A 144,179-nucleotide genomic window follows, 5' to 3' on the forward strand; every position below is an offset into this window, starting at 1 on the left:
CAAAGGCTGCAGTGTTCTATTTGAACAAGTTATGCCCTCAGAGATACATTTGTGGGCAGAGGGATCCTCTGAAGTTTGTTTAAGGGAATTCATTGTAGTGTGTTCTCAAAGCTCATAGGGCAGGAGTATGGACAATCAGTAGTGTGCATGAGGATTCTATTCTGGTGTCACTCCAGTGACTAACACTGGCACAAAATCACAAAACTCCATAAAATCCACCACAAAGCCATAGATACAACGCCATTTAATGACCAGTCAGACATGGAAGTCATGGGATCTACCCACCTGAACATGCGTGTAGTGTCTTACATTTGATGATAACATGAACTTAAGCACAAGACTGCTGTTTATGGTAACTCCAGGCTTTTGAAATGGAAGTCGGAATGTGGAACAATTCTGGAATAATAATGTAAGAGGATCTGTAGACTGTTGAATGCTTAATGAATGTCACGTTCTCAGGATGCATCCAGAACCAATCAAACCTGATCCTGTGCCTGGAAAAGCCTCCCCTGCAGTAGATACAATAGCAATTTGCTACTTGCAGAAAGGTTGATTAACACCTTAAGGTTTGTACTGTATGTAATTGCTCATGTTATACAATAGTACATACAGAGTAAACCAATGGAATTTGGCTTTAACATGTAATTTCCTTATTTTGCAAGTAAAATGGAATCCCAAGTTTGTTGTGCTAAGAATTTGTAGTCATATTATTTGTTACACTCTTTGACAGGGCAGTTCCCAAATAACCTTAGGTATTTGAGGGATTAGGACATCTGAAAATGTCCATAAATGTTTTAAATATACTAATTAATATCAAAATATTTGCTAATTAATGAGGCAAAGAGCTAGGGGTGATGTATAATGATTCTGGATACAGCCATTTTGTGAACACAAGACATATCGGCGTGTCACTAAACACTAAAACAGTCTGAATGTACAAAACTACTGACACTGAACCAGTGCAGGCGAGCCATGATACTACACTGAACCCAGTACTAACATTCAAACAGTGTGCCCCAAAACACTGACATACTACACAGACCATGGGCTCTTCATGTGTAAACATCGTACAAACACAGTGTCTAAAACGCATCATTAAACGGTCCACTCCAAAGCAAAACACCTGCTGACACAATGACCTCAAATAAGATGAATAATATCACCCGCTCCCCTGTCACAACCCTCTATAGCAGAGCTTTCATTTCAATTATGTACACATTTACATGTTACAGTGCGATTTTAAATTCATATTGACACATTGTTCCACTGAAGTACCGACTGAGTTTCTGCTGCTCAGCTAAATAAGGTGAGCATAAATGCAGCACTGTCCACCCATAAATACGGCGACCATTTTGGATAGTCTTTACCAGCATGGATGCATATTGGACGTCCTCTATTCAGTCTTCGAACACAATGCAAAAATTGGCAAGTAATCACATTCTGTCCACAACAAGTCTTTTCAGGGGTCATCTGTTACATTACAGTACCATGCTCAGCCCCAACGGACGCTGGGAAGAGAGGGTGTCGTCTCTCTGTTCTTAGTTCTGATTGGCTCTCTCTATATAGAGACAACTTAAAAACTAACAGAACAGAAAATACTAGAAAACAAGAGGTACAAGAGAAAACCTCTTCAGCAATTTTCCAGTGTTTCACACTTGTGTGTTTCAGTAGTCTTCTCCACTTCAACGGGAGACAGTGAGTCTCAGTGTCTTGTTAGCTCAGTACTCTGTCCCTCCCAGCCCCATCCTTTATCTCTCTCCATCTCCTACTGGGCTCTGGTCAGTCCTGCTGGTGCCCTGGTCCTGAGTTCCTCAGAGGTGAGAGGACGTGGAGAAGCACAGCTTCAGGGTGTAGGGGTTAGAGCCATCTGGAAAAGGTCAGACACACTGGGTTACACACCTACTATACACACACTCACACATATTCCTACACATAAACAAACACACATGCTCACATGGCATGCACACACACATGTCCACCCTGTTGGGGACATTGGCAGGGAGAATTCTGAACACAGCAGCGTTAAGTCTGGTCTGAGAAAAAGGTGTGCAGCAGATGGTACACAGACTCCGGTCCTAGTGTGCCTGACTATGTAACACACTCAGTTATCCCGCTGAGAGTGACTACTAACGGTGGAGTGTTTGGTGCTAGAGTGCGGTCACTGTTGAGGAAAGCAAGGCCATCTGGTCACTTACTTGGTATTCTGATCTGGTAGTGGTTTAGGACGGTCAAGACCTCAACCGCGTGCGTCTTGGAGTCAAACTCTAACAACCCCGAGATAGTTTTGGAGGAGGCTGATGACAAGAGAGGACAGTAGGACAACTTAATTAAGTATGGCAGTACAGCTAACTCCTTCAACAGCCTAACAAAATAAAAAGTGAACAGTGAACAAAATGATAAACTTACGCTTTGCATCAAACATCTTGAACTTGGTGAAACCCGGCACATCATGTTCTGAGCATAGCTGTAAGAAATCAAACAACAGTCAACAAGGGCAGCTGAGACAACGCTCATGTTTTTCTAACCACATCCACAAGATGGAGCTCTTTAGTAACGGTCAAACTACAGAGATCATTGACAGTGAATGACTGGTAGATACATCTGTGGTCCGCTTCTTCTATGGAAGTAATTGTTCAGCAAAATAGTTTAATCTCTTAGGCCTCCTATCCACCAAACATCAGATATCCATCCACCCTCCTTCCAAGATCCAGCTGGCCCTCTGAAATGTAGGGGGAGGGGCTTGTAATAGTGCAGCTCACAGGATGAGAGTCAACGCTAAACCCTACCCCATACAGACCTCAGAAACCCTTCTCTATTCCCCATTCCCCAGAAACCCTGTCATTCCAGCCATAACCTCAGCAGCTGGTACTTTCAGATGGAACGTTGCAGTAGTGCAGCTCACAGGGTGGGAGTTAACCATAAACCTTACCTATATCCCGTCCCCTAGCCTTGACCCACAAACCCTCAGGCTTCTGCTCACATCCTATCGGCTACCATTGACATCATTGCAGCCCTACCCTCAGTAGCTGGTCCTCTGAGATGCAGGGAGGAACATTGTAGTAGTGCAACACACAGGAGGGTGGCTGGATGATGTTCTTGGAGGCCTGGCCTTGGCTGGTGAAGCGGTTGTTCCTGGTCATGGCAAAGTCCTTATAGCTGCTGCTGCCGTCCTCCAGTTCAAACACCTGACTGGGTATGACCGCATGCTGCTTGGACACACTGGAGGGAGAGAGAGAGAGAGAGAGAGAGAGAGAGAGAGAGAGAGAGAGAGAGAGAGAGAGAGAGAGAGAGAGAGGAGAGAGAGAGGAGAGAGAGAGGAGAGAGAGAGAGAGAGAGAGAGAGAGAGAGAGAGAGAGAGAGAGAGAGAGAGAGAGAGAGAGAGAAAGAGAGACAGAGAGAAAGAGAGACAGAGAGAAAGAGAGAGACAGAGAGAGAGACAGAGAGACAGAGAGACAGAGAGACAGAGAAAGAGAGAGAGAGAGAGGGAGAGAAATGGAGAGGAAGGGAATGGAATACAAAGAATTAGTAAAAATATACTAGATAATAACATTAATTCCGTGGTTGAATACTGCAGGTGTTAAGATATCCTCTAACATGCTAACAAGGACACTCACCAGACATTAAGCCGCTTGCCAAACACCTTGATGCTGTTGAGGTGAGTGATGGCCCTGTCCACTGCATACTCATCCCCCATCTCTACTAGGGCAGTGCCCGGGACACTCTTCATGAACTTCACCTGTCACACACACAGATTTAGACACATGATGTACATAGCAAGCCTCAAATACTATATAGCTACATACACCTTTAGCACAGTGGTTCTCAAACCCCTCCTCGGGGCCCGCCAGACATTTCACAATTTTGTTTCACCCTGAACTAGCTAACCTGATTGACTTAGTCAAGGGCTTGATAATTAGTTGACAATTTGAATGCGCTGAATACAACAGTGAAATGCTTACTTTACAAGCCCCTAACCAACAATGCAGTTTAAAAAATACTAATAAGAATAAGAAATAAAATAAATAAAAGGAACAAGTAAGTAAGTAAGTAACAGCAGCAGTAAAATAACAATAGCGAGACTACACCGGTAAGTCGAGGTAATATGTACATGTAGGTTTATTTATTTATTTCATTTAACCTTTATTTAACTAGGCATGTCATTTAAGAACAAATTCTTATTTACAACAACGGCCTAGGAAAAGTGGGTCAACTGCTTTGTTCAGGGGCAGAACAACAGATTTTTACCTTGTCAGCTCAGGGATTCAATCTAGCAACCTTTCAGTTACTGGCCCAACCCACTAACCACTAGGCTACATGCCGGTAGAGTTATTAAAGTGACTATACATAGATAATAACAGAGAGTAGCAGCAGCGTAAAAGAGGGGTTGGGGGGGCAATGGAAATAGTCTGGCTTGCCATTTGATTAGATGTTCAGGAGTCTTATGGCTTGGGGGTAGAAGCTGTTTAGAAGCCCCTTGGACATAGACTTGGCGGTCCGGTACCGCTCGCCGTGTGGTAGCAGAGAGAACAGTCTATGACGAGGATGGCTGGAGTATTTGACTATTTTTAGGGCCTTCCTCTGACACCGCCTGGTGTAGAGGTCCTGGATGGCAGGCAGCTTGGCACCAGTGATGTACTGGGCCGTACGCACTACCCTCTGTAGTGCCTTGCGGTCGGAGGCCGAGCAGTTGCCATACCAGGCAGTGATGGTTCAACTGTCGGACCTTTTGAGGATCTGGGGACCCATGTCAAATCTTTTCAGTCTCCTGAGGGGGAATAGGTTTTGCCGTGCCCTCTTCACGACTGTCTTGGTATGTTTGGACCATGTTAGTTTGTTGGTGATGTGGACACCAAGGAACTTGAAGTTCTCAACCTGCTCCACTACAGCCCCGTTGATGAGAATTGGGGCGTGCTTGGTCCTCCTTTTCCTGTAGTCCACAATCATCTCCTTTGTCTTGATCACGTTGAGGGAGAGGTTGTTGTCTCTGACCTCCTCCCTATAGGCTGTCTCGTCGTTGTCGGTGACCAGGCCTACTACTGTTGTGTCATCAGCAAACTTAATGATGGTGTTGGAATCATGCCTGGCCGTGCAGTCATGAGTGAACAGGGAGTACAGGAGGGGACTGAGTACGCACCCCTGAGGGTACCCTGTGTTGTGGATCAGTGTGGCGGATGTGTTGTTACCTACCCTTACCACCTGGGGGCGGCCCATCAGGAAGTCCAGGATCCAGTTGCAGAAGGAGGTGTTTAGTCCCAGGGTCCTTAGCTTAGTGATGAGCTTTGAGGGCACTATGGTGTTGAATGCTGAGCTGTGGTCAATGAATAGCATTCTCACATAGGTTTTCCTTTTGTCCAGGTGGGAAAGGGCAGTGTGGAGTGCAATAGAGATTGTATCATCTGTGGATTTGTTAAGGCTGTACGCAAATTGGAGTGGTTTCTGGGATAATGGTGTTGATGTGAACCATGATCAGCCTTTCAAAGCACTTTGTGGCTCCATACGTGAGTGCTACGGGTCGGTAGTCATTTAGGCAGGTTCCCTTAGTGTTCTTGGGCACAGAGACTATGGTGGTCTGCTTAAAACATTACAGACTCGGACAGGGAGAGGTTGAAAATGTCAGTGAAGACACTTGCCAGTTGGTCAGCGCATGCTCGTAGTACACATCCTGATAATCCGTATAGCCCTGCAGCCTTGTGAATGTTGTCCTGTTTAAAGGTCTTACTTACATCGGGCTGCGGATAGCGTGATCACACAGTCGTCCAGAACAGCTGGTGCTCTCATGCATGTTTCAGTGTTGTTTGCCTCAAAGTAAGCATCAAAGTAGTTTAGCTCGTCTGGTAGGCTCGTGTCACTGGGCAGCTCTCGGCTGTACTTCCCTTTGTAGTCTGTAATGGTTTGTAAGCCCTGCCACACCTGACAAGCGTCGGAGCTGGTGTAGTACAATTCAATCTTAGTCCTGTATTGACACTTTGCCTGTTTGATGGTTCATCAGAGGGCATAGTGGGATTTCTTATAAGCTTCCGGGTTAGAGTCCTGCTCCTTGAAAGCGGCAGCTCTAGCCTTTAGCTCAGTGCGGATGATGCCTGTAATCCTTGGTTTCTGGTTGGGGTATGTACGTTTGGTCACTGTGGGGACGACGTCATCGATGCACTTATTGATGAAGCCAGTGACTGTTGTGATGTACTCCTCAATGCCATCAGAAGAATCCCGGAACATGTTCCAGTCTGTGATAGCAAAACAGTCCTGTAGTTTAGCATCTGCTTCATCTGACCATTTTTTTATAGACCGAGTCACTGGTGCTTCCTGCTTTAATTTTTGCCTGTAAGCAGGAATAAGGAGGATGGAATTATGGTCAGATTTGCCAAATGGAGGACAAGGGAGAGGTTTGTACACGTCTCTGTGTGTGGAGTAAAGGTGGTCACAAGTTTTTTCCCTCTGGTTACACATTTAACATGCCGATAGAAATTTTGTAAAGTGGATTTAAGTTTCCCTGCATTAATGTCCCGGCCTCTAAGAGCGCCGCCTCTGGATGAGCGTTTTCCTGTTTGCTTATGGAGGAATACAGCTCAATGAGCGCGGTCTTAGTGTCAGCATTGGTCTGCGGTGGTATGTAGACAGCTACAAAAAATACAGATGAAAACTCTCTAGGTAGATTGTGTGGTATACAGCTTATCATGAGATACTCTACCTCAGGCGAGCAAAACCTTGAGACTTTCTTAAAATTTGTTTACAAATATACATAGTCCGCCCCCTTGTCTTACCAGACGCAGCTGTTCTATCCTGCCGATACAGCGTATAACCAGCCAGCTGTATGTTGATAATGTCATTGTTCAGCCACGACTCAGTGAAGCATTAGATATTACAGTTTTTAAATGTCCCGTTGGTAGTTTAATCTTCCTCGTAGGTCGTTGTTTTTCTTCTTCCAATGATTGCATGTCAGCTAGTAGAACGGAAGGCAATGGGGGTTCATTCGATCGCCTACGAATTCTCACGCAAATTATGGGGATTTGGGCCTGTTCCCGGGAAAGCAGTATGACTTTCACATCGGGCTCGTCGGACTCGTTAAAGAAAAAAAAGCTTTTGCCAGTTCATGGTGAGTTATCGCTGTTCTGATGTCCAGAAGTTATTTCCGGTCATAGCAACATTATGTACAGAATAAGTTTTTAAAAAAAAGTTACAAACAATTAAAAAAAAGAGAAAAAGAAAAAACAGTTGGTTAGGAGCACGTAAAACATCAGCCATCTTCTCCGGCGCCATGAATCAGATGTGTTCTGGAATAGATTATATCCATAAAACAGTTGTGGGTCCCCAGGAGAGATTTGAGGACTACTGCTTTAGCACACCTACTTCAAACAGAAATACTTCAAACAGAATAACACACACTGACAACAACAAAAAATGAATTCATCAAAGAAATGTTCATTCACACTCAAACTATCCCAAACACACACATGGATGCCCTCAAGTCCCTCCTAAAATGGATCTCTGCTGCTGACCTTTTCGATGTTGCCATAGAGACAGAAAAGGTTGAAGATGCGGGTGCAGTTCATCTTGGTGGGGTGCAGGCCGCTCACCATGGCGACAGAGCTAGAGCCGTGGTTGTTGTAGGAGGAGCTTTGGGGCAGGGGGTAAGCCACTACCTCTGGGATGTCATGGGAGCTCAGCTTGTACCTGCTGTTCCCTGGGAGAGGCAGCAGGGGGCAGTGTGACCCTGGAATACAAAACCCAAGGGGAAAGGAGGAGGAGGGGTTACAACTTTCACTTCCACCTGAGTTGTGTTCAGTAGGTGCTTTTACACCTGCATTGTTTGCTGTTTAGGGTTTTAGGCTTGGTTTCTGTACAGCACTTTGAGATATCGGCTGATGTAAGAAGGGCTATATAAATACATTTGATTTGATTTAGGCATGAAACGGGATAAAACATTTTGAAATGGAGGAGGCCAGCTACTGCTTTCGTATACTGTTTGATCCTATTTGATCCTACTAAACACAACCCTGATGGTAAAACTAGTCTAGAGGTGGGTTACATATGGGTAGCCTCTGGAGACAAAGCAGGGTGGGAGGTCTCTACTCTCTACTCCTCTCACCTTCAGATAAGGTTGGGAATCTATACCATCCGAGACATAGAGGTGGTTGGGCAGGGTTTCACTTGAGGAATGGGGAGTGTGGATAATGTAGCAGTCTGTATGGATGGGATGGATAATGTAGCAGTTTGTGTGGTTAGAGTGGATCCTTTAGCAGTATGTGTGGATAGAGTGGATAATGTAGCAGTCTGTGTGGATAGAGTGGATAATGTAGCAGTCTGTGTGGATAGAGTGGATAATGTAGCAGTCTGTGTGGATAGAGTGGATATTGTAGCAGTCTGTGTGGATAGAGTGGATAATGTAGCAGTCTGTGTCTAGAGATGGAGGAAGCCGATACACTAAGTAATATGGTAGTGTTTTGGTGCTGAGAGGCGGGATCTTACCGTATCCATTGTCTCCGTAAGAGGACGGGTGCTCCCCCAGTATGGCCTGCCTGCCCTTCCCACGCTCTGAAACATCAACACATTCACAACACAGGGAGAGAGTATGAGGTAAATGGCTCTGAGCTACAAATTGAAATAGGTGCTATTCACATAGACACACTGATAGAAAGGTCATTGGAAGTAAAGAAGCAGAATAATTAGAGGCGACAGAAACTCTGTGACATTACAGGTGAGTATGAGTACACCGACTGGGAAACCCACTCTCTGTTAACATCTTACTTTACATTACATGTTCACATAGTAACAGTGCAGGCATAGGGCACAACAGGGCACAATAATGAAGTCAAAGCTACTTATGGAAAAAATGCTATTGATTAACACACATAATTATTATTTTTTGGGGTGTTTATATTTGTCCTGTTAACACAAGTGTATAATGGAAATGTGCTTCTTGCATATCCCAACTCCCCCTGAGACACCCACAAAGAGTGGGGTCATCATTGTACAGCACCCCTAGAGCAATTAGGGTTAAGTGCCTTGCTCAAGGGCACAGCAACAGATTTTTTACCTTGTCGGCTCCAGTATTCAAACAAGCAACCTTTCAGTTACTGGCCCAACACCTGCCGCTCTATTAGAGCATGCTCCTGGTAATAATTTGCATTAGAAGGACTATAATGCATCCACAGTTGTACCTTTACCATAGTAGTACTTTAAATAGTAGTACTATGTTGTACTAATACACACAGAGAGAAGAAGACGCCAATACATGTTTTAAAAGGTAGGTCCTACTGTTAACCCCAACGGCAATTCACTTAAAAAAAAAATACCATTTAAATCCTTCACAACCTATAGACAAGGAACAGTAGAGAGAAAACACAAGAATAGAAAGAAACAACATAAAATATCACATTTTAAATAGGGGGAAAACATTGTTACATTTGTAATACAAAGATTGGTGGAGGAACAGTACCTGAATTACATCACTAGCGTGAACAGTCAGCAACCCTCTCACTGAGGTCTTGGCTTTATTGGCACAGGTTGTCTCTTTCAGCACAAGTGCACAACATCAACCTGTGTTACATCATCATACAGTCAGTTCACATCTGCCACAGAATCACAGTGAGATACATGGAGGCACAGGATGGACAAAGAGCAGCTGCAGTCCCATCTCCCACAAGAACAGTCCCAAAGGAGCCCTCAACATGCCTAATAATAGTTCAAATCAAATATATCAAATCAAATGTTTTTTGTCACGTGCCACATGCAACAGGTGTAGGTAGACCTCACAGTGAAATGCTTACTTACAAGCCCTTATCCAACAATGCAGTTCAAGAAATAGAGTTAAGAAAAGATTTACTAAATAAACTAAAGTATCATTATCTTTTTAACCTTTATTTAACTAGGCAAGTCAGTTAAGAACAAATTCTTATTTTAAAATGACGGCCTGCCCCGGCCAAACCCTCCCCTAACCGGACGATGCTGGGACAATTGTGCACCACTAAATGGGAAGTAAAAAATAAAGCAAAAAAATAAAATCAAAAAGTAACACAAGAAAATGACATAAAAATAACGAGACTATATACAGGGGTACCAGTACCGGATTATTGAGAGAGAGAAAGCTCATCAAACAGACAGTGACCTTCAGTCACAAATCAGGGATGTGCAGCAAGGTTCATTGTTTTATCTGCTGTGCAAGCATAAGTCACCTAAACCCCCCCTCCCATCTCACCCTACGGCCCCTCCCATCTCAAGCTACGGCCGCTCCCTCAACAATCAAGTCACGAATACCCTCAAATCCCCCCTCCCCTCACAAATCCCCCTATTTCCTCTACTCTCCTCATCCTCTTGGTAGAAGGGAAAACTATACATCATTAAGAACTCCCACGGAGAGACTGCAGACCCCTGCTGTACGCTCATCTTTACACTGAGCAGTTGCCCATCCTCTAGCCTCCAGTTGTCTTGAACGCACCGCACAACACGGACCGCGGAACGAGGGAGAGCTCGGTTTGTTGTTATGGAAAGTTTTGAAAGTTTGGTTACTAGCTAGCTACCTTTTGAGTTTGGGTCCCGTGACACGGTTGGCATCAGTTGACGGGTCTGCTACTATCTGTCCAGTGATCCTGCCAACCAAGGCCGGGTCTGAGGAGCTGCTTGGTGTAGCAGCTAGCCTAAATGATAGCTAGCTGCCTATCAAGCTAGAGGTGTTTTTCTGAGAGTATAAACACAGCCAGCGATGCAGATAGCCATTGTGGCAGAGACCACGGATTGTCCCAGGTTTGTGTCTGTCTAGATCCCTGCTGTTTATTGTTTTCAATCTTCCCTGCGACCTGCCCTGTCTGGAAATGCGAGGAGTAACAGCGTAACCTACATTTTATTTTATTTATTTAACTAGGCAAGTCAGTTAAGAACAAATTATTATTTCCAACGATGGTCTAGGAACAGTGGTTTAACTGCCTTGTTCCAAGTAACAACGATTTTTACCTTGTCAGCTTGGGGATTCGATCTTAGTTCGGTTACAAGTCCCAACGCTCAAACCACTAGGCTACCTGCCGCCACATTGGTATCATAACAAAGACCAAAGCCGGCGGGAGTACCGTTGATCACAGTAGTGTCTCTCTATCACAGGTGAAGGATCTTTTAAACAAACAAAAATAGTTCTACAAGCAGTTGTTACAGCAACAATAAAATAGCTTCAAGTGTTGTGTCCGAATACTGGTTGATTCAACTAATACAAGAATGGACGACCTGACCAGAGAGGTCCAGATCCTGAAGGACAGTTTGCAGTTCTCCCAGGCTCAGCCCGATGAGTTGAAACAGGAGAATAGCAAGAGGACAGCAATCTGTAAGTCATTGAGAGAGGACATCAGATCTGTGTGTGAATCCATGATAACAATGACGGAGAAATCAGACTCGAGGGACAATCAAGGCGGAACAACATGGTTGTGGATGGAATTGCAGAATCTCCACATGAGACCTGGATGGAATCTGAAGACAAAGTGAGTGAAATGATCTCAGAGAAACTGAAGATGGACCACAGGAAGATTGAGGTGGAGCATGCCCACAGGACTTGGAAAACTCATCCCCGGCCCAGGTAACAGGCCCAGGTAACAGGCCTAGGCCGATAGTGGTAAAGTTCCTGAGGTTGAAGGTGCATCTTCCTCAACGAAGACTATCTTGAAGCTGTGCGCCAGAAAAGGAAATAACGCATCCCAGCCATGAAAACTGCCAGATTGTGTGGGGACATTGCTTACATCTGCTATGACAGGCTCATTGTCCACCCTCCCTCCCAAAAGCCTGGAAGGGATGAAAGAGCCAAGCCTGTGGGTTCATAGCTTCAACCCTGCAGCACACACACACACACACACACACACACACACACAAATTGATTCATGGATTGCTGAATGTATATTTTTTTCTCTTGCTTTGTTTGCTCTTTTACATATCATGTCTATCTCTGATAAGCTACCCAGGAAGGGGCTGAAAATGGCCCATGTTAATATATGTAGCCTTAGAAATAAGGTTCATGAAATCAATAACTTACTAACATCAGATAACGTTCATATATTTGCCATTTCTGAGACCCAGATAATTAATTTGATGATACAGCAGTATCAGTACAATGATATAACATCTATAGAAGAGACAGAAATGCTTTTGGGGGAGATGTTGCTTTATATATTCAGAGCCATATCCCTGTAATGCTTAGAGAAGATCTTATGTCAAGTGTTATTGAAGTGTTGTGGTTGCAGGTTCACCTGGCACATCGAAAGCCTTTTCTTTTGGGGTATTGCTATAGGCCACCAAGTCCTAGCAGTCAGTATCTAAATAATATGTGTGAAATGCTTGTTAGTGTATGTGATGTAAACAGAAATGTCTACTTTCTTGGGAACCTGAATATTGACAGGTTTTCATCAAGCTGTCTGCTCAAGAGAAAGCTTCTCACTGTTAGCAGTGCCTGTAATCTGGTTCAGGTTATTAATCAACCTACCAGGGTGTTTACAAACACTACAGGAACAAGATCATCCACATGTATTCATCACATTTTTACTAATACTGTAGAACTCTGTTCTAAAGCTATATCCGTACCCATTGGATGAAGTGATCACAATATAGTGGCTATATCCAGGAAAGCCACAGTTCCAAAAGCTGGGCCTGAAGTAGTATATTAAGATTTTGCTGTGACTCTTATGTGGATAATGTTAAGATATTTGATGGTGTGATGTGATTAATAAGGAGCATTCAGATGCTGCACTTGATGAACTTATGAAATTGCTTCTTCCAATTATTGATAAACATGCACCTGTTAAGAAACTGACTGTTAAAACTGTTAAGGCTCCATGGATTGATGAGGAATTGTAAAACTGTATGGTTGAAAGAGATGGGGCAAAAGGAGTGGCAAACAAGTCTGGCTACATATCTGACTGGCTTACTTACTGCAAATTGAGAAATTATGTGGCTAAAATCAACAAAAAGAAGAAGAAACTGTATTATAAACCTAAGATCAATGATATAAAGAATGATGGCAAAAAAACTTTGGAGTACTTTAAATTAAATTATGGCCAGAAAGACAAATTGAACTCTATATTTCATTGAATCAGATGGCTTATTCATCACCAAACCATTTGATATTGCCAATTATTAATTTTGTCTCTCTCTTTTTTAGGGGGTAGATCAGCTTTAATATTGCAAATAGATTGTGGCTTCTGTCAATGTAATTGTCTGCATCCTTTCCAATCCCCCCATCTATTTGTGGGGTCAAATATATCATTTGAAATATATATTTTGTAAAATACATTTTCCTTTATTATTGTTCTCTAACTCTATCACCCCTCCCCTAATTGGAGTAAACTAATGGACAACAATACTTACGCTTCCACTTCCAGTTTACTATATACATTTCACGGACAGTATATTTTTACTCCCCTCAACCCCTCCCATCTATCTCTGAAGACCATCCAGTCCCAGCCTTCAGCTCCCCTCAACCCCTCCCATCTATCTCTGAAGACCACCCAGTCCCAGCCTTCAGCTCCCCTCAACCCCTCCCATCTATCTCTGAAGACCATCCAGTCCCAGCCTTCAGCTCCCCTCAACCCCTCCCATCTATCTCTGAAGACCATCCAGTCCCAGCCTTCAGCTCCCCTCAACCCCTCCCATCTATCTCTGAAGACCACCCAGTCCCAGCCTTCAGCTCCCCTCAACCCCTCCCATCTATCTCTGAAGACCACCCAGTCCCAGCCTTCAACTCCCCTCCACCCCTCCCATCTATCTCTGAAGACCATCCAGTCCCAGCCTTCAACTCCCCTCAACTCCTCCCATCTATCTCTGAAGACCATCCAGTCCCAGCCTTCAGCTCCCCTCAACCCCTCCCATCTATCTCTGAAGACCATCCAGTCCCAGCCTTCAGCTCCCCTCAACCCCTCCCATCTATCTCTGAAGACCACCCAGTCCCAGGCTTCAGCTCCCCTCAACCCCTCCCATCTATCTCTGAAGACCATCCAGTCCCAACCTTAAGCTCCCCTCAACCCCTCCCATCTATCTCTGAAGACCATCCAGTCCCAGCCTTCAACTCCCCTCAACCCCTCCGATCTATCTCTGAAGACCATCCAGTCCCAGCCTTCAACTCCCCTCAACCCCTCCCATCTATCTCTGAAGACCATCCAGTCCCAGCCTTCAACTCCCCTCAACCCCTCCCATCCATCTCTAAAGACCATCTAGTTTCATTTCTAGCTGCCATATATTTTTCCACTGTGCTGTGATGTTTCACAAAAGTTCTGAACCTTTCAATTTTCATAGTTTCTACAAAAAAATAAAAAATTAAAGATAAACACCTTTGCTAAGAGTATTAATATATTATTGATCGATTGACTATGACTTATCAAATCACCCAGCAATGCTATTTGCAGTTAGCTCCAAGTAAAACATTCCTGAACCTGCAACCAAAAACAAGCTACAGTTGAAGTCAGAAGTTTACATTTAAACTCAGTTTCTCACAATTCCTGACATTAACCCTAGTAAAAATGTTCAGTCTTAGGTCAGTTAGGATCACCACTTTATTTTAAGAATGTGAAATGTCAGAAAAATAGTAGAGAGAATGATTTATTTCAGCTTTTATTTCTTTCATCACATTCCCAGTGGGTCAGATGTTACCATACACTCAATTATTATTTGGTAGCATTGCCTTTAAATAGTTTAACTTGGGTCAAACATTTCGGGTAGCCTTCCACAAGCTTTCCACAATTAGTTGGGTGAATTTTGGCCCATTCCTCCTGATAGAGCTGGTGTAACTGAGTCAGGTTTGCAGGCCTCCTTGTTCGCACACGCTTTTTTTAGTTTTGCCCACAAATGTTCTATAGGATTGAGGTCAGGGCTTTGTGATGACCACTCCAATACCTTGACTTTGTTGTCCTTAATTAGCCATCTTGACACAACTTTGGAAGCATGCTTGGGGTCATTGTCCATTTGGAAGACCCATTAGCGACCAAGCTTTAACTTCCTGACTGATGTCTTGAGATGTTGCTTCAATATATCCACGTAATTTTCCTTCCTCATGACACCATCTATTTTGTGAAGTGCACCAGTCCCTCCTGCAGCAAAGCACCCCCACAACATGATGCTGCCACCATCGGGCTTCACGGTTGTGATGGTGTTCTTCGGCTTGCAAGCCTCCCCCCTTTTCTTCCAAACATAACGATGGTCATTATGGCCAAACAGTTCTATTTTTGTTTCATCAGACCAGAGGACATTTCTCCAAAAAGTACGATCTTTGTCCCATGTGCTGTTGCAAACCATAGTCTGGCTTTTTTATTGCAGTTCTGGAGCAGTGGCTTCTTCCTTGCTGAGTGGCCTTTCAGGTTAGGTCGAAAAAGGACTTGTTTTACTGCGGATGTAGATAGTTTTGTACCTGTTTCCTCCAGCATCTTCACACAGTCCTTTGCTGTTGTTCTGGGATTGATTTGCACTTTTCGCACCTAAGTACATTCCTCTCTAGGAGACAGCACCAAAGTGCGTTCATCTCTAGGAGACAGAATGCGTCTCCTTCCTGAGCGTTATGACAGCTGCGTGGTCCCATGGTGTTTATACTTGTGTACTATTGTTTGTATAGATGAACGTGGTACCTTCAGGCGATTGGAAATTGCTGCCAAGGATGAACCAGACTTGTAGAAGTCTACAAATGTTTTTCTCAGGTCTTGGCTGATTTCTTTTGATATTCCCATGATGTCAAGCAAAGAGGCACTGAGTTTGAAGGTAGGCCTTGAAATACATCCATAGGTACACCTCCAATTGACTCAAATGATGTCAATTAGCTTATCAGAAGCTTCTAAAGCCATGACATAATTTTCTGGAATTTTCCAAGCTGTTTAAAGGCACAGTCAACTTAGTGCATGTAAACTTCTGACCCACTGGAATTGTGATACAGTGAATTATAAGTGAAGTAATCTGTCTGTAAAAAATTATTTGAAAAATTACAAAGTAGATGTCCTAACCGACTTGCCAAAATTATAGTTTGTTAACAAGAAATTTGTGGAGTGGTTGAAAAACGAGTTTAATGACTCCAACCTAAGTGTATGTAAACTTCCGACTTCAACTGTATATATGGGCAGTACCAAAACCAATGATCTAATTATTATGTCTCTTCACAGCAAAATCTGCAGAGCTGGGATCGTTTTATCCCTATTATATATATAACATTCTATTGGTTGTAAGAATTTTGTATAACAATTGAAATGGAATGTTTTGAATCCGGCTGGTTTTGTGTTTCAGTTCATAAACCATGTGCCATGGAATCGGTACATCTAAAATCTCCCAACTATTTTGCAACCTATATAGTGCAGCTGACAATTGTTATGTAATTTTGGTCTTTAATGCAGGGCCAACAGACAAGTTCTTTACCTTCTCCCATTTCCACTTGCCTTCCCTTTTTTGCTGCAGCTGGTTGTAATTTTGGATAGAACAGACATTTCCATATATTTTGGTTATTTGCATGTGTGACATAACTCCACCATTCCTATTTATGATACAATTTACAAAGATTATACAGTTTCTAAAAATGTTCTTCCAAAAATAATGTTTTTTTATCAATTAGTATATTTGAGTTTAACCATAATATTATTTGAATGATGACTTCATTGGCAAAGCAGGCAAAATGGAGCAGAAAATGCCAACAGCAAACACTGAGCCATCGTACTCATGCATGATAAAACTAAGAATGAAAGAAAAGCATTGTACGTTTGAATTTTGGGAAGTTCGTGTGGAAGAGTTGGACAAATGATTGTTATTGATCAATAATGACAAACCTCCTGGCATTGACAACTGAGATGGAAAGCTATTGAGGAAGGTAGCTGACTCTAAAGCCACTCTTCTCTGTCAAATCTTTAATCTGAGTCTAGAAGAAAGTCTTTGTCCTCAGGCCTGGAGGGAAGCCAAAATCATTCCGTTACCCAAGAGTGGTAAAGTGGCCATTACTGGTTCTAACAGCAGACCTATCAGCTTGTTGCCAGCTCTTAGCAAACTGTTGGAAAAAAATGTGTTTGACCAAACACAATGCTATTTCTCTGTAAACTAATTAACAACAGACTTTCAGCATGCTTATAGAGAAGGGCACTCAACATGTACTGCACTGAGACAAATGACTGATGATTTGTTGAAAGAAATTGATAAGAAGATTGTGGGAGCTGTACTGTTAGATTTAAGTGCAGCCTTTGATATTATTGACCATAAACTGTTTTTGAGAAAACGTATGTGTTATGGCTTTTTAACCTCTGCCATAATGTGCATTCAGAACCATATATCTAATAGAACTCAGAGGGTTTTCTTAAATGGAAGCTTCTCTAATGTCAAACATGTAAAGTGTGGTGTACCGCAGGGCAGCTTTCTAGGCGCTCTACTCATTTCCATTTTTACCAATGACCTGCCTCAGGCATTAAACAAAGCATGTGTGTCCGTGTATGCTGATGATTCAACTATATCCGCATCAGCAACCACAGCTGGTGAAGTCACTGAAACCGTTAACAAAGAGTTGCAGTCTGTTTTGGAATAGGTGGCTAGTAACAAACCGCTCCTGAACATCTCTAAGACTTACAGCATTGTATTTGGTACAAATCATTCCCTAAGTTCTCAACCTCAGCTGAATCTGGTAATGAATGGTGTGGCTGTTGAACAAGTTGAGGAGACTAATGAATGGTATGGCTGTTGAACAAGTTGAGGAGACTAAATTACTTGGTGTTACCTTAGATTGTAAACTGTCATGGTCAAAACATATAGATTCAATGTTTGTAAAGATGGGGAGAGGTCTGAGGTCACACTCCACAAAGCAAGTCCTGTAGGCTCTAGTTTTATCTTATCAATATTATTGTCCAGTCAGATGGTCCAGTGCTGCAAAGAAAGACCTAGTTAAGCTGCAGCTGGCCCAGAACAGAGTGTCATGTTTTGCTCTTCATTGTAATCAGAGGGCTAATAAAAAGGCCTACTACAGAGGTAGGATCTTAATTTGATCACCCTGTTGCAGGAGAACATTCCTGCAATGCAGGAAATGTAAAACTTGCACTGTAATTCAGGCTTCTGAAGTGTGTAATTTATCAACCCCTACAAAAAAAGCCATTAATTATAATCCACATAATATTTCACATTTGCTATTGCTGCAGGATTATTTTCTTGCTGTAGCAAACTGGCTCAAATTAAGATCTTTGCTGTAGGCTACATTAATATGAACCCTGCTGTGGTTAAAGCATCTCAGAGGGGACGTGATGTCACAGAGAGCCTCTCTGGCTGGTCCCCTTGGGATGTAAAACAGACACTTTGTTGTTGCGGTTGGTATAGCATCAAGCACTAACATGTAACACCATGTTTACACCTGTTCCTCAATGCCAGGGAAATGGGTTCTGTATGAGAAGGTGCTGCAGACCAGATGATAGATAGAGTAGAGGTCTGGGTTACTTCATTCTAGCTGATAGAGCTATGACTTATCAGCAGAGCTTGACTTGGGCAGGAGCTCACAGGAACTGAGTACTGCTTGAGTTCCTGCAACTCTTATAGAATATTGGATGAAAAGTATTGGGGAGTTCTGGCACCTAAATAATAAACAGTAGCGGTACCCAAAATGGGTACCGACACTATTTCAGTCCAAGTTAAGCACTGTTTTATTAGCTCACTTAAATGGGCTGATATACAATCCAACACCCAGTATAATAAAGGTGTGAGGGTGCTTCAAAGTGAATCAAATATCAGTTCCTCTCAGGTAAGCATGTTACTTAAGCAGTCTGTCCCGAGGTAAGAGCTGTCCACAGAGGACACTGGAGGAATAAATTAGAATGCTGTGAGAACGCCACAGCAGGAGGCTAACACACTCTCACTGGGGTTTCAAATGAGTTAGCGTCTTGCCTGAGTTTTCTAATTTAGCCACGCAGTAAAGGGAGATGTTCATCGTAAAGTAAACCTCCTAAGCAGGTTACTAATGTCCCCTGGTTAGTCTGAATATATAGATGCACTTTAAGAGACAAGTGGCTATGACATGCACAGAGCTGGGACTTTCAGATGGAGATAGAGAAGTTGGACCTCTGATAGAGGGACTCCAGGTCTCACAGAGCTGTGACTTTCAGATGGCGATAGAGAAGTTGGACCTCTGATAGAGGGACTCCAGGTCTCACAGAGCTGGGACTTTCAGATGGAGATAGAGAAGTTGGACCTCTAATAGAGGGACTCCAGGTCTCACAGAGCTGGGACTTTCAAATGGAGATAGAGAAGTTGGACCTCTGATACAGGACTCCAGGTCTCACAGAGCTGGGACTTTTAGATGGAGATAGAGAAGTTGGACCTCTGATAGAGGGACTCCAGGTCTCACAGAGCTGTGACTTTCAGATGGAGATAGAGAAGTTGGACCTCTGATAGAGGGACTCCAGGTCTCACAGAGCTGGGACTTTCAGATGGAGATAGAGAAGTTGGACCTCTGACAGAGGGACTCCAGGTCTCACAGAGATGGGACTTTACTAGGGAGTTGAGACAATCATAAAAGGAACTGTGACTCTCTTCATCCACACAATGTGCTTCCATTAACAGTGCATGCAATAATTATTATCTAAACATTTGTTTTCTAAACTTTTCTCTCTGCTAAAATAGGCATTGCAACACATTGACATTGTCAGAAATACTAGAATATAAAGTAGAGCTTATAGAAGAAGATAGTGTCAATTTGGTATTTAAGTAGATTACAGAGCATAGGTGTGTATCTTATTTAACAGAATACAGGCTTTCTCTACAGATTTGAAGACAGAGAGAAATGCACTCTCTGTCTCTAATGTTCCCATGTCCAGACTAGGGATTGTATCGACTAATACATAAATATTTCTACTACTGGTCATTTGGTGAGGGGATAGAAAGGGATTTAGACAGTCAGAGCACTGACTGAATAAGATCAGGATGCAAGCAAGAGAAGAAAATAGGTCCAGTCTAAAAGCAGTCAGTCCTCCAGCCATGAGGTGGCACTGGCGGGTTCTCCTGGGCGTGTTGATGTTGAGGTTGCATGAGGTCAGGGTGAATGAGTAGTCTCTCTCCCTCTCTCTTGAGGTTTGGGTGAAGATGGATGCATGTTGTTGTGCAGGGTCAGCCTGTCGTCCATCCCTCTTTCTCTCTCTCTCTCTCTCACTTTATTTCCATGGGTGGCAGGTGCAGGCTTGTGAGAGACGGATGTGAGAGTGTGTTGCTTGGAGAAGGACGTGCAGTGGGTCGATCTTGTGTTGGCTTGGTTGACTGCAGGTCTGTGGTCCATACTGGTCCTTAAACACCTTCCAATAGGTGCGCTACAGTGACAATGATGACTTCACATAGAAAGGGCCATATCTCTGCTCTTTTTTCAAACAGCATCTGTGCTACTGTAACATTCCTCATACAATGATAAAACCACTGTGCCCACATCAGCCTCTGACTCAGTATCTCTCTGTCTCACATTTAGCAACGTTAGCGAGGATATAGAGAAGTATCGCCAAGTATCTGTTTCATTTTAGCTGATGCAGACTAAATTCAAGACAAACAGTCTTTCTCTCTCTCTCTCTCTCCTATCTCTCTCTGTCGCTCTCTCTCCTCTCTCTGTCGCTCTCTCTCCTCTCTCTGTCGCTCTCTCTCTCTCCAACAGCTAAGATCTGACTTATCTACAGCCTGCAGGAATGAAAAGAGAGAAAGAGCCACACTTATTTGATATCCTTACTGCTTCTTTCCTGCTGTTCTGTTTGCAGCCTGGACAAATTTGAGTTACTGTGCCAGAGGGAGGAAAACCTGACTCTGCCCTGCAGGCTGAAAACCTGACTCTGCCCTGCAGGCTGCCCATGGACTCTCTGACAGCCCGATATGGCAGGTTTTAGTCCTAACACAGCAGCTTCTACACAATGAGAGTGCTCCATAGCCTACAGAACAAGAAGCAGATTGTTACCTCTTCGGACCAGGTAAGGTTTTGTGTAGTCCCAGCTCTCGTTGTCATTTCTGATCACGTTCAAGCGAGTTGGCTAAAGGGGGGAAACAACAGATATGTTGTTGCATGCTGAGGCTGATCATCAGGAAGTGCTCAGCTGTTTTAAACAAAATCTATTTGCTAAGCATTATATATGTGATTGCGTGTGGTGAATATAGACTTACCCTTGCATATTCGATTTTTAAGGTGCAGCAGCCGGCATAGATGTCGGCTCCATTGAGAGCAGCCTTAGCTTTCTGAGCACACTCGACGGACTCAAATGTGAGGAGGGCAAGTTAAGGACAACAGCAAAACAACCAACGAACCTCAAGCCTCAATTCACAATTATAAGTCCCCAGATAGAAGTTATAAAACCTCTAAACCCATCAACAAAAACAAGTCTATGCTTGTTGAATAATTTGACTTGGGGATACCTTTCTTATTGGCTCACCCTCCACCCCTAACAATGATACCCTAACAGACAGACAGACAGACAGACCCGACAATCAGCCTGCCAGACAGGCAGACAGAAAGGATATTCTACCATGGCCTGGATGCCGTTGCGTTTGAAGATGACGATGCGCATCACACTGCCGATGGGGTTGCAGACGGTGTAGAGAACGTCCTTGGAGACAACAGAGGGAGACAGAGAATGTTTTAGTCAGCTCTCACCAAGGCTGCAGACGGAAGATAAAAGTTCCAATCAAATCAAATCAAATGTTATTTGTCACATGTGCCGAATACAACAGGTGTTGTACCGAGAAATGCTTACTTTACAAGCCCTTAACCAACAATGCAGTTCAAGAAATAGAGTTAAGAAAATATTTCCTAAATAAACTAAAGTAAAAAAAATCTAAAAGTAACACAAGAAAATTACATAACAACAATGAGACTATATTCAGGTACCAGTACCAGTGTTCCTTGCCTCGAAGCAAGCATAAAAGGCATTTAGCTCGTATGGTAGGCTCGCCTCACTGGGCAGCTCGCGGCTGGGTTTCCCTTTGTAGTCCGTAATAGTTTTCAAGCCCTGACACATTCCACGAGCGTCAGAGCCGGTGTAGTATAATTCAATCTTAGTCCTGTATTCACGCTTTGCCTGTTTGATGGTTCGTCTGAGGGCATAGCGGGATTTCTTATAAGCGTCCGGGTTAGAGTCCCGCTCTTTGAAAGCGGCAGATCTAGCCTTTAGCTCGGTGCGGATGTTGCCTGTAGTCCATGGCTTCTGTTTGGGATATGTACGTACGGTCATTGTGGGGACGACGTCGTCGATGCACTTATTGATGAAGCGGGTGACTGAGGTGGTATACTCTTCAATGCCATTGGATGAATCCCGGAACATATTCCAGTCTGTGCTAACAAAATAGTGCTGTAGCGTAGCATCCGCATCCTCTGACCACTTCCGTGTCTCTCTAATCAGACTCTGTTTGACTCAATAATAAGACAATTCAACCCTATCCATGACCAGCGTGCATACTTCCTGCTTAAGTTTTTGCTTGTAAGCAAGAATATAATTATGGTCAGATTTGCCAAATGGAAGGCGAGAGAGAGCTTTGTATGCGTCTCTGTGTGTGGAGTAAAAGTGGTCTAGAGTTTTGTTTCCTCTGGTGGAATTAGGTAAAACGGATTTAAGTTTCCCTGCATTAAAGTCCCCGGCCACTAGACGCGCTGCTTCTGGATGAGCATTTTCTTGTTTGCGGTCTTAGTGCCAGCATCGATTTGTGGTGGTAAATAGATGGCTACATAGATGAGAACTCTCTTGGTAGATAGTGTGGTCTACAGCTTATCATGAGGTATTCTACCTCAGGTGAGCAATACCTCGAGACTTCTTTAATATTAGACATTGCGCATCAGCAGTTATTGACAAATAGACACACACCCCGCCCATCATCTTACCAGAAATAGCTGCTCTGTTCTGCCAATGCACGGAGAAGCCAGCCAGCTCTATATTATCCGTGTCGTCGTTTAGCCACATCTTGTGAAACATAAGATATTACAGTTTCAAATGTCCCGTTGGTAGGATAGTCTTAATCGTAGATCGTCTAGTTTGTTTTCCAATGATTGCACGTTGGCCAATAATACGGAGACTAGTGGTGGTTTACCTACTCGCCTGCAAATTCTTACAAGACACCCCACCCTTTTTCTCCGTCTTTTCTTCACACGGATGACGGGGATTTGGGCCTTGTCTCAACAAAATAGTATATCCTTCGCGTCGGACTCATTAAAGAAAAAATCTCTGTCCAGTTCGAGGTGAGTAATCGCTGTTCTGATGTCCAGAAGCTCTTTTCGGTCACAAGAGACGGTAGCAGCAACTTTATGTACAAAATGGGTTACAAACAATGCGAAAAAACAAACAAAATAGCACTGTTGGTTAGGAGCCCGTAAAACGGCAGCCATCCCCTCCGGTGCCATTACACAATTATACAATAGTGAGAGCAATCTGGATGCAGGAACCTATATGTTATCCATTTTAAAGTTCCATTGGTCTTGATATAAGACACTCTAGTATGGCATTGCATGTCTATCTATAAGAGTGAGTGTATATCTATGTGCATACAACTATCAGTCCTTTAGTGTGTGTTCATTCTTCCATAATGCTTGTATGTTCTAGCACAGTGACTGTGTCTCTAATCAGACTATGTTTGACTCAATAATAAGACAATTCAACCCTATCCATGACCAGCGTGCATATCTATTGTATTTCCTCTCTGCTCAGCTGGAATTAGACACAGGGAAGCAGTGCTGGATGCTTTCTCAGTCTAGTTGTTCATCCATATCTGAGGAAGACTGATATACGTGAGCTTCCTGGTATTCTAATCATCAGACACATGCTATCTGAACACATCTACAGACGCCCCGCTGAGATCCCTCTCTATCTATCAGCACCTGAGAGGGAGGAAGAGAGAAAGAGAGCAGGGGGAGATGAGAGAGAGAGCAACGGGGAGGGGGATATGCAAACTCCGGGAGAAATAAACCTTGAAACAGCCCCAGGATGCTTTAAAACACGACTTTCTAAATGTAGCCCGTCGGCTCACATTAGGAGCGAGAGGGAGACAGAGAGAGATAACATTGAGATATAGAGGAGTGAGAGAGCAAGAAAGAGTAAAAAAAATGATAATACACAATGCTTTGGATTCATATATTTTTTTAATTTGACTACTGTTAATATGGGCAATAATCAGGGACTCTCGTTAGCTGCTGTTACCATGGTGAGAGAATAGCATACATACAGTACCAGGGGCGTGGCACAGAGCGACTTAATAACTGCCACTGTGGTAATGGTTCTTTGTCGCTCAGTTGATAGAGTATGGTGCTTTTAATGCCTGGATAGTGGGTTTGATTCCTGGGACCACCCGTACGCAAAATGAACGAACACATGACTGTAAGTTGCTTTGGATAAAAGCGTTTGCTAAATGGCATATTATACATATATTTGATCATTGTAATGTATAATACAGTATGTATTTTCAGCACTGATTACCGTGGTGATGGGGTAGAGGGGATTCTGGATAGACAGGAGCAGGACTTTGTTGCCACTGTTGGGGTTGTCTGAGTTGGTGGGGCGAGTGATCCTCTTGCTGGTGGAGTAGTTAAAGAAGGCCTGCTGGCCTGCGATGTAGACGGCCTCGCTACTCCCACACGCCACACACTTATCAGCACTCTCCACCATCTCAAACTCCACCAGCGCCTGCCGCTTAAAGGGCATCATCATCACATAGCTGCCATCAACACAGAACAACAAGGAAGTCCATTAGAATTCAATTGACTGAGTGGAAAATGTGTCCATTACTCTGAATGGACTGAGGCTCAGATTACACCCTATTCCCTGCTGTCTACCGTAATGCCATATAGAGAGCACTATTGGGAAGAGGGTCTCTTTGAGATTTCCCCAATGAGAACTCATGTCCTGAACTGACAGAATTTAAACTGCAAGTTTGGATTGTAAAACATTTCCTAGTCAAATTGTGAGGTTTTGGGCAACTGTCAAAAAAATCTAGCAGAAAGGAAACTGCTCTATCTACTTCTTGTTTAAATTACATTCAAAAAATTATCATAGATGCACTGGGCCTAAAGTGGCTCAACACAAAAGCACACAAAACAGAGGAGGGGAGAAACTGCTGCTGTGACAATACTGTGGGCAGTGCTGGTCTAATTGGACAGTTACCATAGTTTCTACAGTTACCATGGTACGGTAGATTGTCCCTATGTTGTGGGTTACCCATGCTGTCGTATGCTGTTTCCACAGCTCTCTTAGGGTTGATGGGATGTTAATGAATATTGCACCACATAAGGAGCCTAAGTAACACTGAGATCTCTCTGTTACTCAAGGTCTCTGTGAGGTAGGGGAGAGTGGGGTAATCTGAGCAATTTTTTCCATTCAGCATCACTCCGTCAAGGGAAACATATTATTCTTTCTAACAAAGATATCTACATATATTTCAGGGTGTTGTTTATACCTGGAAATAATCAGAAATCATGTAACCGTTACAGTTTTGAGAACATATCTTGTCCAAAAAAGTGGTCTCTTGGCACAACTTACCCCGGGTATAGGGTAAGTTAAGCCGCCTACACATCTTTGTACTGTATGACATATTACCACTTATTTTTTAAAACCATGTCTATCTCTTAAATATTTGGTAAAACGACTTTCTGTGCATATTTTCCTATGTTTAACAAAAGGATGGGATAAATGCCTTTTCGTTATTAGGTCTAACAGTGAGGAAAACAAGGGGTTAAGGGGTGGGGTGCATATACCACCCAACACATTTGGGTGGATTCTTACCATATGGGTCCAAACTTCTCCAGGGCCTCCACCAGGTCAGCCTCCACCACAGCCTCACACAGCCCCCTGACATGGACGACTGGGGACTGGGCAATCCTGTGGGAGTCCTCCCCACTGTCCTGCAACACACACAAACAACATTGGTTAGAGACTAGAACACACAATACCTGGAATAGCGGCAGAGGTTATGTTGATCATAAATCAACTGTATTAAATCATATAATGTATGTATGCACTATATGTATGCATATAGTGTATGTAGGGAGGAGGTTTCAGGTTGAATAATTTAACTGTAGCTAAAAATGGATGACCTCCAGTACAGGTTACCTTTCCCTAACTGGGACTGTACCCCTCTATGTGAGAGCGTTTAAGTACATCTATGAATGAGAGGATGGGTCGCTTCAATGATTCCCAACTGAAATTTGATTTTTTACATTATTTTTTACCCATTTTTCTCCCCAATTTCGTGGTATCCAATTGGTAGTTACAGTCTTGTCTCATCGCTGCAACTCCCGTACGGACTCGGGAGAGGCGAAGGTCGAGAGCCGTGCATCCTCCAAAACACGACCCTGCCAAGCCGCACTGCTTCTCGACACTATGCTCGCTTAACCCGGAAGCCTCCCGCACCAATGTGTCAGAGGAAACACCATACACCTGTGTCAGCGTGCACTGTGCCCAACCCGCCACAGGAGGTGTTAGTGTGCAATGGGACAAGGACATCCCTGCCGGCCAAACCCTCCCCTAACGACGCTGTGCCAATTGGGTGCCGCCCCATGGGTCTCCTGGTCGCGGCCAACTGCGACAGAGCCTGGACTCAAACCCAGAATCTCTAGTGGCACAGCTAGCCCTGTGATGCAGTGTCTTAGACCACTGCCCCACTCGGGAGGCCCTGACGTGAAGGGTTTGCAAGTCAAGTCCCATTAGTGCCAAGGGTGCAAGAGGGACAGATTTTGCGGGGAGGTGGGCAGGAGATTTGGTTTAAAACTGATAAATGTTCTCTCAGCCTCATGGTAAAATGTGTAGAATAGCAGGAGATTTGGTTTAAAACTGATAAATGTTATCTCAGCCTCATGGTAAAATGTGTAGAATAGCAGGAGATTTGGTTTAAAACTGATAAATGTTCTCTCAGCCTCATGGTAAAATGTGTAGAATAGCAGGAGATTTGGTTTAAAACTGATAAATGTTCTCTCAGCCTCATGGTAAAATGTGTAGAATAGCAGGAGATTTGGTTTAAAACTGATAAATGTTCTCTCAGCCTCATGGTAAAATGTGTAGAATAGCGGGAGATTTGGTTTAAAACTGATAAATGTTCTCTCAGCCTCGTGGCAAAATGTGTAGAATTGCAGGAAATTAGCTGGGCTTGAAACTGCAACATTTTATCTCAGTCTCATGACAAAATGTGTAGAAATGCAGAAAGTTAGCTGGGTGTGGTGGGGGCACCAAATGCATGGGCAAGATAAAATATTTAGACGAAAAACCATGGCGTGCTTGGAGAATGTCCGATGGGTCTCTATTTCAGGCTTTAGCAACAGAGCGATGTTTACACTAGCTCTGTGATCTAATAGGCGCAGGCTGTAACTGGGTGGGGCTTAGCTGGCTTTCTCTAGCAGTAGTGGGTGGGAATCCATCTCTCTGTGATAATAATATGAATATGGTTACATTCCCATTCAATATATGACATGCAGGAATAATGGCCAAGACCTATGCCCAATGGACAAGGTGCTTGTGGAGCATAGAGTCAGTGGTGGAAAAAGTACTCAATTGTCATTCTTGAGTAAAAGTAAATGTTAAACATCAAACTCATTATATTATGGAAAACAAAACAATCTTTATTTCTAATTTTATTTACGGACGGCCAGGAGCACACTCCAACACTCAGACATAACTTACAAATGCAGTATTTGTGTTTAGCTAGTCCGCCAGATCAGAGGCAGTAGGGATTTCATTGATGGTTGTGTGTTTTGAACTGTTCTGTCCTGCCTGAGCATTCCAAATGTGACTTTTTGGTGTCAGGGAAAATGTATGGAGTAAAAATTACATTATTTTCTTTAGGAATGTAGTGAAGTAAAAGTAAAAGTAGTCAAAAATATAAATAGTAAAGTACAGTACTTTTAAGTATTTTTACTGGAGTACTTTACACCACTAAGCATAGTGTTAAAGCTCACCCTTCTCTTTCAAACACCTCTCTCTGTCTGCTGCGGCAATACAACATCTCCATCCCTATAGTGCAACAAAAACATCCCACTCTGCCCTTCCAGATGTCCTATTCCACTCAGTCTATAAGGGAGAGCCAGGCAGAGAAAGAGGAAAATAGGCAGAGTGGGTGAGGTTGAAAGTCAAAAGACAGCACTAAGAGAGAATGCAAGAAAAGGGGTGAAAAGGAGCGATGCAGATTGAGTTAAAGGTCCAATGCAGATGTTTTTATCTTATTATCAAATCATTTTGGGGTAAAAATGAAGTACCTCATTGTGATTGATTTCAATTAAAATGATCAAAAAGAAACAAAAAATGCCTCTTAGCAAAGAGCAATTTCTCAAGCAAGAATTTAGCTAGCTAGGGCTGTCTGGGATTGGTCTGAGTTGAAGTTGGATGGGGAAAATGGAAATATAGCTGTTACTGGCAGAGAGGTTTGGAACTCTTTTTTTTGGTCTATTAACTCATTTAATTGTAACTAATTGCACAGTATTACTCCAACCTCACAGTGTGGAAATATACACTGAAAAAATATCTAAACACAACATGTAAAGTGTTGGTCCCATGTTTCATGAGCTGAAATAACGCACAAATAGCTTAATTCTCTCAAATGTTGTGCACACATTTGTTTACATCCCTGTTAGTGAACATTTCTCCTTTGCCAAGATGATCCATCCACCTGACAGGTGTGGCTTATCAAGAAGCTAATTAAACAGCATGATCATTACACAGGTGCTCCCTTTGCTGGGGACAATAAAAGGCCACTCAGTGGGGAAATTATCACCTTCGATGGCCAATGGCACGCTGGAGAAGTGTGCTCTTCACACACTTCTTGTGAACAGAGTACCCCACAGTGGCAGTGGGGTTATGGTATGGGCAGGCATAAGCTACAGACAACAAACACAATTGCATTTTATCAATGGCAATTTCAATGCCCAGGGATACCGTGACAAGAACGTTGTGCCATTCCTTCGCCGCCATCACGTCATGGTTTAGCATGATAATGCACAGCCCCATGTCGCAAGGATCTGTACACAATTGCTGGAAGCTGAAAATGTCCCAGATCTTCCATGGCCTGCATACTCACCAGACATGTCACCTATTGAGCATGTTTGAGATGCTCTGGATCGACGTGTACGACAGCGTGTTCCAGTTCCTTCCAATATCCAGCAACTTCGCACAGACATTAAAGAGGGGTGGGACAACTTTCCACAGACCACAATCAACAGCCTGACCAACTATATGCAAAGGAGATGTGTCACGCTGCATGAGGAAATGGTGGTCACACCAGATACTGACTGGTTTTCTGATCCATGTCCCTACCTTTTTTAAGGTATCTGTGACCATCAAATGCATATCTTTATTTCCAGTCTTGTGAAATCCATAGATTAGGTCCTAATGATTTTACTTACATTGACTGATTTCCTTATGTGAACTGTAACTCAGTAAAATCTTTGAAATTGTTGCATGTTGTGTTTATGTTTTTGTTCAGTGTATATCAAACACAGGAAAATCATGTTTTTGACTCCACTGGGACTTTAAAGAAAGAGGGTCAAAGAGAGACTCTGGACAAGGCAGTAAGATTAAAATACTTGCTAGAAGTGTCTGTCTCCAAAATGAGGTTCATTTCAAATGGCCCACAGTTCCTGCAGACTCTGATAAGGCATAATGCGATTCAAAATATATCACACAGTGTATAACGTTTCCATACCCAGTTTAAATGTGAGTAAAGTCATACCGTATAAAAAAAAAATCTAAACAGGTTTGTTGGAAATACCAAGATTCGGTACAGTTTTATAAATGCCGATGTAGGGGAACCCCAGAAGTGACCCTTTAAACTGTATGCAAGGATTTCCTCTGTGTCTTAGGAATGCAACATTCTCTGTGTTGATCTCACCATACCCCATTGTCACACCTCTGAGCACTAGAGGTTCTGATGTGATTGCATCATGTAGGTCTGATATCTGATTGGAGGTTAACTTTACAGTAATGCTATTGGCCAACAACTCAGATGTTATAAAAGGGTCTTAGATTTGATTTGATTAATTGTCGCTCTTTTTTGTTCCTGACCTGCATTGGTGAGATTCTCTCCAGTGAGCTGTGGGTCATGGCACAAGTCACGGTTTCATTATCTCTCTCTCTCTGATCATGCCTAGATTAAGGCCTTGTAATGCTTGTTAATGCTTTGTAAATTAAGCTTCATGCCTTATATGTGAATCCATTCATTTTACAAGGTAATTAAATAATATTTGTACAGTTGAAGTCGGAAGTTTACATACACTTAGGTTGGAGTCATTATAACTCGTTTTTCAACCACTCCACTAATTTCTTGTTAACAAACTATAGTTTTGGCAAGTCGGTTAGGACATCTACTTTGTGCATGACACAAGTAATTTTTCCAATAATTGTTTACAGACAGATTACTTCACTTATAAATCACTGTATCACAATTCCAGTGGGTCAGAAGTTTACATGCACTAAGTTGACTGTGCCTTTAAACAGCTTGGAAAATTCCAGAAAATTATGTCATGGCTTTAGAAGCTTCTGATAGGGTAATTGACATCATTTGAGTTAATTGGAGGTGTACCTGTGGATGTATTTCAAGGCCTACGTTCAAACTCAGCGCCTCTTTGCTTGACATCATGGGAAAATCAAAAGAAATCAGCCAAGACCTCAGAAAACAAATTGTAGTCTGGTTCATCCTTGGGAGCAATTTCCAGATGCCTGAAGGTACCACGTTCATCAGCGTGTACAAACAATAGTACGCAAGCATAAACACCATGGGACCATGCACCCGTCATACCGCTCAGGAAGGAGATAAACGTACTTTGGTGTGAAAAGTGCAAATCAATCCCAGAACAACAGCAAAGGACCCTGTGAAGATGCTGGAGGAAACAGGTACAAAATTATCTATATCCACAGTAAAAACGACATAGACATAACCTGAAAGGCCGCTCAGCACGGAAGAAGCCACTGCTTCAAAACCATCATAAAATAGCCAGACTACGGCAACTGCACATGGGGACAAAGATCATCATTTTGGAGAAATGTCCTCTGGTCTGATGAAACAAAAATAGAACTGTTTGACCATAATGACCATCGTTATGTTTGGAGGAAGAAGGGGAGGCTTGCAAGCCGAAGAACCCCATCCCAACCGTGAAGCACAGGGTGGCAGCATCATGTTGTGGGGTGCTTTGCTGCAGGAGGGACTGGTGCACTTCACTAAATAGATGGCATCATAAGGAAAAGCTTGGCCATAAATGGGTCTTCCAAATGGACAATGACCCCAAGCATACTTCCAAAGATGTGGAAAAATGGCTTAAGAACAACAAAGTCAAGGTATTGGAGAGGCCATCACAATGCCCTGACCTCAATCTTATAGAAAATGTGTAGGCAGAACTGAAAAAGAATGTGTGAGCAAGGAGGCCTACAGACCTGACTCAGTTACACCAGCTCTGTCAGGAGGAATGGGCCAAAATTCACCCGACTTATTGTGGTAAGCTTGTGGATGGCTACCCAAAACGTTTAACTCAAGTTAAACAATTTAAAGGCAATGCTAACAAATACAAATTGAGTATGTAAACGTTTGACCCACTGGGAATGTGATGATAGAAATAAAAGCTAAAATAAATCAATCATTCTCTACTATTATTCTGAAATTTCACATTCTTAAAATAAAGTGGTGATCCTAACTGACCTAAGACAGGGACTTTTTACTAGGATTAAATGTCAGGAATTGTGAAAAAGTGAGTTTAAATGTATTTGGCTAAGGTGTATGTAAACTTCTGACTTCAACTGTATTTAGAATTCCATTCTCAGACATTTCTTGATTGCCTATAACTCTAAATCAACTATAGTCTCTTGCATATTTGAATCATCTTTATGGAGTCAGATAAACATTTTAATAGGCTAATTGCTTATTCTAGCATGTGAGGTGTATAATACACATATCCAATATTACCCCACTACACCGACAGATCATTTGTTTGTTCGACATGGTGGAATCTTTTTGTGTCTGTAAAATGTATTAAATGAAACGCATTTATGTGCATAGCAAATATTGATATAATAACCATTATATCGAAGTAAACTTGGAGTCATTCCACTACGACTCAGGAAACCAAACAGTTTATTAGGCTACAGATGAAATAATTTATGATGGACTTCACAGGCTGGTGAAAGTGCAAGGTGATCTTGATGGTCCTTTCCAATAAATATTTAGGGTCTTATTCTGGTGACATGATGATCGATGCGAATAAAAAAATACAAGTTAAATGGGTTTCCATCACATTTTCAACTCTACTCATGGTTTTCTCACAAATAAATGTTGTGGTTTATAGAGCGAGTGTGCCCACTCTGGTATGGACATGCGCACTCTAGCAAACAGCTCGCAGACACAGTGTGGGTATAGCCTACCTGCAGTACATTATGAGATTATTATCGACAAGAGAACGCGATTACTTTCATTTGTCAAACGGAAGCCAAGCATCGATGATCATGCCATCAGAATAAGACCCTCGATGTTTATTGGAAAGGAGCATCAAGATCGTCACCTTGCACTTTCACCACCCTGTGAAGTTCATCAGCATGTATTTAATCTGTAGCCTAATAAACATGCTTTCCCGACGAGTCATAGTGGGAGGACCACAAAAGATGTCACCGCGTGACTCCAAGTTTATTTATTATATCAATATTGGTGCATATAAGTAGTTCCACTGACATTTCTCACATAATTTATTTTAACGACACATCAAAATCCCACTTTGTCGTATTTTTTGGGGTCGACGATTGGAAAGTTTACTGACACATTTTCTGTTTCCATCGGGCCTGTCGTGACATTTTTTATCTGACGTGTGCTTTATTTGCATAAAAAGATTGGATGGAAACCTGATTAGAGACAGATATTTGGTGACAATCAGGTAAATAGAATGAGGTGGCTTTAAGATGGAAATAGTGAAAAAACTTGTTCCTTTCTCTTTCCTGGGCTTTCCACCCGTTGTGGGATTTCAACATTCCTCATCACTTCTTAGGAAAATACTAATAACCTAGTGTGCAAGGATCAGTTGGCCACGCAAGTGTGTGTGTCTGTATGTGTTCGTGTGTGTAGGCATGGGCAGATGGTTGCGCAAGGTTAAGTGGCAGTCCAATCCATCAGCAGACTAATTTTCCCAGAGTGCTGTTTTTTCAGTGTTTGCTAAAGTGGTGTGTGAGAGTAGCCTAGTGGCCTTGTATTCCAGCTCATTCCTCACTCTAATCCTGAATAATCCTCACTACAGCATAGGTGACCAGGGCTAAAATGAGGTTAAATGACTTCTCAGTCTCTCTACACTACTTTACCTTTCTCTCTCTTCTCTCTCTCAGTTATGATGTGGTGGTGGACTACACTTCCTTGCTGAGCTGATGTCCTCAGCCTATTGTGTGTGTCAGTGTTTTACTGTCGGTGCTGTTCACGAAGACCCCGACAGTCTCAGAGGGAGGTGACCCCCCTGGCACAGACAGCAGCACCTGCCGTTTAGGGAGAGCAAGGCATTGAGTATGAGCATTGAGAGACAGAATAAATGTTACTTCCCATACATACCTTCACTGTGTGTACTCCTCTCACAACATCCCTGTGTTCTGCTATGCTGCTCTGACTGAGTGTGTTCCTCTCTGATATTTATAGCACACTGCTGACATTTCAGAGTGGCTGCAGTAAAAATGTAGGCCATACAGGAAAAGGGCTGGTGCAGTGTATTGTGATAGGTGACCAATTAGCTTGCAGTATGGTAGTTGGTACTGGGAGGTGGGCGTGGTGAGTCTGATGAAAACCTTATTATTTTATTTATTGAAAGTAGTAACTCCCTCAATGTACTCTGAAATTTCATGTATTCATAACAGATTCTGAAGTTTCATGTATTCATAACAGATTCTGAAATTTCATGTATTCATAACAGATTCTGAAGTTTCATGTATTCATAACAGATTCTGAAGTTTCATGTATTCATAACAGATTCTGAAATTTCATGTATTCATAACAGATTCTGAAATTTCATGTATTCATAACAGATTCTGAAGTTTCAAAATGGTATGTTTGTTATTGGTAAAATATATCAGTTAGGGACAATATTTTTGTATGTGTGTACATATGTGTGTATGTGTGAAGCTGCTAATAAAAAAAACTGCCCTCAATTAAATGACTATGTGATGAGTACTACAGTATGCTAATAAACCAGGGGTCAATACATGTTTTTCTTATTATATAGCAAACATTTATTGAAATTTCACTGACTAAGAAAAACCTTAGTATTATATTAACAATACTGAAAGGTCTGCACGATTGCTGATGTATTTCTAGATATCTTAGCTATAGAATAGCTTTGGTTATTGCCTGATCTACAAGCTTCAATTGTTTTCTTAAAGAGAATTACCAGAGCATGAGCAGTAATTAGGAAAGTGGCAATCACTAACGGTATATTTGAATATATTTCACTTAATATAAAGAATGGGAAAACATGCATGTGATTTGATGACATTTCTTTCAACCTCATCTTGTGTAGTAAGCAACAATCAACTCTAACACCAAATAATCTAACACAATTTACAATAGCAGTAGCCAGTAGCCAACAGCAAAACAATTCAGCACGCTTATTCAAGTCCAGCATAAACTCAAACATTAAAGGTCAATGTCTGGAAAACATCACACACAGATCAATGTGATAGCAGAGGAAAAAGGTGTTAGGCCTGTCTTTGGTTTGTTGCCATAGGTCTTCAGTTCAGGTTCTATGGTGATTCTCTGTTAGGAATAGTATTGTACACCGAGCGGCGAGGGTCTTTCTGAAGGGCTGTGTAGGTGTCGTCCTGTAGGTCATCATGCTCATCAGGTTCATCCTGTATGTCATTGAACTCAGCAGCGTCAGCGTAGATATGATCTATGCTCTCCTTCTCACACACGTTGACGTTCAAGGCATCCTTACTGACATACTGGACTCTCAGTGTATCTGAGATCACTTTCTCCACGGTTTCTCCTGTTCAGTGTGTAGTAGCTGAGGACTAGAAGAGTTCCAGCAGTCAGGACAGTCGCCACCCCCAGTACAGGAGCCAAGACACTGGTCTATCCTCTGTGGTCAGGTCCCAGGTACAGTTCTGAGCTCCAATCTCATTCTTAGTCTCCCAGAAGTACTGGTCAATGTACCGACTGACACTGGTGTAAATTTGTTTCTCCCTGTAAAACCGTCACTTCAGTTCCGTTCCTTTGGTACCAGGTGTACTTCTCCACTGGTGGGTTGGCATCACTGCTGCAGGTCAGAGTCACTGCACCGCCTTCCAATATTTTATTGACTGTCACAGTGGTGGACCTTGGAGGATATCTCACAATGAGCATAGCTGCAAGGGACCAGTCCTTCTCGAGGCCAACCAATGCACAGGAGTAGCTGCCTGCATCCTCACTGCTGACTGGGCCAAGGTATATGATACCCCAGTGTTGGTTTGGGCTGTCCTTAGAGAAGATGTAGTTAATAGAGTTAAGGTTCAGAAAGCAGGAAGTCTCAAACAAGATCCGGACTTCCTCTCCCTCCATGACAATGTCAGGACTAAAGTTTACACGTACATCTGTGACAGACAGAGTGACCTGAATTTGGTCATTGTAGTTCCCCTGTTGTGTTTGAAATCTAAAACTGAACTTGGCTGAGTCCCTCTGTCTCAGCTCTGTGACTTGCAGGGTGCAGTCAGTCTCCTTATCTCCACAGCTTTATTTAACACACAAGCTATATTTAAAAAAAATCTATTTAAAAATTCACCTTGATTTAACCAGGTAGGCCAGCTGAGAACAAGTTCTCATTTACAACTGCGACCTGGCCAAGATAAAGCAAAGCAGTGAGACAAAAACAACAGTTACACATGGAATAAACAAACGTACAGTTAATAACACAATAGAACAGTGTGTGCAAATGAGGTAAGATTAGGGAGGTGAGGCAATAAATAGGCCATAGTGGCAAAATAACTACAATATAGCAATTAAACACTGGAGTGATAGATGTGCAGAAGATGAATGTGCAAGTAGAGATACTGGGGTGCAAAGGAGCAAAATAACAATATGGGGATGAGGTATTACAGATGGGCTATGTACAGGTGCAATAATCTGTAAACTGCTCTGACAGATGAAGCTTAAAGTTAGTGAGGGAGATGAGTCTCCAGCTTCAGTGATTTTTTCAGTTTGTTCCAGTCATTGGCAGCAGAGAACTGGAAGGAAAGGCGGCCAATGGAGGAATTGGCTTTCGGGGTGACCAGTGAAATATACCTGTTGGAGCGCGTGCTATGGGTGGGTACTGCTATGGTGACCAGTGAGCTGACATAAGGCGGGGCTTAACCTAGCAAAGATTTAGAGATGACTTGGAGCCAGTGGGTTTGGCGAAGAATATGTAGTGAGGGCCAGCCAACGAGAGCATACATGTCGCAGTGATGGGCAGTATATGGGGCTTTGGTGACAAAATGGATGGCACTGCGACAGACTACATCCAGTTTGCTGAGTAGAGTGTTGGAGGCTATTTTGTAGCCTGTTGTGAAATAGGAAGCAGATAATAGATTTAATTTTGGATTGGGGATATGAGTCTGGAAGGAGAGAGTACAGTCTAACCAGACACCTAGGTATTTATAGTTGTCCACATATTCTAAGTCAGAACTGTCCAGAGCAGTGATGCTAGACGGGTGGGCAGGTGCGGGCAGCGATCGGTTGAAAAGCATGCATTTAGTTTTACTTGCATTTAAGAGCAGTTGGAGGCCACGGAAGGAGTGTTGTATGGCATTGAAGCTCGTCGGGAGGTTTGTTAATACAGTGTCCAAAGGGACAAAAGTATAAAAAATGGTGTCGTCTGCGTAGAGGTGGATCAGAGAATCACCAACAGCAAAAACGACATCATTGACGTACAGTTTAAGTCGGAAGTTTACATACACCTTAGCCAAATACATTTAAACTCAGTTTCTTACAATTCCTGACATTTAATCCTAGTAAAAATGTCCAGTCTTAGGTCAGTTAGGATCACCACTTTATTTTTATTTTGAAATGTCAGAATAATAGTAGAGAGAATTATTTATTTCAGCTTTAATTTCTTTCATCACATTCCCAGTGGGTCAAAAGTTTACATACACTCAATTAGTATTTGGTAGCATTGTTTAACTTGGGTCAAACGTTTCAGATAGCCTTCCACAAGCTTCCCACAATAAGTTGGGTGAATTTTGGCCCATTCCTCCTGACAGAGCTGGTGTAACAGAGTCAGGTTTGTAGGCCTCCTTGCTCACACACACACATTTTCAGTTCTGCCCACAAATATTCTATGGGACTGAGGTCAGGGATGGCCACTCCAATACCTTGACTTTGTTGTCCTTAAGGCATTTTGCCACAGCTTTGGAAGTATGCTTGGGGTCATTGTCAATTTGGAAGACCACTTTCCGACCAAGCTTTAACTGATGTCTTGAGATGTTGCTTCAATATATTCATATTATTTTCCTACCTCATGATGCCATCTATTTTGTGAAGTGCAACAGTCCCTTCTGCAGCAAAGCACCACCACAACATGATGCTGCCACCGTGCTTCACGGTTGGGATGGGGTTCTTCGGCTTGCAAGCTTCACCCTTTTTCCTCCAAACATAACGATGGCCATTATGACCAAACAGTTCTATTTTTGTTTCATCAGACTAGAGGACATTTCTCCAAAAAGTACGATCTTTGTCCCCACGTGCAGTTGCAAACCGTAGTCTGGCTTTTTTATGGCGGTTTTGGAGCAGTGGCTTCTTCCTTGCTGAGAGGGCTTTCAGGTTATGTCGATATAGTACTCGTTTTACTGTGGCTATAGACACTTTTGTACAGGTTTCCTCCAGCATCTTCACAAGGTCCTTTGTTGTTCTGGGATTGAATTGCACTTTTCGCACCAAAGTACGTTCATCTCATCATGAGTGGTATGATGGCTGCGTGGTCCCATGGTGTTTATACTTGTGTACTATTGTTTGTACAGATGAACGTGGTACCTTCAGGCATTTGGAAATTTCTCCCAAGGATGAACCATACTTGTGGAGGTCTGCCATTTGTTTTCTGAGGTCTTGGCTGATTTATTTTGATTTTCCCATGATGTCAAGCAGAGGCACTGCGTTTGAGGGTAGGCCTTAAAATACATCCACAGGTACACCTCAAATTGACTCAAATGGTGTCAATTATCCTATCAGAAGCTTCTAAAGCCATGACATAATTTGTTTAACATTTTCCAAGCTCTTTAAAGGCACAGTCAACTTAGTGTATGTAAACTTCTGACCTAATGGAATTGTGATACAGTGAGTTATAAGTGAAATAATCTGTCTGTAAACAATTGTTGTAAAAATGACTTGTGTCATGCACAAAGTAGATGTCCTTACCGACTTGCCAAAACTATAGTTTGTTAACTTCCTTGGGACTGGGGGGCAGTATTGAGAAGCTTGGATGAATAAGGTGCCCAGAGTAAACAGCCTGCTACTCAGGCCCAGTTGCTAATATATGCATATCATTAGTATATTTGGATAGAAAACACTCTGAAGTTTCTAAAACTGTTTGAATGATGTCTGTGAGTATAACAGAACTCATATGGCAGGCAAAAACATGAGAAAAAATCCAACCAGGAAGTGGGAAATCTGTGGTTTGTAGTTTTTCAAGTCATTGCCTATCGAATATACAGTGTCTATGGGGTCATATTGCACTTCCTAAGGCTTCCACTAGATGTCAACAGTCTTTAGAACCCAGTGTGATGCTTCTACTGTGAAAGAGGGGGGAATGGGAGCTGAATGAGTCAGAGGTCTGCAAGAGTGGCGTTCCATTGCATTTCTAAAGACAAAGGAATTCTCCGGTTGGAACATTATTGAAGATTTATGATAAAAACATCCTAAAGATTGATTCTATACTTCGTTTGACATGTTTCTACAGACTGTAATGTGACTTTTCGTCTGAACTTTCGACTGGACCTGCCCGCGCGTCTTGAGTTTGGATTATGTTCTAAACGTGCGAACAAAAAGGAGGTATTTGGACATAAATGATGGACTTTATCAAACAAATCAAACATTTATTGTGGAACTGGGATTCCTGGGAGTGCATTCGGATGAAGATCAAAGGTAAGTGAATATTTATAATGCTATTTCTGACTTTGTCGACTCCACAACATGGCAGATATCTGTATGGCTTGTTTTGTTGTCTGAGCGCTGTACTCAGATTATTGCATGGTGTGCTTTTTCGGTTAAGCTTTTTTGAAATCTGACACAGCGGTTGCATTAAGGAGAAGTGGATCTAAAATTCCATGCATAACATTTGTATCTTTTAGCAATGTTTATTATGAGTATTTCTGTAATTTGATGTGGCTCTCTGCAAAATCACTGGATGTTTTGGAACTACTGAACGTAACACGCCAATGTAAACTGAGATTTTTGGATATGAACATGAACTTTATCGAACAAAACATACATGTATTGTGTAACATGAAGTCCAATGAGTGTCATCTGATGAAGATCATCAAAGATTAGTGATTCATTTTCTCTCTATTTCTGCTTTTTGCGACTCCTCTCTTTGGCTGGAAAAATGTCTGTGTTTTTCTGTAACTAGCTACTGACCTAACATAATCGTTTGGTGTGCTTTCATCGTAAAGCCTTTTTGAAATCGGACACTGTGGCTGGATATACAACAAGTTTATCTTTAAAATGGTGTGAAATACTTGTATGTTTGAGTCATTTTAATTTTGGGATTTCTGTTGTTTTGAATTTGGCGCCCTGCACTTTCACTGGCTGTTGTTGAGGTGGAACGCTACCGTCCCAAATATCCCAGAGAGCTTAACAAGAAATTTGTGGAGTGGTTGAAAAACAGGTTTTAATGACTCCAACCTAAGTGTATGTTAACTTCTGACTTCAAATGTATACAGAGAAAAGAGCCAGCCCAAGAATTGAACACTGTGCACCCCCATAGAGACTGTCAAAGGTTTGGACAACAGGACCTCCAATTTGACACACTGAACTCTGTCTGAGAAGTAGTTGGTGAACCAGGCGAGGCAGTCATTTGAGAAACCAAGGCTGTTGAGTCTGCCAATAAGAATGCGGTGATTGACAGAGTCGAAAGCCTTGGCCAGGTCGATGAATACAGCTGCACAGTATTGTCTTTTATCGATGGTGGTTTTGATGTCGTTTAGGACCCTGAGCGTGGCTGAAGTGCACCCATGACCAGCTTGGAAACCAAATTGCATAGCGGAGAAGGTACGGTGGGATTCGAAATCTGTTTGTTAATTTGGCTTTCGAAGACCTTAGAAAGGCAGGGTAGGATAAATATAGATCTGTAACAGTTTGGGTCTAGGGTGTCTCCCCCTTTGAAGAGGGGGATGACCAAGGCAACTTTCCAATCTTTGGGGATCTCAGACAATACGATAGAGAGGCGGATAATTTTAGAAAGAGAGGGTCCAGATTGTCTAGCCCAGCTGATTTGTAGGGGTCCAGATTTTGCAGCTCTTTCAGAACAACAGCTGTCTGGATTTGGGTGAAGGAGAAATGGGGGAGGCTTGAGCAAGTTGCTGTGGGGGGTGCATAGCTGTTGACCGGGGTAGTGGTAGCCAGGTGGAAAGCATTGCCAGCCTTAGAAAAATGCTTATTGAAATTCTCAATTATAGTGGATTTATCGGTGGGGACAGTGTTTCCTAGCCTCAGTGCAGTGGGCAGCTGGTTGGAGGTGCTCTTATTCTCCATGGACTTTACAGTGTCCCAGAACTTTTTGGAGTTGGTGCTACAGGATACAAATTTCTGTTTGAAAAAGCTAGCCTTTGCTTTCCTAACTGCCTGTGTATATTGGTTCTTAACTTCCCTGAAAAGTTACATATCGCGGGGGCTATTCGATGCTAATGCAGAACGCCACAGAATGTTTTTGTGTTGGTCAAGGGCAGTCAGGTCTGGAGTGAACCAAGGGCTATATCTGTTCCTGGTTCTAATTTTTTTTGAATGGGGCATGGTTATTTAAGATGGTGAGGAAAGCACTTTTAAAGAATAACCAGGCATCCTCTACTGACTGAATGAGGTCAATATCCTTCCAGGATACCCGGGCCAGGTCAATGAGAAAGGCCCGCTCATACTCCAAGTCTTCAGGCTTCCCCTTGGGATCCACAGTTTTTGACCAGAGAGTCTGTGTGATGGTCTGTCCACTTGGGTATGTGCAAGTGCAAGGCATGTCCACAGATGACCCTATTATGGCGCAGATTGTCTTGTTTTTGTATCTCACATCCCAACCGTTATCCAGTACACAAAGTGCAGGAGAACGGAGATAATTTACAGCACAGGAGTAGCTGCCAGCATCCGTAATGTTGAATGGGTCTAGGTGCAGGCTAGTATTTAGGGTTTTTGGGTTGATTAGCTGTTGTCCGTTCTTGTACCAGATGTAGGCAGGGTTCAGGTTGTCACTCAAAGTACATTTGGTGCTGCAAGTCAGTGTTACTTTCTGTCCCTCTTTCACAGTGTCTGGATTCTTCCTTACCTTCAGACCTGTGACAAACAGTTGTCCCATATTCACTGTTCTGCCATCCTGAGTTCTCTGAGTTAACTTATACTCAGCGGAGTCCCTCTGTCTCAAATCACTGATCTTAAGAGTATGGGAATATTGACCGGAACCCCCAACACCACCAGATCTCAAATGTCCTCCATACTCTGGGTCTTTAATCAGATCCTCCGGAATGGTTGTGTCCTTCCATTTCTTCCTGTTGTCGTTGTTAAACCAGTAGAATTCTTTAAATTTACTTCTGGTTTCTTGGATTTCCAAACCGCAGGACAATTCTGCAGACGAACCTAAGGCGCAAACACTCTCCTTTCTACAAAATAAAACTACCACAACTGCAGCCAGCAGACCTGGTATAAAGAGGAGAAGTCCTGCAAACATACTTCCTGCCAACATCCACGGATACCTAAACCTGTACTGGTGGTGCAGTTGAACTAAATTCAAGTGTGAATCAAGTGATGTTATTTCTTAATACTTATAGGAGGGAGTGTACTCTTCTTGTGCAAGTCTAACTTCCTTCCTTTAAGAGATAAAGTTAATATCATGCTTGCTTACATGGTGAAGAGAAATCGAGAAAATGAAAAATGCAAGATATACTGTATATTTTTCTCAGACTATTGATGAAACGATAATGCGTGAGAGATGAAGAGGAATGACTTGAACATTTCAACATGTTAAGTGACAGGCCTACTATGTTCCAGGAGGATTAAAAGGTCTACTATGTTCCAGGAGGATTAAAATGTCTACTATGTTCCAGGAGGATTAAAAGGTCTACTATGTTCCAGGAGGATTAAAAGGTCTACTATGTTCCAGGAGGATTAAAATGTCTACTATGTTCCAGGAGGATTAAAAGATCTACTATGTTCCAGGAGGATTAAAAGGTCTACTATGTTCCAGGAGGATTAAAAGGCTTACTATGTTCCAGGAGGATTAAAAGGCCTACGTAAGTAATAGGTGTTTATACATCCACTTCATCATAATAAACACAATATAACAGATAGTGTCTGAGATAAGTACATAATTTACATTCAATTCATGAGTTTAAAAATAACTTACTTTTCACTTCCTGAATTGCATGAGTTGAAAACGGAATTGACCCAACCCTGGTTTGAACCTGTTATACAGTCACATGCACGCACCCTGAACTGCTTCTACCCCCAAGCCATACATGTAATGAATACTCAGGGAGAAAAAGGTATAGATTCACATGCAGAGCGCAGCAGGTGTTTATTTCACCTTCACAGAAGGCAGGAATTGTGGTCACAGGCAAGCAATTGTCATACACAGGTAGGCAAACAGGCAGGTGAATCAAAACTAATAGCTACCCAGACATTGACCCCACTCTATGCACTATCTCTTTTGACTCATCACATACGCTACTGCTTATTATCTATCCTGTTGCCTAGTCGCTTTACCCCTGCCCATATGTACATATATATATCTCAATTACATCGTACCCCTGCACATTGACTTGTTACTGATACCCTGTGTATTAGACCTTCCACCATTTAGTTGACGGATCGATTATTTGGTAGGCTGTTTTTCGACCGAGATTTTTTTGATTGTTAGTTTCTATCAATTCCCTATTACATATCACCAGTAATACATTCTGTTAATCATCATAATTTCTAATCTACAATGTTTGTTTGGTTACAGTAATTTACCTTAATGCATTCAATATTATTCCAGTCTTTTACTGTTCTCATTGTTGGAGTTGTTTGCAGAGCGCACAACCTATGCTACACTTGTGAGAAACAAGTTTTGGTTTATTTCATTCCATTTACAAGTTTTGTCAATTTATTCAGTGTCTTTTGTTTGGAGAGCTCCTGTCAATGTTGTGTAAGGACGCACACCTGATTATGCATGGCAGTAGGCCTAGGCTACCTGGCCTACTTGCAAATGTAAGCATATAAATGTGCCCATTTGGGGATCTGATAGTATTTCACCACCACTAATGAGCTGTGGAGCTTCTCAAAGTATTTTTTAAATATATTTTTTAACATCCATAGTTAAATAGTTCCTCAATGTAGCCTGTTAGAAAAATCTTTCCAGGTCTCTCCCTTTTGATAACCACTTGGTGTGAGAAAAAAAAATGTAATGCTCTGATCCAGTGTAAAAATCATAAAATAGGCCTACTGTCACGTCTCCTCCCCTCCGGCATTTGACGTCGCCGATCTACTAACCACCGGTCGGTCCTGGGATCCATCATTACACACACCTGGCATCAATCATTACTCGCAGCTGCACGTCATCATGAGGCACACCTGGACTCCATTACCTCACTTATTACCTCCCCTATATCTGGCACTCCCTTAGGTTCCTTCCCCAGTCAGTATTGTTCCTGTGTTTATGTGTAGACGCTACTGTTATGTTGTCTCGGTCAACATTTGTTGTTTTATTAAACGTTTCATCTGCACCTCCTTGACTCTCAGTGTCTCCGTTATACCTACCTGATTACTACTTATCCCTTGCACAAAGCTTAGCAGTGTCTGTCCGGAGCTCACTGGTGTGGGAAACTCTGGGGGCCCAGAATACTGTCCAACAGTGTTGCAAGTTTGATAGTGCAAGCATTGGGTCGGACCCAGTTGATAGTTGACACAATGTTTGAAGTTCATTGCAGACAGGTCACGCATAGCCAATGTGATTTATAGGATATTTATTTTCTACCTGCAGGCAGCAATGTTTTTATTTGTTGGCCTTAGGTAGGCTATTTTTTTTAACATATTTTAGTGTGTTACTTTCTATTAAATGTGTTTATTGTATTTTCAATAAAATAAAATAGCAAATAAAACTCTGCATTGTTGGTTAAGGGCTTGTAGGTAAGTATTTCACGGTACCTGTTGTATTCGGTGCATGTGACAACATTTGATTTGATCTTACATCAAACTTTCAATGGGTGAATTTGATGGTCTGCATGGTCTCCTCAGGCTAGACTCTCTACAACCTGTAGATAGACCAACTAAACATTATGCTGTTCTGGGAATACAAACAGCAGATCAGATTAATTTTTGTGGTACTTCGTGGTACTTCAAACACATGGTTTCATGCCATTCCATTCACTCCGTTCCTGCCATTATTATGAGCCGTCTTCCTCTCAGCAGCCTCCACTGGTATATACCGTATACCGGGGTATTTGGAAATAGCCACGGGAGGGTTTGTCAATACTATGAATAACTTGAAACCATTTCTTTGAAGTTGTTCAATACATTTGTATATTTGTAGCTAATTTCTAAGTAAATACCTGCAGTCAAATTGTGCAATATGTTAGGAGATAAAGCAGATTGCGTTCTTCGTTTCACCTGTCACATTATTTTACAAGCTTAGTTCCCCAGAACAGTTGAGCCAGTCACGTGTTTGTTTGTAAATAGCATAACGGGAGAAAGCGGGAGCAGGTCCAGCTGTGTGTTAGGGGTCACGTTTTATAATGAAAGTTACGTTTTTTTTTCTCCTATAGTTTTCCTTCACATAAAATACATTAATGAAACACATTAGGCAGAAAATACTTTAATTTTCATCAGATGACAACAGAAGTGCAACACTAATTGGCTGGCAGACACAAGTAAATTACTTGAAAAAGCAAGGTATTTAAAAAAAATCAAAAACGATATATGTCCATCATATTTCTACTGTTTATCATAGAAAGAATGTAGCCAGCTACATTTCCTAATGTTTTGCTTAATGTTAATCTAGCATTTTACCTGAGAAAAGTAGTCTGGCTACACCAAAAAAAGTAATGGAGAAAAGTAGTCTGGCTACACCAAGAAAAGTACTGGAGAAAAGTAGTCTGGCTACACCAAAAAAAGTACTGGAGAAAAGTAGTCTGGCTACACCAAAAAAAGTACTGGAGAAAAGTAGTCTGGCTACACCAAAAAAAGTACTGGAGAAAAGTAGTCTGGCTACACCAAGAAAAGTACTGGAGAAAAGTAGCCTGGCTACACCAAGAAAAGACCTGGAGAAAAGTAGTCTGGCTACACCAAGAAAAGTACTGGAGAAAAGTAGGCTGGCTACACCAAGAAAAGTACTGGAGAAAAGTAGTCTGGCTACACCAAGAAAAGTACTGGAGAAAAGTAGTCTGGCTACACCAAGAAAAGTACTGGAGAAAAGTAGTCTGGCTACACCAAGAAAAGTACTGGAGAAAAGTAGTCTTGCTACACCAAGAAAAGTACTGGAGAAAAGTAGTCTGGCTACACCAAGAAAAGTACTGGAGAAAAGTAGTCTGGCTACACCAAGAAAAGTACTGGAGAAAAGTAGTCTGGCTACACCAAGAAAAGTACTGGAGAAAAGTAGTCTGGCTACACCAAGAAAAGTACTGGAGAAAAGTAGTCTGGCTACACCAAGAAAAGTACTGGAGAAAAGTAGTCTGGCTACACCAAGAAAAGTACTGGAGAAAAGTAGTCTGGCTACACCAAGAAAAGTACTGGAGAAAAGTAGCTCCACATAAGTCAAAGCGCTGTCTGCTGATAGAATGATGGAGAAAAGTAGCTCCACATCAGTCAAAGCGCTGTCTGCTGATAGAATGATGGAGAAAAGTAGCTCCACATCAGTCAAAGCGCTGTCTGCTGATAGAATGATGGAGAAAAGTAGCTACACATCAGTCAAAGCGCTGTCTGCTGATAGAATGATGGAGAAAAGTAGCTACACATCAGTCAAAGCGCTGTCTGCTGATAGAATGATGGAGAAAAGTAGCTACACATCAGTCAAAGCGCTGTCTGCTGATAGAATGATGGAGAAAAGTAGCTACACATCAGTCAAAGCGCTGTCTGCTGATAGAATGATGGAGAAAAGTAGCTCCACATCAGTCAAAGCGCTGTCTGCTGATAGAATGATGGAGAAAAGTAGCTACACATCAGTCAAAGCGCTGTCTGCTGATAGAATGATGGAGAAAAGTAGCTACACATCAGTCAAAGCGCTGTCTGCTGATAGAATGATGGAGAAAAGTAGCTACACATCAGTCAAAGCGCTGTCTGCTGATAGAATGATGGAGAAAAGTAGCTACACATCAGTCAAAGCGCTGTCTGCTGATAGAATGATGGAGAAAAGTAGCTCCACATCAGTCAAAGCGCTGTCTGCTGATAGAATGATGGAGAAAAGTAGCTACACATCAGTCAAAGCGCTGTCTGCTGATAGAATGATGGAGAAAAGTAGCTACACATCAGTCAAAGCGCTGTCTGCTGATAGAATGATGGAGAAAAGTAGCTACACATCAGTCAAAGCGCTGTCTGCTGATAGAATGATGGAGAAAAGTAGCTACACATCAGTCAAAGCGCTGTCTGCTGATAGAATGATGGAGAAAAGCAGCTACACATCAGTCAAAGCGCTGTCTGCTGATAGAATGATGGAGAAAAGCAGCTACACATCAGTCAAAGCGCTGTCTGCTGATAGAATGATGGAGAAAAGCAGCTACACATCAGTCAAAGCGCTGTCTGCTGATAGAATGATGGAGAAAAGTAGCTCCACATCAGTCAAAGCGCTGTCTGCTGATAGAATGATGGAGAAAAGTAGCTCCACATCAGTCAAAGCGCTGTCTGCTGATAGAATGATGGAGAAAAGTAGCTACACATCAGTCAAAGCGCTGTCTGCTGATAGAATGATGGAGAAGAGTAGCTCCACATCAGTCAAAGCGCTGTCTGCTGATAGAATGATGGAGAAAAGTAGCTCCACATCAGTCAAAGCGCTGTCTGCTGATAGAATGATGGAGAAAAGTAGCTACACATCAGTCAAAGCGCTGTCTGCTGATAGAATGATGGAGAAAAGTAGCTACACATCAGTCAAAGCGCTGTCTGCTGATAGAATGATGGAGAAAAGTAGCTCCACATCAGTCAAAGCGCTGTCTGCTGATAGAATGATGGAGAAAAGTAGCTACACATCAGTCAAAGCGCTGTCTGCTGATAGAATGATGGAGAAAAGTAGCTACACATCAGTCAAAGCGCTGTCTGCTGATAGAATGATGGAGAAAAGTAGCTCCACATCAGTCAAAGCGCTGTCTGCTGATAGAATGATGGAGAAAAGTAGCTCCACATCAGTCAAAGCGCTGTCTGCTGATAGAATGATGGAGAAGAGTAGCTCCACATCAGTCAAAGCGCTGTCTGCTGATAGAATGATGGAGAAAAGTAGCTACACATCAGTCAAAGCGCTGTCTGCTGATAGAATGATGGAGAAGAGTAGCTCCACATCAGTCAAAGCGCTGTCTGCTGATAGAATGATGGAGAAAAGTAGCTACACATCAGTCAAAGCGCTGTCTGCTGATAGAATGATGGAGAAAAGTAGCTACACATCAGTCAAAGCGCTGTCTGCTGATAGAATGATGGAGAAAAGTAGCTACACATCAGTCAAAGCGCTGTCTGCTGATAGAATGATGGAGAAAAGTAGCTCCACATCAGTCAAAGCGCTGTCTGCTGATAGAATGATGGAGAAAAGTAGCTCCACATCAGTCAAAGCGCTGTCTGCTGATAGAATGATGGAGAAAAGTAGCTCCACATCAGTCAAAGCGCTGTCTGCTGATAGAATGATGGAGAAAAGTAGCTCCACATCAGTCAAAGCGCTGTCTGCTGATAGAATGATGGAGAAAAGTAGCTACACATCAGTCAAAGCGCTGTCTGCTGATAGAATGATGGAGAAAAGTAGCTCCACATCAGTCAAAGCGCTGTCTGCTGATAGAATGATGGAGAAAAGTAGCTCCACATCAGTCAAAGCGCTGTCTGCTGATAGAATGATGGAGAAAAGTAGCTACACATCAGTCAAAGCGCTGTCTGCTGATAGAATGATGGAGAAAAGTAGCTACACATCAGTCAAAGCGCTGTCTGCTGATAGAATGATGGAGAAAAGTAGCTACACATCAGTCAAAGCGCTGTCTGCTGATAGAATGATGGAGAAAAGTAGCTCCACATCAGTCAAAGCGCTGTCTGCTGATAGAATGATGGAGAAAAGTAGCTCCACATCAGTCAAAGCGCTGTCTGCTGATAGAATGATGGAGAAAAGTAGCTCCACATCAGTCAAAGCGCTGTCTGCTGATAGAATGATGGAGAAAAGTAGCTCCACATCAGTCAAAGCGCTGTCTGCTGATAGAATGATGGAGAAAAGTAGCTACACATCAGTCAAAGCGCTGTCTGCTGATAGAATGATGGAGAAAAGCAGCTACACATCAGTCAAAGCGCTGTCTGCTGATAGAATGATGGAGAAAAGTAGCTACACATCAGTCAAAGCGCTGTCTGCTGATAGAATGATGGAGAAAAGTAGCTCCACATCAGTCAAAGCGCTGTCTGCTGATAGAATGCCCGTTTGTGAATTCTCATCCAGTGGAGAAGGGCAACTGAAGCACAAAATGAGTCTGATGCCGAGTAGAAATTACAATAACAAGCATTTTAAATCTGCGTTTAGAAAACACAGCAAGATGTTTCTAATCTGCTATATATTTTCTTCCTGCGTGAAAAATGTATAATTCTGCTTTAACCCAATCCCTAAATTTAACTTGTTAGTTATCTAATAAGTGGCTGAATAAATAAGGTGGCATCATATTGTGTTAGCTTTCTGTTGTGTTTGAGTCAAAGCCCTTTGGATGAGTTATTAATTTACTCCTCCCCCCTCTTCTCTGAGCAGACAGGCAGGCCTGTTGCCCTAGCGACTCCAGACAGTCACAGCGTGTAGCCTACACATGCTGCTCCAGAGCCAGTACTGTTCTTCCTTCAGACAAGCATGCATAGACATTGTGCAAATTAACACATTTTTATCATTCACATTCACCTGTAAATGTCACCAAAAATTACATTCGGTAGCTCCTACCTATATATGTATAACTTTATGAGCTGGATTGCCTGTCTTTGCAATTCGTTTATTTTCATTCGCGCTAATTAGCACATTTAGCTAACAGCCGTCACGGAAATACGCTATTACTTGTTATAATACTGTTAGCATTCTGGTAATAGACGCTCAATAGGCTTTTTTGCATTTTTGGCGCTCCCTTGTGTACTAAGCCAGTAATACCAGTATGAAAGAAGGCCGGTATGACGATATGAAAATCTGGATACCACCCAAACATATAAAGTAGTACAGTATTTTTATAATATTATATTACAGCATTTTTAGGAGGAGAGAGTGTGTAACTGTGTTGGGAGGCAGTAGAGGCATTCTGAACATGTACTGGGGGAGTCTGTTAACATGTTGAGAGTAAGGAGTGATGTTCCTTGGACTGTGAACATCAGCTTTCCAGGCCACGTCCCCTGGGAGAGTGTGTGGCCATACAAGCGTGTGAGTAAGACAGAATTTGTTCTCAATTTGTGCTCAACATCAGCTTTCCAGGGTTTGCTTCCTAGGGGCTTGAACCTGTTTGTATATGTGTGTGTTTGTGTGAGCGGAGTGGAGCGAGGAGTAGAGCGAAGGGAGGAGTGGAGAGGAGCTGGAGGAGCAGAGCGGAGCAAGGAGTGGAGAGGAGCTGGAGGAGCAGAGCGGAGCGGGGAGGGAGCGGAGCGAGGAGTGGAGAGGAGCTGGAGGAGCAGAGCGGAGATGGAGCGGAGCAAGGAGTAGAGCGGAGCAAGGAGTGGAGAGGAGCTGGAGGAGCAGAGCGGAGATGGAGCGGAGCAAGGAGTAGAGCGGAGCGAGGAGTGGAGAGGAGCTGGAGGAGCAGAGTGGAGATGGAGCAGAGCAAGGAGTAGAGCGGAGCGAGGAGTAGAGCGGAGCGAGGAGTGGAGCATAGTTGGAGTGGAGCTGGAGCGAGGAGCGGAGCTGGAGTGGAGCGGAACGAGGAGTAGAGCGGAGCGCGAGTTTCCCAAAGGCTGGAGCGTCGGCCTTCTCAGCTCCAATTTCTCTCCAGTAGCAGTCACTTCACGACCTCAGGACACGACCGGCCCAGCATGCATTTGTAGTCTACTTGTGTGCTGCTATAGACTCTTGCGTTAGCTACTGTCATCTAGTAGGCTAAATATTTTCATAAAGAAACTTATAAAACACACAGGTGAAAAATCAAGGTGATTTACAAAGATGAGGACCAAGAGCAAGAGAGGGAGTAAAGAATGATTGTGGAATCTGAAAAGACAGGTATCCCGAAAGCATGATGGGGTACTTAGTATGTGTTCATGCTAACAGAAAGGAAGGAGGTCGGTAGCTAGCTAAGTGTGTCATTGTAGCAAAGTATTTATAAACAAACAAAAAAAAATTCATTATATTATCTATTCAATAGGCCAACATTGATTTTTGCCCAATAGGCCTGGCATTTTACATCTTTCAAGTAGCTTTCTGTTTTGATAGGGTCATTTTACCTCAAATCCTTTAGGCCTAGCTATAGAAATATAATAAAACGACTACACATCCCTGCCCAGCCTGGCAAGAGCGTCCCAAAGGGTGTTCGGCATCCGCAGTGGCCCTGAAGCGCTGAGGGTATTCTCTGCTGCTGGCCTGCTCTCCAGGCACCATCACATGGGCCTGAAACCACAGACTCCGGCCAAACTCATGTTTCTAAGAATGAATTCAAAGGCCCTGTAGGTGGAGCATAATAAGGCTTTTTTTATTTCATTTGTATTTAATTCTAAGTAAATCACAACCTATATGTGTAGTTTATACGCGATGATACAACAAAATGTTGTTTAAATGCTGAGCGCTTAATGTCTCTGCCAGCCTAGTGTGTCGCACTTGCAAATGCTTCACAATGTGTTTGTTTGTCAGCTATAGCCTTGAAATAATAATTAATAATAATAATAAATCATTCATTTTCGTTCCTTCTTAGGCTCCCTGTCTGGCTCCTGACCTATTTACAGTTAGTTTAATACGACATGTAGCCTAGTTGAAATTATAAATGCTTCTTAGTCACCTTTTCCTGTTGTTTATTAAAGTACTTTTCATTAAAATTGTACGGTTTGGTTTTAAAACTTCAAAACCAAACGTTAGGTCCAGGTAGTCGCAATAATAGATGGGTTTTGGTTAAATTGCGATTTTAATGAATGGACTGAATTCGGAGCGGCTGTTTTTTATTTCTTTGAGCGAGGAGCAGGTTTTTAGCGGAGTGGTTCAAACAGAACGATGAGCAGGATTTACGACCGCTCAACTCATCTCACATACTCTGGTGTATGTGTGTTTGAGAGTGTGCGAATGGTTGAAACATGATTGCGTTTGTGTGTGTCCCTCTTGTATGTGTTTGAGTGGCGAACATCAACTGTTGAGGCTTTGCTTCCCAGGAGCCCAACCCCCTTCCCCCACCCCCTCTCCCCTAGACGTCTGGGAGGAATATTATATCATCCACAGGACAGATATGTGTAAAAAAACAACCTTGCTAGTGACAGCCCCTTCATTCCTCACTGAGACATATTCTCAAAGAGACATACTATTCAGTGTACTACAGCACATCATCCCTCTACAATTCCACCTCAGAGTTCCACCAGGCTTCAGTTGAAATGAGACCATTTCATTCTATAACAGACTGCATCCCTGAAAGATATAAGGACTTCACATTGACGATAAACATCAGTTTCCCACAGAGCTCCATCCATAAAAACAACATTTGAGAATTCTACAGGGATTGTTGCTATGTGACAATGTTAGTCTACCATTCCATTTCACATGACCCTCATTAATCATACAGATTCCTCTCTTTCATATGATCAGCCTTACAGCACTTGGATTAACACACTTAATCCAGGTCGCAATTGTAAATGAGAATTTATTCTCAATTTGCCTACCTGGTTAAACAAAGGTGAAATAAAAATTTTAAAATGTAAAAAATCCACGACAGAAATACTGCCTGAATAATGATCATCATTTAGACCAGCCTCAACTATTTTATATGAATAACACCTTCAAATGAAAGATAGAACCTGTGCTAATGATTTGAACAAAATGGATTTTGAAGTAATTTGTCATTCTGACTTAAATTATGCCAAAAACACTAACCACTCAATCAACCGAACATTTTAAAGGGTAATGTTTCAGCCCAACCCTGCTCTGACACCTGTGTCGCTGTCTGAGTAGATTAGCAATCAAGTCTCATCAAGTCTGGGACAATAACAGGCCTCTCACTGGCCCTTTCACAAGCATTTATTCTGAGTATGCATCAGGCAATGTTTGGCATTTATGAATTTCAGCTGAATTCGGGCCTATTGTTTACTATAGAAGCCAATTACCAGTGTTGTGCTGTTTTGTCTGAGAAGAGTTCTGCCGGTATCTGAACACAGGCATTTATTTTTATGCTTTTTTCCTGGTGCTTTCAGGATGCCTCACTAAGGTGTATTATCACACTCATTCTGCTGGGAAACGCTGAGAGGGCAGCTGTGATGAACAGACATACACACACTTGCACACGCAAGGACACAAGCACAGTTGCACACACACGTTTAGCTCCACAGCACTGGGGGCAAACACAGGACTTCCATTTGACACCTGCATTTCACCATGTTCAGTCAGACTAGGGCTGTCGCGGTCACACAATTTTGTCAGCCGTTGATTGTCAAGCAAATGGTCTCACGGTAATTGACCATTGATTAACATAAACAGATTTAGCATCTCCTGGCTTCCACACAGTCGAATAAATCCATGTAATATAGCCTACACCTTCACAATAAATCCATTATTTATTTTAGACAGGTCTAAAGAAACATGATATGAAGAAACTGTTGTCTATTTCAGAAGAACAGAATAGCATACTGTGAGTTGTCCTCATGTTAGGCTCTGATATGGCTATGCCATATGGCTGTGGGCTACACTAGTTCATTTAGCAGACAAGATTTGCTTATAATTCTGTAGCATTATTTTATATTATTTTATAGTATGAAGAATACAATTGAACAAAGCTGAATAAAATATAAATATTTTCTCAATTAGTTCAGGGAGCGCGCACATGCGGCTATTCTGTGTTGAGCGGTTAACAAAGAAATAGGTACTCCTTAATTTAGAGTTATTAATGTAACTTTAGTTGTTCTACAAACGGTGGACTATATGTTTAGATTTTTAATACATTGTAAGGCTGCATGATGAGACTCTAATGATGATTTGAAAAAAGTAGCTTGAAAGGCATGAGCTCTGCTTTGTTTTTTGAGCAGGCTGTTCACACTCCAATAGTCTCTCATTCACAATTTGACAATCACTTGATAATGCCTCAAATTTCACCACGCCGTCACTTTGTGGCCGTAATGCACCCTTTTGCGGGCCGGAGTGCTGCATTGTGCCCTTCTCCCCGAGAGTGCTGGCCAATCCGAGGCTCTCCATTAAGTAATTGGGTCTTTCTCAGAGGCTACAAGTGAAGACCGACACATCGGGGACGCAACTGCGCGTGTCCTTATCCAATTCCGAGGTGCATATTGAAGATATTGGAAGAACTGTCCACATTTAATTTTCGTCAGCCAACAAGATGAGGAGGCCTAATGAACAGCAAAAGCACTAGCCTATGTCAATCTACTATCCCTCATAGTACAAAAGCCGACATATTCTAATATTTTTTAAATCTCCCCAATTTCGTGGTATCCAATTGGTAGTTACAGTCTTGCCTCATCACAGCAACTCCCGTACAGACTCGGGAGAGGTGAAGGTCGAACCTCGTGCGTCCTCTGAAACCCGACCCAACCAAACCGCACTGCTTCTTGACACAATACCCGCTTAACCCGGAAGCCAGCCACACCATGTGACAGAGGAAACACCGTACACCTGCTGGCGACTGTGTCAGCGTGCATGCGCCCGGCCCGCCACAGGAGTCGCTAGAGCGCGATGGGACAAGGAACTCCCTGCCGGCCAAACCCTCCCCTAAACTGGACGATGTTGGGCCAATTGTGCACCGCCCCATGGGTATCCCGGTCGCGGCCGGCTGCGACAGAGCCTGGACTCGTACCAGGATCTCCAGTGGCACAGATAGACCACTGCACCACTCGGGAGGCCCGACCTATTCTATTCTGTGCAAGAAATAAATATTCCAACATAGTCGGGACAGTTGTGGAATGCGATAGATCCCAAATTAATACAACCACTAAGATTTAAAAAAAATGCAATGTGAATGATGGAAAAGATCAGAACAGTTAGTTTAAAATGTTAATAAACTATTAGGCTATTTCTTCACATTACAAGCGCAGCAATGCACACATGGTAGTAGGCTATAAGCGCAAATGTTCCATTAGCAGAAACACCAATATCGAAAGTGACCTCAAACGAAATTATGCATGTAATGCTTTTATTATAAAGCTGCATTTTTATGGTGAAAATTATCTTCCCCAAACTTGAATCTCATGTACTGTTTATGTCTGCCAGTTAGGCTCTACACCCCTTGTAGTGTGGATTCATGTGCTTAATTTTAAGATGTTTGTGATAAAGACCTTATTAAAACATATGGGCTAGGCTACATGAGGGCTAGGCTACATGAGGGCTACATGAGTGCTAGGCTACATGAGGGCTACATGAGGGCTAGACTACATGAGGGCTATATGAGGGCTAGGCTACATCAGGGCTACATGAGGGCTAGACTACATGAGGGCTACATGAGGGCTAGACTACATGAGGGCTACATGAGGGCTAGACTACATGAGGGCTACATGAGGGCTAGGCTACATGAGGGCTACATGAGGGCTAGGCTACATGAAGGCTACATGAGGGCTAGGCTACATGAGGGCTAGACTATATGAGGGCTACATGAGGGCTAGGCTACATGAGGGCTAGGCTACATGAGGGCTACATGAGGGCTAGGCTACATGAGGGCTACATGAGGGCTAGGCTACATGAGGTGTGTGACTATGATTCAAACAAGTCGCAAAAAAATGCTTTGTTTCTTATGCTGGGCATCATTTACAAGTGATAATATATAATTCACAAGGGATAGGCTAATATTGTCACCCATCAGACTATTCTTGATTTAATCTTGTCTTTACATATACTAAATAATATATGTGTGACATTTGTTTTGATTTAGAATGGACCAATTATCATGCACCTGTATCGAAACAGGGGCAGCAGAAAAAACACGTAATGTATGCACTTAAATAGTGAATGGAGGAGGCTTTTCCCCATGGTCATTTTCATACCAGCCAGGTATAGGCTATACTCCTGTCGTAAAGAGAAGCAATGTGCTTAACATTAGGAACGTTAAGAAATAAATATAGTAGCCCTAGCCTATAGAAAGCTGATGGGATCCTCCTCTTTTTATTAGCGGCCATCACTCTGAGGAACAACACTCCCTATATGTTGCTCTGTATTCCGATCTTACGAGGGGAATGGAGACTTGTCACTTGAGTGTACATCAAGCAAGTTTACTTTCTCCAGCAGTGAGGAGGGAGTAGAGAGAAAAGCCTAGACACACAGACACATAGACACAGACAGAGGACTCCACATCATAAACACAATGAACAGACCAGGCAGCATGATAGGTAAACTTCAAATCAAATCAAATCAAATGTATTTGTCTAATGTGATTCGACATTTAAATTAGATGCTGTTTGCCAAATATGCTTCATAGGTAATGTTTTTATTTTTAGGCATATCAGATTCATCCCAATTCAACCTGGACTCAGAACATTTAGTATTATTCTATACGGAAATCTGAGACACTCCATTTAGTATAATATGTTATGTTTCGTATGGTATGTATTCATTTGTGGATGTCCATCATCCATTTTGTATGATATGTTCCGAATTTGCAAAGTGTATGATCAAATCAAATCAAATGTATTTGTCACATACACATGGTTAGCAGATGTTAATGCGAGTGTAGCGAAATGCAATTCCAAAACTACTACCTTATACACACAAGTGTAAAGGGATAAAGAATATGTACATAAAGATATGAATGGGTGATGGTACAGAACGGCATAGGCAAGATGCAGTAGATGGTATCGAGTACAGTATATACATATGAGATGAGTAATGTAGGGTATGTAAACAAAGTGGCATAGTTTAAAGTGGCTAGTGATACATGTATTACATAAAGATGCAGTAGATGGTATCGAGTACAGTATATACATATGAGATGAGTAATGTAGGGTATGTAAACATTATATTAAGTAGCATTGTTTAAAGTGGCTAGTGATATATTTTACATCAATTTCCATCAATTTCCATTATTAAAGTGGCTGTAGTTGAGTCAGTGTGTTGGCAGCAGCCACTCAATGTTAGTGGTGGCTGTTTAACAGTCTGATGGCCTTGAGATAGAAGCTGTTTTTCAGTCTCTCGGTCCCTGCTTTGATGCACCTGTACTGACCTCGCCTTCTGGATGATAGCGGGGTGAACAGGCAGTGGCTCGGGTGGTTGTTGTCCTTGATGATCTTTATGGCCTTCCTGTGACATCGGGTGGTGTAGGTGTCCTGGAGGGCAGCTAGTTTGCCCCCGGTGATGCGTTGTGCAGACCTCACTACCCTCTGGAGAGCCTTACGGTTGTGGGTGGAGCAGTTGCCATACCAAGCGGTGATACAGCCCGACAGGATGCTCTCGATTGTGCATCTGCAGAAGTTTGTGAGTGCTTTTGGTGACAAGCCGAATTTCTTCAGCCTCCTGAGGTTGAAGAGGCGCTGCTGCGCTTTCTTCACGACGCTGTCTGTGTAGGTGGACCAATTCAGTTTGTCTGTGATGTGTTCGCCGAGGAACTTAAAACTTACTACCCTTTCCACTTCTGTCCCGTCGATGTGGATAGGGGGGTGCTCCCTCTGCTGTTTCCTGAAGTCCACAATCATCTCCTTTGTTTTGTTGACGTTGAGTGTGAGGTTATTTTCCTGACACCACACTCCGAGGGCCCTCACCTCCTCCCTGTAGGCCGTCTCATCGTTGTTGGTAAATATGCCTACCACTAGTGTCGTCTGCAAACTTGATGATTGAGTTGGAGGCGTGCATGGCCACACAGTCATGGGTGAACAGGGAGTACAGAGGAGAGGGCTCAGAACGCACCCTTGTGGGGCCCCAGTGTTGAGGATCAGCGAGGTGGAGATGTTGTTACCTACCCTCACCACCTGGGGGCGGCCCGTCAGGAAGTCCAGTACCCAGTTGCACAGGGTGGGGTCGAGACCCAGGGTCTCGAGCTTGATGACGAGTTTGGAGGGTACTATGGTGTTAAATGCTGAGCTGTAGTCGATTCCTCTTGTCCAGATGGGTTAGGGCAGTGTGCAGTGTGGTTGCGATTGCATCGTCTGTGGATCTATTTGTGCGGTAAGCAAATTGGAGTGGGTCTAGGGTGTCAGGTAGGGTGAAGGTGATATGGTCCTTGACTAGTCTCTCAAAGCACTTCATGATGACGGAAGTGAGTGCTGCGGGGCGGGGCGGTAGTCGTTTAGCTCAGTTACCTTAGCTTTCTTGGGAACAGGGACAATGGTGGCCCTCTTGAAGCATGTGGGAACAGCAAACTGGGATAAGGATTGATTGAATATGTCCGTAAACACACCATCCAGCTGGTCTGCGCCATTAAGAAAGACCAGGAAGGATACCTCCAGAAATACATGTTATCTGTGAATTGAACAGAGTAATCTGCATAAGGGGTCATTGTGGAGTCGAAGGTTGATGCGAAACTTATAATGATATACTTTCATACACAAACTAATTAAACACACACAAATACATAAACTCATTCAAACACACGCAAATACACAAACTATGAACACATGCAAATACACAAACTAATTAAACACACACAAATACACAAGCAAATTAAACACACACAAATACACAAGCAAATTAAACACACACAAATACACAAACTAATTAAACACACACAAATACACATCAAATTAAACACACACAAATACACAAGCAAATTAAACACACAAATACACAAACTAATTAAACACACACAAATATACAAACTATGAACACATGCTGGACATACACATATAATCACACAAAATCACAATGTCAGCCAGTGCCTTTATCAATCCTTCTTTTCTACTCGCTGCAATTGCCGTGACTGATGTGAGCAGCTGCAAACCCTGAAGCATGTGATCACATGGTGACGGTCTAAAACACAATAATTGACCAAAACAAGGAGCATTGTTCCTAGTACTCTAAAGACAGCTTCTACGTAAGACCCAGACTTCTAAAGCGCAGAAATACCTTTAGACTGTTAACTCAATCACATGGAATGAACAAAATGTGAGTAACAGGCATAGAACACTAGAATCATAGCACTCGCACACACACATGCACACACGCACCTTCTCAGCATGCACACACACACACACACACACCTCCCTACGACACACAACATATACTGAACAATACAAATGCAGCATGCAACAATTTCAACAATTTTACTGACTCACAGTTCATTTAAGGAAATCCGTCAGTTGAAATAACCCTTTACATGCTGCTTTTATATTTCTGTTCAGTATAGTTCTACATTAAGGGCATAGGGCAGACCGCACATACACAGTTCACTTCAACACCTCCTAACAAACAGGGTCTCAACAACATTAACATTTAAATCAAACTCATGGAAGACCCCAGGAAGATTAGCTAACTTTACAACGTTAGCTGATGGGGATCCTAATAAAAACATATATATATATATATTTTTAAATCAACAGGTTACTTTGTGGGAGAGCACAGCTAATAAAAGATGGTGAGCACACTTAGTGAAATAAAATTACAGACACAACACACGCAGTCACCAACACACACACTATACACACACTCAATTCTTTCTCAGTTTGAAAAATAATTCAATTCGCACATCTCCAAAAGAGCCAGTGGGAAATCGAACACATATTTGCACTGTTCTTCTGGCAACAGTGGAAGACTTGAGATGCTGTAGGAGAAGTCAGGAGGTCATTTCACAGCCTAAAGGAGGAAAGCTGGAGACATATGAGAACAAAGTTCCCTCTCACATTCTCTCTAACCTAACAGTTGGGGGAGAAGAGGAGAGAGAGGGAGGAAGAAGGGAGGAATGGAAGCTAGAAAGCTGGAGTCTGTCACTGAGTAAATTCCCTGGGAGGAGGTTGTAATGGGAGGCTTTCTACAGAGTGGTCTGTAAGCAGCAGGAGGCTTCACACACACAAACACACACTGTCAGCACTGCTAGAATTACCTAGTTTGGAGCGCCTTTATCAAAATAACCCCAGCTTAAAAAGAACAACTTGAAATTGATATCTTTACCTTTATGGGGTTTTTTTCAACCTTTGACCCTTTGTTGTGCCTTGGATATGACTTAAAATGTTTAATATATTCTGGCACATGAGGTAGGCTACAATGTTTACACTGGTAAATAGGCTATTGAGTCAAGGTCATTAGGTCACTTACCTTTTACACACAAACTAAACAAATACACAAAACTACACCACTGAACAAACCATACACACATAACCACATTCACACTACAAAACCATGCACTCGTGCTCAGCCGTCATCAAAACAGTGCTTACAGTGGAAATCAAACAAGACATCCAACTGCATAAATTCAAATGTGCTTTAATGATGTCTTGAAATAATATTGTTTTTCGCTAATCTCAGAAATCGGGTTTTGATTTGGAACAGTCTAGTTGTCTCTTCCACAGACTTTCAGACAACTTGAAGAGGTGCTGTGCTTGTCTTCTCTCTTCTCTACTGGGTGCAGAATGTCTCAACTAGGGATGTGCACGGTTATTCCAATATTCCAATATCTGACGGGTATTAGAATTCGAATTGTCTGACAAATAAAATATTGGCCTTATTTTAACACTGAATAAGATTTTTTCTAAATTAAATTGAAATATAAATTTGACAATTTTAAATACAAGGATATACCATGACATTTCAAATTATTAATTTAATAAAACTACAAACTTTTCAGTGCAGATTTTATGACGTGTGCCCCATTAAAAGACCGGTAGCCTTCACGTATGTAGCTTGTTGTTTATGTTGGCCAATTGATGCGCCAAAGAGGCTCAATGTGTAGCAAGTGGAGTGGCGTCAGTAATGCAATGCAAGAATAAATACAATTTGTGAATTAAAGGTTAGCGAAATTAGAAGGAGTAGGATACAATGATCAACCAACAGTAGGCTGTTGTTTTATCTGAATGGGGTTGGAGAGAAAGCGCAGCATATGGGCCTCAATTAGCCTAGCTAGCTATAGCTGGCTAGCTAGCTTCTCTAGGCTTCTCCAGACAAGACAGGCACTGTTATATGAGATGATAAATAACATTGTGGTTGCTACAAGTTAGCTCGTCTTGGCTGTAGCCGAGTTGCCTTGGCTGCATCTCTCTCTCCCCCTCCTTCTGTTCGCTCCCATACGATCACACGCTGGCCCCTCCGCAGCTGCAGCAATAGAGCGCCAGCCTCTATCCCTCGTGCAGCAGTGCTCATGTTAAAACTTAAGTAAAAAAAAACAACATATGTATTTCGACAAAAATTCATGATAGTATTTGAATAGTGAAATTATTTTAAACCCCCCTTCTGTTTGTTTGTAGCTTAATCTCTCCCTTCGTCAGGAGTCTCTTTTCCATCGTCTTCAAAGACGGTTTAATATATAAATACATTCTATGCCACAGGCTCAAACACCATTTTTAAACGTATTTTTCTAATCGTTTAGGTGTGACATTTCGTCATGGACTTGTCTGTCTCTGTCACTGTGCCGATGGGGAAACCATTGACTTACTGTATACAAAAATGTTTTATAGCCCCCTCTCTCTAAAACCTTTCTCTCTCTCTTTCTTTATCTCTCGCTGTCTCTCTCTATCGCTTTATCACTCTCTGTCTCTCTCCCTCTATGTCTTTATCTCTCTCTCTCCAGCCCACGGCTGGTTTTCAGTAGCAGTCCCAGCTGTCATATTACCAGTAGTGATGATTCAGAAGACACTCTGCCCTCTCAGGAGGTCACCCCCAGCCTCAGTCCATTTTATCCTGTCACCCTGCATCACACAGCAGCACCCAGTCCACTCACACACACACAAACCTGGTCTGTCTGCAGTCCATGCTGCCTGCAAGGTCGCTCTCACAAACACATGCGCACGCATGCAGGCACACGCACATACAAACACACTCACACACACAACGAAACACATCAGCAATGAGGAGAGGTCCCAGCACTATCTGCTGCCTGCATACCAGATTAGAAAATTAAAATCAATATGCAATTTCTTAGATATCCACATAACTGTTTATGGTGGGACCAATCCCATTAAAGCACATGGCAGGACGGAGAAAAATAAATTGTCATCATGTCAAATTCCAGGTGTTAACCATGCACAAACTCAGCATCAGCATCCAGCACTCAGATATCAGGTAGGCCTTTATGCTACCTAATTGGGCAGCCTGGTCTCATAGACTAGACGTAAAATAGTAAATGTAAATCCTCCGAGACCCAAATTAGTATGATATGTCACGTTTAATGCAAACATCTAGCAACCCAAAGGTTACTCGTTCGAATCTCATCCCGGACAACCAATAACGTGAATGTCTAGCAACCCAGAGGTTGTGTGTTCGAATTGCATCAAGGACAACTTTAGAATTTTAGCTAATTAGCAACTTTGCAACTACTTACTACTTTTTTAGCTACTTTGCAACTATTTAGCATGTAAGCTAACCCTAAACCTAACTTTTTAGCTAACCCTTCTCCTAACCATAACCATAACCCTTTAACCTAACTCCTACCCTTAACTCTAACCCCTAGCCTAGCTAACGCCACAAGTTGTGGATAAGCGCCAGTATAGAGTCAAAGTAGAGTCGCACGCAATTCAACGGCTCAGACACAAGAGGTATGTGGCAGGGTCTACAGTCAATCACAGATTACAAAAAGAAAACCAGCCCCGTCGCGGACCAGGATGTCTTGCTCCCAGACAGACTAAATAACTTTTTTGCCCGCTTTGAGGACAATACAGTGCCACTGACACGGCCCGGAACCAAAACCTGCGGACTCTCCTTCAATGCAGCCGATGTGAGTAAAACATTTAAACGTGTTAACCCTCGCAAGGCTGCAGGACCAGACAGCATCCCCAGCCGCATCCTCAGAGCATGCGCAGACCAGGTGGCTGGTGTGTTTACGGACATACTCAATACAATCCTTATCCCAGTCTGCTGTTCCCACATGCTTCAAGAGGGCCACCATTGTCCCTGTTCCCAAGAAAGCTAAGGTAACTGAGCTAAATGACTACCGCCTTGTAGCACTCACTTCCGTCATCATGAAGTGCTTTGAGAGACTAGTCAAGGACCATAACACCTCCACCCTACCTGACACCCTAGACCCACTCCAATTTTTTTACCGCCCAAATAGTTCCACAGATGACGCAATCGCAACCACACTGCACACTGCCCTAACCCATCTGGACAAGAGGAATACCTATGTGAGAGTGCTGTTCATCGACTACAGCTCAGCATTTAACACCATAGTACCCTCCAAACTCGTCATCAAGCTCAAGACCCTGGGTCTCGACCCCACCCTGTGCAACTGGGTACTGGACTTCTTGACGGGCCGCCCCCAGGTGGTGAGTGTAGGTAACAACATCTCCACCCCGCTGATCCTCAACACTGGGGCCCCACTAGGGTGCATTCTGAGCCCTCTCCTGTACTCCCTGTTCACCCACGACTGTGTGGCCATGCACGCCTCCAACTCAATCATCAAGTTTGCAGACGACACTAGTGGTAGGCATATTTACCAACAACGATGAGACGGCCTACAGGGAGGAGGTGAGGGCCCTCGGAGTGTGGTGTCAGGAAAATAACCTCACACTCAACGTCAACAAAACAAAGGAGATGATTGTGGACTTCAGGAAACAGCAGAGGGAGCACCCCCCTATCCACATCGACGGGACAGAAGTGGAAAGGGTAGTAAGTTTTAAGTTCCTCGGCGAACACATCACAGACAAACTGAATTGGTCCACCTACACAGACAGCGTCGTGAAGAAAGCGCAGCAGCGCCTCTTCAACCTCAGGAGGCTGAAGAAATTCGGCTTGTCACCAAAAGCACTCACAAACTTCTGCAGATGCACAATCGAGAGCATCCTGTCGGGCTGTATCACCGCTTGGTATGGCAACTGCTCCACCCACAACCGTAAGGCTCTCCAGAGGGTAGTGAGGTCTGCACAACGCATCACCGGGGGCAAACTAGCTGCCCTCCAGGACACCTACACCACCCGATGTCACAGGAAGGCCATAAAGATCATCAAGGACAACAACCACCCGAGCCACTGCCTGTTCACCCCGCTATCATCCAGAAGGCGAGGTCAGTACAGGTGCATCAAAGCAGGGACCGAGAGACTGAAAAACAGCTTCTATCTCAAGGCCATCAGACTGTTAAACAGCCACCACTAACATTGAGTGGCTGCTGCCAACACACTGACTCAACTACAGCCACTTTAATAATGGAAATTGATGGAAATTGATGTAAAATATATCACTAGCCACTTTAAACAATGCTACTTAATATAATGTTTACATACCCTACATTACTCATCTCATATGTATATACTGTACTCGATACCATCTACTGCATCTTTATGTAATACATGTATCACTAGCCACTTTAAACTATGCCACTTTGTTTACATACCCTACATTACTCATCTCATATGTATATACTGTACTCGATACCATCTACTGCATCTTGCCTATGCCGTTCTGTACCATCACCCATTCATATCTTTATGTACATATTCTTTATCCCTTTACACTTGTGTGTATAAGGTAGTAGTTTTGGAATTGCATTTCGCTACACTCGCATTAACATCTGCTAACCATGTGTATGTGACAAATACATTTGATTTGATTTGATCATACACTTTGCAAATTCGGAACATATCATACAAAATGGATGATGGACATCCACAAATTAATACATACCATACGAAACATAACATATTTTACTAAATGGAGTGTCTCAGATTTCCGTATAGAATAATACAAAATGTTCTGAGTCCAGGTTGAATTGGGATGAATCTGATATGCCTAAAAATAAAAACATTACCTATGAAGCATATTTGGCAAACAGCATCTAATTGAAATGTGGAATCACATTAGCCTATTGTCAGGTGTTCACTGTTCACGTTCTTAGCTACAGGTGGATGTGTGGACCACTGTGGATGTTGTTGTTGCTCGTCCATTTGATGTAGAAACATTATTTGGGAGAGAGCACAGATAAGGTGCGTGCTCCACCGCAGGTTGTGACATCAGGCAGCTGAATCTGTCTTGCCGGTGGCAGACTCGTAGCTTTTCCATGGTGATAAGGGGAAAAGCCGATCAACGGACTAAAGATCTGCACTGCCTGAGGTAGCAAAGACCAAAACACTGCATAGCTAATCTAGATAATGCGTTCAATGCCTCCCCAGGCCAGGACCGGTTTATGATAATCTGCGGAGAAAATGTAGCAGAGATACGGACACAGAGCAGGGAGCTGGTTTCGCTTCCCACATTGCTGTTTGTTGTTGATCTCAAAGCAAGGCATGCTGGGCTGTATTCTGCACCCCGCGGAGGTTGAAGTGAGATAAATCAGATCTAAAACATCAGGATTCTCAGTTTCACTGGACAACTCAGTAGACTGGTTTACAATCCAAAGACTCAGTTCCCTCTTTTACACGCCGGGGTCCACTTCTCTTCTGCAGGGTTAAACGTGTTTCTGTAGACTTATTATACGTTTGTAGACTATTTACTTTTAATTATACTAAACTACTCATATCATGGTAAAGTCTGTTGCAGGGCATGAGCAGTTCTTCACATAACTTCATTCCAGACATTAGACAACAGAAGTGAAGATGTTCCCATTCGCATCTGTAGCCTATCCAAAGTAAGCAACCCCAAAGACTAGACTATACTGACAGTGTAGCACAGTCTACTGACTATGTAAGCAGTGCAAATCACGTCATCATGTCAATATGTACTTTTACAAAAAGCAGTGGGTAGAGGACATTTCCTAAATGAATTGCTAATAACAGTGATATTAGGCCAAGTGACATCACTAACTTCACAAATGTCATTCAATATTCGTGACATGTCACTATCATAGTAGGCCTAAAACTACAGTAGTCAATGAGGGTTCAGTATGTTTCAACTCCTCTGTAAAGCACTTGCTTTTTCTGCAGTTTGATGTTATGCATCAATTGTCCAATAAATCAGTTATAATCCATGTAATTTGGATCATATTACAATCCCGTTTAACTTCAACACGTGGGCATCTAGTCTGAACACGATTTACACCTTGTCAGAGTAGAAAATAACTATAGGCTGCCCATACATTGTACGATGTTTACCTGGTGAGGGTACCCTACATGTGAAACAGCCTGTCAATAGACCTCTTGACTGCAAAGGGCAGACAGGTTATCAAACGCTGACGAACACAATGAATGAATAGCCTATATATAGGCTAGGCTAATATTTCAGTAGCAACACTGTCACCACTGTGTCACCATTGCCAAACAATCCTAGTAATGTTACGAAACATTGTAACAGATCAGATTCAGATATATATTCGATGGCCGCGCTTCCCTACCTACCCGTCTTGCAGGTCCGTATTTCGTTGTGGTCCACAGGGCTTTTTTCTCGGCTCCTACATTCTCTACATCTCCGAGCAGCCCTGCAGACTCCGAGTCTGAGTCCTCTCCCTCCTCCAGTTCCTCGCCCTCCTCCACCTCTGCCGTCTTCAGTCGCTTCGGCGCTCTCCCATACTCCCCTTCCTCGTATTCTTCAACAAGTGACATGGCTCTTCAGATGGACAGCGATTGAACCCTTCTTAATCTGGAGATAGAGCGTGAAGACGGACTAGTGGTGCGTCGAAAGTTCCCTCTCGTTCTTTTTTGTAAATGTCTCTGGCGTAGCGTGCATCAATGAAACCTGAATGTCCTTCTGTAAAGCGCCCTCCTCCGCGGTTCTGTACCAGAGAGCTGCCCAGAGAAGGTGAGTGGAGAGAACCCACCCAGCACGTCCGTCATTGGACAGTCTGTTCTTGCTACTTAGGAATACATCTACCGATTGGTCAGTCTTTGTGTGTCAACAGAGAAATCCTTCGCTCTCCAGTTTCCACATTATGCAGTAAAGAAGTACGCAGAAATGATTGCCGCTGCTCGAGCTGTCATATCTCCTGCGACAGAAATAATGTTTGAATTTGAAAATTGCAACATAATTGTGATACCATTGCAATTTTATTCCTAGCTAAATGTTGCTGACATCACTGATGATTCTTTGGGCCTTTTAAAGATGGGAGAAAATATCTGAAGTCCTGAAACAACTCTCCTGCCCCAAGTTATAGCTGCAGATATGAGAATCTCCTAAAAGTGCAGAAGAAGCCATTTTCCCCCAGTTGGGGAGATAACAATCACAACACCATCCACCTCCTTTGGTAGAGCATAGGCCTTCTACCAAACCAATCTCCCACAGAGCCACGGGCACCATCCTGGGACCCATTTTCAACACTTCCAGAAGTGTTGCCACAGCACCTGATAGTTGGTGCACATATTTGTGTTGCACCTGGTCAGGGATGGAATTTAAGAATTTGGAGAACTGGACAGACCTGACGAAGATCCGGTTCGGATCGAAACGTTGTCTGAAAAGTACTAGCTTTGGGCTAGTTTAATTTTCATATTTGCACCTGATATATGCATACTTTAGTCTATTGTCGGGTTCTCTAAAGTTCCCACTAAGATGCTAGACTTGAGTGCATCCAAGAGCTGAGAAGATCCTCCAGCTCAGTGGAACAGCCGTCCGCTCCATATTCTTACAGCCAGTGGTATATTGTTGAGAATCATAACTACAGTCAAGAGAAAGCCTTCTCACAGTACTAGACTAGTAGATGTGACTGAAATATGTTTATCTTTCTAACCAAGGTGGTAAATTGGCCTTTGGGCTTCCTGATTCTGCATTATGCTCAGATGAAACACACAATACCCAGTGTCCTCTGCTTAATCAATAGCTCTAAACAAAAGGTTCTGGATTCAGACTCTCTATACTTCAGGCTTGGGTGTGTCAGTTTCACAAGTACAGAAACCCAATATTTCCTTACCTTCTCAGTTTTATATGCTGTCCTTGTGCGCTCTAGATTCTTTGCCCACCTAAGTAATACCGGTAGGCTAAACGTACTAGCTTAAAATGACAATCCATGCCTAATGTTTATTCAACGTCCACCTCTCTTCTCCACAGAGAAAGCCTGGCTGTCCCTGGATGACATGGTAGCTGTGTTTGTTAAAGCTTCAAACGGCCTCCGTCTGATAATCGGGGCTGTGTTGAAGCCACGGGAGGCTGCTGAGGGGAGGACTGCTAATAATAATGTCTGGAACCAGAAACCATGTATTTGATACCATTCCACTTTTTGCGCTCCAGCCATTACCACAAGCTCGTCCTCCCCAATTAAGTTGCCACCAATCTCCTGTTGTTGAAACCCCTGAGACACTCCCCTATAGACCCTGTTAAAGCGAGAGATATCACCACATCATCATCTTCCTCTGACCCTACACACAGAGGAACCAAACAACTGGGTGTTTCCTTCATCTCCTCATCATGACCTGAGAGTCAGGTTACACCCCAGCACAAAGGGAAGCATGCGTTGCACTTAAATGTTTTGTATGCCATTGTTTTGTATGACGCTGTTTTGTATGACACGGTTTTGTATGACGCTGTTTTGTATGACACTGTTTTGTATGACGCTGTTTTGTATGACACTGTTTTGTATGACGCTGTTTTGTATGACACGGTTTTGTATGACACGGTTTTGTATGACGCTGTTTTGTATGACACTGTTTTGTATGACGCTGTTTTGTATGACACTGTTTTGTATGACACTGTTTTGTATGACACTGTTTTGTATGACGCTGTTTTGGATGGCACTGTTTTGTATGGCACTGTTTTGTATGGCACTGTTTTGTGTGGCAATGTTTTGTATGGCACTGTTTTGTATGACAGTGTTTTGTATGACGCTGTTTTGTATGACGCTGTTTTGTATGACACGGTTTGGATGGCACTGTTTCGTATGGCACTGTTTTGTATGGCATAGTTTTGTATGACACTGTTTTGTATGACACTGTTTTGTATGACACTGTTTTGTATGGCACTGTTTTGTATGACGCTATTTTGTATAGTGCTGTTTTGTATGGCACTGTTTTGTATGACACTGTTTTGTATGACACTGTTTTGTATGGCACTGTTTTGTATGACACTGTTTTGTATGACACGGTTTGTATGACACGGTTTGTATGACACGGTTTGTATGACACTGTTTTGGATGGCACTGTTTTGAATGACACGGTTTGGATGGCACTGTTTTGTATGACACTGTTTTGTATGACACGGTTTGTATGACACGGTTTGTATGACACTGTTTTGTATGACACGGTTTCTATGACATGGTTTGGATGGCACTGTTTTGTATGACACGGTTTCTATGACACTGTTTTGTATGACACGGTTTCTATGACACTGTTTTGTATGACACCATTTGGATGGCACTGTTTTGTATGACACGGTTTGTATGACACTGTTTTGTATGACACGGTTTGGATGGCACTGTTTTGTATGACACGGTTTGGATGGCACTGTTTTGTATGACACTGTTTTGTATGACACGGTTTGGATGGCACTGTTTTGTATGGCACTGTTTTGTATGACACGGTTTGGATGGCACTGTTTTGTATGACACTGTTTTGTATGACACGGTTTGGATGGCACTGTTTTGTTTGACACTGTTTTGTATGACACGGTTTGGATGGCACTGTTTTGGATGGCACTGTTTTGTATGACACGGTTTGGATGTCACTGTTTTGTATGGCACTGTTTTGTATGACACGGTTTGGATGGCACTGTTTTGTATGACACTGTTTTGTATGACACGGTTTGGATGGCACTGTTTTGTATGACACGGTTTGTATGACACTGTTTTGTATGACACTGTTTCTATGACATGGTTTGGATGACACTGTTTTGTATGACACGGTTTGTATGACACGGTTTGTATGACACGGTTTGTATGACACGGTTTCTATGACATGGTCTGGATGGCACTGTTTGGATGGCACTGTTTTGTATGACACGGTTTGGATGGCACTGTTTTGTATGGCACTGTTTTGTATGACACGGTTTGGATGGCACTGTTTTGGATGGCACTGTTTTGTATGACACGGTTTGGATGGCACTGTTTTGTATGGCACTGTTTTGTATGACACGGTTTGGATGGCACTGTTTTGTATGACACTGTTTTGTATGACACGGTTTGGATGGCACTGTTTTGTATGACACGGTTTGTATGACACTGTTTTGTATGACACTGTTTCTATGACATGGTTTGGATGGCACTGTTTTGTATGACACGGTTTCTATGACACTGTTTTGTATGACACTGTTTTGTATGACACGGTTTGTATGACACGGTTTGAATGACACGGTTTCTATGACACTATTTTGTATGACACTGTTTTGTATGACACTGTTTTGTATGACACTGTTTTGTATGACATGGTTTGTATGACACTGTTTTATATGACACTGTTTTGTATGACACTGTTTTGTATGACACAGTTTGCATGACATGGTTTGGATGGCACTGTTTTGTATGACACGGTTTCTATGACACTGTTTTCTATGACACTGTTTTGTATGACACTATTTTGGATGGCACTGTTTTGTATGACACGGTTTGGATGACACGGTTTGTATGACACTGTTTGGATGACACGGTTTGTATGACACTGTTTTGTATGACACTGTTTTGTATGACACTGGTTTGTATGACACTGTTTTGTATGACACTGTTTTGTATGACACTGTTTTGTATGACACGGTTTGTATGACACTGTTTTGTATGACACGGTTTGGATGGCACGGTTTGTATGACACGGTTTGGATGGCACGGTTTGTATGACACTGTTTGTATGACACGGTTTGTATGACACTGTTTTGTATGACACTGTTTTGTATGACACTGTTTTGTATGACAATGGTTTGTATGACACTGTTTTGTATGACACTGTTTTGTATGACACGGTTTGTATGACACTGTTTTGTATGGCACTGTTTTGTATGACACTTTTGTATGACACTGGTTTGTATGACACTGTTTTGTATGACACTGTTTTGTATGACAATGGTTTGTATGACACTGTTTTGTATGACACTGTTTTGTATGACACGGTTTGTATGACACTGTTTTGTATGGCACTGTTTTGTATGACACTGGTTTGTATGACACTGGTTTGTATGACACTGTTTTGTATGACACTGTTTTGTATGACACTGTTTTGTATGACACGGTTTGTATGACACTGTTTTGTATGGCACTGTTTTGTATGACACAGTTTGTATGACACTGTTTTGTATGACACGGTTTCTATGACACGGTTTGTATGACACGGTTTGGATGGCACTGCCTAAATTGTAGGGGCAGCAGAGTGGAGGCCAGGGGAACTACCATGTAAATGTTGTATGAGGTCTGTACAATTAATTTCTTCTCATTGATGTAGGAGGCGTTGAAAGGATATTCAAGGACTTGCTTCGTCGTTCCTTACTACTACATATAATATGATTAAATTATATATTTACATTAAAAACCAAAGTCTATCAGAATTCCATTCATTCCAATAAATGTTATGCCCCTTGATCTTCAAAAATAGGACTTGGAAATATGGAAGTATAGATCAGCCAAATTGTTTTACCTGAGCATAACCACAAAACAGAGGACTTATTAGCCAGCCGTACTCTGTTGTTTATGATTTTGTTGTCATGGAGGACTGATTGGGCTCATTGATTTGAGTTGAAAAATAAATGTTGCGCTCATGGTATGGCATGCTTTGAGCACTACTGAAAAGTGCTATTTAAATGTGAAAAATGAATGTCATATGATGCATTTGCTATGGGCCTATTGTTTACCTTTTTGTTGGTGACACTTTGATAAATTGATAATATGCAGCTGTTTAAAGGGCAAATCCACAGATGAAACAATAACAAAATGGAAACCCTGCCTCAGTTTTGATAAAAAGCTGAGGGATGGGCCAGGAGAAATATAACTACTCTCAGATGAATAGACAGAGCTATGGATACAAGGATTGACCATCCATGATATCAAACATATTATTTTAAATATGTTATGAGGCTATACATGTTTGTTTACATTTGCAATGTTTACAAACATTGGAGAAAAACAAGTTTATATTTGGGGTTCTCATGGAGTGTGACAGTTGAACTAAGCTCATGAGGCATTTATCAGTTATATTCTTCAAGAATCAATGGATATATATATATATATATATATATATATATAATTTATAAGTCCAAAAATAGATGTAGGAGCTACAGATTGCCCCTTTTTTTAACAAATTCTTATTCTTATTTTCAATGACAGCCTAGGAACAGTGGGTTCAGGGGCAGAACGACAGAACAACCTTGTCAGCTCAGAGATTCGATCTCGCAACCTTTCAGTTACTAGTCCAATGCTCTAAATACTAGGCTACCTGCCGCCCTTTAAGTCTATCGAAAGTGGCCCAGGTGGCGCAGTGGTCTAAGGCGCAGTGGTCTAGCTGTGCCACCAGAGACTCTGGGTTTGAGCCCAGGCTCTGTCGCAGCTGACTGGGAGTCCCATGGGGCGGCGCACAATTGGCCCAGCGTCGTCCAGGTTAGGGAGGGTTTGGCTGGCAGGGATATCCTTGTCTCATCATGCACTAGTGACTCCTGTGGTGGGCACAGTGCATGCTGACCGGGTGTACAGTGTTTCCTTAGACACATTGGTGTGGCTGGCTTTTGGGTTGGATGTGTCAAGAAGCAGCTTGGTTGGGTTGTGTTTCAGAGGATGCATGGCTCTTGACCTTCGCCTCTCCGTTTGGGAGTTGCAGCAATGAAACAAGACTGTAACTACTACCAATTGGGGTAAAACAAAAAAATAGTCCAGTTGTCTATTAGGACTATGGATTTTTTTTTTTTTATCAGCATGAATTAGATTGAGCAATAAAATCCCCATTTTTATTCCAGAGGCTGAGATCTGCACTAGGCAGCTTTCGCAAGAGCGCATTTTTCAATGGCTGTCCACTGGTTTCAAAAACAATGATTGAAAGGCAGTTTAAACATCTTAAATTAAACCATTATTGGGTTCAAATACATATTTAGATTTGTGAACAGCCATCCACAACAACCACAATCTATGAGGCACAAATAGCTAAATGAGAGAACAGCACTGAGTCACATCAATGCGCTATGTAGATGTCAATAATAGGTGATATCCGTATCGCCGTAGACTAACCCATTGCACCATTGCAAGACATGTGTTGGACTGTAGCCTACAAAAGTCTGTTCCTGTGCTTTTCCCAAACACATTGGTGTGTCATCATAGGGGTGTCTGACTTGTGGTGACTCGCTCAGTTGGAACAAACTTAAATGTGCTCCTTTTTTCAATGCTGATTTGAATGTTATTGAGAAAACAATAAGTGTCAAAGATTATTTTTTTTCTCGCAAACATTGTTTCTGAATTTGAAAGTAATCCTTGAAGTAATCATCTAGTATCTGCAATCTGATCGCAATATTTTTGCTGGTAATGTAACACAGTTACTGTTTTGCTGTGTAATCACAATGTGCTACAATACACACACACACGTTAGTAATTTAGCAGACACTCTTATCCAGAGTGACTTACAGGAGGAATTAGGGTTAAGTGCCTTGCTCAAGGACACACACACACACTATCCTCGTGGGGACCTAAAAGGTATTCAAAATCCCTAATTGTAACCCTAACCCTTAACCTTAAAATAGCCTTTCTCTTCATGGGGACGTGAGGAAGTTCCCCACGAGGGACAATTTTTCTTATTTTACTATCCTTGTGGGGACATTTGGGGGTTTCATGTCCTCATGAGGATAGAAGAACAAGATCGCAAACACACACACACACACTCACAGATACACAGGGTGAGGACATCTATTGCCTCACTTCCTCTTCAGTGCTAGGTGTTTTTTTTCTCCCAGTTGCAGTTCCTCATTTGAACGGCTTAAACATTACGAGTGAATCTTAATATGTGCGTGCTTAACTTGCATAACTTATATGAGTTTATGCCAATGGGAGATTTGCATATCTCAAGAGCCTTCAATAGCATTTTACATTTACGTAATTTAGCAGACGCTAAATCCAAAGCAATTTACAGTAGGTAATGAGCGCATACATTTTCGTACTGGTACCCCATGGGACTCAAACCCACAACCCTGGCATTGCAATCTCAGGAAGTGTAACTAGCATGTTTCACACACTTGTTGTAACATCTGCTTCCAACTCCCTCAACACCCTCAAACACCTAGATCTCCTCAACGCAGCTCACTCTCCAGATCCCAATCACCTGAATTCTAATCACCTGTTCACACTCCTCCTGTATGTCATTATCACACACTATTTAGTTCAGTTCTTTGCACCCCATCATTGTGAGGTATTGTTTGTTTTGTGACACATGTCTTTCAGAGCGCTGGGTTTCCTGTGATTTACGCCTCCCGTGTATGATTTTGCCTGCCTCAATGACAATGCCTTTTTGCTTATTCCCTGTCTGTACTTTATCGGATTTCCTGTTCTCTACCTATTGCCTGATCTCCCGGACTACTTTACTAGCCTTTTCCCTGCCTGTACTGTTGCTCTTTTGGACCCCCTGTGTATGACCTTCTGCCTGCCCCTGGACTCAGCTACCTGCCTCCTCCTGTGTATGACCTTCTGCCTGCCCCTGGACCCAGCTACCTGCCTCCTACTGTGGTCCTTTGCAATAAACACCTGCTGCGCCCTGTGCTTGAAACCAGCTCTCTTTCTCCCCTCATGTTCATGAGACTTGTTTTGATATCTCAGTCCTAAACAAAGGCAATCAAGCATGAAGTCCTACTTGTTGGGGGTGGTTGTGCATGAGTAGTAGCTTTAATCCATGCTCATGTATCCCTTACTCCAACCACCAGTTATTATGCTGTGTACTCTGTGGGCCTTTTCCTTACACAATCTCAGTCTCCACTCACCAACAAGACATTCCTTCCCAATCCACCTGTTGAATGTCTTATCAGGTTGGAAATTAGATTTGTCTGTGTGGATGTGGATAAAGAAGGGTGTGGAGGTGTGTGTGTGTGTACACGTGTACATGCAAGCAACAAGATTGATATTATTCCTACAACAGACCAACAGGTGGCAAACCACCCTCTGACACCCTGTCCAGTACATCACCACCCTCTGACCCCCCTGTCCAGTAGATCACCACCCTCTGATCCCCCTGTCCAGTAGATCACACCCCTCTGACCACCCTGTCCAGTAGATCACCACCCTCTGACCCCCCTGTCCAGTAGATCACACCCTCTGACCCCCCTGTCCAGTAGATCACCACCCTCTGACTCCCCTGTCCAGTAGATCACCACCCTAAGACCCCCCTGTCCAGTAGATCACCACCCTCTGACCCCCCTGTCCAGTAGATCACACCCCTCTGACCCCCCTGTCCAGTAGATCACCACCCTTTGACCCCCCTGTCCAGTAGATCACACCCCTCTGATCCCCCTGTCCAGTAGATCACCACTCTCTGACCCCCCTGTCCAGTAGATCACCACCCTCTGATCCCCCTGTCCAGTAGATCACTACCCTCTGACCCCCCTGTCCAGTAGATCACCACCCTCTGACCCCCCTGTCCAGTAGATCACCACCCTCTGACCCCCCTGTCCAGTAGATCACACCCCTCTGACCACCCTGTCCAGTAGATCACCACCCTCTGACCCCCCTGTCCAGTAGATCACACCCCTCTGACCCCCCTGTCCAGTAGATCACACCCCTCTGACCCCCCTGTCCAGTAGATCACCACCCTTTGACCCCCCTGTCCAGTAGATCACTACCCTCTGACCCCCCTGTCCAGTAGATCACACCCCTCTGACCCCCCTGTCCAGTAGATCACCACCCTTTGACCCCCCTGTCCAGTAGATCACACCCCTCTGACCCCCCTGTCCAGTAGATCAACACTCTCTGAACCCCCTGTCCAGTAGATCTCCACCTTCTGACCCCCCTGTCCAGTAGCTCACTACCCTCTGACCCCCCTGTCCAGTAGATCACTACTTTCTGACCACGCTGTCCAGTAGATCACTACCTTCTGATCCCACTGTCCAGTAGATCACTAACTTCTGACCCCCCTGTCCAGTAGATCACTACAATCTGACCCCCCGTCCAGTAGATCACTACAATATGATCCCCCTGTCCAGTAGAGCACAACAATCTGATCCCCCTGTCCAGTAGATCAGTACCCCATTATGAGTCAAAACGGTTTTGGACAACAGTGCAACTTGATGTAACGTCTGCTTCCAACTCCAGCTACCTGCCTCCTGTGGTCCTTTACAAATAAACACCTGCTGTGCCCTGCGCTTGAAACCAGCTCTGTCTCCCCTTGTATTCATTACATGTTTAGGATTTTAATCATGATCAGTTTGACTAATGCAACACTCTGACGGATATTCCCTCTGGTAGTCTACAGCATCTAATATCAAGATGAATGAGGTGTGGCTTTGACAGTGAGTCTCAGAGGGCAGTTGATGACACAAGACGAAGGAAACCCATAGGGACCCTAGGATCGAGCTAGGCCCATTCCCCCTGCTAGCAAATGAAGTACTAGGCCCAAGTACTAGGCCCATTTGGGGCGGCAGGTTAGCCTAGTGGTTAGAGCGTTGGTAACCGAAAGGTTGCAAGTTCGAATACCTTCTGACCCCCTGTCCAGTAGATCGCTGACAAGGTACAAATCTGTCTTTCTGCCCCTGAACAGGCAGTTAACCCACTGTTCCTAGACCGTCAATAAAAATAAGAATTTGTTCTTAACTGACTTGCCTAGTTAAATAAAGGTAAAACAAATCCCCCCTGCTAGCAAATGAAGTACTAGGGCCATTCCCCCAGCTAGCAAACGAAGTACACCAACTACAATACCTCTCTTGCCAATTGGCCTGGACACTTTGTCGACACGGCGCCCTGCCGATCCATCACGACTGGTCTGCTAACGTAATTCGGCATCGTTGATGTCGGTGAAGACCCAGCTACTAGCCCAGGCCCGCTAGCTCTCTGAACGCTGTGTCTCCCGCTCGCCAAGCGTAGTAATGACTACGCTCATAGGGTCCATTGCTACTCATTGGACCCTATGATCACTCGACTACACAGCTGATGCCCACTGGACTGTTCATTAACACTGTACCTCATTTTGTTTATCTGTCAGCCCCAGCCTCGAACTCAGGCCCTCTGTGTAGCTAACTGACCCTCTCTGCCCATTCATCGCCATTTACCCGTTGTTGTTGTCTTAGCCGTTTACCCATTATTGTCATAGCCTTCCCAATCAACACCTGTGATTGCTTTATGCCTCCCTCCAATGTCAATATGCCTTGTATACGGTTGTTTAGGTCAGCTTTCATTGTTTTGTTTTACTGCGGAGCCCCTAGTCCCGCTCTACATGCCTCTGTTAGCTCCCTTGCCCCATCCCCAACACATGCGGAGACTGCACCTAGCTTAACTGCCGTTTCCAGAGATGCAGCCTCTCTCATCATCACTCAATGCCTAGATTTACCTCCACTGTACTCGCACCCTACCATGCCCTTGTCTGTGCATTATGCCCTGAATCTATCCTACCACACCCAGAAGTCTGCTCCTTTTACTCTCTGTTCCAAACGCACTAGACAACCAGTTCTTATAGCCTTTAGCTGTACTCTTATCCGACTTCTCCTCTGTTCCTCTGGTGATGTAGAGGTTAACCCAGGCCCTGTGTGTCCCCAGGTGCTCTCATTTGTTGACTTCTGTAACTGGAAAAGCCTTGGGTTCATGCATGTTAACATCAGAAGCCTCCTCCCAAAGTTTTCTTTATTCACTGCCTTAGCCCACTCCGCCAACCCTGATGTCCTAGCCGTGTCTGAATCCTGGGTTAGGAAGACCACCAAAAATTCTGAAATTTCCATCCCCCAATTACAACATTTTCTGTCAAGATACAACTGCTAAAGGGGGAGGAGTTGCAATCTATTGTAGAGATAGCCTGCAGAGTTCTGTCCTACTATTCAGGTCTATGCCCAAACAATTCGAGGTATTACTTTTAAAAATCCATCTCTCCAGAAATAATTCTCTCACTGTTGTCACTTGTTATTGACCCCCCTCAGCTCCCAGCTGTGCCCTGGACACCATATGTGAATTGATTGTCCCCCGTCTATCTTCAGAGTTCGTACTGTTAGGTGATCTAAACTGGGATATGCTTAACACCCTGACTTATTATCCTGACCAACTTGCCATCTAAATACACCTCTGCTGTTTTCAACCAGGATCTCAGCGATCACTGCCTCATTGCCTGCATCCGTTAAGGGTCCGCGGTCAAATGACCACCCCTCATCCCTGTCAAACGCTCCCTAAAACACTGGTCCGGGTATCCTGGAAGGATATTGACCTCATCCCATCAGTAGAGGATGCCTGGTTGTTCTTCAAAAGTGCCTTCCTCACCATCTTAAATAAGCACGCCCCTTTCAAAAAATGTAGAACTAAGAACAGATATAGCCCTTGGTTCACTCCAGACTTGACTGCCCTTGACCAGCACAAAAATATCCTGTGGTGCACTGCACTAGCTTCGAATAGTCCCCGCGATATGCAACTTTTCAGGGAAGTCAGGAACCAATATACACAGTCAGTTAGGAAAGCAAAGGCTAGCTTTTTCGAACAGAAATGTGCATCCTGCAGCACTAATTCCAAAAACTTTTGGGACACTGTGAAGTCCATGGAGAATAAGAGCACTTCCTCTCAGCTGCCCACTGCACTAGGCTAGGAAACACTGTCACCACTGATAAATCCACGATAATTGAGAATTTCAATAAGCATTTTTCTACAGCTGGCCATGCTTTCCACCTGGCTACCAGTACCCCGGTCAACAGCTCTGCACCCCCCACAGCAACTGGTCCAAGCACCCCCCCCCCCCCCCCTCCCTCCTGACCCAATTCCAGACAGCTGATGTCCTGAAAGAGCTGCAGAATCTGGATCCCTACAAATCAGCTGGGCTAGACAATCTGGACCCTCTCTTCCTAAAATGATCTGCCCCCATTGTCGCAACCCCTACTACTAGTCTGTTCAACCTCTCTTTTGTATCGTCTGAGATTCCTAAAGATTGGAAAGCGGCCGCAGTCATCCCCTTCTTCAAAGGGGGAGACACTCTAGACCCAAACTGTTATAGACCTATTTCCGTCCTGCCCTGCCTTTCTAAAGTCTTCGAAAGCCAAGAGAACAAACAGATCACCTGTCACGATCGCTGTCTTGAAAATGACCGGACCACGGTGCAGTGAGGTTGGCGTACATTTTTCTTTATTTCTGTAAATGTCGCCAACAAAACAATAAACAACAAAAAATGAATGTGAAGCTCTGTGAGCTTATACCTGCATCAAACAAAGACAACTACCCACAAATACAAAAGGAAAAAAGCCTGCCTAAGTATGACAGGGGACCGTTGCTGGAGGCTCTGGACAGGAGACCGTCGCTGGAGGCTCCGGACCAGAGACCGTCGCTGGAGGCTCCGGACCGGGGACCGTCGCTGGAGGCTACGGACCGCGGATCGTCTCTGGAGGCTTCATTCCATGGATCGTCACTGGAGGCTTCGTGCCATGGATCTTCACTGGAGGCTTCGTGCCATGGATCATCACTGAAGGCTTCGGGCCATGGATCATCACTGGGGGCTTCGAACGTGGAGTCGAAACAGGTCTCACCGGACTGAGGAGACGTACTGGAAGCCTGGTGCGTGGAGCTGCCACAGGGCTTACCAGGCTGGGGAGACATACTGGAGGCCTGGTACGTGGAACCGGAACAGGTCTCACCGGACTGGAGAGATGCACTGGAAGCCTAGTGTGTGGAGCAGGCACCGGATACACTGGGCCGTGGAGGCGCACTGGAGGTCTCAAGCATAGAGCCGGCACAACCCGTCCTGCTGGATGGTTACTTTCGCCCGGCAAATGCGGGGCGCTAGCACAGGACGCATGGGCTGTGCAGGCGCACCGGAGACACAGTGCACAGAGTCGGCGCAGGATATCCTAGGCTGAAGATATGCACTGGAGGCCAGGAGCGCTGAGCCGGCACCATCAGTCCTGGCTGGATGCCCACTCTAGCCCGTCCAATGCGGGGAGCTGGAATGTAGCGCACCGGGCTGTGAAAGCGCACTGGAGACACCGTGCGTTTCACCGCATAACACGGTGCCTGACCAGTACCATGCTCCCTAACGTGAGCACGGGGAGTTAGCCCCGCCAACCTCCCCGTGTGTCCCCCCAAATATTTTTTTTTTGAGTGGCCTCCCGGTCTTCCTTGCCAGCCATGACCCTGTGTAACGCTGGGCCCTTTACTAGCTGCCTCCGCCTTCCTCGCTGCTTCCACCTGTTCCACAGCAGGTGATCCCTTCCAGCCAGGATCTCCTCCCAAGTCCAGGATCCCTTTCCTTCCAGAATGCCTTCCCATGTCCATTCTGTCTGCTCCTCCCAGCCATGCCGCTTGGTCCGTTTGTGGTGGGTAGTTCTGTCACGATCGCTGTCTTGAAAATGACCGGACCAGGGTGCAGCGTGGTGAGCGTACATTTTTCTTTATTTCGTTAAATGTCGCCAACAAAACATAAACAACAAAAACGAAGGCTATACCTGCATCAAACGAAGACAACTACCCACAAATACAAAAGGAAAAAAAGCTGCCTATGTATGATTCCCAATCAGAGACAACAGCGCAGTGGTTAAGGACGCTGTAAATAGCCCATCCAACCAACTACAGTGCCTTGCGAAAGTATTCGGCCCCCTTGAACTTTGCGACCTTTTGCCACATTTCAGGCTTCAAACATAAAGATATAAAACTGTATTTTTTTGTGAAGAATCAACAACAAGTGGGACACAATCATGAAGTGGAACGACATTTATTGGATATTTCAAACTTTTTTAACAAATCCAAAACTGAAAAATTGGGCGTGCAAAATTATTCAGCCCCTTTACTTTCAGTGCAGCAAACTCTCTCCAGAAGTTCAGTGAGGATCTCTGAATGATCCAATGTTGACCTAAATGACTAATGATGATAAATACAATCCACCTGTGTGTAATCAAGTCTCCGTATAAATGCACCTGCACTGTGATAGTCTCAGAGGTCCGTTAAAAGCGCAGAGAGCATCATGAAGAACAAGGAACACACCAGACAGGTCCGAGATACTGTTGTGAAGAAGTTTAAAGCCGGATTTGGATACAAAAAGATTTCCCAAGCTTTAAACATCCCAAGGAGCACTGTGCAAGCGATAATATTGAAATGGAAGGAGTATCAGACCACTGCAAATCTACCAAGACCTGGCCGTCCTTCTAAACTTTCAGCTCATACAAGGAGAAGACTGATCAGAGATGCAGCCAAGAGGCCCATGATCACTCTGGATGAACTGCAGAGATCTACAGCTGAGGTGGAAGACTCAATCAGTCGTATTTTGCACAAATCTGGCCTTTATGGAAGAGTGGCAAGAAGAAAGCCATTTCTTAAAGATATCCATAAAAAGCGTTGTTTAAAGTTTGCCACAAGCCACCTGGGAGACACACCAAACATGTGGAAGAAGGTGCTCTGGTCAGATGAAACCAAAATTGAACTTTTTGACAACAATGCAAAACGTTATGTTTGGCGTAAAAGCAACACAGCTGAACACACCATCCCCACTGTCAAACATGGTGGTGGCAGCATCATGGTTTGGGCCTGCTTTTCTTCAGCAGGGACAGGGAAGATGGTTAAAATTGATGGGAAGATGGATGGAGCCAAATACAGGACCATTCTGGAAGAAAACCTGATGGAGTCTGCAAAAGACCTGAGACTGGGACGGAGATTTGTCTTCCAACAAGACAATGATCCAAAAGATAAAGCAAAATCTACAATGGAATGGTTCAAAAATAAACATATCCAGGTGTTAGAATGGCCAAGTCAAAGTCCAGACCTGAATCCAATCGAGAATCTGTGGAAAGAACTGAAAACTGCTGTTCACAAATGCTCTCCATCCAACCTCACTGAGCTCGAGCTGTTTTGCAAGGAGGAATGGGAAAAAATGTCAGTCTCTCGATGTGCAAAACTGATAGAGACATACCCCAAGCGACTTACAGATGTAATCACAGCAAAAGGTGGCGCTACAAAGTATTAACTTAAGGGGGCTGAATAATTTTGCACGCCCAATATTTCAGTTTTTGATTTGTTAAAAAAGTTTGAAATATCCAATAAATGTTGTTCCACTTCATGATTGTGTCCCACTTGTTGTTGATTCTTCACAAAAAAATACAGTTTTATATCTTTATGTTTGAAGCCTGAAATGTGGCAAAAGGTCGCAAAGTTCAAGGGGGGCGAATACTTTCGCAAGGCACTGTAATTCCAGTAAAGGCATAACTGAATGAACAACAAAGACAGAATGCAACTTGACATTTTATTAAACAGTTTGTGGAATGGCTTCATCTCCGAGGGAAGATCCTCAGAGCCAGAGGATGTGATCACGGGTAGCCCTATTCGGGACTGCTGGCATCGAAACTCCCCCCTACTGGGAGAAAGGTGTTCCAATGACGTGCCTTAAAGTTATTATAGCTGGTGGGGAGGTGGGTGGTCGTCAAAAACGGTTGCTAAAAACAGCAAAAGAGAACAAAGTTAAGTTGACATATAAATAAACTCAGCAAAAAAAGAACTGTTCTCTCACTGTCAACTGTTTATTTTCAGCAAATGTAACATGTCTAAATGTTTGTAAGAACATAGCAAGATTCAACAACTGAACAAGTTCCAAAGACATGTGACTAACAGAAATGGAATAATGTGTCCCTGAACAAAGCGGGGGTCAAAATCAAAAGTAACAGTCAGTATCTGGTGTGGCCACCAGCTGCATCAACTACTGCAGTGCATCTCCTCCTCATGGACTGCACCAGATTTGCCAGTTCTTGCTGTGAGATGTTACCCCCCCTCTTCCACCAAGGCACCTGAAAGTTCCCGGACATTTCTGGGGGGGAAATTAGCCCTAGCCCTCACCCTCCGATCCAACAGGTCCCAGACGTGCTCAATGGGATTGAGATCTGGGCTCTTCACTGGCCAAGGCAGAACACTGACATTCTTGTCTTGCAGGAAATCACGCACAGAACGAGCAGTATGGCTGGTGGCATTGTCATGCTGGAGGGTCATGTAAGGATGAGCCTGCAGGAAGGATACCACATGAGGGAGGAGGATGTCTTCCCTGTAACACACTGCGTTGAGATTGCCTGCAATGACAACAATCTCAGTCCGATGATGCTGTGACACACCGCCCCAGACCATGATCCACCTCCAAAATTGATCCCGCTCCAGAGTACAGGCCTCGGTGTAACACTCATTCCTTCGATGATAAACGCGAGTCCGACCATCACCCCTGGTGAGACAAAACCACGACTCATCAGTACTTTTTGCCAGTCCTGTCTGGTCCAGCGACGCTCGGTTTGTGCCCATAGACGACGTTGTTGCCGGTGATGTCTGGTGAGGAACTGCCTTACAACAGGCCTACAAGCCCTCAGTCCAGCCTCTCTCAGCCTATTGAGGACAGTCTGACCACTGATGGAGGGATTGTGCATTCCTGGTGTAACTCGGACAGTTGTTATTGCCATCCTGTACCTGTCCCACAGGTGTGATGTTCGGATGTATTGCTCCTGTGCAGGTGTTGTTACACGTGGTCTGCCACTGCAAGGAGGAACAGCTGTCTGTCCTGTCTCCCTGTAGCGCCGTCTTAGGCTCACAGTACGGACATTGCAATTTATTGCCCTGGCCACATCTGCAGTCCTCATGCCTCCTTGCAGCATGCCTAAGACACGTTCACACAGATGAGCAGGGACCCTGGGCATCTTTCTTTTGATGTTTTTCAGAGTCAGTAGAAAGGCCTCTTTAGTGTCCTAAGTTTTCACAACTGTGACCTTAATTGCCTACCGTCTGTAAGCTGTTAGTGTCTTAACGACCGTTCCGCAGGTGCATGTTTATTAATGGTTTATGGTTCATTGAACAAGCATGGGAAATAGTGTTTAAACCCTTTACAATGAAGATCTGTGAAGTTATTTGGGTTTTTACAAATATCTTTGAAAGACAGGGTCCTGAAAAAATGCTGTTTCTTTTTTTTTGATGAGTTTACATCCCAACATTTATGCCCATTGGTAGGGAGCGAGAAAGGTGATAATTGCAAGTGAGCCCTTAGGTTAAACAGCAAGTGTGAGTCATGTGCATCATTATACCGCGCTTATAATGTAAATGGAGTGAATGACCTTCTTCTATACATACTGTATTCTATATACTGTATTATACATGTGACATGCACATTATGGCCCGCTGGACACAATCGTCCCTTGTTTATATTGCCAACAGCAGCGGTTGGCCAGAGTGTCTTACATATCCCTGACAAATGGGGAACAAGTCAAAAGAGAGCAGTTAGTATTTTAATAAGTGTGACATCATTTCTGGCCACCAAACATTTCCTCATATATTTTGACTGCGAGGTCGATCTATGAGTAGCGTAGGAGAATTTGGAATCTTCTTTTAGAAATGAGTGCCTATGACCTATAAGGTTAACTGTCAGCTCCAAAACAGAAACTAGTTGAGGTGTATTTATCTTCATAGTCCTGTCGTTTAAGGTTAGAGTGCAGAGCGCTGACATGATGACCAAGACTTAATATTAGTATACTTAGGATACTTACACAGTGGAGAAAATGATTATTGTCTATTCATGATTTGACAATAAACAATAATTCCCTTAGAATTCTTTATATTCGAGTTGTTAGGGTATCTGGGTAATGTTTGTGATAATATGCCATATTTCATATACTGTATTCACGACTCTATACCTGGGTCATCAACCAGATTTATTTGTGCAACCATTTTAAAGTTACGTTTTTTTAATGATGTGATTTAACACACAACATATTCAGTGACAAGCTCTTTTTATAATACCGTACACAGCACCACCAGTGTGTTGTTTTGGTTTCTATAGTAACAGCAGTCATTTTCACACTTCCACCCACCCACTCATCTGCATTCTGAAGAGTTGGCATGGTGCCATTTCTCTAACTGGGAAAATGTTTTTTTCTCTCCTCAACGAATCCTGTCTTAACTTTCATTTATATAAACAATTCCTGATTGGCATGATTTTCTCATTGTTCATGACCAGATAATGTCGCCTCAGCTGTGACAGACAAAAGTGGTATAACACTCACATGGTGATTCTTTATGTGAAATGAGTTTAGACTGTAATGACACTTAACTGTGACGTTGAACACTGTTCTGTGTTGAAGTAAGGCAATCACATTTACTTTCAGAAAGTTATTAAAGACAAACACAAAATCTACAGGTCACATTCTTTAGATTCAACCGTTCAGTGCAACCGGCCACCCGAATGAATAATATACTTTACAAATCCCCAAATCCTGCAATTGGACTGATGCAATAAAAAATAACAAGAAGGTTCATCTAATCCAATTAAATCCAGCCCAACCATACACACCTCTTCTTCCTCCATGCTAGAAAGATGAACAGCAAAGCAAAAGGACATTTAGCAACCTGTTAAACTCAACACCTCATCTCTCCAAGAGAGAAAAAGGCTTTGGGCCAACATCTGAATTTGAAGTTTTTGAAGGTTGAACGGAAGGAGTTACTATAGCAACGCTGCTGCTGAGTATCTGAGCAGATTTTGCGAAAAGAGTAGTACTCACTTTGTTCAGATGAGAATGAATCGCTCACAGCTAAAGAAGCAATGAATTGAAATAGTTCACATGTGAGATGAACCCAAAAGTGTGCCAGGCGCAGACAGAAACAACACTATTGGGATTTCATTAGCATTCAATGGTGTGCTGAAGAAAGTTAGTTTGACAGGCAACTTATTTGGGATACCACTCTTACCATTGTGCCTATGATGGCACAATGAAACACTCCACCCTATCCAACTCGTTTTCGAACGTTGCTATGGGCACAGCCAAACAACAGAAGTGATGGATTCGACTTCCGCTTTACTTCCCTACTGCAGCACGCCAGTAGCAAACTTGCCAGAGTAAATTATTTGAAGGAGTCAATTTATAGAGTATAGTTAAGTGATAATGCCCTCGAAGCCGGTGTTCTGAGGATACATTGGCACGGGTGTTGTTAGGCCCGAGACAAAGTCGAAACCGTACCAATATGTCCTCCAAACACCGGCTTCGAGGTTATTATCACTTTTACACACCAGGTTACCAACATATTCAAATAATTATTGACATATTTTCATTAAAAACGTTACATTTGATTAATTTATTCATACTATTTAATCCTTCCACAAGACATAGTCCTGACACAAATATAGGGTTGCTACCCAAAGCGGCTGGTCGTTCGTTCTATCGGTTCGATTGTCAGAGACGCGACCCAGTCGTTCAGTCTTTTTGTTCTGTATCTATGGACGAGACCCAGTCGTTCGTTCAAAATGTTCCATTGCCATACTGGCTGGCAATGTTCTTATGCCTTGTTGCTAGCTAGCCAACTACGACTAACTTACAGTCACGTCAAACAGTGGAGCCAGAATAACAACAGTCTCTGCATTTGCATTTGTTTAAGCTTTTTTCATTTGACATTTCTTTGTATAAATCCATAAAAATGATGCCAACTAATTCATGAATTTGACACATGTGCCAGACAGTGTGGTGAAGAAGGCGCAACAACATCTCTTCAACCTCAGGTGGCTGAATTTTTTTGTCTTGGCCCCTCACAAACTTTTACAGATGCACAATTGAGAGCATCCTGTATCACCGCCTGGTACGCCAACTACACTGCCCGCAACCGCAGGGCTCTCCAGAGGATGTTGTGGTCTGTCAAGCGCATCACCGGGGGCACACTGTCTGCCCTCCAGGTCACCTACAGCACCCGATGTCACAGGAAGGCAAAAAAAAAATACCCGAGCCAAGGCCTGCTTTCATCCAGAAGGCAAGGACGGTACAGGTGTATCAAAGGTGGGACAGAGAGACTGATAAACATCTATCTCAGTCCAGGAACTTGCAGGTGCCTTGGTGGAAGAGTGGGGTAACATCTCACAGCAAGAACTGGCAAATCTGGTGCAGTCCATGAGGAGGAGATGCACTGCAGTAGTTAATGCAGCTGGTGGCCACACCAGATCCAGACTGTTGCTTTTGATTTTGACCCCCCCTTTGTTCAGGGACACATTATTCCATGTCTGTTAGTCACATGTCTGTGGAACTTTTTTAGTTCATGTCTCAGTTGTTGAATCTTATGTTCATACAAATATTTACACATGTTAAATTTGTTGAAAATCAACGCAGTTGACAGTGAGAGGACGTTTCTTTTATGGCTGAGTTTATTAAAGTTAAAAGCTTCATTTCAACATGGCTCAGAGCCAACTTCATATGATATCACAATGTTTAATGCGGTATACATTTCAGCTGTAAAAATAAGGGAACAAAGCAATGTGGAGGAAGTTGAAAGAGTCAAATTGGTCCCCGTGTTTATGAACCCATCACCTCTAATCATATACGTCGCCTTCCATGAATATGCTGCCAATCATCTTCATAATTTTCATTCCAAAATCATTACCTGTCCATCTCAGATTGGTCCTTGTATATTGCAATATCATCCCTCTGATTTGAGTGTTAACATCTCCTGGTCCGTGTCACTCCATCCCTCCTTTCAGCAAAGAATCAGCTCTGATCAGTGGCTGGGATCCTGATTGGTTACTCGGTGCTTGATGCTGATCCCTGAACCCCCTGTCTCTCCATCAGGCGGTGGAAAAGGTGAAGCGAGTGTCATGACAGTACTCCTCTCAGCAGGGCGTCGGGGAATGAGGCCTGTTCAGAAACATAGGATCACACGAGAGACTGATAAACACACCTGAAGGACAGGACACAAGAGGCTCACCTTGAAGACAGAAGAAAGGTGTGAAGGCTTTTGGGAGAACTGTGGACAGGCTAAAACTGGTTGCTATGGGCATGCAGCTGTAGATGTGGTTGCTAGGTGGTTAGGAGTGAATTCGGAGGAGGTCTCTGTTGGCCCAAAGTGTCACACGACAGACAGCTGCATTGAGTATCTCAATGTGAGGTTCAGTGATTGTGCTGAATGAACAAACACACACGAACAAGCGTTCACAGACACACAGTGTTTGTGTTTCCCATCACATGTCGAGGTCAGGTTTAAGGAACTGGAGAAGAACCATCCAAACAGAAGAAAAGAGAAGTTTAAACATGGACTGGCTGGCCTTGTTAAGTCTGAAAAAGACAAGAGGCAGAGTTCAGTTCAAATCTCTCCAAGTGTGTGTGTGTGTGTGTGCGTGTGTGTGTGTACCATTCTCTCCAAATCTCCTGTTTTGACACATTCTACCCAGTCTTCCCACCCTCCCTCTCCATTCCTTCCCCCTGCTTGATCTGACTGCTGTGTTCTCTTGCTCCCATATGGGCGGCAGTTTGATATGTATGCAAATAGAAGTGCTTCTCAATCTGTCATTTGCCTGTACACTTTGTTCTTGAGCTCAATCCAATGCAAATGGCTGTCTCTCTGTGTGGGTCTCTGCCTCTCCTACAGTACAGAAGAGGAGGAGCAGGGGCCAGAGCTGGCGCTAGCCAACACTCTGGATGTGACCCACGTAGTGGCAACACAAAGGGCTGTAATTACCAGGCAGCCCACCCACCAGCAGCCATTAAACTCTCAAGCTGAGAGCACTTTTGCTCTGTTTTTGCTATAGATGTATTCATCAATCTACCAAGGTGGCAATGTATTGAATAATGTAGTAGTATCCCCCACCAGAAAGGTTTGGATATTGGTTTTCATCTGGAATTGTGTAAATAAATAAATTCAGAATTCCTCTGACTTTCTGTCTGAGAAGAAACCCTTTTCCCTCCATAAGATCTAGGACACAATAAAAGTATAACACATATATACAAATACGATAACATTATATGTAAATCCATAAAATGTGAATGAACATTTTCATATTTTAATGTCCAATCAGTTTTAGAAACATCTACACTAAATATTTCACCTTCTTTATTACTGTACAAAAAATATAATGAAATTAGTCCCATTCCACAATGTGTCACATTGTTATAGCTCTAAATAAACATTTTGGCCACAGCATGCAGTAAATAATGGAAGAGTGATAAAACAATGTCTGAAAGCACCCTGAGTCATATTGCTCATTGTCTCTCATAAGCTGCTTTCTCATAGCTAGTCTTTAAATGCAGGCATGTCTGAGACTCTTGGTGTTATTGACTGGTGCGGTGGTGCGGTGGTTAGAGATTCTGTGATGAGGTAATTCTAGTGTATTTATGGATGTGTGTGCAGGCCTACATGAGTGCTTGTAATTTCCTCTGTTCAAGACAGCCTTATTAGCCATGTTTCAAAAACTCTTCTTGCCAATTCAAATACACACATACAGTTGAAGTCAGAAGATTACATACACTTAGGTTGGAGTCATTAAAACTCGTTTTTCAACCACTCCACAAATTTCTTTGGCAGCATCATGTTGTGGGGGTGCTTTGCTGCAGGATGGACTGGTGCACTTCACAAAATAGATGGCATCATGAGGAACAAAAATTCTGTGGATATATTGAAGCAACATCTCAAGACACAGAGTTAAAGCTTGGTCGCAAATGGGTCTTCCAAATGAACAATGACCCCAAGCACACTTCCAAAGTTGTGGCAAAATGGCTTAAGGACAACAAAGGCAAGGTATTGGAGTGGCCATCACAAAGCCCTGACCTCAATGCTATAGAACATTTGTGGGCAGAACTGAAAAAGTGTGTGCGAGCAAGGAGGCCTACAAACCTGACTCAGTTACACAAGCTCTGTCAGGAGGAATGGGACAAAATTCACCCAACTTATTGTGGGAAGCTTGTGGAAGGCTACCAACCAAACGTTTCGTTTGACCAAAGTTAAACAATTTAAAGGCTTAAATGCAATGCTACCAAATACTAATTGAGTGTATGTAATCTTCTGACCCACTGGGAATGTGGTGAAAGAAATAAAAGCTAAAATAAATTATTCTCTCTACTATTATTCTGACATTTAACATTCTAAAAATATAGTGGTGATCCTTACTGACCTAAGACAGGGAATTTTTGCTAGGATTAAATGTCAGGAATTGTGAAAAACTGAGTTTAAAGGTATTTGGCTAAGGTGTATGTAAACTTCTGACTTCAACTGTACATAAACATTTGGAATCACAGAAATGGGGCTCATAGACCTGTACAGTGTACTGGAACCTTCCCCTGCTCATATTCACTCTAATGACACTGTGGGCAAGAGAGGCTGTGAATCTAATCTGCACAACTCTAGCACAGCAAGAGGAAAGGAGCAACCGGATTTATGGAAATCAACAAACTCACGCAGCCTTCTCCTGCTTAAAAAGTCTCCCAGCCCATAATTAAATTTCTCAGTGTTATGATATAGATAGATGGAAAGACAAAGGGAGCCTAGAGAGAAAGATGGAGAGAGGTGAGGCAATACAAACAAATATATGTATTGTCACATACACTGTGTATGTGCAGTGAAATGTGTTATTTTACAGGGTCAGCCGTAGTAGAGCACATCAGATTATTCAACTTGTCGGTTATTCGAACCAGCGACCTTTCGTTTACTGGCACAACGCTAGGCTACCTGCCACCCTGATACTCTGCAGCCCCCAATACCGTGCAGGGCAGTCGAGAAAGAAGAACAGAGAGGAAGGGAGAAACAGTGATGAAAGAGAAAGAGGAAGAGAAAGAGAGAGATGGGAGGAGAGATAAGAGAGTCTAGACAGGAGAATGCGTTACAGTGAGGATAGGAGGAGATGAGAGAGAGGAGGAGAGGAGAGAGAGAGTAGGAGAGGAGAGGAGAGAGAGAGGAGGAGAGGAGAGAGAGGAGAGAGAGGAGAGAAGGGAGAGGAGAGAGAGGAAAGAGCAGGAGAGGCGGAGAGGGGAGAGGAGTATACAGTGAGGAGAGGAGAGAGGAAAGGAAGAGGAGAGGCGGAGAGGAGAGGAGAGGAAAGGAGAGGAGAGAGGGGGAGAGGAGGAGAGTAGAAGAAAGGAGAGGAGAGGAGGAGAGAGGAGAGAGGAGAGGAGGGGAGAGGAGAGAGCAGAGAGGAGGAGAGGAAAGAGCAGGAGAGGTGGAGAGGGGAGAGGAGTATACAGTGAGGAGAGGAGAGAGGAGAGGAAGAGGAGAGGAAAGGAGGGAAGCGGAGAGGAGAGGGAAGGAGAGGAAAGGAGTGAAGAGGAGAGAGTAGGAGAGAAAACAAGGGGAGAGAGGAGGAGAGGAGAATAGAGGAAAGGAGAGGAGAGGAGGGAGGTGAGAAAGGGAGAGGAGACGAGGAGCGGAGAGAGGAGGAGAGGAGAAGAAAGGAGAGGAGTGAAGAGAGGAGGGGAGAGGAGAGAGCAGGAGAGGTTGAGAGGGGAGAGGAGTATACAGTGAGGAGAGGAGAGAGGAGTGGAAGAGGAGAGGAAAGGAGGGAAGAGGAGAGGAGAGAGAAGGAGAGGAAAGGAGTGAAGAGGAGAGGAGAGAGTAGGAGAGAAGAGGAGAGGAGAATAGAGGAGAGGATGGGAGAGAGGTGAGAAAGGGAGAGGAGAGGAGGAGCGGAGAGAGGAGGAGAGAAGAAGAGAGGAGGAGTATAGAGAGGAGGAGAGAAGAGAGGAGGAGAGGAGAGGAGTATACAGTTCTCAGTAAATCTCATAGTGGGTACTCCCTGAAGTCCCATTATACGTTGATGCTGTGATTACTCAAGCAACAATTACTGCCATAAATCTAATGGAAGCACAGGGGGCCAGCAGAGAGAGGGCCGAAGCGCATTATAACTACAGAGGAGAACTGGACAGTGTGTGTGTGTGTTATACAATATTTCTCAGTGCACCATGTGTCAAACTTACACGTGTCCATGCTCCTTGTATGTGTCCTGTGTCCATGTCTGGAATATATCCTCATGTCGTCTATATTTGCAGTATATGTGATTTGCTGCTGTCTGCAGCACACTCACAACAAAACCCCATCAGATTTAAAGCTTTTTAAATTAAACTAAATCTGGTTCTTTAAAATGAATGACTACTGGGGCGAAGGTGTGCGTGTACAGAGGAAGGGGAAATGTTTCAATAAAACCTATTTTCATGCAGTCCATGAGACAGTCTCTGTACTGTGTGTTGTGTGATAATGTATAGTGGGGCTGCTGCACAGCTCAGCCATGCAGTACTGTAACTCTAGCCAAGGGAAGCCAGCTCACTGATAAGCTGATGGAGCCCGATGAATCAAAAACACAAGATGTCAAAGCACTTTATTACATTGCATGCTACAGGGGTTAGGGGCTCTGGCGACAGTCAATGAGAAAACTCAATACTCAGGGAAAGTACTTGTTGTTGTTGTTACATTGCTTTCTGACTAAAGACTAAATACACATGTGGAAACTGAGTTAAATGTCTGACGATGTACAATAAAGGCTATGTAATACCATAGTTATCTAATGATTAGTTGATGATGAGGTCTGCATTCTGAGGGTCAATTTGAAGAGGAAAAGTGGGGGAGGAATAGTTAAGTTATGCACCCTTAATCAAAGACCGGAACATAGTACACACACACACACACACACACACACACACACACACACACACACACACACACACCTTCCACCATCTTTCTATTCCCTCTCTTCCTCTCCTTCCATCTGTAAAGTGTTCTCTTCTCCTCCCACACCTCTGACAACAATTGATTTCCCATGATTCCACTGTTGGCCTCATGAAACTGTGCTTTTACAAAATCTCTCTAAACCCCCAGAACCTGTCCTCTGCTCTTAGACAATCTCTCTAAACCCCCAGAACCTGTCCTCTGCTCTTAGACAATCTCTCTAAACCCCCAGAACCTGTCCTCTGCTCTTAGACAATCTCTCTAAACCCCAGAACCTCTCCTCTGCACTTAGACAATCTCTCTAAACCCCCAGAACCTGTCCTCTGCTCTTAGACAATCTCTCTAAACCCCCAGAACCTGTCCTCTGCTCTTAGACAATCTCTCTAAACCCCCAGAACCTATCCTCTGCTCTTAGACAATCTCTCTAACCTCCCAGAACCTGTCCTCTGCTCTTAGATAATCTCGCTAAACCCCCAGAACCTGTCCTCTGCTCTTAGACAATCTCTCTAACCCCCAGAACATGTCCTCTGCTCTTAGACAATCGCTCTAACCCCCAGAACCTGTCCTCTGCTCTTAGACAATCTCTCTAACCCCCAGAACCTGTCCTCTGCTCTTAGACAATCTCTCTAAACCCCCAGAACCTGTCCTCTGCTCTTAGACAATCTTTCTAACCCCCAGAACCTGTCCTCTGCTCTTAGACAATCTCTCTAAACCCCCAGAACCTGTCCTCTGCTCTTAGACAATCTCTCTAACCCCCAGAACCTGTCCTCTGCTCTTATACAATCTCTCTAAACCCCCAGAACCTGTCCTCTGCTCTTAGACAATCTCTCTAAACCCCCAGAACATGTCCTCTGCTCTTAGACAATCTCTCTAAACCCCCAGAACCTGTCCTCTGCTCTTAGACAATCTCTCTAAACCCCCAGAACCTGTCCTCTGCTCTTAGACAATCTCTCTAAACCCCCAGAACCTGTCCTCTGCTCTTAGACAATCTCTCTAAACCCCCAGAACCTGTCCTCTGCTCTTAGACAATCTCTCTAAACCCCCAGAACCTGTCCTCTGCTCTTAGACAATCTCTCTAAACCCCCAGAACCTGTCCTCTGCTCTTAGACAATCTCTCTAAACCCCCAGAACCTGTCCTCTGCTCTTAGACAATCTCTCTAAACCCCCCGTCTTTACACCAACACTACCTGCACCATGTACTTTAATCACCTCTCTGCACCGACACACAATCTCACCATTATGCTTTTACTGTATATTCACCTACTACAATCTAGTTACGTAAATTCTAGTCATTAAACATCTATGCTCTCATGTATAACACGTACTGACACACATCACAGTTTAGTTTAGTTTTACTGTAACTCCAAAGTAAAGTATTACACATAATTGCAAAACAAGTGAGTATGATTCAACATATGAAGGTCTTTAATATTGGTCAGTATAAAACCCTTTGATTTTACTTCTTTGAAAAAGATTTGTATGCAACTAAATGGCTGAGCATTTGCAATGTTAGATCAAAGAGAATCGAATGGTCTTCGAGGCTTCATTTCCCAGTAGCAGTCTCATTAATCATTTAGTTAATGGGCACATCATTAACGTCGTACCTTAACAGTAGTGACAAAACAATAGTAGCGAGGTTAATTAGTAAGTCAGTCTTATTAGAGATAATGGGCTGTGAGGAAAAAGCTCAGGGACAATTAAAATGTGAGTGTGTGTGTGTGTGTGTGTGTGTGTGTGTGTGTGTGTGTGTGTGTGTGTGTTAGCAGCCTGCCTTGCAGTTTATAAAATGCATGTGGACCCACCAGACTGCTCATCATAAATAGAAGAGAGGTACTGACAGTGTGTAATGTTCCTCATAGATAGAAAGTCAACATCAGCAGTAGTTTAGCCCATGGGCCATTTGCAAACCAATTCACTGCGACTGTGACTAAACATTTCTGTAGTTGATTTCCGTGGTTACAGTCTACACATGGTGCTTTTCCACTGAAGATATACACCAGTGTTTTACGCAAAAGACTCAGACTTTTCTGTTTCCATCTATGTGGGCCGGCACCGGTGTCTCACTGGGCCATGGCTCCGGCAGACCTGCTCTGACTTGGAGCCAGGTTCCTGCATACTTTTCAGCTGTCATTTACATAACAATGGCTGTGAACATTTAACACCTTATCACAAAGCAACTGTCTTGATGGTGCAGAGGTTGTTGATTTTGCTTGCTCCAAGTCTTTAATGTCACACTCCTGATGGAGACACAATTGCACCAAGAGTTCACATTCACATAAAACACTGGGGACACACTGGCCTGGGGGTAAGTCTACATGGAAAAGCACCAACAGACTTCTATTTGGGCTCTGGAGTGGGGCAGCGGTCTAAGGCACTGCATCTCAGTGCAAGAGGTGACACTACAGTCCCTGGTTCAAATCCAGGCTGGATCACATCTGGCTTTGATTGGGAGTCCTATAGGGTGGTGCACAATTGGTCCGGGGTAGGCCGTCATTGTGAATAAGATTTTTTTCTTAACTGACTTGCCAAATGATCTGGCTCTCTCCTCTACCAATGATCTACTCCGCCTACCTTACAGGACACCAGGCAGAAGATGTTGTGTTTGGGGTAGGAAGTCCCGTCCTTTCCTTTGAAAGAGCCATCCAGGAAGTTGGCTGTGTAGAACTGGATGCCAGGCTGATTGGTGTTGAACAGAACACGCCCGCTCCCTTAGGAGACACAGACGGAGGGCAGAGATGAGGATAGGGTAGGAGAGAGACACAGTCACTCACTTATCTAAAGTTGTAGCTGGGGCACTGTGCAGTGATCATGCATGTTCAATGTTGATCTGCAGGACCACTACTGATGATTCATAGAGAAACAGCAAGTTAAACAGCAACTATATAGCCCAACATAGCCAGTTAGCATTGAGAGTGCGCTGCGGCCTCACACATCTCCAGGTGATGACAGGCCTTAGGCCAATCAGAACAGGCTTCCATGGTCAAGGGGTGTGAGCTCCACAGGTCGGATCTCTCCTATAGGCCGAGCAGGGTTAGAGCTGAGTATGTTCATTTTCACATGACAAGGTCTGTGGACCTGGACCAGAGTATGTGAGCAGAGCTGGAGCGGAGTGAGGAGCAGATGCATTTGTAGTCTACTTGTGTACTGCTATTGCCCCTTGCTTTAGCTACTGTCATGGAGTTCACATAACATTTTCATAAAGAAACTGATAAAATCAAGGTGACTTACAAAGATGAGGACCAAGAGCAAGAGAGGGAGTGCGGTGATCTAGTGTCCACAACTAAAGAATCATGGTGGAATCTGAAAAGACAGGTATCCTGAAAGCATGATGGTATACTTACTCAGTGGTGATTTTAGCATGTAAATCTTGGAGGGGCAAACAAACCCTTTTTTTTTTTTTTAGATACATGCCAGCAAAGCCACTACACAACACTTAACAATACATTAATTGCACTATAACGGTGACAGACGGTGCCCACAAACTGTTAAGGCCTACATAAAGCTGTCCCAACACCTGGCTATCAGCGGAGCCTTGTCTGGCAGAGAAACAGTTAATTCAGCCTCATTTACTATCTTTTAAGAAACATAGCCGATATGGCAGACTTGCTTAAACAAATGTGGTTTCTACTGAAAATTGAGATGTACAAACTATGGCATAAGGGACGACGAGCAGATAAGAGGCAATCCGTAATTTCGATTAAGACATTAATGAGCGAGCTAGGACGGACGTAGTCATTATAACTATTTGTTCAGCACTTTTGAAATGTACAATGACAGAATTCAGAACATGGGCCATTCTCATATTCTCCCTGTACACCAAGTCAAAAACGTAGGATAAATAAAGGGGGCATATAAAGGGGGCATATAAGCAGACAATGAAAGCCCTTACAATATTTGGTGATTACATTTGTCTAAAACAGGCTATAGGCTACATGTGCACCACCAAGTCAGAACAGTAGGCAAAATAGGGACCAAATTATTAGGCTGAGGCATGTGGGCTACTAACACAACATACATTTAGTATTACTTTCTTAGCTACAGTATACATATTTCCCTTGCATATGACATCATTTATGCAGCATACAGTACAATACAGTTTTAGACTTGTTGTGCTGTACTCACTTGAACAGGAAGGTGGCGTGGCGGTCCTTCGTGGGCAAATTCTGTCATCAAAGTCTGGCATTCTCTGGATTTATGGTGTCTTCAAGACAACTGGGAACTCGGAAAAAACAAGGTTGAATCATCATGACGTCAGTGATCTTCAGGTCGGAGCTCTAGAAAGAGGTCTGAGTTCCCAACCTGCAATTCTGAGTTAGATGACTGTTCAAAACATATTTCTCCAGTCAGAGCTCATTTTTTCAGAGTTCCCAGTTATCTGGAACTCACTGCTGAGCGCGGCAGAAGTCAAACTGGCTTGACAGCATGGCAAATGTTGAATGTTTATCCTTTTAAGCTGAGAAAAGAGACCCTTAAACCCAGACTTGGAACCACAATCCCCACTCCACTGAATAGCAGGCTAGTGATTGCTTTGCAATGCTTGCAGTTAGCCACTGATTCCTTCCCATCCACTCATTGTCACGCCCTGGCCATAGAGAGGTTTTTATTCTGTATTTTTGTTAGGCCAGTGTGTAACTAGGGTGGGCATTCTATGTTAATTTTTTATGCTTTTGATTTATGTGTTTGGCCGGGTGTGGTTCCCAATCAGAGGCAGCTGTCTATCGTTGTCTCTGATTGAGAACCATACTTAGGTAGCCTTTTCCCACCTGTGTGGTGTGGGTAGTTATTTTCTGTTTAGTGTGTTTTGCACCTGACGGAGCTGTTTCGGTTGTTCTTTTGTTGCTTCTTTGATAGTGTTCAGTTTTACCATTAAAATGATGAACACTTACCACGCTGCACCTTGGTCCTCACCTTCTTCCACCAACAGCCGTTACACTCATTGTTGAATTTGCGATGTCCAACTTGTTGATTAATGTTTATGTCCAATGGCCGATGAGCACCGATATGTTTTTATCTATAATTTATCTTCATTATTTCTCTTCCGGTGACAAGGATTAAAAAGCATTTTCCAGTAGATTGTCAACTTGATTCATGATGACTGCTAGCTAAGATTTTGAAAGTTTGATGTTGACATGATCAGTCCAACCAAAGCTACTGTAATTATAACGTGATTTGTCATCATTTTATCTTTGGCCAATGACCTTGAGCCTTCTTAGATGGGCACTTCTAATGTAACTCTATGGCAGCACCCAAGGGGCTTGAATTGTCGAGCTCTGCCCTTTTATTTGGCAGTGACTTAGTCCCTATGAGTGACAGAACAATCACGGCACAAATAGAGAACATTACTCAATCACGGCGCAACTAGAGAACATTACCAACCCCTATAGTCTGTATTTTCTGCTGGCTGCCCCACCACCACAGAAAGCAATGAGCTCGGCTGAAACACCTGCATTTTGGAGCTTCCTTACTCAATAAAGCAAAAAAGAGACCAAGTTTGTTTGCGGCTTTATTAACTCAAATTATTCTAATCTTTTTTTTTTTTACATTGTTTGCAAATTGATATGTTACACGTATTAATGTCAAAATAGCAGGCAAACCCCCTCAATATATTTGTATTTGTTTTTTTAGCTAAAAAGGTGGGGCTCAAAACAGGTGTACTCGCCACTGTACTTACTACATGTACATGCTAACCAAAAGGAACAAGATGGGTAGACAAGTGTGTTATTGTAGCAAAGTATTTATAAACCACAAATCAGATCTCTTAAACGGTTAATTTTTGTAATGTTTCTTCTATTATCTATACAATAGGCCTTAATTGATTTTTGCCCAATAGGTCTGGCATATTCCCACGTTCAAGGAGATTTCCATTTAGATTGGGTTATTTTGCCTAAAAACATTTAGTCCTAACAATAGAAGAAAATAAAAACTCTGCCCAGCCTGGCAAGAGTGGCAAGAGTGGCCAAAAGGGTGTTCGGCATCCCCAGTGGCTCTGGAAGCGCTGAGAGGGTATTCTCCGCTGCTGGCCTGCTCTCCAGGCACCATCACATGAGCCTGAAACCACAGACTGGCCATTTCTAAAAATGAATTTAAAAGGCACTAATAAGTCATTATTCGTTTAATTTATATTTAATTCTTAGTAAGTCACATCCTATATGCACAATTTATAGACTATAATCATTTAATTTAAATGTAATGATTTAATACAACAAAATGTTGTTTAAATGCTGAGAGCTTAATGTTCCTGCCAGCCTAATGTGTCGCACTTGCAAATGCTTCACAATGTATTTGTTTGTAGTCTATAGCCTTGAAATAATTGAAATAATATAGCCTAAATAATTAATTTTTTTCCCTTCTCATGCTCCCTGTCTGGCTCCTGACCTATTTAGAGTGTTTAAATGATGTTTAATGTGACATGTAGACTATTTGAAATAATGTGTGCTTCTTAATTTCACGTTTTCATGTTTATTAAAATAATTTTCATTCAAATCCATATGGTTAAGTTTCAATACCAAATGGTAGGTTCAGGCTCTTTAGTCAGAAAAGAGATTGATGTTGGTTAATTGCAGAGGTGTGAAGTACTTCAGTAAAAATACTTTAAAGTACTACTTTTTTGTGGTATCTGTACTTTACTATTTATATTTTTGCCAACATTTACTTTACTACATCTTTCAATGAAATACTAAATACACATGTGGACGCTGAGTTAAATGTCTGTCGATGTACAATAAAAGCTATGTAATACCATAGTTATCTAATGATTAGTTGATGATGAGGTCTGCATTCTGAGGGTCAATTTGAAAAGGAAAAGTGGGGAGGAATAGTTAAGTTATGCACCCTTAATCAAAGACCGGGGCACACACAACACCACTTTACGTTACTATTTATATTTTTGCCAACTTTTACTTTTACTTCAATACATCCCTAAAGAAAATAATGTACTTTTTACTCCATACATTTTTCCTGACACCCAAAAGGCTTATTTTGAAAGGAAAATGGTCCAATTCACACTTCCCTGGTCATCTCTACTGCCTCTGATCTGGCGGACTCACTAAACACAAATCCTTTGTTTGTAAATGATGAGTGTTGGAGTGTGCCCCTGAGTATCCATGAATATGCTTAGTTTCTACTTTTACTTTTGATACTTAAGTACATTTTAGTAATTCCATTTACTTTTGATACTTAAGTACATTTTAGTAATTCCATTTACTTTTGATACTTAAGTATATTTAAAACCGAATATTTTAGACTTTTACTCAAGGAGTATTTTACTAGGTGACTTTCACTTTTACTTGAGTCATTTTCTGTTAAGGTATCTTTACTTTTACTCAAGCATTACAATTGAGAAGTTTTTCCACCACTGTTAAATTGTGACTAATGAATGGAGCAACTTTTTTCTTCCAGTGAGCTAGGAGAGCTTTTGAGGAGCGGTTGGAAGGTACAAAAACACAATCCATTCAGACAGTGCAGAGAAGAAACAAATCAAAATTGATTACTTAATTTATCAGGTTTCAGATAAGGTTGAAGTAACAATGTTTATTGCAACATCAGGGCAAGCAAACGACAGGTCAAGGCAGGCAGGGGTCGATAGTAGTGGGGCCAAGGTACAGGACGGCAGGCAGGCCCAGGGTCAGGTCAGACAAAGGTTGGTAATCCAGAGTAGTGGGGCAAAGGTAAAATCGATAACTTACGCGGAAGATTAAACTACCAACGGGACATTCAAAACTGTAATATATTATGCTTCACTGAGTCGTGGCTGAACGACAACATTGTCAACATACAGCTGGCTGGTTATGTGATGTACCGGCAGGATAGAACAGTGGCGTCTGGTAAGACAAGGGGCGGCGGCCTACGTATTTTTCTAAATAACAGCTGGTGCACGATATCTAAGGAAGTCTCGAGGTTTTGCTCTCCTGAGGTAGAGTATCTCATGATAAGCTGTAGTCCACACTATCTACCTATTTTTCTTAGCTGTCTACATACCACTGCAGACTGATGCTGGCACTAAGACCGCACTGAATGAGCTGTATTCCACCATAAGCATACCCAGAGGCAGGGCTCCTAGTAGCTGGGTACTTTAATGCAGGAAAAGTTAAATCCGTCTTACCAAATTCCTATCAGCATGTTAAATGCGCAACCAGAGGGAAAAAAAACTCTGGACCACCTTTACTCCACACGCAGAAACATGTACAAAGCTCTACCTCACCCTCAATTCGGTAAATCCGACCACAACTCTATCCCCATGATTCCTGCTTACAAGCAAAAATTAAAGCAGGAAGCACCCATGACTCGATCAATAAAGAAGTGGTCAGATGAAGCAGATGCTAAGCTACATGACAGTTTTGCCAGCACAGACTGGAACATGTTCTGGGATTCCTCCGATGGCATTGAGGAGTACACCACATCAGCCACTAGCTTCATCAATCGATGACTTTGTCCACACGGTAACCGTACATACATACCCCAACCAGAAGCCATGGATTACAGGCAACATCCGCACTGAGCTAAAGGCTAGAGCTGCCACTTTCAAGGAGCGGGACTCTAACCAGGAAGCTAAAAAGAAATCCCGCTATGCTCTCCGATGAACCATCAAACAGGCAAAGCATCAATACAGGACTAAGATCGAATCCTACCACACCGCCTCTGACGCTCGTCGGATGTGGCAGACTACAAAGGGACCATTACAGACTACAAAGGGAAGCAAAGCCGGGGGCTTCTAGTAGGCCAGTGACGCAAGCCTACTAGACGAGCTAAAGTAATTCTATGCTCGCTTCGAGGCAAACAACACTGAAACATGCATGAGGGCACCAGCTGTTCCGGTAGCCTGTGTGATCATACTCTCCGCAGTCAAAGTATCCAGACGGATTACCAGGACGTGTACTGCGAGCATGCGCTAACCAACTGGCAAGTGTCTTCACTGACATTTTCAACCTCTCCTTGTCCGAGTCTGTAATACAAACATGTTTCAAGCAGAACACCATAGTCCCTGTGCCCAAAAACACTAAGGTAACCTGCCTAAATGACTACCGACCCGTTACACATACGTCTGTAGCCATGAAGAACTTTGAAAGGTTGGTCATGGCTAACATCAAAACCATTATCTCAGAAACCTTAGACCCACTCCAATTTGTATACCACCCTAACAGGTCCACAGATGATGCAATCTCTATTGCACTCCACACTGCCCTTTCCCACCTGGACAAAAGGAACACCAATGTGAGAATGCTATTCATTGACTACAGCTAAGAGTTCAACACCATAGTGCCCTCAAAGCTCATAAATAAGCTAAGGACCCTAGGACTAAACACCTCCCTCTGCAACTGGATCCTGGACGTCCTGACGGGTGGTAAGGGCAGGTAAAAATACATCCGCCATGCTGATCCTCAACACAGGGGCCCCTCAGGGGTGCATGCTGAGTCCCCTCCTGTACTCCCTGTTCACTCATGACTGCATGACCATATATGACTCCAACGCCATCATTAAGTTTGCCGATGACACAACTGTGGTAGGCGTGATCACCGACAAAGGCGAGACAGCCTATAGGGATGAGGTCAGAGACCTGGCCATGTGGTGGCAGGACAACAACCTCTCCCTCAACATGATCAAGACAAAGGAGATGATTGTGGACTACAGGAAAAGAGGACCGAGCATGTCACCATTCTCATCAACGGGGCTGTAGTGGAGCAGGTTGAGCACTTCAAGTTCCTTGGTGTCCACATCACCAACAAACTAACATGGTCCAAACACACCAAGACAGTCGTGAAGAGGGCACGACAAAACCTATTCCCCCTCAGGAGACTGAAAAGATTTGGCATGGGTCCTCAGATCCTCAAAAGGTTCTATAGCTGCACCATCGAGAGCATGGTTCATCACTGCCTGGTATGGCAACTGCTCGGCCTCCGTCTGTAAGGCACTACAGAGGGTAGTGCGTACGGCCCAGTACATCACTGGGGCTAAGCTGCCTGCCATCCAGGACCTCTATACTAGGCGGTGCCAGAGGAAGGCCCTAACAATTGCAAAAGACTCCAGCCACCTAGTCATAGACTGTTCTCTCCGCTACCGCACGGCAAGCGGTTCAGGAGCACCAAGTCTAAGGTTCGAAACAACTTCTACCCCCAAGCCATAAGACTCCTGAACATCTCATCAAATGGCTACCCAGACTATTTGCATTGCCCCCCCCCTTTTACACTGCTGCTACTCTTTGTTGTTATCATCTATGCATAGTCACTTTAATAACTTTACCTACACGTACATATTACCTCAACTGACCAGTTCCCCCGCACATTGACTCTGTAGCGGTACCTCTCTGTGTATAGTCTCGCTATTGCTATTTTACTGCTACTCTTTAATTACTTGTTACTTTTATTTCTTATTCTTACTCATAGTTTAAAAAAACTGAATTGTTGGTTAGGGGCTCATAAGTAAGCATTTCACTGTAAGGTCTACATACACCTGTTGTATTCGGCGCATGTGACTAATACAATTTGATTTGATTTAATTTACATGCTTTGGGCCAGTAACTGAAATGTTGCTGATTCAAATCTATTCTGCCATTGAGCAAGGCTGTTAACCCCCAACAAGAACTGCTCCCCGGGTGCAGTTAACCCCCAACAATAGCTGATCTCTCTCCATTTCAAATAAACAAACACAGAGGCGTCAGCTGGACGGGCTGTATCACCTCCTGGTACGGCAACTGCTCCGCCCACAACCATAAGGCTCTCCAGAGGGTAGTGAGGTCTGCACAACGCATCACCAGGGGCAAACTACCTGCTCTCCAGGACACCTACACCACCCGATGTCACAGGAAGGCTAAAAAGATCATCAAGGACAACAACCACCCGAGCCACTGCCTGTTCACCCCGCTATCATCCAGAAGGCGAGGTCAGTACAGGTGCATCAAAGCAGGGACCGAGAGACTGAAAAACAACTTTTATCTCAAGGCCATCAGACTGTTAAACAGCCGTCACTAACATTGAGTGGCTGCTGCCAACGTACTGACACAAATCTCTAGCCACTTTAATAATTAAAAATTGGATCTAATAAATGTATCACTAGTCACTTTAAACTATGCCACTTTATATAATGTCTACATACACTACACTACTTATCTCAAATGTATATACTGTACTCTATACCATCTACTGCATCTTGCCTATGCTGTTCGGCCATCGCTCATCCATATTTTTATGTACATATTCTTATTCATTCCTTTACACTTGTGTGTATGAGGAAGTTGTTGTGAAATTGTTAGATTACTTGTTAGATATTACTGCATTGGTGGAACTAGAAGCACAAGCATTTCGCTACACTCACATTAACATCTGCTAACCATTTGTATGTGACGAATAAAATTTGATTTGGACCAAGCTGAAAATACATCTAGACTCTGGACTAATATTTACTCTAAAGCCCAATTTACTGTCTCCAAACCAACTGTAAAAATAAACAGTCATTAACTATGTTGTCTGGACCATTAGGCCGTCCCATGGGACGGACTGGTAATTGAACTACAATGAATGTGTTTATCTAAAGGTCTACGAGAGCTCGGATAGGTTAATCTGAAGTACGTTAATGATTATTCTAAAACTCAACACAGTGACAGTTTCTCACCTTTAGCAGAGAATAAATATATATATATATAGAGAGAAACAGAGAGATATGTAGAGAAAAAAGACAGTGATAGAGAAATACATACAGAGGCAGAAACAGAGATAGAGACAGAGAGAGAGAAATATAGACAATGATAGAGAGAAATAGAAACAGAGATAGAGATAAAAAAAGATACGGAGAGAGAGAGAGAGAAATAGAGGGAGAGAGAAACAGAGGGAGAGATAGAGAAATGGAGACAGAGAGAAAAAGAGACAGAGATGAAGAGAGAAACAGGGAGAGACAAAGAGAGAGAAGCAGAGAGAAATAGAGACAGTGATAGAGAGAAAGAAACAGAGAGAGAGAGAGAGAAATAGAGACAGGGAGAGAAACAGAGAGAAAGAAACAGAGAGAAATAGAGACTGACAGAGAGAGAAACAGAGAGATATATAGAGAAATAGAGAGGGATAGACAGAGAGAAACAGAGAGAAATAGAGAGTGATAGAGCGAGACAGAGAGAAGGATAGACAGAGAGAAACAGAGAGAGAGATAGAGAGAAATAGAGAGACAGAGAAATAAAGACAGATATTGAGAGAGAAGTAGAGATAAAGAGAGGAAAATAGACAGTGATAGAGAGAGAAACAGAGACAGTGAAAGAGATAAATAGAGAGAGAGAGAGAGAGAAATAGAAACAGAGACTCACACTATTTGACACAGAGGTCAAATATATGCTATATGCTGATGACTTCGTACTTCTATTACCAACCAAAGAAGGTCTTCAACAGTACCTTAAACTCAGTTGTTCACAATTCCTGACATTCAATCCTAGTAAAAAGTTAGGATAACCACTGTATTTTAAGACTGTGAAATGTCAGAATAATAGTAGAGAGAATACTTAATTTCAGCTTTAATTTATTTCATCACATTCCCAGTGGGTCAGAAGTTTACTCAGTTAGTATTTGGTAACATTGCCTTTAAATTGTTTAACTTGGGATAAACGTTTCGGGTTGCCTTCCACAAGCTTCCCACAATTAGTTGGGTGAATTTTGTCCCATTCCTCCTGACAGAGCTGTTGTAACTGAGTCAGGTTTGTAGGCCTCCTTGCGCGCACACACTTTTTCAGTTCTGCCCACAAATCATCTATTGGATTGAGGTTAGGGCTTTGTGATGGCCACTCCAATACCTTGACTTTCTTTTCCTTAAGCCATTTTGCCACAACTTTGGAAGTATGTTTGGGGTCATTGTCCATTTTTATCAGGGGTTGTTTCTGTCATGCAAGGCCTTATGTAACAGGTTTTTATCAGGGGTTGTGTCTGGCATGCAAGGCCTTATGTAACAGGTTTTTATCAGGGGTTGTTTCTGGCATGCAAGGCCTTATGTAACAGGTTTTTATCAGGGGTTGTTTCTGTCATGCAATGCCTTATGTAACAGGTTTTTATCAGGGGTTGTGTCTGTCATGCAAGGCCTTATGTAACAGGTTTTTATCAGGGGTTGTTTCTGTCATGCAATGCCTTATGTAACAGGTTTTTATCAGGGGTTGTGTCTGGCATGCAAGGCCTTATGTAACAGGTTTTTATCAGGGGTTGTTTCTGGCATGCAATGCCTTATGTAACAGGTTTTTATCAGGGGTTGTGTCTGTCATGCAAGGCCTTATGTAACAGGTTTTTATCAGGGGTTGTTTCTGGCATGCAAGGCCTTATGTAACAGGTTTTTATCAGGGGTTGTTTCTGGCATGCAAGGCCTTATGTAACAGGTTTTTATCAGGGGTTGTGTCTGTCATGCAATGCCTTATGTAACAGGTTTTTATCAGGGGTTGTGTCTGGCATGCAAGGCCTTATGTAACAGGTTTTTATCAGGGGTTGTTTCTGGCATGCAAGGCCTTATGTAACAGGTTTTTATCAGGGGTTGTTTCTGGCATGCAAGGCCTTATGTAACAGGTTTTTATCAGGGGTTGTTTCTGGCATGCAAGGCCTTATGTAACAGGTTTTTATCAGGGGTTGTTTCTGTCATGCAAGGCCTTATGTAACAGGTTTTTATCAGGGGTTGTGTCTGGCATGCAATGCCTTATGTAACAGGTTTTTATCAGGGGTTGTTTCTGGCATGCAAGGCCTTATGTAACAGGTTTTTATCAGGGGTTGTTTCTGGCATGCAATGCCTTATGTAACAGGTTTTTATCAGGGGTTGTTTCTGGCATGCAATGCCTTATGTAACAGGTTTTTATCAGGGGTTGTTTCTGGCATGCAAGGCCTTATGTAACAGGTTTTTATCAGGGGTTGTGTCTGGCATGCAATGCCTTATGTAACAGGTTTTTATCAGGGGTTGTTTCTGGCATGCAAGGCCTTATGTAACAGGTTTTTATCAGGGGTTGTTTCTGGCATGCAATGCCTTATGTAACAGGTTTTTATCAGGGGTTGTTTCTGGCATGCAAGGCCTTATGTAACAGGTTTTTATCAGGGGTTGTTTCTGGCATGCAAGGCCTTATGTAACAGGTTTTTATCAGGGGTTGTTTTTGTCATGCAAGGCCTTAACAGGTGTTTTGCCATCTTGACAGCTGACTCTGCCTTGCAATTTGCCTTTGGGTGCCTTGGAGAGGAGGTCACGTAGTTAAACTCCCATTCTGAGGCAAAATGCTTGAACTGTGTGGTGAATTGTGGGTCATTGTCCGTGATGACCTTGTCAGGCTGGCCTTACCTTTCAAACTGTGCCTTGCAGCACTTTATGACCGTCTCTGCAGACAAGTCAGGGAGCAGTTCCATTTCCCAAAAGTCAGAGTAGTGTTTAACGATGAGAAGATAGTCTTTCTGTCTGTGGCTGAATAAGTCCATGCTAACAATCTGCCAGGCCTTTGTGAGACATCATGGTTTCCTTTTGTTGTTCATAAATGTACTTGTTGCATGTTATACAGCTGCTGAAATAGTCTTTAATTTCTGCCTGCATGTTTGGCCAGTATAATGTTTTGCGTGCTTGGCGGTAGCATACATCACCTCCAACGTGACTGGAGTGTATGCGGGTAAGCATCTCTGGATGTAGTGGTTTGGGGGTAATCACCTTATGACCTCTGAACAAGATGCCATTTTGAATGCTGATCTCGTCTCAAAAGGTCCAGTATTCTCTCACTGTTTCCTCTTTCAGGTCAACCTGTGAGAAGAATGGGCTTCAGTGACTGTAGGTGTTCATCCTTGTCTGTATATTGCCTGATCTGGGCTAGGCGGCAATCTGTGATGTAGTCTGCCTGATTGATGTGTTTAAAATGTCTTGGTTCCTGCTGTAGGGAACAGATGGCATGTCGCTGATAGGCCATGCCTCCGACTATACATTGTGCAGTTGCCCTGCTCAGTGTGTCACCAGGCTGTAGCTTTGAGTCAGGAGTGTGCCTCTTGGGAGCATTGAAGAGAGGTTTACTGGAAATGGAAATGAGTGGTTTGTGATCGGTTTCAATGGTGATCAGCTCATGACTATACAAGTAGTGATGGAAGAGCTGGCAGGAGAAGAGGATGCTGAGGCACTCTTTTTCAATTTGCAGATAGTTTTGTTCAGTGGGGGTGAGAGCTCTTGAGGCAAATGCAACGCGCTGGCCTTCCTGCATGAGGCAACATCCAAGTCCACTTTGGCTGGAGTCGCTCTGGATTGTGACTGGTTTCATAATGTTGCAGTAGCGTAACACTGGCATGAATGAGGCTCCTGAACTGCGTCCTCGTGAGCCAGATAGACAGAGTGACAACAGAAGAGAACAAGGAGAATCACAGACATACAGACAGACTGGCAGTACATCTGTGTCTCTCTGTTTTCTTCCTACCTCCACTGCACTCACCTCTGAGCTGTCTCTGATAAGCCTAACATTCTTTCCCACAGCAATGGTACCAGAACCAGGGGACCACACTGCCTGTGCTGGGCCCAGCAACATCCTAGTTGTGAACGAATAAACACATTTAAAAAGATCACTGAATAAATGGCTAATAGATGACCATTGGCACATAATACCTTATGAAAGCCTAACTACTTAAATTGCAAATACATGTGCCTAGGTGTCATGCTAAGGGTATATCCTAAGGGTAAATTACTATTACGTATATAATATAGAGCCAAAATATTATAAAACTGGCAGTACATGTGTCAGTGTCTCCCCCCCTCTCTCTGTTTTCTCCCTACATCCTTACAGCTGAGATGTCTGTGCTATGCCTGGCATCACTGGGACCAGGGGACCACACTGCTTGTGCTGGACCCAGCAACATCCTAGGGTAACACTTTATTTCAAGGGTACTTAGTAAACTATTTATAAGGCATTTACAAACTGTTTGCTCACTATCACTATTAATCCTTACTCCCACATATATATGTTAGTATACATGTTAGTAAGCTAGTTATTTACACATGTATATCAGTGGCAGTCGGTGTCATTTAAGATGCGGGAGGACGCAGATTACGAGGATGGCCTTAGTTATATTACAGCATATTAGATGACCGTCATTCATGTTCATTCACCCAGTTCAGTGTAACATTGATAGGTTTAGGCTACTACATGATACTCAAATAGTTTATGAATGAAAGTTTACAACGTAGGTTCACACAGGTCGAGAGAAAGATTTGAGGCAACAGTGACACATGGACAGACAGTGACACATTCAATACCTCCTTGCACACTCTTGCTTGCATCTAGCTGATCTAGGCTGTAAACGTTTGTCCAACAGTTACAAACAAGAGTTTCTATTGGACAAAATCAGGTATGTTTATCCCCATTTTATTCTGTTTGCTTCCATTAAAGAACAGAATCAGTGGAATTAATACACCCCTGATCCCAGCAAACAGTTCACTTTAATTGCCACATACAGACAGCTTGTTGTATTCCTTCTTGCATCTATGCGCTCTCCTCCTCTCACCCTTTCCCTTCGCTTATGGACTTCAATGCACAACACATCAGCTGTCTGTGACCAGGCAACAAAACCTTTCCAAGCCAAACCTTCATATCATAACCTCTACACACAGCCAACATCGTTGTCACCATATTAGATCAAGTAACGTATTAGTAAACCTGCTACAATCATGCAGTGGTGTACAGTCAGTAAGCAGTTTAGCAGTTACATCAGCAGGCCCCAGGGGCAATAAATTAATAAAAACCAAAAGCTTACCTTGACTTGGAAGAGTTAAAGTGTTGGATAGTCATAGCCAGCAAGCTAACATAGCATCCCTCTGTTTGAGCTGGGTGTTTGAGTAGGCTAAACTAGCTAGCTGCATTTGCTAGCTAAGTACGTTTTTTTGACGAAATACAGCTAGCTCGCTTACTCCTCCATTTTTTAAATAAATGAATTTGTTAAACTGTTAACCCACCTTTTTTCTCTCTCTTTAAGTCTACTACTCACCACATTTTATGCAGTGCTAGCTAGCTGTAGCTTATGCTTTCAATACTAGATTCATTCTGATCCTTTGTCAGCTCATGCTGCAAGAACTCTGATAGGTTGGATGTCCTCCAGAAGTTGTCATAATTATTGTGTAAGTCTATGATTCTCCTAGGTTTTGTATTGAAGTCAATGTACCCAGAGGAGGACAGAAGCTAGCTGTTTTTTTAATGAAATTCACTGAGGACGATGGTCCTCCACTTTTTCCTCTGAGGAGCCTCCACTGGTGTGTATATATATTTCCTTTAACATCCTATGTTGTGTGCTTGTTATTTTACCAGGTACAGCAGGAATGTCTACCAATGGCATGCCCATCTTTTTCTGACAAATTGCACTGGTCTCCCAAATAAATAGCACCCACTTTAGATTAGGGACTGCATAGATACTCTACTAATGATTAGTAAATTATTAATAAATGGTTTATTACGGACCCTTAAAATAAGGTGTTACCCATCAGAAGAAAATCAGTGAATAAATATCTTGGCATATATAATACCTTATATACAGCCTAACTACATATTTCAAATTAGTGCCTTCCAAGTGTTCCCCTTTGCCCACTTTAGATAAGTGTTTAAATATTAGGCTACATATATTTCAAAAGAAGAAAACAGTGAGAGAGAGAAGGAGAGAGAGAGACTGCCTGTTCCTTAGTGTTTTGGCTGTAGCCAATGGCTACATTAAGGAACTGGCAGTCTCTCTCTCTCTCCCGCTCTCTGTGCCTGTCTCCCCAATGGGTGGGCTTGGCTGCCAAGTGGGTGGGCCTATGCCCTCTAAGGCCCACCCATGGCTGCACCCTTGCCCAGATTACAGCCTCATTTATTTATTTCCTTATACTCAGTAAAAACGTAGAAATTGTTACATGTTGCGTTTAAATTTCTGTTCAGTATAGTAGTGTAGATGTCAACATGACTGCAGTATAACCAACTATTTCACTCAGATGAGTTGAGATGAAACTTTATTAATCCCCAAAGGGACGTAAGGTTATACATAGACAAGTAAAAAGTACAGTACTGGACTAGTGTTCAAAAGAGCAACTCCGGTGGTAGTGTGTGATCAATATATTTGTGCCATGATGACCTCGACCTGTTGATAAAAGCCTGAATGTCTGTAGGCATGGCCGTGGGCGGGAGACATTTTCTTAACCTTTCTGTAGAGCACCAGGGTGTAATCAGTCTGTTGGGTCATAAGTGCACTGTGTAGAGGGGTACAGTCTATTCTACACGATTACCTTGATTGAGCTGCACTGTAACTTCAGGAAAATACACAGAAAATTAAATGTTCATTTAATTTTAAATTTATATTTAACCTTTATTTAACAGTCAGTTAAGAAAAAAGTATTATTTACACCGAGGGCCTACACTGGCCAAACCCGGACGACGCTGGGCCAATAGTGAGCTGCCCTTATTGGACTCCCGGCCGGTTGTGATACAGCCTGGGTTGCATCAACAAGGTCAACCTTTTTTAAATGAAAAGAATAAGAGTTTTTGAATGTGAATAATTTCAGTAACCAGTAAATGATTACGTTCTTCTGAACAGATGCCGCTAGAAAGAGTACCGACCCAAAAGCCTTTCTATAGTTCTGTCCAGATTTTTCAGCTCTGTCTTGCACAGATTTAATAAGACATTAGTGCCCTTTAATTCTGCAGCGAATATTTATTCTTTACCCCCTTTTTCTCTTGTTAGAAGTTACTGTCTCATCTCATCGCTACAACTCCCGCACGGACTCAGGAGAGGCGAAGGTTGAGAGCCATGGGTCATCTGAAACACAACCCAACCAAGCCGCACTGCTTCTTAACACAGCGTGCATCCAACCCGGACGCACCAATGTGTCAGACACAATGTGTCTCTGGTGGCACAGCTAGCACTGTGATGCAGTGCCTTAGACCACTGCGCCACCCGGGAGGCCCTGCAGCAAATATTTAACAACAGAAAGATTGGTAAAGTCAAAAGACGTCCTAGTTTTCTATCTACAAGTTTTAAAACAATATGTTTTGTTTTATGTTTCTTTTTCATGTTTGATATTATAGAGCTCAGAGTTGTAATCAGTCATATTCATCATTCCTTTTCCACCTCGGTGGTCTGACTCTATAACCCATTTGGCGCCAATCTGTTTTCCTGCAAGAACACTGCAATTGCATTATATAAATTACAATTGACATCATCACAACAAATTGCATCACATCATGCATGTTTCATAGGAAGACACACACATGCACACTCACTCACTCACGCATGCGCGCACACACACACACACACGCACACACACACACACACACACACACACACACACACACACACACACACACACACACACACATACAGTTGAAGTTGGAAGTTTACACACACTTAGGTTGGAGTCATTAAAACTTGTTTTTCAAACACTCCACAAAATCCTTGTTAGCAAACTATAATTTTGGCAAGTCAGTTAGGACATCTACTTTGTGCATGACACAAGTCATTTTTCCAACAATTGTTTACAGACAGATTATTTCACTTATAGGTCACTGTATCACAATTCCAGTGGGTCAAAAGTGTACATACACTAAGTTGACTGTGCCTTTAAACAGCTTGGAAAATTTTAGAAGCTTTAGAAGCTTCTGATAGGCTAACTGACATCATTTGAGTCAATTGGAGGTGTACCTGTGGATGTATTTCAAGGCCTACCTTCAAACTCAGGGCCTCTTTGCTTGACATTATGGGAAAATCAAAAGAAGTCAGACAAGACCTCAGAAAATAAATGGTTAACCTCCACAAGTCTGGTTCATCCTTGCCTGAAGGTACCACGTTCATCTGTACAAACAATAGTAAGCAAGTATAAACACCATGGGACCACGTAGTCGTCACACCACTCAGGAAGGAGATGTGTTCTGTCTCCTAGAAATGTGCAAAACTGCAAATCAATCCCAGAACAACAACAAAGGATCTAGTGAAGATGCTAGAGGAAACAGGTACAGAAGTATCTATATCCACAGTAAAACGAGTCCTATATCGACATAACCAGAAAGGCTGCTCAGCAAGGAAGAAGCCACTGCTCCAAAACAGCCATAAAAAAGTCAGACTACGGTTTACAACTGCACATGAGGACAAAGATCGTACTTTTTGGAGAAATGTCCTCTAGTCTGATGAAACAAAATAGAACTGTTTGGCCATAATGGCCATCGTTATGTTTGGAGGAAAAAGGGTGAGGCTTGCAAGCCAAAGAAACCCATCCCAACCGTGAAGCATGGTGGCAGCATCATGTGGTGGTGCTTTGCTGCAGGAGGGACTGGTGCACTTCACAAAATATATGGCATCACGAGGGAGGAAAACGATGTGGATATATTGAAGCAACGTCTCAAGACAGGAAGTTAAAGCTTGGTCGCAAATGGACAATGACCCCAAGCATACTTGTGACAATGTTGTGGCAAGGCTAGGCAGAATACTGCCCCCTTTGGAGGAATTGCGTGCCCATAGTAAACTGAAAAAAAATCAGTCAAAAATTGCTAATATATGCATATAATGATTATTATTGGATAGAAAACACTCTAAAGCTTCAAAAACCGTTGGAATTATGTCTGTAAGTATAGCAGAACTCACAGGGCAGGCATTCTTCCAAACTAGTTTTGTGGTCATGAAAGTTGGGGCAACTTTGACGTCATCGCCCCCACCCTTCCCAACCAGCTATGGATCTGGGGACACTTTCTATGTCTTCCACTAGATGTCTTCATTCAGTAGAGCGTTTAATCGTTCAAATCCCGCGAGTTTTGGCCCTATGGGAGTGAATTGAGTGAGTGCCGCGAGAAAATACCTGTGCGTTAGGGCGCGAATTGGTCCCATCCATTCCTTTGTTCCAGCACTCCGGAGGAGAACTAACAATGACCGGTTGAATTGAAAATTGTTTTGTACGTTTAGAACATCCTAAAGCTTGATTCTGCACTTAGTTTGACCTGTTTAGTCGACATGTAATATGTAATTTTGAAGTTTTGATGCGCAACTTTTCCGGACCAGAGGACATTTTGGGTGCATTTCAGCTGATATTGTTAGCAGATGCTAATACAAAGACACAAGACTTGAAACCAAAAAATGTTTTGGGTAAGTATGAACCCTTCCAGTACATTCTGAACGAAGACCATCAAAGGTAAGGGAATATTTATGCTGAAATTGTGTGTTTCTGTTGACTCCAACATAGCGGAGAAATATTGCTTATATCTGAGCGCCGTCTCAGAATATTGAATAGTGAGCGATTTCTGTAACGTTAAAAAGAAATGTAACAAAGCGATTGCATTAAGAAGCAGTGTATCTTTCTAACTATATGTAGAACATGTATATTTAGTCAAAGTTTATGATGTCTATTTACGTTATCTTGCGGCACTACCTATATTTTCTGCGGACATTTTTGAGTATTTTCTGAACATGAATTCAATGTAAATGGACATTTATGGATATAAATGGCATATTATTGAAAAAAAAATGTACTGTGTAACATGTCCTATTACTGTCATCTGATGAAGATTTTCAAAGGGTTAGTGAATGATTTATTTTTTAATCCTGCTTTTATAATTTTATATTTTCTGGGACAAAATGGCTGCCTCTTGTTTTCGTTTCGGTGGTGGTCTAATATAAATATGTGGTGTGTTTTCGCTGTAAAACATTTAAAAAATCTGACATGCTGGGTAGATGAACAAGGTGTTTATCTTTCATTTGAGGTATTGGACTTGTTAATGTGTGGAGGTTAAATATTTCTAAGAATATTTTTGCGTTCCATGCGCCACGTTCCAGCTGAACGTGGGAGGGGTCGTTCCCAAAAGGGAACCCTAACCCGTCATCAGGTTAAGGACAAAGTCAAGGTATTGGAGTGGCCATCACAAAGCCTTGACCTCAATCCAATAGACGATTTGTGGGCAGATTTGAAAAAGAGTGTGCGAGCAAGGAGGCCTACAAACCTGACTCAGTTACACCCGCTCTGTCAGGAGGAATGGGCCAAAATTCACCCAACTAATTGTGGGAAGCTTGTGGAAGGCTACCTGAAACATTTTACCCAAGTTAAACAATTTAAAGGCAATGCTACCAAATACTATTTGAATGTATGTAAACTTCTGAACCATTGGGAATGTGATGAAAGAAATAAAAGCTGAAATAAAGTATTCTCTCTACTATTATTCTGACATTTCACATTCTAAAAATAAAGTGGTGATCCTAACTGACCCAAGACGGGGAATTTTTCTAGGATTAAGAGTCAGGAATTGTGAAACTGAGTGGATCAAATCCCGTTAGCGGGGTCGATTTGACAACATCTATAAATATTTAACTTTCGTGAAATCACATGTGTAATACATAAAAAATAAAGCTTAACTTTTTGTTAATCCAGCCACCATGTCAGATTTCAAAAAGGCTTTACGGCGTAAACACACCATGCGATTATCTGAAGACAGCACCCCGCATACAAATGCATGACAAACATTTTTCAACCAGGGAGGTGCGACATGAAAGTCCAAAATAACGATATAATTCATGCCTTACCTTTGAAGATCTTCTTCTGTTGGCACTCCAATATGTCCCAGAAACATCACAAATGTTCCTTTTGTTCGATAAACTCACTTTTAATATCCCCAAAATGTAAATTTATTTGGCGCGTTTGATTCAGAAAAACACCGGTTCCAACTCGCCCAACATGACTACAAATTATCTAAAGTTACCTGTAAACTTGGTCCAAACATTTCCTAATACATCCTTAGGTATCCTAAAACGTAAATAATCTATAAAATTTAAGAAGGAATACTGTGTTCAATAGCGGATAAAATCAATGTGGAGCCAGATCCAGGTCGTTCTCTTTTTGACTGCTTCTGCATATTTGCAATCAAACGCAGAATTTTCTCCATCTCCTTAGCTATCATACTTTAACTCCACTGATTTCAAAACTCTGTCCTCCAGAAAGTGGAGAGCAAAACTTATGCAGTTCTACTATGTGATCTCATTCGAAAAAACAGCGCTAGAAGGATTACCTACACATACTGACTAGCTCATGTTATAGACAGAAGCGTGGTACATGGCCAATCCAAACTCATCTCAGCATGTCCAGCCCACTCATTATCTCAGCCAATCATGGCTAGCGGGAAAGTTGCTTACTTTTTCTGTGGCTAAACCAACTAGGCTCGTAATTTAACAATTGTATTCATATTTACAGATGGCCTACAAGTTTGTTATTTAGGCACATGAAAGTTCACATGTTCCAGAATGCATTTCTGCCAAAAAGAAAGTAGTAACACATGACTTACGCCTAGTTTCCAGAAACAAGTCACATTTTTGAGTTTGACCATAATATTTGTTTAGTATTTTCTGTTAGATTAAACTGAAATTGCAACCAACTTTATATGGCTTGTTTTAAAAATAGCGATATTTTGGAGATTTCATTTTAAAAATCAAACGTGAAAGGTTGTAAGTTGAATAAAGGGGAAAAGTCCATTCTTGATCATTGGGGGAGACATTCTTACTAATCTGCTAGATAACCAGTTTGGATTTAAGAATAACCTTTGAAGCCTGAGAGGTCTAATGCTTTAATATTTAATAATTTCTGCCATCTGAATTCATATTCATTCTATACAGTGCCTTGCGAAAGTATTCGGCCCCCTTGAACTTTGCGACCTTTTGCCACATTTCAGGCTTCAAACATAAAGATATGAAACTGTATTTTTTTGTGAAGAATCAACAACAAGTGGGACACAATCATGAAGTGGAACGACATTTATTGGATATTTCAAACTTTTTTAACAAATCAAAAACTGACAAATTGGGCGTGCAAAATTATTCAGCCCCCTTAAGTTAATACTTTGTAGCGCCACCTTTTGCTGCGATTACAGCTGTAAGTCGCTTGGGGTATGTCTCTATCAGTTTTGCACATCGAGAGACTGACATTTTTTCCCATTCCTCCTTGCAAAACAGCTCGAGCTCAGTGAGGTTGGATGGAGAGCATTTGTGAACAGCAGTTTTCAGTTCTTTCCACAGAGTCTCGATTGGATTCAGGTCTGGACTTTGACTTGGCCATTCTAACACCGGGATATGTTTATTTTTGAACCATTCCATTGTAGATTTTGCTTTATGTTTTGGATCATTGTCTTGTTGGAAGACAAATCTCCGTCCCAGTCTCAGGTCTTTTGCAGACTCCATCAGGTTTTCTTCCAGAATGGTCCTGTATTTGGCTCCATCCATCTTCCCATCAATTTTAACCATCTTCCCTGTCCCTGCTGAAGAAAAGCAGGCCCAAACCATGATGCTGCCACCACCATGTTTGACAGTGGGGATGGTGTGTTCAGTGTGATGAGCTGTGTTGCTTTTACGCCAAACATAACGTTTTGCATTGTTGCCAAAAAGTTCAATTTTGGTTTCATCTGACCAGAGCACCTTCTTCCACATGTTTGGTGTGTCTCCCAGGTGGCTTGTGGCAAACTTTAAACGACACTTTTTATGGATATCTTTAAGAAATTACTTTCTTCTTGCCACTCTTCCATAAAGGCCAGATTTGTGCAATATACGACTGATTGTTGTCCTATGGACAGAGTCTCCCACCTCAGCTAGAGATCTCTGCAGTTCATCCAGAGTGATCATGGGCCTCTTGGCTGCATCTCTGATCAGTCTTCTCCTTGTATGAGCTGAAAGTTTAGAGGGACGGCCAGGTCTTGGTAGATTTGCAGTGGTCTGATACTCCTTCCATTTCAATATTATCGCTTGCACAGTGCTCCTTGGGATGTTTAAAGCTTGGGAAATCTTTTTGTATCCAAATCCGGACTTCTTCACAACAGTATCTCGGACCTGCCTGGTGTGTTCCTTGTTCTTCATGATGCTCTCTGCGCTTTTAACAGACCTCTGAGACTATCACAGTGCAGGTGCATTCATACGGAGACTTGATTACACACAGGTGGATTGTATTTATCATCATTAGTCATTTAGGTCAACATTGGATCATTCAGAGATCCTCACTGAACTTCTGGAGAGAGTTTGCTGCACTGAAAGTAAAGGGGCTGAATAATTTTGCGCGCCCAATTTTTCAGTTTTTGATTTGTTAAAAAAGTTTGAAATATCCAATAAATGTCGTTCCACTTCATGATTGTGTCCCACTTGTTGTTGATTCTTCACAAAAAAATACAGTTTTATATCTTTATGTTTGAAGCCTGAAATGTGGCAAAAGGTCGCAAAGTTCAAGGGGGCCGAATACTTTCGCAAGGCACTGTACCACCTTCACAAGTGCAGTCTTAGTGCTATGATGGGGTCTAAAACCAGACTGAAGCATTTCGTATACATTGTTTGTCTTCAGGAAGGCAGTGAGTTGCTACGCAACAGCCTTTTCTAAAATTTTTGAGAGGAATGTAAGATTCGATATAGGCTGATAGTCTTTGATATTTTCTGGGTCAAGGTTTGGCTTTTTCAAGAGGCTTTATTACTGCCACTTTTAGTGAGTTTGGTACACATCCGGTGGATAGAGAGCCGTTTATTATGTTCAACATCGGAGGGCCAAGCACAGGAAGCAGCTCTTTCAGCAGTTTAGTTGGAATAGGGTCCAGTATGCAGCTTGAAGGTTTAGAGGCCATGATTATTTTCAGCATTGTGTCAAGAGCTATAGTACTAAAACACTTGAGTGTCTCTCTTGATCCTAGGTCCTGGCAGAGTTGTGCAGACTCAGGAAAACTGAGCTTTGAAGGAATACGCAGATTTAAAGAGGAGTCCGTAATTTGCTTTATAATAATCATGATCTTTTCCTCAAAGAAGTTCATGAATTTATTACTGCTGAAGTGAAAGCCATCCTCTCTTGGGGAATGCTGCTTTTTAGTTAGCTTTGCGACACTATCAAAAAGGAATTTCGGATTGTTCTTATTTTCCTCAATTAAGTTAGAAAAATAGGATGATCGAGCAGCAGTAAGGGCTCTTCGATACTGCACGGTAATGTCTTTCCAAGCTAGTCGGAAGACTTCCAGTTTGGTGTGGCGCCATTTCCGTTCCAATTTTCTGGAAGCTTGCTTCAGAGCTCGGGTATTTTCTGTATACCAGGGAGCTAGTTTCTTATGAGAAATGTTTTTAGTTTTTAAGGGTGCAACTGCATCTAGGGTATTGCGGAAGGTTAAATTTAGTTCCTCAGTTAGGTGGTTAACTGATTTTTGTCCTCTGGCGTCCTCGGGTAGACAGAGGGAGTCTGGAAGGACATCAAGGAATCTTTGTGTTGTCTGTGAATTTATAACACGACTTTTGATGTTCCTTGGTTGGGGTCTGAGCAGATTATTTGTTGCAATTGCAAATGTAATAAAATGGTGGTCCGATAGTCCAGGATTATGAGGAAAAACATTAAGATCCACAACATTTATTCCATGGGACAAAACTAGGTCCAGAGTATGACTGTGACAGTGAGTAGGTCCAGAGACATGTTGGACAAAACCCACTGAGTCGATGAAAGCCTTTTGGAGTGGGTCTGTGGACTTTTCCATGTGAATATTAAAGTCACCAAGAATTAGAATATTATCTGCTATGACTACAAGGTCCGATAGGAATTCAGGGACCTCAATGAGGAACGCTGTACATGGCCCAGGAGGCTGATCTCCTGATCAGTATCTCCTGATCAGTATCTCCTGATCCGTATCTCCTGATCCGTATCTCCTACTCAGTGTCTCCTGATCAGTATCTCCTGATCCGTATCTCCTGATCAGTATCTCCTGATCCGTATCTCCTGATCAGTATCTCCTACTCAGTATCTCCTGATCTCTTCTGTCAACAGAGAGGTAACAGGGCTATTGAAAGATAGTGTTTTTAGACTGAACGTTCTGAGTTATAGGGTCTCAGGAGCATGCATGGAGGCTGAGATTGAGTTACTTTTTAGTGTGACCCTACCTGTGCTTTGTTTGATGTTATGGTAACAAGGCACATACACTGTATATACAAAAGTATGTGGACGCACAAGCCTAAGATCACCATGCTCAATGCCAAGCGTCGGCTGTAGTGGTGCCCTACCTCGCTAATGCTCTTGTGGCTGAATGGAAGCTAGTCCCTGCAGAAAAGTTCAAAAATATAGTTGAAAGCCTTCCCAGAAGAGTGGAGGCTGTTATAGCAGCAAAGTGGGTAGACCAACTCCATACTAATGCCCATTATTTTGGAATGAGATGTTCAATGAGCAGGTGTCCACATACGTTTGGTCATGTTTATTTTTTTTTTATTTTACCTTTATTTAACCAGGCAAGTCAGTTAAGAACAAATTCTTATTTTCAATGACGGCCTGGGAACAGTGGGTTAACTGCCTGTTCAGGGGCAGAACGACAGATTTGTACCTTGTCAGCTCGGGGGTTTGAACTCACAACCTTCCGGTTACTAGTCCAACGCTCTAACCACTAGGCTACCCTGCCGCCCAGGGTGTATCTCCAGGCTGTGTGTTAATTGTTTGTGTGTGTGCCTGCAGGCCTCAGCTGACATATACAACCATGAAGTTTTCATCAGCACTCCAACACACTACATCTGTCTGTGGATGTCTCCATCTTTATAGAAATTATCATTTTTATCACTAAAAAAGTAGTAAAGGGGCAACACTCATTAAAGGAACATATTGATGTTGTAGGTAGGATAATGACATGGTTAGACTAGTTCTTGCACTATCCTAACCCTACCTCTCAGAAGCAACCATTTGTGTGGTAATGTTTACATTGTCCAAGTTAGCCTTTACTCTGTGTGATAATGTTTACACTGTCCAAGTTAGCCTCCAAGTTAGCCTTTACTCTGTGTGATAATGTTTACACTTTCCAAGTTAGCCTTTACTCTGTGTGATAATGTTTACACTGTCCAAGTTAGCCTCCAAGTTAGCCTTTACTCTGTGTGATAATGTTTACACTTTCCAAGTTAGCCTCCAAGTTAGCCTTTACTCTGTGTGATAATGTTTACACTTTCCAAGTTTGCCTTTACTCTGTGTGATAATGTTTACACTGTCCAAGTTAGCCTTTACTCTGTGTGATAATGTTTACACTGTCCAAGTTAGCCTCCAAGTTAGCCTTTACTCTGTGTGATAATGTTTACACTGTCCAAGTTAGCCTCCAAGTTAGCCTTTACTCTGTGTGATAATGTTTACACTTTCCAAGTTTGCCTTTACTCTGTGTGATAATGTTTACACTGTCCAAGTTAGCCTTTACTCTGTGTGATAATGTTTACACTGTCCAAGTTAACCTTTACTCTGTGAGATAATGTTTACACTGGTCACGTTAACCTTTGTGTTTCATCTCTACCCTGCTTCGTCTCTACCCATGTCAACACCCTGAGGTGTTGGCATGTATGTGTGTGTGTGTGCATGCGTATGCACGTGCGTGTGTGTGTGTGACCATGTGCCTCAGTTGGTAGAGCATGGTGCTTGCAACACCAGCGTTGTGGTTTCGAATCCCACGGGGTACAAGTACAAACATGCATTCACTCACTAAGTCGCTTTTGAGTGTCTGCTAAATGAATCAATTGTGACCTTCACACAGCGCTGTCAAGAAGCTGTGGTTGTCTTCTCTCACAGACAGACCAAACCCATGGGCTCTGGTCTACTTCTGAAATACTGCTCTAATAATGTATGTTAGGCTGCATTTACACAGGCAGTGCAAATCTGCTCTTTATTCCACAAATTGGTATTTTGACCAATTACGTCAGATCTTTTCACATCAGATATTTTTCAAAGCTGATTGGTCAAAAGACTAAATAGTGAAAAAATATCCGAATTGGGCTGCCTGGCCAAACGCAGCCATAGAATCCGATGCATCAGATGGCAATTTTTTTTTAATCTTCAGACATCACTGTTTCTTTCTTACACATTTTAATATGTAAAAAAACAACTAGTTGGCAAAGCTTTTTTTTAGGTTATGGCCTTAAGTCAGCATCAACACACTGATAAGAACCACCTACATTATTAGTTGGGTTGTATTTACAATGGTGTTTGTTCTTCACTGGTTGCCCTTTTCTTGTGACAACAGGTCACAAACCTTGCTGCTGTGATGGCCCACTGTGGAATTTCACCCAGTAGATATGGAAGTTGATCAAAATTGGGTTTGTTTTCAAATTCTTTGTGGATCTGTGTAATCTGAGGGAAATATGTGTCTCTAATATGGTCATACATTGGGCAGGAGGTTAGGAAGTGCAGCTCAGTTTCCACCTCATTTTGTGGGCAGTGTGCATATAGTCTTCTCTTGAGAGCCAGGTCTGCCTACGGCGGCCTTTCTCAATCGCAAGGCTATGCTTACTGAGTCTGTACATAGTCAAAGCTTTCCTTAAGTTTGGGTCAGTCACAGTGGTCAGGTATTCTGCCACTGTGTACTCTGTTTATGGACAAATAGCATTCTAGTTTGCTCTGTTTTTATGTTAATTTTTTCTAATGTGTCAAGTAATTATCTTTTTGTTTTCTAATGATTTGCTTGGGTCTAATTGTGCTGCTGTCCTGGGGCTCTGTAGGGTCTGTTTGTGTTTGTGAACAGAGACCCAGAACCAGCTTGCCTAGGGGACTTTTTTCCAGGTTCATCTCTCTGTAGGTGATGGCTTTGTTATGGAAGGTTTGGGAATCACTTCCTTTTAGGTGGTTGTAGAATTTAACGGCTCTTTTCTGGATTTTGATAATTAGTGGGTATCGGCCTAAATCTGCTCTGCATGCATTACTTGGTGTTCTACGTTGTACACAGAGGATATTTTTGCAGAATTCTGCATGCAGAGTCTCAATTTGGTGTTTGTCCCATTTTGTGAAGTCTTGGTTGGTGAGCGGACCCCAGCCCTCACAACCCTAAAGGGCAATGGGTTCTATAATTGATTCAAGTATTATTAGCCAGATCCTAATTGGTATGCCACATTTTTTGTTCCTTTTGATGGCATAGAATGCCCTTCTTGCCTTGTCTCTCAGATCATTCACAGCTTTGTGGAAGTTACCTGTGGCGCTGATGTTTAGGCCAAGGTATGTATAGTTTTTTGTGTGCTCTAGGGCAATGGTGTCTAGATGGAATGTGTATTTGTGGTCCTGGTGACTGGACTTTTTTTGGAACACCATTATTTTGGTCTTACTGAGATTTACTGTCAGGGCCCATGTCTGGCAGAATCTGTGCAGAACATATATGTGCTGCTGTAGGCCCTCCGTTGGTGACAAAAGCACCAGATCATCAGCAAACAGTAAACATTTGACTTCATATTCTAGTAGGGTGAGGCCGGGTGCTGCAGACTTTTCTAGTGCCCGCGCCAATTCGTTGATATATATGTTGAAGAGGGTGGGGCTTAAGCTGCATCCCTGTCTCACCCCACGGCCCTGTGGGAAGACATTTGTGTTTTTTGACAATGTTAACCGCACACTTGTTGTTTGTGTACATGGATTTCATAATGTGGTATGTTCCTCTCTCCCTCTATCTCTCTCTCTTCCTCTATCTTCCTCTCTGACTTAGGTCACAGTGAGTCTAGACAATACTAGAGTGCATGAATAACACTATAGATTGTTAACTGGATGTGAAAGATTTAAGATTGGTGGGATTCAGGCTGTAATCTTCTACTTGGATTAATCAGCAGAGCGAGAGCAGCTGGGGAGAGCAGAACGACTGAGCAATAATTTAGTAGGGAGTCCAAGTGTTGCTCCATTAGCAATGTCTGCGTGACGTTACACCACAGAAAAACTGATGTGTTTGAGCCACATGGGTAAAATAATGATCTTCCATGATTCCCTAATGATTTGTGCCTAAATTACACAAAAGCAGTCAGCAATTTAAAAAAAATAATTAGCACAGATCAGTCATTTTCTCTAGGAACGGATAGAATATAAGTCAGTTAGGCCTATGGGCTACTGGTTAATGTTGCCAGGTTTGTTTGAATGGTAATACCAGGGGTATTGAGGACAAGTCTTTTTTGGTTTGTCTGTAGGCGGGATGATGGCCATTATAGCAGGGTGGCCGACAGACAGTTTTCTTCTCCTAAATACAGGAGTTGTCTCTTCTTTCTCTATAAATTTCAATTGAATTGTCTCTGTTTCAATCCAAGTCAAAGGGCTTTATTGGCATGGGAAACATACGTTAACATTGCCAAAGCAAGTGAAGCAGATAATATACAAAAGTGAAATAAACAATAAAAATCAACAGTAAACATTACTCTCACGGAAGTTCCAAATGAATAAAGACATTACAAATGTCATATGTACAGTGGGGCAAAAAAGTATTTAGTCAGCCACCAATTGTGCAAGTTCTCCCACTTAAAAAGATGAGAGAGGCCTGTAATTTTCATCATAGGTACACTACAACTATGACAGACAAAATGAGAAAAAAAATCCAGAAAATCACATTGTAGGATTTTTTATTAATGTATTTGCAAATTATGGTGGAAAATAAGTATTTGGTCACCTACAAAAAGCAAGATTTCTGGCTCTCACAGACCTGTAACTTCTTCTTTAAGAGGCTCCTCTGTCCTCCACTCGTTACCTGTATTAATGGCACCTGCTTGAACTTGTTATCAGTATAAAAGACACCTGTCCACAACCTCAAACAGTCACACTCCAAACTCCACTATGGCCAAGACCAAAGACACCAGAAACAAAATTGTAGACCTGCACCAGGCTGGGAAGACTGAATCTGCAATAGGTAAGCAGCTTGGTTTGAAGAAATCAACTGTGGGCGCAATTATTAGGAAATGGAAGACATACAAGACCACTGATAATCTCCCTCGATCTGGGGCTCCACGCAAGATCTCACCCCGTGGGGTCAAAATGATCACAAGAACGGTGAGCAAAAATCCCAGAACCACACGGGGGGGACCTAGTGAATGACCTGCAGAGAGCTGGGACCAAAGTAACAAAGTCTACCATCAGTAACACACTACGCCGCCAGGGACTCAAATCCTGCAGTGCCAGACGTGTCCCCCTGCTTAAGCCAGTACATGTCCAGGCCCGTCTGAAGTTTGCTAGAGAGCATTTGGATGATCCAGAAGAAGATTGGGAGAATGTCATATGGTCAGATGAAACCAAAATATAACTTTTTGGTAAAAACTCAACTCGTCGTGTTTGGAGGACAAAGAATGCTGAGCTGCATCCAAAGAACGCCATACCTACTGTGAAGCATGGGGGTGCAAAAGAGAAAATAAATGAGCATAAATATGGGTTATATTTACAATGTTTTTTCTTCTTCACTGGTTGCCCTTTTCTTGTGGCAACAGGTCACAAATCTTGCTGCTGTGAGGACACACTGTGGTATTTCACCCAGTAGATATGGAAGTTTATCAAAATCGGGTTTGTTTTCAAATTCTTTGTGGATCTGTGTAATCTGAGGGAAATGTGTGTCTCTAATATGGTCATACATTGGGCAGGAGGTTAGGAAGTGCAGCTCAGTTTCCACCTCATTTTGTGGGCAGTGTGCACATAGCCTGTCTTCTCTTGAGAGCCATGTCTGCCTACGGTGCCCTTTCTCAATCGCAAGGCTATGCTCACTGTACATAGTCAAAGCTTTCTTCAAGTTTGGGTCAGTCACCGTGGTCAGGGAATCGCTTCCTTTTAGGTGGTTGTAGAATATATAGGCTCTTTTCTGGATTTGGATAATTAGTGGGTAACGGCCTAATTCTGCTCTGCATGCATTATTTGGTGTTCTACGTTGTACGCAGAATATATTTTTGCAGAAATCTGCATGCAGGGCCTCAATTTGGTCTTTGTCCCATTTTGTGAAATCTTGGTTGGCGAGCAGACCCCAGACCTCACAACCCTAAAGGGCAATGGGTTCTATAATTGATTCAATTGTTTTTTTTTTGCCAGATCCTAATTGGTATGTCAAATTTTATGTTCCTTTTGATGGCATAGAATGCCCTTCTTGCCTTGTCTCTCAGATCGTTCACAGCTTTGTGGAAGTTACCTATGGTGCTGATGTTTAGGCCAAGGTATGTATAGTTTTTGTGTGCTCTAGGGTGACTGGACCTTTTTTGGAACACCACTATTTTGGTCTTACTGAGATTTACTGTCAGGGCCCAGGTTTGGCAGAATCTGTGCAGAACATATATGTGCTGCTGTAGGCCCTCCTTGGTTGGTGACAGAAGCACCAGATCATCAGCAAACAGTAGACATTTGACTTCAGATTCTAGTAGGGTGAGGCCGGGTGCTGCAGACTTTTCTTGTGCCCTCGCCAATTTGTTGATATATACGTTAAAGAGGGTGGGGCTTGAGCTGTATCCATGTCTCACCCCACGGCCCTGTGGGAAGAAATGTGTGTTTTGTCTATTTTAACCGCACCCTTGTTGTTTGTGTACATGGATTTCATAATGTCGTATATTTTCCCCCAACACCACTTTCCATACATTTGTATAGCAGACCCTCATGCCAAATTGAGTCAAAGGCTTTTTTGAAATCAACAAAGCATGAGAAGACTTCACCTTTTGTTTTGGTTTGTTTGTTTGTCAATTAGTGTGTGCAGGGTGAATACGTGGTCTGTATACAATAATTTCGTTAAAAGACAATTTGATATTTGATCAGTACATTGTTTTCACTGAGGAAATGTATGAGTCTGCTGTTAATGATAATGCAAAGGATTTTCCCAACGTTGCTGTTTATGCATATCCCACGGTAGTTATTGGGGTCAAATTTGTTTCCACTTTTGGTTCTGGTAGTCTTTAATAGTTGATTCTAAGATTTGTATTTGATCATATATGTTTTTGCTGTTTGGTCTTTGTTATGGAGCCAAAAAGATTGAAGAGGTGGTTTACCCAGACATCTCCATTTTGGATAGATAATTCTTTGTGTTTGTTTAGTGTTTTCCAATTTTCCCAGAAGTGGTTAGAGTCTATGGATTCTTCAATTACATTGAAGTGATTTCTGACGTGCTGTTCCTTCTTTTTCCGTAGCGTATTTCTGTACTGTTTTGTGATTCACCATAGTGAAGGCGTAGACTCACTTTTTCTCGGTCTCTATGTTTTTGGTTTGACAGGTTTCTAAATTTCTTGCTTAGATTTTTGCATTCTTCATCAAACCATTTGTCATTGTTGTTCATTTTCTTCGGTTTCTATTTGAGATTTTTTGATTTGATAGGGAAGCTGAGAGGTCAAAGATTTTCTACTGCCAAGTTTACACCTACACATATTACAGTGGAACGTTTTATCCAGGAAGTTGTCTAAAAGGGATTGAATTTGTTGCTGAATTGTTTTTGGTAGGTTTCCACTCTACATTCCTTCCATATATAGCATTTCTTAATATTATTCAGTTCCTTTGGCTTTGATGCTTCATGATTGAGTATTGCTCTGTTCAAGTAGACTGTGATTTTGCTGTGGTCTGATAGGGGTGTCAGTGGGCTGACTGTGAACGATCTGAGAGACTCAGGGTTGAGGTCAGTGATAAAGTAGACTGCAGTACTACTGCCAAGACATGAGCTACATGTGTACCTACCATAGGAGTCCCCTCGAAGCCTACCGTTGACTATGTACATACCCAGCGGATGATAGAGCTGCTGGAGTTGTGGCCCGTTTTTGTTGGTTACGTTGTCATAGTTGTGTCTAGGGAGGCATCTGGGGAAGGGAATGCTGTCACATTCAGCCAGGTGTTTGTCCCCCTGTGTGCTGAGGGTGTCAGGATCTTGTCCGGTTCTGGCATTTAGGTCGCCACATGCTAGAACTTGTCCCTGGGCCTGGAAATGATTGATTTCTCCCTCCAGGATGGAGGTTCTAGTGGGGGGATATAGGTAGCACACAGACTAGAACCCTCCAGGATGGGTATTCTAGTGGGGGGATTTAGGGAGCACACAGACTAGAACCCTCCAGGATGGAGGTTCTAGTGGGGGGATATAGGTAGCACACAGACTAGAACCCTCCAGGATGGAGGTTCTAGTGGGGGGATATAGGTAGCACACAGACTAGAACCCTCCAGGGTGGAGGTTCTAGTGGGGGGATATAGGTAGCACACAGACTAGAACCCTCCAGGATGGAGGTTCTAGTGGGGGGATATAGGTAGCACACAGGAGGACATGTTTCTCCGTTAAGATTAATTTTAACATTTCTAGCCAAATGTAAAATGCTCCTGTTCTGATGAATTTAATGGAGTGAGTTTGGTCTGCTCTATATCAAATTCGCAGACCCCCTGAGTCCCTTCCCTGTTTCACACCTTATAGTTTGGTGGATGGGACTACCAGCTCTCTGTAACCTAGAGGGCAACCAGTGGGTCCGTCTCCTCTATACCAGGTTTCTTGTAGGATGACAATAAATGTCTCTATTTCCGATTTCTTTGAAGTCCAGGTTCCTGCTCTTTATGCCAATGTTTCTCTCTCTATATCGCTGTCTCTGTTTCTCTCTATCTCTGTTTCTCTCTCTCTCTGTATCTATTTCTATCTATGTCTATTTCCCTCTCTATTGCAGTCTCTATGTCTCTATCTCTGCCTCTATTACTCTCTACATATGTCTCTCTGTTTCCCTCGCTCTATCGCTGTCTCTAATTCTCTCTCTAGTTCTCTCTGTATCTATTTCTCCCTACATCAATTCAATTTCAATTCAATTCAATTCAAGGGCTTTATTGGCATGGGAAACATGTGTTAACATTGCCAAAGCAAGTGAGGTAGACAACATACAAAGTGAATATATAAAGTGAAAAACAACAAAAATTAACAGTAAACATTACACATACATCTCTCTCTGTTTCTCTCTGTTTCTCTCTCTCTCTGCCTCTATCTATCTCTGTCTCTGTTTCTCTCTCTCTTTTTCTGTCTCTCTTTGTTTCTCTCTCTCTCTGCCTCTCTCTATCACTGTCTATTTATCTCTCTGTGCATCTATTTCTATTTCCCTCGATTTCAGTCTCTATGTCTCTCTCTATCTGCCTCTATTTCTCTCTACATATGTTTCCCTCTCTCCATCGCTGTCTCTTTGTTTCTCCCTATCTATTTCTCCCTACATCTCTCGCTGTCTCTATTTCTCTCTGTTTCTCTCTCTTTTTCTGTCTCTGTTTCTCTCTCTGTTTCTGTCTATTTATCTCTGTCTCTGTTTCTCTCTCTCTGCCCCGCTCTCTCTCTGCCTCTATCTATCTCTGTCTCTGTTTCTCTCTCTCTGTTTCTGTCTCTATTTCTCTCTGTTTCTCGCTCTCTCTCTATCACAGTCTCTATTTCTCTCTGTTTCTCTCTCCCTGCCTCTCTCTATCACTGTCTCTATTTCTCTCTGTCTCTCTGCTTCTCAAATTCAAGCTGATTTATTGGCATGAAAAACATTGTCAATATTGCCAAAGCAACAATGTATACAATATACATTGTAACAAAATCATAAACAATAACAAATAATAATAGAAAATGGTAGTAAATAATAATACCAATTTAAATACCAATTTAAATAACAATATAGTAGGAATGTAATATGAAAAGCTAAACATGGAAAATTAAACTATAACTTATAACTAAATGACTGTCATCTTCACCATTACATCAGTACTATAACTACCATAATCATTACTACTACTACTACTACTACCATCATCATTAAACTGCTATCATTACCATCACCCTACTACCCATTCCACTACTATTTGGAATGATAAACAACAATAATAGAAATAACAATAGTAGCAATAACAATAATAGTAATAATACTAATAATAAGTAGGTTGCTATTTACTATGCAGTTGTTATTATTCAGTGTCCCTCAGGCTATAGCAGGCAAATACATATTTGGCTGCAAGAGGAGCCATTGCTCCTTCACCCATGTGTATTTCAGTTTTTACTCTGGGTTTAATAAGTAAAAAATGTGAAAAAAATGTAGTCATTTCTGTGAATAATGAATCACTTGGTGAGGAATATTTCACACAGTAAAGGAGAAAGTGCATCTGTTTTTACCTCCCCTGTCATGCAGTGACCACATACACACTCCTCTTTGGGTAGCCATGTCTTTTTATGTCTGCCGGTTTCTATTGCCAATTGGTGGTCACTCCGCCTGCACTTGGCAAGGATCTGTCTGCTTCGTATCTCTGACAGATTAGAGATAATCAGCCAATTCATATTCTCTGTTTAGGGTCAGATAGCAATTTAGTCAGCTTTGGGATTTTGTTTTGTTTTTCCAATGTTGTAAATATGAGTCCTATGATTGGTTCATGATTTTGTTTATTGGAATAAAAAATGGTTGAAGCAGTGCTGATGTCAGCTTGGTTGGTGAGGTCCAACACCAGCTGACTGAGAGGGCTCGTTTCTGGGCTCAGCTCTTGGGTTTGAAGTGCTTTAAATTGCAGACTTGAATTTAGATGTAGCCAAAAGTTTAATGATATTTTCATTACTGGAGAGCGGCCCCATTCTGCCCTACATGCATTAGTTGGTGTATTTCTCTGGATTTGTAGAATTTTCCGACCGAATTCTGCATGTAGGGCTTCAATTGGATGTTTGTCCCACATATTAAAGTCCAGTTTATTGAATGGCCCCCAAACCTCAGTTCCGTAAAGAGCTATTGGTAGGATTACACTGTCAAATATTTGTCCAAATTCTAATTGGGATGTTGATTTTGAATAATTTCATTTATTGCATACAATGCTCTGCAGGCTTTTTCTTTGAGTGCATTCACTGCCATATTAAAGTTTCCCGATGCAGATATGGTCAGACCAAGGTATGTGTAATTTTTGTGTGTTCAATTATGGTGTTGTTCAGGGTGAATTTATATTTGTTTCTGACATGTTTTTTGGGGGGAAAATCATGATTACTTTTTAAATTTACTGCCAGGGCCCAATTATGGGAATATTGGGCTAGAATATTAATTACAAGATATTAATTACAAGATATGAACAAGATAAAACAAACATTCAGATAGGATGATGGGGACAATTTCAGTGAAAAATATAAGAGGGCAACAGTACTTGTGCAAAGTTTCAGAATGATAACTTCTAAAATGAGTGTGCTACATTTATCATGAAGTCACCCAGGTGTCCCACACAAGTAGCCCAAATGTACCCAAGTGGCCAAATTGGTGAAGGTATACATTTTGAAACAAATAACTATATACAAAATATCAAAATGGTATTCTAACACACCCCCCCAAAAAATGTAGAAAAATAAATGGAAAAAATAATTATTGATTAAAAAATATATACACACTTACAAAATAACATGGGTAACTATTTACACTTTCAATATTTGGAAGACCCTCAGTCCTCTATCAAATCAAATCTATTTATATAGCCCCAGCCTAAAACCCCAAACAGCAAGCAATGCAGGTGTAGAAGCACGGTGGCTAGGAAAAACTCCCTAGAAAGGCAAAAACCTAGGAAGAAACCAGGCTATGAGGGGTGGCCAGTCCTCTTCTGGCTGTGCCGGGTGGAGATCACAGTGGTTGTAGAGAGTGCAACAGGACAGTACCTCAAGAGTAAAAATGAACAGTTTAGGGTTTCATAGCCGAAGGCAGAACAGTTGAAACTGGAACAGCGGCAAGGCCAGGTGGACTAGGGACAGCAAGGAGTCATCATGCCAGGTAGTCCTGATGCATGGTCCTAGGGCTCAGGTCCTCCTCCGAGAGAGAAAGAGAGAATTAGAGAGAGCATACTTAAAATTCACACAGGACACCGGATAAGACTCCCATTCGGAGTCAGTGTCACTGTGAAAGAAAATGTTATGTTAGAATAGTTTCACATATGAGCCCTGTATCAACAGGTATAATAAACAGATTGTCACACCCTGGTCAAAGTATTTTGTGTTTATCTTTATTTATTTGGTCAGGCCAGGGTGTGGCATGGGTTTTTGTATGTGGTGTGTATGTATGGGGATTGTAGCTAGTGGGGTGTTCTAGCTAAGTCTATGGCTGTCTGAAGTGGTTCTCAATCAGAGGCAGGTGTTTATCGTTGTCTCTGATTGGGAACCATATTTAGGCAGCCATATTCTTTGAGTTTGGTAGATTCATCAACCTGCCTGAGCTTCCTCTCACTCCTGAGCTTCCTCTCACTCCTGAGCTTCCCCTCACTCCTGAGCTTCCCCTCAGTCCCGAGCTGCCTCAGTCCCGAGCTGCCCCTCAGTCCCGATCTGCTCCTCAGTCCAGTGGGGTTCTGGGTGAGGACTACTAGGCCATGGTCGGCGGCGAGGGTGGACTATCCAGGGACGCGAGGAGAAGGGACTAAGACATTGATTGAGTGGGGGCCACGTCCCGCGCCGGAGCCGCCACCATGGACAGACGCCCACCCGGACCCTCCCTATAGTTTTGAGGTGCGTTCGGGAGTCCGCACCTTAGGGGGGGGGGGTTCTGTCACACCCTGGTCAAAGTATTTTGTGTTTATCTTTATTTATTTGGTCAGGCCAGGGTGTGGCATGGGTTTTTGTATGTGGTGTGTATGTATGGGGATTGTAGCTAGTGGGGTGTTCTAGCTAAGTCTATGGCTGTCTGAAGTGGTTCTCAATCAGAGGCAGGTGTTTATCGTTGTCTCTGATTGGGAACCATATTTAGGCAGCCATATTCTTTGAGTTTGTCGTGGGTGATTGTCCTTATTGTCCTTATTGTCCTGATGTCATTGTTCTGTGTTAGGTTACACAAGTATAGGCTGTTTCGGTTTTCGTTAAGTTTATTGTTTTGATAGTGTTTGTGTTTAGTGTGTTACTTCATTAAACATGGATTGCAATAGACACGCCGCATTTTGGTCCGACTCTCCTTCTCATCAAGAATACCGTTACACAGATATGTATATAGAGAGTGGAAGGTTGAATATATTAGGTTGAATATATTATTATTACCTGCTAGATCTACTGTCTCTTATATTATTACATTTCAGCTATGATATCCTCTCCCGTTCAAAAAATATTCTTCCACAATCGCTAAATGAAGCGTCCTGCAACAATCTCTCACCTTCCCAATCAATTTATTCTAAAATTGTGTGTACATCTGTATATCTAGACTTAGATTTAGCTTTCCCTGACTTAGTCGCCATAATGATTGATATATAAACAGCTGAATCTGCGTGTTCACCAAACAATGCAGTGCGTAATATGCGTAGCGCCTTCCGGTACGAAATGGCCCATCAGGTTTGATTGTGTTACAAACAAACCAGTTGATTGCAGCGAAACCAAACATGACTGGAAAAGTCATGTTCTGTGTGGGTTATTTACCTGGAATGTGTCGTCGAAAATGGAATGAGACGGAATTCACGACACAAGCGGTTCACAAAATGTTTCGTGTTAGGCTATAAAAACTGATTTTTATCAAACATTGTGAAACAATTGCAAACAGACAAAGATCAAAGGTAAACAATTTATTTTAATGCAGTTTGTGATTATGTTACACCTGTGCTGGTTAATTTATTTGTATTTTTATGGGGCTCTATGCTCAGATAATCGCATCGTATTCTTTCGCAGTAAATCCTTTTTTAAATCTGACAATGCAGTTGGATTAGCAAGATTCTAGGCTTTCGATACATGTGAGACACTTGTATTTTCATGAATGTTTAATATGACTATTTATGTAGCGATCACCATATGTTGTGGCATTTCAGCCCGCTAGCGGGTTCCGTTTGCAGAGGGGTTAAATGTATGTAAGTAAATGTAAGGTGTATGTGAACTTCTGACTTCAATTGTATTATTTTACATTGTTAGCCCAGAAAATCTTATTACATACAGCCAGGAAGAACTATTGGATATCAGAGCGACATCATTGGATCCAATTCAAGAGGCTGACCCAAAGCATTGTCGCTGCAGAAGAGGTAGACGGAGCGGCCTCCTGGTCAGAGTATTTTACTCGCCAATGTCCAGTCTAAGTAACAAGGTAGACGAAATTGGGGCAAGGGTTGCTTTCCAGAGAGACATCAGGGATTGTAACATACTCTGTTTCATGGAAACATGGCTCTCTCGGAGTCGGTACAGCCTCCGGATTCTTTATAACAGAAATAAACATCTCTGGGAAGAAGGGCAAGGGTGTATGCTTCATGATTAACGACTCATGGTGTAATCGTAAGATACAGGAACTCAAGTCCTTTTGTTCAACCGACCTAGAATTCCTCACAATCAAATGCCGACCATATTGTCTCCCAAGAGAATTCATGTTGGTTATTGTCACAGCAGTGTATATCCCCCTTCAAGCTGATACCACGACAGCCCACAAGGAACTGCACTGGACTCTATGCAAACCATATATCCTGAGGCTGCATTTATTGTAGCTGGGCATTTTAACAAAGCAAATTTGAGAACAACAATTTGATGCATACAAGGCCCTCCCCTGCCCTCCCTTTGGAAAATATCTGAACACGACTCCATTTTGCTCCTTCCATCCTTTTTGCGCCAACCAAGAGGAACTAAAACAGGATGTACCCACGACTAGAAACAGTCAATGCTGGTCTAACCAATCGGAATCCACACTTCAAGATTGTTTTAATCATGCGGACTGGGAAACGTTCCGGGTGGCCTCAGAGAATAATATAGATTTATACGCTGATTCATTGAGTGAGTTTATAAGGAAGTGCATTGGAGATGTTGTACCCACTGTGACTATTAAAATCTACCCTAACCAGAAACTGTGGATAGATGGCGGGATTCGCGCAAAACTGAAAGTGCGAACCACCGCATTTAACATGGAAATATGACTTGTAATATGGCCAAATACAAAGTGTAGTTATTCCCTCCGCAAGGCAATCAAACAAACAAAATATCGGTATAGGGACAAAGTGGCGTGGCATGTCAACAGCTCAGACACGAGACACATGTGGAAGGGTCTACAGGCAATCACGGACTGCAAAAAGAAAACCAGCCACGTCACGGACACCGACGACTTGCTTCCAGACAAACTAAACAGCTTCTTTGCCCACTTTGAGGTTACTACACTGCCACGGCCCACTACCAAGGACTATGGGCCCCCCTCTCCTTCTCCGTGGCCGTCGTGAGTAAGACATTTAGACATGTTAACCATCGCAAGGCTGCCGGCCCCGACGGCATCCCTAGCCGCATCTTCAGAGCATCTCAACCCCGCCCTGTGCAATTGGGTCCTGGACTTCCTGATGAGACGCCCCCAGGTGGTGAAGGTAGGAAAGAACATCTCCACTTCGTTGATCCTCAACTCTGGAACCCCACAAGGGTGCGTGCTCAGCCCCCTCCTGTACTCCTTGTTCACTCAGGACTGCATGGCCATACATGCCTCCAACTCAATCATCAAGTTGCAGATGACAACAGTAGCTGGCTTGATCACCAACAACGACGACACAGCCTACAGGGAGGATGTAAGGGCACTCGGAGTGTGGTGTCAGGAAAACAACCTCTCACTCAAGGTCAACAAAACAAAGAACATGATCGTGGACTTCAGGACAGAGCATAGGGAGCACCCCCCTATCCACATCGACGGGACAGTAGTGGAGAAGGTGGAAAGTTATAAGTTCCTTGGCGTACACATCAAGAACAAACTGGTGAAGAAGGTGCAACAGCACAAACAAACACAGAGAGGCTGCTGCCGACAGACTTGAACTCATTGGCCACTTTAATAAATGGATCACTAGTCACTTTAATAATGTTTACATATCTTGCGTTACTCATCTCATGTTTAAACTGTATTTTATACCATATATTGCATCTTGCCTATGCCGCTCATCCATATATAAAATCCTATTCCATCCCTTTACATTTGTGTGTATAAGGTAGTTGTTGTGGAACTGTTAGATTACTTGTTAGATATTGCTGCACTGTCAGAGAAATGCCTGTTTCTAGTTCCACACTCGCATTAACATCTGCTAACCATGTGTATGTATGTGACCAATAAAACTTGATTTTACATCCCCGGGCCTCTATGGAGAGCGTTAGGTCCATCACTGATGGCCAGCTGATACTCCTTGTGTCACGTTCATCGTAAAGAGGAGACCAAAGCACAGTATGAATACATGTTATATATTTAATGAAGACGGACACTAAACAAACTACCCAAACCAACCATGCCGCTATACTACAAATGTGCAGGCAACTAGACATAGACAATAACCCACAAAATACCCACAGAAGATGGTTGCCTAAATATGGTTCCCAATCAGAGACAACGATACACACCTGCCTCTAATTGAGAACCAATCTAGGCAACCACAGACATATATAAACACCTAGACAGTAAACACCCCCAAAACCCTACAAAACCCCTAGACAGTACAAAAAACACATACATCACCCATGTCACACCCTGACCTAACCAAAACAATAAAGAAAACAAAGAATACTCAGGTCAGGGCGTGACACCTTGAACATTAATCTACCTTTGGCGATCCTATTCGCTACCCTGCCGACAACAGTGCGAAAGTACAGGGGTTGGCCAGATAGCCTGCCATAAAACAGTTGAGTCGTGTCATTGTTTCTCATTTAACAGTCAAACAGATATCACACATAAAACGACCTCCTTGACTCAGTGTTTACCATGCGCATTCATAAAACACTATGCTATAAAATATTTGTAATGAAACTCAAGTAATGATCAGAAAAAGCTCCAGCCACACACCTTACACATTCAGAAGCACACTATTTCACTCTCACCTCTCCTTTGCGCTCTCTCGCTCTCTCTCGCTCTCTCTCTCTCTCTCTCTCTCTCTCTCTCGCTCAATTCAAAGGGTTTTATTGGCATGGGAAACACATGTTTACATTGCCAAAGCAAGTGAAATAGATAAAACAAAAGTGAAATGAACAATCTCTCTCTGTCTCTCTCTCACACACACACACACACACGGTTGGTGCAGGCTTGTTCATTTTTAGTTGCCATATCATTTCATCATCCTGTTATCACTTCTTCCCACCTTTCAGTGTAGATGCAATCATCCATTTGTCATTTTCAGATGACAAAAAAGTGAAGTCATTTGTGTCTCCTTGTCACGCCCTGACCTTAGTTATCTTTGTTTTCTTTATTATTTTGGTTAGGTCAGGGTGTGACGAGGGTGGTTTGTTTCGTTTTGTATTGTTTAGGGTTTTTTGTATGTCTAGGGGTTTTTGTAAGTCTAGGTGTTTATTTGTCTGTGGTTGCCTGGATTGGTTCTCAATCAGAGGCAGCTGTTTATCGTTGTCTCTGATTGGGGACCATTTTTAGGTAGCCATCTTCCTTGGGTAGTTTGTGGGTTCTTAGTCTATGTTTAGTTGCCTGTCTGCACTAGCCATAATGGCGTTTTGTTTTGTTCAGTTCAGTGTTTGTTCTTTCATTTAAAAAGTATGTACGCTGTGCCTTGGTCTCCTCCATACAACGACCGTGACACTCCTGCTGCACATTAATACTTTAAAACTCTTATCATAACTAATTTATTTGGATTTCAATGTTCAATCGAATAAAATATACTGACCAAAAATATGAACACACAAAAATAGTAACGTAATATGTAAAGTGTTGGTCCCATGTTTCTTAAGCTGAAATTAAAGATCCCAGAAATGTTCCATACGCACAAAAAGCTTATTTAAAAAAAACACGGGTTGCCAAGATAATCAATCCGCCTGACAGGTGTGGCATATCAAGAAACTGATTAAACAGCATGATCATTACACAGGTGCACCTTGTGTAGGGGACAATAAAAGGCCACTAAAAATGTGCAGTTTGCCACACAACACAATGCCACAGATGTCTGAAGTTTTGAGAGTGTGCAATTGGCATATTGATTGCAAGAATGGTTGTAAGAATGGTCCAACGTCGTTTTAGAGAATTTGACAGTACGTCCAACCGGTCTCACAACTGCAGACCACGTGTAACCACGCCACCTCAGGACCTCTACATCTTCACCTGCGGGATCATCCGAGGAGGGAGAGGGTGCAGAGTATTTATGTCTGTAATAAAGCCCTTTTGTGGGGAAAAACTCATTATGATTTCCAGGGCCTGGCTCCCAAGTGGGTAGTCCTATGCCCTCCCATGCCCACCCATGGCTGCGCCCCTGCCTAGTCATATGAAATCCATAGATTAGGGACTAATGAATTAATTTCTATTAACTGATTTGCTTATATAAACTGTAACTCAGTCAAATCTTTGAAATTGTTGCATGTTGCGTATATATTTTTATTTGATGTAAATAAGGTGTGGCTTGTTCTCCATCCTCCCCTGATTCAGAATATATAATGCGTCACAGCATGCTTGGTTCAATTGCTATTGATAAGAGGAAACCGAATATCCAATATGAAACACATTTGACCTTTGTGCTGAACCTAACTATATACCTACCGGCTCTCTAAAAAGTCAGGTAAACAATACTTTCTTGTGGATATTTTTTTTTCAAATTTCGAGCAGCTGAAGGACAATCGCCCAGACAACCGGTAGAGTAAGTTAAAATGTGATTGTATTCAACATTCTGGCTTGTAAGGTACATTTTAAACGATTTTGCACACACGTTTCTCATGTTTTATATACCAATTAATTGTGTATCACAGCATGATTAATCAGACTAGCTGTACCTCACCAAATTAGTTGATAGTACCCAGTGCCGTAGTGCCTCAGATTTGAAAAATTCCCACACGGAACTGGTTAATTATCGTCCAAGAGACAATGGACTACAAAAAAAACATATGTTAGTAACGAGAAACATTGTTGCAAGTTCCAAATGAAAACACGTGCGTAGCCTTCTAATTGTTCTGTTTTTATTGTTCTTTGAGTCCTTGTTGTATGATGTATTTATTGACGTCATCAGAACATCACAGAATATTAGTTGTTTTTTTACATGAATTTAACAGGAGCATGAGGTTAGAGTAGTAGGCCTACATATCAGTATATTCATTTGTAAGTAAACTTAAATGCATTTTCACACGATTAAGTAGACCCGCTGTCAATTGAATAATACAAATCTTATTCAGAGATTAAACTGACAGAACACAGAAATTAATCCATCTAATCTACGTCTGGTAAAACGAGGGGAGGGGGTATGTGTCTTTTTGTCCATAACAGCTGGTGCGAGGTATTGCTCGCCTGAGGCAGAGTACTTTATGATAATCTGTAGACTCCACTATCTATCAAGAGAGTTCTCATCTATATTATTCGTAGCCGTCTATTTACCACCACAGACCGATGCTGGCACTATGACCGCACTCAACCAACTCTACAAGGCCATGAGCAAACAAGAAAATGCTCAGAAGTGGCTCTCCTTGTGGCCGGGGACTTTAATGCAGGCAAACTTAAATCAGTTTTACAACTTTTTACAAGAGGAAAAAAACCTCTAGACCACCTTTACTCTACACACAAAGATGCATACAAAGCTCTCCCCTGCATTCTATTTGGCAAATCTGACCATAATTCTGTCCTCCTGATTCCTGCTTACAAGCAAAAACTAAAGCAAGAAGTAAAAAAGTACCCATGCCTTTTATGCTCGCTTTGAGGTAAGCAACACTGAAGCATGCACGAGAGCACCAGCTGTTCTGGATGACTGTGTGATAACACTCTCGGTAGCCGATGTGAGCAAGACCTTTAAACGGGTCAACATTCACAAAGCCGCGGTGCCAGATGGATTACCAGGACGTATACTCAAAGCATGCGCTGAACAACTGGCAAGTGTCTTCACTGACATTTTCAACCTCTCCCTGACTGAGTCTGTAATACCTACATGTTTCAAGCAGACCACCATAGTCCCTGTGCCCAAGGAAGCGAAGGTAACCTGCCTAAATGATTACCGCCCTGTAGCACTCATGTCGGTAGCCATGAAGTGCTTTGAAAGGCTGGTCATGGCTCACATCAACAGCATCCTCCCGGATAACCTCGACCCACTCCAATTCGCATACCGCCGCAACAGATCCACAGATGATGCAATCTAAATCGCACTCCACACTGTCCTTTCCCACCTGGACAAAAGGAACACCTATGTGATAATGCTGTTCATTGACTACAGCTCAGTGTTCAACACCATAGTGCTCACAGAGCTCATCATTAAGCTAATGTAACCAGTGCTGTACTGCACCGCTGTAGCTCTGCGTTGTGTGTGGTTGATTGAGACTGTAGACGTGGACTTCGGAGATCAGGTTGTTTTAAAGAATCAGAATTCACTCTCTGCATCCAAAAGAAAACACAAAACATTTGTAGAGCACATCTGTTCTGAGAATCGCTGTCTCTTTCTACAACAGACACACAATACAAGGGACTGGGATCATTCGAGGAGCTAGCCATCGTTCACACATACAATAGCTAGCTAATACCTTAGCTAGCTCGTAACCACATGTTAAATTCAGAATGTTAATATCATCCTAAAAAGTACAATTACAATTGCATCTTAACAATGCCATCCACTTATGAGTAACCTCTAAATATACAACATTATTCATGAACAAAACACTGTGCACGACTTTGTGCTTAAAGGAATCAAAGTTTTCTGAAGAAAAAGCGTGCCTACCTCTCATAGTGCATCAGAATGATTTGAGCACGAGCACGCAGGGCAAAACGTAAGTACACACTCCCCTATTCCCAGGATGCAGGCATGCATAATAACAAATAAACCTGCTGTATTAATATATGAACCTGGTGAAATTCACAAAGTACTTTAACAACTGTTACACTAAGGACCCTGGGACTTAACACTTCCCTCTGCAACTGGATCCTGGACTTCCTGACAGCCGTCCCCAGGTGGTAAGGGTAGGCAACAACACATTTGTCACGCTGATCCTCACACTGGGGCCCCTTAGGGGTGTGTACTGAGTCCCCTCCTGTACTTCCTGTTCACCCACGACTGCATGGTCAAACCCGACTCCAACAGTATCATTAAGTTTGCTGACGACACAACAGTGTGATCAGCCTGATCACTGACAATGATGAGACAGCCTATAGGGAGGAGGTCAGAGAACTGGCAGTGTGGTGCCAGGACAACAACCTCTACCTCAATGTGAGCAAGACAAAGGAGCTGATAGTGGACTACAGGAAAAGGCTGGCCGAACAGGCCCCCATTAACATCAACAGGGCTGTAGTGGAGCGGGTCGAGAGTTTCAAGTTCCTTGGTGTCCACATCACCAACAAACTATCATGGTCCAAACACACCAAGACAGTCATGAAGAGGGGACAACAAAACCATTCCCCATCAGGAGACTGAAAAGATTTGACATGGGTCCTGAGATCCTCACAAAGTTCTACAGCTGAACCATCGAGAGCATGCTGACCGGTTGCATCACCGCTTGGTATGGCAACTTCTCGGCAACTGACAGTAAGGCGCTACAGAGCGTAGTGCGTACGGCCCAGTACATCACTGGGGCCAAACTTCCTGCAATCCAGGACCTATATAATAGGCAGTGTCAGAGGAAAGCCCATAAATTTGTCAGAGACTGCAGTCACCCAAGTCATAGACTGTTTTCTCTGCTACCACACGGCAAGTGGTACCGGAGAGCCAAGTCTAGGTCCAAAAGGCTCCTTAACAGCTTCTACCCCCAGCCATAAGACTGCTGAACAATTAAACAAATGGCCACCGGACTATTACATTGACCCCCCCTCCATTTGTTTTGTACACTGCTGCTACTCACTGTTTATTATCTATGCATAGTCACTTCACCCCTACCTACATGTACAAATGACCTCAATTGTGTTACTTTTTATTCTTTTAGATTTTTTACTTTAGTTTATTTGGTAAATATTTTCTTAACTCTTCTTGAACTGCACTATTGGTTAAGGGCTTGTAAGTAAGTATTTCACTGTAAGGTCTACACTTCTTGTATTCAGCGCATGTGACAAATCAAGTTTGATTTGATTTGATTTAATCTGTTTACCAAATGATCTGTTCCTGTAAATTACCTCATCAGTCGTTTTTAGTGTGTGCCTGCATGTGCGTCTGTTGGGGTGAGTCCCAGATGCTCTTTTCTGATGGCCATTATGGGAGCACATGTTTTAGGCAGCTGTGCTCTCGCAGGATCTAATCCCATGGTCCGCTGCATCTGCTTGATCTACTTTCCCTGTCGCTCGGCCATGCCTTCAGTCATCTCTCCACAAGACATTTACATAGACAAACAGACAAGGTGTTGAAGTGCCGTGAACAACAATGGGTTTGGACATCTCCACATCCACTTTAATGGAGAATCAGATGTCATGCCTGAGGGCCTTTTTTCCTGTCCACGTGACAAAACAGACATGTGCATTTCTACCATTCAACAGCACATGGAGACATTCTGAGAGTGGAGCAGGGTAAGTGGTGTTAAACCTCTACTCCCTTCCTCTCAGCAGCAGTGGTGTTGTGATGGAGAGTCCAAACGGGTTCAATTAAGATAATCATTATTTGAATCAGGTAGCCAACCACTCATACGGAACAAACTCCTCTCAGACAGCCTTCTTCCTGAGACTGGGAAAGAGAAAAATAACCTTCAGTCAGAGAGCGAGGGAAGACTTATGTCTGAGCCTAAGCATCAGACTGTCAGATAGAGCACTGTCTCTTATTGAACACCAGCTACTAACTGATGGTCATTTAGAAGTATGACAAATCCAATGATTCTCTAAGCATTGTGCTGATAACCTACATTCTCCCATCAAAGAACAATGTGTGTTTCAAATTCAACTTTCGTTTATTACATGTACTGGATACATGTACATACATTTTCATACTGTGGGAATTGAACCCATGCCCTTAGCTACGCAAGTGCCACCCTTTACCAACTGAGCTACACGGGATAGGCATGGTACACTATACACAGTCCTTTTCCTTCTGGACAATGCAACTATGAAATAATGCAAGATAAGAATATGAACATCAAGTAAATAGCTCAGTAGAATAGAATAAACATTTTAGCCTGAGCGTAAAATCCGGGAAGACACAATCATAGCTATCATAATAAGTCTGGTGTGTGTCTGTGTGTCTGTCTGCCTTTCTCTGTCGGATGTGTGTCTGTAACTAAAGATATCTGTATGCGAACCATCAAAGAGAAAACTATTTTTTTTAAATGGAGCTATCAGCTGTATCACAGTCTCAGAGTCTGAGCTGCAGCCCCTGCCATGATGCAGCCTGCTAATCCACCACTCACTGGCAGACTCAGGGGAGCAGGGACACCTTCATTTTCACTTCATCACATGGATGGAGAATACTAATGTTTTGTGATTCAGCTATACTTATCAACAGGGAAAAAGGAGTCTGAATCACCGCTTCAGAGAAACCAATTAGAGCCTCTGGCAATGGAATTATATGACAGAAAAAGGAGTGCCCTTTAGAAAACACAGGCAGCATAGGAATCTGGTGTGCACTCAGAAGACTGCAGAGTCTCTTTCATATAGGTATCTGATACATAGCAGTAAGCTTATTTCAAATAACTTCATACATACAGGACTGCCAACAGTTCCATTATCAAAATATGTGCCTTCATTAAAACACATGTTCCCCAGAGGTTGAAGTCTAGACTATGTGTGGTTTTGAATGGACTGTCAGGGGAAAGGTTATTACAGCATGAAGGATTTATTTATTTATTCATCAGTACACAGATCTCTTACAGTGTATGTTGAAGCGGTTTTACATTACCATGGGGAAAAAAATGCTTTTGCATGTTTTGGTCATAATAATTATTTCAATGGAAATGCATTCACTTGTGAACGAATAACTAACTAAATGCTCCAGTAGTACAGTTCAGAGGTAAATAAAAGCTACCACAGAGTTTAGGTCAATGGCGCCATCTGTTGATAGGATGTGTTCATGACAGAACAACCCCATGGGGTTTTGCCATGGGCGATCAAGTTCACATTCTGTTTTCATGTCCAATGAGCAGATGTCATGGAGTGCACATGCTCATATCTGAGCTCTAGTCACCTCTTATATTTTTAGGAAAATGACAACTCAAAGACAAACTTTGGAATGCAAGAATGAATTTTTAAAAATAATTTCAAAAAACTATTAATAGAATAAATTATTGATTCATGATTCATAAAAAAATCAACAGCAAAAATAGAATTAATAGGGAAAAAAAATGTTTAAAGGACGGGAAATGGTGGGATTCTTCTCCTCTTCCTATTTCTCCTGTCTGGAGGCCACACAGCCGCAGGTGACGCATACCCCTCTTACGAGACTTCTGATCTTTGCCTAATAAGTACAACAACATTTGTAATACAACATGTGGTGTGTTAGTACATTTATGTAATCTGGACTTGCCTGGAGATCCATCTTCACTATACTGTCTGACTGAAACATATTTTTGCACATCTCCCTCCTGGGGTGTATTTATTACGTCTCACAACGGAAACCGTTTACCGTTTAAGAACCAAACGGAAGCAAACAGAGCAATACGAACGAAACAGGGAGGGACCTACCTGAATTTGTCCAAGAAAATATCTCTTATTCGTTGAAAATATTTTTCTGTTTGTAGTAAACGGTTTCTGTTGTTAAACGTTTTGTAACAGACAAAACATTTTGCATCAGAATTGGCGTAATCAATACACAGCTAAGCACATTTCTTCCGGAATACTCACTCATTGTGAGGGGATCCACAGCCGTGTCCACCTCTGGTTTGTAAGAAAGAGCTACGCTCACGTAAAACCGCAAAAATATTTTGTTGCGTTTAATCATTTGATTATACTGGCCTTGAAATTATCTTAATCATATAAAAAGCTGATTGAACTGTAAATGGTTGTGAATATTAAACTGTATACTTGTTTGAACACAGAGAAGCTCATGTGGTTTGTCCTCCATTTCATCGATGCCATGGGACAGAAAGTCGGTTGTGGCTGGTCAGCTTTGACTTCTGTGCAGAAAAGGGTGTCAACTATGGACACCTTTGGCTTTGGTGTCTCTTGGATGTCACAAACCTCAGTGTTGTCATTTGGTGATAGTGGCAACACACTGGGCACACCATGCCATTTCAATGTGGAAATGTGGGTAATATTTGGTTGATGAATGAAATGTCAACCTTTTTTCACCCCAGTCAAAAAGACCGCCAGAAGTTTGTTGAATTCCCAATGTGTTATCACCATGCTTTCAACCATCCTAAAGCACAAACAAATTCCAATGGGAAAACTATCAGATTTTTGGTTTAGTTGTCTTCTAAATGTGTTATCACTGTGCTTTTAACCATTTAAATGCACAACAAAGTTTAAATGGGAATACAATGTCAGATATTTTGAACATTAACACTTCAAATCAAATCAAATTCTAATGTTATTTGTCACATACACATGGTTAGCAGATATTAATGCGAGTGTAGCGCAATGCTTGTGCTTCTAGTTCTGACAATGCAGTAATATCAGTATAATCAGTATAATATCAGTATGTTGGCAGCAGCCCTCAATGTTAGTGGTGGCTGTTTAACAGTCTGATGGCCTTGAGATAGAAGCTGTTTTTCAGTCTCTCGGTCCCTGCTTTGATGCACCTGTACTGACCTCGCCTTCTGGATGATAGAGGGGTTAACATGCAGTGGCTCGGGTGGTTGTTGTCCTTGATGATCTTTTTGTCCTTCTGGAGAGCCTTATGGTTGTGGGCGGAGCAGTTGCCATACCAGGCTGTGATACAGCGTGACAGGATGCTCTTGATTGTGCATCTGTAAAAGTTTGTGTTTTTGGTGACACGTCGAATTTCTTCAGCCTCCTGAGGTTGAAGAGGCGCTGCTGCTCCTTCATCACCACGCTGTCTGTGTGGGTGGACCATTTCAGTTTGTCCGTGATGTGTACGCCGAGGAACTTAATACTTAATATGTAGTCACTGTGC

At 42.6% G+C, this 144,179-nt stretch overlaps 1 protein-coding gene across 2 annotated transcripts; it reads right to left on the reverse strand.

Annotated features, from left to right (window-relative positions):
• Positions 1 to 226: 226 nt before the first annotated feature.
• On the reverse strand, positions 227 to 66,109 carry LOC110530258 (heterogeneous nuclear ribonucleoprotein L-like). Of its 2 annotated transcripts, none has more exons than XM_036986453.1 (13): positions 65,716 to 66,109; positions 25,680 to 25,798; positions 24,378 to 24,615; positions 21,439 to 21,524; positions 21,085 to 21,181; positions 20,882 to 20,954; positions 8,464 to 8,529; positions 7,494 to 7,708; positions 3,615 to 3,736; positions 3,018 to 3,219; positions 2,407 to 2,464; positions 2,196 to 2,294; positions 227 to 1,867 (listed from the first exon to the last, which is right to left on the reverse strand). In XM_036986453.1, exons 1-13 carry the CDS (start codon positions 65,917 to 65,919, stop codon positions 1,812 to 1,814), a joined length of 1,635 nt encoding a protein of 544 aa, XP_036842348.1. In that variant the 5' UTR covers positions 65,920 to 66,109; the 3' UTR covers positions 227 to 1,811. The 2 variants fall into 2 exon arrangements, with proteins under 2 accessions (XP_036842348.1, XP_036842338.1); XM_036986443.1 differs by having other exon boundaries at positions 8,464 to 8,538.
• Positions 66,110 to 144,179: the final 78,070 nt, after the last annotated feature.

The sequence above is a fragment of the Oncorhynchus mykiss genome, chromosome 1, assembly GCF_013265735.2.
Source record: "Oncorhynchus mykiss isolate Arlee chromosome 1, USDA_OmykA_1.1, whole genome shotgun sequence".
NCBI lineage: Eukaryota > Metazoa > Chordata > Actinopteri > Salmoniformes > Salmonidae > Oncorhynchus > Oncorhynchus mykiss.

Coding starts and splice junctions, on each gene's coding strand:
- LOC110530258 (XM_036986443.1), bottom strand. CDS start 65,919: ATGTCACTTGTTGAAGAATACGAGGAAGGGGAGTATGGGAGAGCGCCG. Junction 3,737..7,493: donor TCTATGGCAACATCGAAAAG/GTCAGCAGCAGA, acceptor TGTGTGTGACAG/GTGAAGTTCATGAAGAGTGT. Junction 1,868..2,195: donor CTACCAGATCAGAATACCAA/GTAAGTGACCAG, acceptor GACCTTTTCCAG/ATGGCTCTAACCCCTACACC.